At 45.3% G+C, this 144,179-nt stretch overlaps 1 protein-coding gene and 1 long non-coding RNA gene across 2 annotated transcripts; one reads left to right on the top strand and one right to left on the bottom strand.

The window, feature by feature from the left end:
• Nucleotides 1-57,595: 57,595 nt before the first annotated feature.
• On the bottom strand, nt 57,596-97,310 carry LOC147700737 (uncharacterized). Its single transcript, XM_086929738.1, has 9 exons — nt 97,154-97,310; nt 95,900-96,026; nt 95,168-95,281; nt 90,269-90,385; nt 85,035-85,121; nt 69,294-69,383; nt 66,448-66,537; nt 63,916-64,032; nt 57,596-58,906 (listed from the first exon to the last, which is right to left on the bottom strand). Exons 1-9 carry the CDS (start codon nt 97,175-97,177, stop codon nt 57,666-57,668), a joined length of 2,007 nt encoding a protein of 668 aa, XP_086785864.1. The 5' UTR covers nt 97,178-97,310; the 3' UTR covers nt 57,596-57,665.
• A 123-nt stretch (nt 97,311-97,433) lies between these two features.
• LOC147700736 (uncharacterized) lies at nt 97,434-109,891 on the top strand. Its single transcript, XR_015297143.1, has 5 exons — nt 97,434-97,843; nt 105,510-105,584; nt 106,041-106,137; nt 109,233-109,310; nt 109,810-109,891. It is a non-coding gene; the product is annotated as an uncharacterized LOC147700736 (long non-coding RNA).
• Nucleotides 109,892-144,179: the final 34,288 nt, after the last annotated feature.

The raw sequence follows: 144,179 nt of genomic DNA, 5'->3' as shown, positions 1-144,179 counted from the left end.
TTCGCGGCCGGCCCGGCAGGGTTGTAGGCGGCTTGCTGTGTTAATTTATACCGAACAATACTGATGCCAGTCAAGAATTTCTTTACAACTGTGAATGTGTGACCGGTGCCTTCGCATGCATGGGTCGGAGTTTTTTGTTGCTCTGAATAAAAACATTTAATACTAAAAGCTATAGGGGTGTCTTGCTCATGTAGGGTCACACTCACACTTAGAACCGAGCACCCTGCCTTCAGTATTGAAAAGACCTGCTGTAGGGGTGACTTATAGGTTTTAAATGCAGTGACCCTAGATATAGGGAACCTATATTTGTTGTAAGTGGTGTTAGCACCAACATACACTGCCTGCCATGGCAGGCCTGTAGTGACAGTTTGAATGGTCTCCCATAGGAGGCATAACACATGCTTCAGCCTATGGGGACCATTGGGGCTCCTATGCCCTGGGTACCTTAGTACCATATACTAGGGACTTATAAGGGTACCCCAGTATCCAATCTGGGATGTACCTAAGTACTTACCATAACAATTTAGGGGAGAAATAATAGAGACTGGGGTCCTTATTAGCAGGATCCCAGTCAGACTAGTCAGAAACAGCATAGCACCAGGCACAAAGTGGGGGTAAACATAGAAGTAGATCCTACTTTTCTAGACAAACCTACACTGTCTATTTTAATGTTGCCAACCAGGAGGACACAACATAGGAAGATGTGTACTCAGAAATAGACCAGAAAAATAAAGCTGAAGTTCACCAGAGAGGAGATATATATTTTTCTCAGTGAAGTGTCAAGTCAGAAAAACATGCTTTTTTTCTAATCAAAGATCCTACATGCAATGAAGGCTGCCTTAAGGAAAGGAATATTTGACTGTGTAAGGTCCATACTGTTGCACCAACATGCAGGACTGTGGTGTGGTGCAAGAAGAAGTGATTGCAAACATAGGAAAAAGGAGAATCTAGCAATGAATCTGGGAAATTTTATAGCTACAGAAGGTGGCCTAGATACCTGGGACAAAAGATAAGTCCTATGGATGTGCAGGTTATTTTAGTGATTAACCCTGATATGGGTGCCAGAATTGATGGCACTGCACCAACCATTTTAGAGAACATCATCACTTTTGCATGTCTCATGACATAGTTTCAAAAGGAAACCATTGCCAAACACACACTCACAAACATAAACAGTGACAGTTTGTATTTGGTATTGTGCAACCATCTGTATATTCTATGATACTCCATTTATGTTATCAGACTTATATTTTGTAATGCAAGCCACTCTTTCGTGCAGTGTTTCTTTGAACTGTTGTAGTCATGGGAACCGGCTCCAGAAATTCACTGGCAGGGTCTTGATCAAATGATCCAACTGTAATAATTAATTTGAAGTGTTGGATTGTATTTAATTGGTTCTATCAATGTGTCTAATGTAGACAATGTGTACCATGTAAATATCAAATGCTATAAGGCCTGATTACGACTACGATGTGGGAGCAGACTGCCATGCCAGCACCCGGCTCCCAAACCGGCAAAGTCATGCTTTACCTGCCCACCAGATTAGGAGTTCGGGTCTGGCAGGTGGTGCTTTGATGATCCCAGGTGGTGTGCCTTATAAAGGCATAGCAATGGGAACGCAAAAGCAAGTTATTTCACAACATGGACTGTACAGTTCCCCCTGCAGCATCCCCTGGCCCTTAGGCAACAGGGTGCCCTGTAGGGCCCCCTTAGTTGACCCCCTGCCAGTCTTTCATGGCGGGCTCACTGCCATTAAAAGGATGGAGGGAGGAAACTCATAATATGCTTGGTTGTATCATATTGCTGCCTCACACTGCTGCAACACCACGAGGGATCACAGAGCCAAACTCATAATTGGGCGGTCGGACCACCGTTGTGGCGTGCCTGCTCAGCAGTCATGGCTACTGCAGTCCATTGGACCCTCCTCAGTCATAATCAGGCCCTTAGTCATTAATAAATGAATATTCACCCATTGTCCTCTCTGTTTCTTTCACAAACTTGCCGGGATTCACTGTGGCGATACTACTCAAACAAGACCGCCTCTCAAGCATGGCCAGTTGGATGAAACAAACTTCACGTTGTTTTGTTTTGTCCTTCCAGCTCAAACTATCCTTGAGTAAAATCATGCCCTTTGAGCTTCAATAATGCCAGAGTTCTCTTATAGGAAAGGAAACTGTGCCCTAGTAGCTGCATTAACAATAAATACCCCACCCAAAAGACACTGACTTTGTGCAAGCCAGGATTATAACCAAATACATATATATTAAGGCATTATGACCATTTAAGCAAAAATATTTGCAAAAACCAGCACAAAGCGCTGAATGGTCAACAAACATCAAATTTGAGTATGAAATAAAAAAATTAATTGCCATAGCATATGGGCCATAAACTGAAGGACCAAAATATTACAACTTCCCAACTGAATCCCCCTACCATCAACAACATGTAAACAAACTAAATTTCCTAATGGATTCTTATTAAGACACTGTATGGTGGACTGCACAGTTTCAGTCACACATCAACCCAAGTATCATATACCATGGTGAAATGTTTTTGACAATATCATCATACAAGTAAAAACAATGCAGTTGATGTACGGCAAAACTTCTTCCAAGGGACAATAGCATGAATCCAAATAACACTTTACTGATTCTGACAAATATTAAAAACAAACAAAGCTACCAACAACTCAGTTTAGAACAATCTATTATCCAATGAATACCTAAAATATGAAAACAAAAGAAATGCACAGAATACTACAATGAGAATTTCAATTATTTGGTGACAATGAAGTCCTAAAACCCCTAAGGGTGTATTTAAAATCCCCTTGTACAACCGGTATATCACATTTTACCATACTCAAAGTGATTCACTGGTGGCTCACGGGACTTGTAAATAGACCCCCTAGTATACAAAAGCAAGAACACAACTCTTAAAAATCCAAACATACAAACTAACTAATAAATACAATTCTGAAGAACAAGCAAATATTAGACAAATGTATTTATAAGTATTATTAAAAAACATTTTACTAACCAACTAGATATTTTTAGCATAAACAAAATCCAGACAGTCTGAAAAGTAATAATTGCTGTGATGAATATGAGTAAAAACATTTATGAATAATAAACTACCCAATTACCAGCTGTTAAGATTCCAACATCGAATACAAATTACCAATCAATCAATCAATCAATCGGGGAATTGTGAAGCGTGCTACTCACCAGTGAGAGTCTCAAGGCGATGGGGGGGAGCAGCTCCGGTAAGTCGAAGAGCCAGGTCTTGAGGGTCTTCCTGAAGACGTGCAGAGTGGGTGCGTGTCTAATGTTGATCGGGAACTCATTTTCAGGCCTTTGCTGCGACATAAGTGAAGGCTCTTCCACCTGTTCTGGCTCTGCGAATGTGTGGGGTTTTGGCGAGGGTGAGGTCAGTGGATTGGATGTTTCTCTTGGGTATGTGGAAGGCAATTCTTTTGTTGAGATATTGGGGTCCGATGTAGTGGAGGCATTTGTATGCGTGGGTGAGTATCTTGAAAGTTGCTCTCTTCTCGACTAGGAGCCAGTGGAGGTCTTGCAGGTGTGGGGTGATGTGTTTGTGTCGGGGGGACACCAAGGACAAGTCTGGATGCAGTGTTCTGTAAGGTCTGGAGCTTGCGGAGCAGAGATTTGTTGATCCCAGTGTGGAGGGCGTTTCCGTGGTATAATCTGCTGGTTATGAGTGTGTAGGTATAGCCTTTCTTGATCCGGGGGGGGTCCATTTGAAGGTCTTGCAAAGGATGCGGAGGGTGTTGAAACAGGTTGAGGCGACGGCATTGATTTGTCGGGTCATGGAGAGGGAGAAGTCGAGTATGATGCCAAGGTTCAGGTCATGGTCCTTGGGAGTGGGAGGGCAGCCGAGGGTGGTGGGCCACCAGGTGTTGTCCCATGTTGAAGGGGAGCGTCCGAGGACAAGTACTTCTTTCTTCTCCGAGTTGAGCTTCAGGCAGCTGCTGCTCATCCAGGTTGTAACGTCCTTCTTTCCTTCCTGGAAGCTGAGTCTGGAGGTGAGGGGGTCCTCTGCGAGGAAGAGGATGAGCCTGGTGTTGTCAATGCTGAGTCCATACTGTCTGACGATGGCAGCGAGGGGGGCCATGTAGCTGTTGAAGAGAGTGGCCCTGAGCGATAATCCTTGGGGTACTCCGCAGCTGATCTCTGTAAGTTCGAGGAAAAAGGGACGAAGTCTGATTCTTTGGGTTCAGCCAGTGAGGAAAGAACAGAGCCAGTCAAGGGCGGTCCCCTGCATGCCGACGTTGTGGAGTCTAGTGGTGAGAGTGCGGTGGGAGACTGTGTCGTAGGCTGCAAAGAGGTCAAGCAGGATCAAGGCCCCGGTGTGCACTTGGTTGAGGAGCGTGCAGATGTCATTTGTGGCAGCGAGTAGGGCAGTCTCGTTGCTGTGGTTACTGCAGAATACAGAATTGGAGAGGTCTCTTCTATGAATTTTAAAGACGTTGATGATCTTTTCCATGACTTTGGCCGCGAAGAGGAGGAGGGAGATGGGTCAATAGTTCTTGAGGTCTGTCGGATCTGCTAAGGGTTTCTTGAGAAGGGTCTTGACTTCTGCATGTTTCCAGTCATTGGGGAATGTGTCAGCTTTGAAAGGGGAGTGGATGGTGAGTTGTTGCTCTGGTACGATGGCGGCAGCAGCTCTGTGGAAGATGTGCAGAGGGCAGGGGTCCGTGGGGGCTCCTGAGTGAATGCCTTTCATGGTCGATGCAGTGTCTTCAATGGTGACTGGTGTCCAGGAGGAGAGGGTAGGCAGACTTTTGTTGGAGGGGGGCAGAGTGGGTTTAGTGTCCTGTGTCTGTTTGGCAAAGTTGTAGTAGAGGAATCTTATTTTCAGGTGGAAGTAAGAGCCGAGTTTGTTGCAGAGGTTCTGGGAGGGTGTGACCTCTGTGGCTTTGCTGGGTGGCTTAGTGAAATCCTGGGTGATATTAAAGAGTTTCTTGGAGTTGCTGGTGTTGGTGTGGATTTTGTTTCGGATGAAGGTCCTCTTAGAGGATCTGATGAGTTGGTGGTATTCTGTCATAGTGTTCTTGTAAGTGGAGTGGTCTTCCAAGGTTTTGCTGTTTCTTTAGTTCTTCTTGAGACATCTGCAGGTGCGTCTGGCTTCTTGGAGGTCAGTGGTGAACAAGGAGTCCTTCCTGGGTCGCTGTCTTTTGGGGTTGCAGAGGGGGGTGAGTTTGTCTGCGCAGTTGGTGATCCAACGGTGAAGTTCTTTGGCTGCAGAGTTGCCGTTGGTCATGGTGGGGGGGCTTCACGATTGAGGGTGGGTTGAGATGCTCCTTGGTGATCTTGCTCCAGTTCCTTTGGGATGGGCTGGGTGTTGGTTTGGGAGTGGTGGGTTTTTTGATGTGGAAGTGAATGCAGTATTAAACCGTCCAGATGGGTTGCATGGTGTGGCTGATGTGGACATTGTTACCTCCTGCGAAGACAGAGTTAAGGGTGTGTCCTGCCTTGTGGGTAGGGGTGGTGATGAGTTGTTGCAGGTTGTCCAGGAGGGTGGCAGAGTTGGGGTCACTGAGATTGTCAGGGTGGAAGTTGAGGTCTCCGATGAGTATGTAGTCCATGGAGGCAATGGCGTGGGGTGCGATGAGTTCAGCAATGGTAGTGGTGAACGCGGTTTGAGGTCTGGGAGGTCTTTAGGTGAGGGTGCCTTGTAAGGTCGTTTTGGGGCTGGTCTGGATCTGGAAACGAAGGTGTTCAGTGTTGGATGGGGAGTCCCTCGTGCTGGAGGTGGTGAGTAAGAGGGTTCTCTTGTGTGCGATGTTGAGTCCTACTCCTGGGCGGTTGGGGTGTCCTTCCTCACAATCTTGTATTTGCCAGGGATGGCAGTGGCGATGTCAGGGCGGAGGTGGGGTTGGTCCATGTTTCTGTGAAGAAGGCGAGGTCTGGAGAGAGGGTGTTGAGGAAGTCCTAGATCTGTACTACATGTCTGTGCAGGGAGTACACGTTGAGGATGCATCTCCAGGCTTCAGGGCTGCTGGCGTCCGGCGTGGGGACATCGGAGATAGCGGTACGGAGGATGGTGAAGGTTTGTCAGCAGTGTCGGCAGGACAACTGCCCGTGGGTGGTGGCCGGTGTAGACAGCTGGCAGTTGTTGTTTCTTCCAGAGTTGAGTGTGAGGAGGGCAGCAGAGTTGTAGCAGTGGCTGGTCAGAGAACCTGGGTCCCTGGCACTGGTCGTGGTCTGGTTGCGAACTGGTGCAGACAGGCTAGCCTTTGGTGCACCAGCGGTGTGCCCGCTGCACGGCTGAACAGCAACCACCATTAAATAGAGAAGGGGAAGGGATTATCAGCTGGGAGGTGGTAACCAGCAGGGTGGGAGCAGCCCCGGGGGCAGTAGCAGCAGAAAGAGCATGGCGAAAACAGACAAGGAGGACACAGACAAGGACGCAAGCAACAGGCAAAATAGACACAGGTGTAGTAAATAGAGTCAGGATACCAAGTAGAAGTCTGTAGCTTTATTGGGACAGACAGCTTGAACAACCACCTTCAGCAGGAGCCCAGTAGAGAATGGCTCATCAGTGCATAGAATGTTACAGTGGAAATGTAAGATAACAATTCTAACAGAGAATGCAGAACGAGCATGACATGGATTACTACAACAGGCAAAATAAACATAGGCACAAAATTACAGGGAATAGACAGACAAAAGACAGGTATCAGGCACAAACACAAGACAGACAACAGCAGACCAGCAGGAGAGCAAGGCTCTCGCACTGGACCACCAGGGATGAGGGGCAGGCAGAAGTCTGTGGGTGGAGGAGGGCCTCAAACACCTACCTGCAGCAGCAGCAACACAACAGCAGAGCTGCCGGGGGAGAGAGCAGGTTTCAGATCAGGAGGTCAGAGATCTTGCTCAGACAACGAGCAGCGGTCACCATTAAATAGGGAAAGGGGAGGGAAGCGCAGCTAGTAGGCGGGAACTGGCAGGGGGAGGGGCCGCAGTGACAGCAGATGCAGGGAAGAGAACGGCAAAAACGGGCACGGAGGACACAGACAAGGGCCCAAAAAACAGGCAAAATAAACAGAGGCACAATATTACAGAAAAAGGACAGGAAAGCGGCACAAACACAAGACAGACACCAGCGGACCAGCAGAAGAGCAAGGCTCTCCCTTTGGTCCACCAGTGATGAGGAGCAGGCAGCAGCCTGCGGGTGTAGCAGGGCACTGAACACCTACCTGCACAGGGCCACAGCAGCGGCTGGGGGAGAGAGCAGGTCTCTGACCAAAAACAGAAAAAAAAATACATAACATATTACTGCACAATAATAGAAGGAACTTTAAAACAAATAAACATTTTCAATCCATAAAAAAACAATCTTATTTATTCATTAGGTTTTCCTGCACTAGACAATAGAAACTAAAATAGCACAGTAAGGTTTAACTGCTAAATAACCACAAAATTATAACATTTACTAACTATACTAACTTTAACACATCCTCCCAAACTACTAAATCCTCAAAAAGTAGTGTAACATCATTTTACCTGATCTGGTGAGCAGAAAGTTGGACTCATACCCATTCAGAAATGTAGTAGATACTTTAAAATATGAAGGTGTCAGTATGAAAAATGGCTGCTAAATGCAAAGAAACAAAAAAGAGAAATGTTCAATAAAAAATAAGAGAAAATAATATTATATTGCTTATATTTATTTTGTATGAAGGCAAAGGTTTTTAAGAAATGCACAAATCAAACATATTAATTTAGTGTACATATTACTTCTCGAACTGCGGGCTCCTACCCCCCGATGCTGAGCCATTTTCTGGTTATTTGGGGTAGTTTGCACTTAGAGATCCATATTTGCTTTTCAACAAAATGTATTTAAGTCAGATTTGCACCTTTTTTTAACATTGTGTGGATTTTAAAGGTGCCCAGGGTTTGTTGGATTGCCCTTGAGTGAACTGAGAATATAGGCAAACAGCAACATTTTTATTTTTGATGGAAAAATAGGAAAAAAGGGCTCTGGATAAAATGAACAGTTTTTTTCTAAAAATGGCATTAGCAAACAGTTTGCTATGCTAAAAGCACCATCATCTCAGCTTTCAGAAATGTGAGGAGTTAAATATAAAAAACTATTTTTTTACCACAGTTTTGGCATTTTTTAAAGAGGTAGTCCATTTTTCGTGCTCTCAACCTACTTCCAGTATGTGAGTCAAACCTATTGACCATGACAGGAAACACCAAAAAACAACGTGGATACATCACATTTTTTGACTCAAAAACAACCCTATTTTGCAAAGTGGGTAACTGTGGGTTTTGAGCCCCAGTTCAGCTGGCACCAAGGGAAACCTAGCAAAATTGCTCCAGGGTGGGGTGACTTGAACGACTCTCACCTTTTTTTATTTTACCCAGAATCCAGTGCAAACCTCACATTTTGACAAAAAAAACACATTTTGTCACATTTTGTCACATTTTCGTGATGGAAAGTTCTGTAATCTGTAGGAAGTCACAAACTCCCTTCAACCCAGCATTCTCTCAAGTCTCCTATTGAAAATGGTACCTCACTTGCTTGGGTAAGTATAGTGCGCTTAAAAGGAAACGGCCCAAAATGCAACATGGAAACATCACATTTTCCACATTTGTTTTTTGCACAGTAGGTAGTTGTGAGTTTTGAAACCTACCTCAACCGGCACCTATGGAAACCTTGCCAAATTGCTAATTTTTTTAAACTAGACTATTCAGTGAATTCAGGCTAGAGTGTCTTGTGTGACTCTCACCATTTTTTTTTACTCATAATCCCATACAAACTTCACACTTTGACTATCACATTTCCTCGCTTGTCTGTGATGGAAAGTTGTGGAATCTACTGAGAGTCACATATTTCCGCACCTTGAGCTCCTAGTTGTCCCTCAATAAGAATGGCACCCCAGTTGTTTGACTGGGTCTAAAGACAAAAAAAGCCCTTAAAGGCTACATTGAGGGATACGCAATTGGATTAACTGTGGTGCTGCAGCTGTGTAGTGTTGCCACCCATGCAAACCTATGAACCACAGACATTTGTAAAAGCTAGACTGCCAAGGGATTCCAGGGTGATGTGCCTTTGGGTGGATCCCACAAGGTTTTCTTACCCACAATGTCCTGCAAACCTCAAACTTTGCTTGAAATCATGCATTTTCCTTACATTTCTATGATGTTAATTTTTGGAACCCACAACATTCTTACCACCCAATTGCACTCTACTTGTGCAGATAAAAAATTCTCAGAAGTTCTGTGGAGTTGCACAAACAGACTATTGAAAAATTTAAAAAGTCACGCAAGACACTGGCAAGTAGGTTGGTTTGGGAAGAAAATGGCTCCCACAACATATTTTCTGCTGAAACTTGTCTCCAGGTACACATAACCGTGTTACATATCAGAGCCACAAAACTCATGGAAGTTTGCAAAGCTCACAGAACTGCATGACGTTCGCACAACACACAATTTGTGAATTTCACATGTATTGTAAACAACATGTTTGTCTAGACATAATTTGGCCATTTACAATGCTCTGCTAGAGGCGCCTGCACTTTATTTGTAAAGCTCACATTCACCTACCCGGCTCAAGGGTAATTATTTTGTTGACCTCAAGAGGATGAAAGGCAGAGTGGCCCAGCGAGGATCCAAACCTGCGAGGATAGATTCAAACACAGATCCCTGCAGTAGATGCTTAACCCGCTGAGCCATCAGCCCAGGTGCTGATAGCCCAATACTTGTATTTACAGGGTTGAAACACTGCACCTCTGAACAGACCTACATTAAACACTACTTTCCTACTGCTGAGACATTCACAGAGCTCCGACCTCCACCAAGAACTGATGCCTAAGTATTGATGCAAATATTGGGACAATTAAAAGGTTCTGATGAAGCACGTCAGAACTTCTCTTCACAATGCACTGTCACACTGAGTACATAAATAAGCAGGGCATAGGCCAAAGAACTAAACAGACATGTTGTGGTGTGACTGCATTATATATATTAAAGACACATAGGATAGCTCAGGATGTTGCATTTCTACCACACTGATCCCTGTGTAACTCACAGGTCAAAGGTTTCAATCTGAGTAAAAGAACTATGAGGGTTAATGCACCTGCTGCATGGAGGGAGAGACAGAAGGGTGTGTGTGTTTGAGTGTCTGTGTATCTTTGTGTGTGTGTGTGCGTGTATGAGTGTGCGTGTGTCTGTTTTTGGGTGTCTGTGTCTATGTATATGTGTGTCTGTGTCTGTCTGAGTGTGTGTGTGTATCTGGGCATGTGTCTGTGTCTGTGTGTCTATGTCTGTGTGTGTGTATTTGTGTGTGTCTGTGTTTGTGTGTTTGTGTGTGTATGTGTGTGTGTGTCTGTGTTTGTGTCTGTGCCTTTGTCTCTGTCTGTGTGTCTGTGTGCATTTGTGTGTGTGTGTGTGCGTGTCTGTGTGTGTGTCTGTGCCTTTGTCTGTATATGTGTGTCTGTCTGATTGTGTGTGTGTGTATCTATGCATGTGTCTGTGTCTGTGTGTCTGGCTGTGTCTGTGTGTGTCTGTGTTTGTGTGTCTGTGTGTGTTTGCGTATCTGTGCATGTGTCTATGTCTGTGTGTCTGGCTGTGTCTGTGTGACTGTGTTTGTGTGTGTGTGTGTGTCTGTGTGTGTGTATGTGTCTTTGTCTCTGTCTGTGTGCGTGTGTGTGTGTGTGCGTATCTGCTTGTGTGTGTGTGCCTTTGTCTGTGTCTGTGTCTGCATGTGTCTGTGTTTGCATGCGTCTGTGTATGGTTGTGTCTGTGTGTCACAGTCGTTAATGTTGCAGGGCTGGTACTTGTCCCACACTTGCTGTATGTGTTGGCGGACCCTGCTCTGCTGCTGCTTTTTCCATGTGTCCTGCAGTTTGTTTCTTCTGTCAGGGTGTCATGCTGTGGCTGTCCATGGTCAGCCTGGGTCAAGTGTGGATGAAACACGTCCAAGGCAGGCTGGACTCTGCAGCAGGTGCCGGGTATCAACCAAAGACTGCAAGTTCACTGCCGGGTTCAAAGTTTACAAGAATAGGATTTTTCCTTTTGGAGCGTTATTGCTAACAGAATATGATCTTGCTTCTTTTCGTTTTAAATTCATGTTAACCCTTGATTAAACTCGCTTTACTGCCTTACACGTTTACTAAACCCTCACTACACCTTTCCCCAATCCAGCCAATGACTAACGCCAGCCACGAAGATCACAAGGTCCCAGAGAGACCCGGATGCCACCGCAAGTGCAAGATTCCTGCAAACTGTATTTGAAAATATAACTGCATTTTGCCTCCAAATATACATGCCTAATGCTTTGCCGCACTTGGCCGATTGTTTATTTTTTTAATGGATTTAGGGACGTGGGTAATTGTTAGAAGAAACCTCGAGCTGATGGTGGAGCATAGCGTTGGCACAGTGAGCCTGCACTTTGTGGCACGCTGGAGTCAAAAAGTAAAATACATATTTATAATTTGTCCTGCAAGATATCTTCTACTGCGGATTTCATTCAGACAAAGAGAACTTCGGCAAATCAAGCAACAGCACCCTAGTATTGACAGCAACGTCCACACTATGCTATCTATCCTTCTATGCGTTAAAAAAAACCTTTATTTCTGATTTCATTTCGTAAGAATCGTGTTTTTCAATGGAAATCACTGATTTTCTGTAGCTTTTTGTAAATGCGTTAATTGATACGTGCACATAAAATTGAGATCGTTTGACCATACAAATGTCGAAGTGATTGGCTGCCTTGTGACAGACCCCAAGCCAGAAAGACAAAGTGCACAATACAGAAGACCACCACCATTCAACTTGTCGGAGCCACAAGTAGGAATCAGGTGGGAGAATTGGATCAGACGTCTGGAGAGATACATGGAAGCGACTGATGTGACAGAGGCAAAGAAACTGGGTCTATTGCTAAATTTTGCAAGCGATGACATTGAGGACCTTTTAGCGACGCTACCAACAGAGGAAACAACTACTTATAAGAAACTAAAGAAATGCTTAACAACGAAATTCGACCAGAAAAGAAATATTGATTTGGAACGATACACTTTCGCAACTGCGTCTCAACAAATAGACGAAACACCAGATGACTTTGCGACCAGACTGAGGAAACTTGTAACACATTGTGAATTTGACAAATTTGACAACGAACAAGCAATAAGATTGCGAATCATAGAAGGCTGCCGTGACACGGGGTTCCGTGCAAGAATACTAAAAGAGCAGACTTCACTAGAAAACATCCTGGCTCTAGCAAGAGCGGAGGCTAGAGCGACAGCATGCGCAAGGGAAATGGAGCGAGGAAAGTTCACAGAAGAAATAGCATATAAGGACAAAAAGATCAAAGAGGACATTCACGTGCTGCAGGGTGATGTCCCAGCGCCGTGGCTGTTGAGCAACATCACAACGCAAATGATGGGTCTCATGGCAACTAAAAGACTGGAAGAAGATGATACTGCCACAAGCACCCCACTGAGGGGCCTAACAAACAAAGGAAAACGTTTCACATGGACCGAAGAGCACCACAAAGAATTGAAAGAGATCAGATTTGCTATGACGGCCGAGGACGACCCAGCACATGCTGACCGGAGGCTGCACAGAGAGCCAAATTCAGATGGCAACGAAATGAAACTGGTAGCAAAGGTGACACAACACCAACAAGGAAAAGATCACCGAAGACAGGTGGAGGCACAAGAAAGCAGAAATGGAACGGCGATGAGGGAATCAAGCAGAATGAGACTATCACACACAAGAAGGGTAGAAAGAGTGGAACAAGAAGACACTGCTGCAAGAGATCAAACAGCAAACGCAACAACAAAGGCCCATGAAAAGAAAGGAAGTCATGCGACAAAACAAAAACGAAAGAAAGGAGGCATTGCGATGGTCAAAGAAGGACAAGCGAGGAAATGTGGCAACGAGATCCCCGGAGACAAGTTGAAGATGACAAAAGCAAAAGAACAGATGGCAAAGGCGGCAGTTTGGCCAGTGTCACGTCACAGGGCACATTTCGCATGTCAGCAAGGCAGAAGCAAGAGAAGCGGAAAGGTCAAAGCAAGAACTGTAGAAAGACACACAAAAGGAAGAAGCTCAAGCGGATATCAGAAAACAGCGATCAACGAAGGAAACACATGGAACAAAAGAGACTAATTGAGGAGGTGTAAATGAAGGGGTCTATGGGCCATCGCACATCATCAACTCTCTCTCTCTCTCTCTCTCTCTCTCTTTCTTTCTTCAAAAAAAAAAATGTTTGTTTTGGAAAAAGGGGGGAGATGTCGTGTCCAGGACAAGGGCACTAGGACCCTGGGACAGCGCAGAGGCGAGGGGACACCGGACACCACATCCGGTCAAGGGGTGGGGAGAGGGAACATTTTGCTGCTGGACCTTGAGACAGGAGGTCATGATCGGTACCCAGTACTCATGTTTCCCATAAGACATCACTGCACGCTCGTGCCTGCTTGTCTTGTGACATCACTGCACACCCGTGCCTGCTTGTCTTGTGACATCACTGCACCCTCGTGCCTGCTTGTCTTGTGACATCACTGCACACCCGTGCCTGCTTGTCTTGTGACATCACTGTGCACTGCTGATTTTTCTCTTTAATATAATTAATTATCACTTCTATTTCTAATTCATGGCATCGGTGCCCATTCGTTTTTTGTCACGGAGCCTAAGTTTAGGAACCCACTGACTTTCAATTTTTTTTAACATTGGAAACTTAGGACAAACATAAAGCGAACATGTTCTGTCAACAATCTAAGACATTTGTACGGATCTATGACATGCTGTTAAATTCAGTAAAATAAAGATGAAGGGTCCTTGTTGTAATGTTCATGTAGTATATTTATTCTTGAGATTAGATAGAAGGTACAGCATTCAAGCAGGAATGTAATATGGTAAGAAACCCCACCAGGAGCAGATAACTTCCTGCTCAGCCTCCAGGTAACTGATAAATCCCTTGAATAGCAACAGGTAGAATCATGGATGACATCACAGAGACATGACATAGACAAGCAGACACTAACACTAAGGAGGGACACAGATAGAGGAAGGGCAGGATATAACACACCTCCCTCCTTTAATTGAAAAAATGAATAAGATGAAACAGAAGATGGCAGAAGCAGAAAGGCAGAAGAAAGAAAGAACATATATGCACCAGAAATAAACACCCTCTTCACCAAGATGGAAAGAAGAGGTAATATCAAAGGGGCGAAGGTACAAAGGTTGTACAAGCACCGTAAGCTAACAAAAGAATGTAAGCTTAAATTAAATGAATACTTAACATCTCAATACAAATGAGCAAAGGTACAGTATGGCTCAGTACCGTATATAGAAAATGAAATATCAACTCCTCAAATTGGAATATTTTCGATTCCTCTAAAATAAAGCACAATAAAAATGAGCCCAACTTCTCAAAGTAAATACATGAACTCCTCTAAACATAGAGCACAGTAAAAGTGGTTCATGACAAAACGGCTCTTCACAGAAAATGCACAACTTCTCTATCAATAGAATAAAACTGAGCCTCTGCGGCTCCTGACAGTAAATACATGAACTCCTCTAAACATAGAGCACAGTAAAAGTGGTTCATGACAATAAAACGGCAATAAAAATGAGCCCAACTCCTCACAGTAAATACATGAACTCCTCTAAACATAGAGCACAGTAAAAGTGGTTCATGACAATAAAACGGCAATAAAAAGGAACCCAATTCCTCACAGTAAATACATGAACGCCTCTAAAAATAGAGCACAGTAAAAGTGGTTCATGACAATAATCCATTGTGCTTTGCACGCGTGGGTTCGGATCCCACCCTCGTCGCCAGTGTTAAATTCAGTAAAATAAAGATGAAGGGTCCTTGTTGTAATGTTCATGTAGTATATTTATTCTTGAGATTAGATAGAAGGTACAGCATTCAAGCAGGAATGTAATATGGTAAGAAACCCCACCAGGAGCAGATAACTTCCTGCTCAGCCTCCAGGTAACTGATAAATCCCTTGAATAGCAACAGGTAGAATCATGGATGACATCACAGAGACATGACATAGACAAGCAGACACTAACACTAAGGAGGGACACAGATAGAGGAAGAGCAGGATATAACACATGCCTTGGTTGTGTTCTGTAAAAACTAAAACAAACGTTTAGGGAAAGGTGAAGAGATGTGGGTGTGGAGGACTTCCACCGTTGCACGAGACACAGACCTGTTTAACACATCTAGAGCTTCTGAGGTCCTCGCGCAGAGACCGAACCTTCACCAGCTGCACCTGCTGAGTTCAGGTAGACAACATGGCATCATGGTGAGCCATGTGAGTCAATATTCAGTGGGCATCGCCCAGGGCAGTGGGCTGCAGCCTCAATCCTGGACCAAGACGTTTGGAGGTAAGAGCAAAGTGGACCCCGGGCTCCAGCCTTTCACGGGCCAGCTTCATTCTGCAGAGGCTTGCCCTGATTACCTTCAGGAATACTTAAACAGAGGGGCATCTTTACAATAAAATGAAGGAGCGTGGAGCAGCGCTCTGACATTTTCAAAACGCAGGGATGCACCGTATTCACAATAGTACGGCACACACCTGTGTATCCCCTAGCGCTTGTGGAAAATATAGCTCCCTAGCGCCAGCGCAGACACACTGCTGCCATGCTGCCATGTTGCCTGTGCTGCAGGGGTGATGGTTTATGTGCGGCGAGGGACACCTTCCTGCAAATAAACAATCGATAATGGCGATTTACACATTCAATGTGTGCTACAGAATGAAACCCACATGGAAAGAGCAAAAAACGAGGAGACATTAATAATTTATCCCTGTATCGCTTTTCTAACGCCTGGTATTCCTTGGCATTCGTTTTTGGCTCTGTCTCAACCTTGTAAATCCGCGGCGGAGTCAAAAAGTAATGGGTGTTGAGGTAGAACGCCCACAGCAACACCCATAGCACCCTCCTTTGCCACAGAGGACTGCGGCGGAAAGGGGCATATTTATAAGGTGGCGTTAAGTCACGTAAAGTGGTTTAGTGCTGCCTTGTAAATAAGGAAAATGACGCTGTGCCACCAGAGCGTCAAAAAAAGTGACGCTCCGGTGGCGGTGAGGGCGTGTAAATATGCCCCAGATTGGTTTTATTCTGTGTGATATGTGAGAGCCTATTACAGACATTTTGTAGAGAAATACTATGTTTATGTTTCATGTAACATCCATAAAAAAGTTCATATGTGATCAAAACAGGACCCCACATATGAGAAACGGGAGGGTGTAACAGAGATGATATTACAGTACTGTTAGTAAGTTGGTGCTGTGTTACAATATTGAAAACACACCTCACTAACCCTGAATATTATATGTAACAACTTTAGCATGTTGATGGTGTAGCTGTGCGCTGTCAGGGACCTGAAAGACAGCATGAAAGAGCTGGAACTGGATCATAAACTCACAGCTCTCCAAACAGGAGCCCCCAAAACACACCCGGCCCGGGCACCAAAGCCCTTCAGATGTCCCTGATCCGGGGCCCTTGGTGCATTGCTCACAACAATAATCCTTTGTGTGTCCTGTGCAGTCCCACCAGGGGTGCATCATAAGTGGGGGTGTCGGCACAGAGCAGGGCTCTGCATCAGGGTTTAGGGCGCCCATCTCTTTAGAAATCGTCCTTTTAATGTATACATTCTCTGACTCGCTGCTCGAGGTGCCGTCAGCACAGACCTCAAGCGGAGGAAGACAAGCACTGAAAGGCTCACAGCTCTGCTCAGCGCCAGCGCAACCGCCCCTGATGCAGCGACACGTGTGATCCTGACTCCAGGCAGGGAATGGGAACAGCGGAAAGGACTGTTAGTCTCGCGGTCATCAGATTCTAGTTTTCTGGTAAAACTTTAAGGGAAAACAACTTTAATAAGACAAACTTTGTTTGTTGCCCCATCAGAGGCAGGCGGTGCCACTCACCTTTAAGAAAAGAGGCAATATATCAATCTTGCAACAGAATCCCAAACTGCAGGCGAGGAGAGGCGCTTTGAGGAATGTCAGTGAAGGAATCCTGCAGCTCTAAAAGAAAAGGAGAAACAATCTCAGTCCAAAGCAGAGAGACCCGTGAAGTCGTCATGTAGATAAACCCATCAGGCGCAAAGCATGCAGGGACCGAGGACCTTCCACAGTTTCACCCTGACTGGAGCCATATAGAGGATTTATGTGCCTGAAGATTTAGTGTCCTGGGACATGATCTTCGCATCTTGGCATGGTGAAACCTGCATCCCAGCTGCAGCTGTCGAGTCATTAAAAGTTAGCAGATATTAAATGTGGTCTCTTCACTAGAACTTGTCCCTTTTGTCCTTTTTGTCAGAAACTTTTTCTGGCAGGATTCCCTGATGGGGAGCAGCTCTGTTGGCTGCAAAGTACTTCGGTTTACCAGAGATGCTCTGTTCATTGGCTTAAAATAACTTTAGACCCTAATTAAAACTTTAAAAATATGTGTTTGGGACTTGAGAAGAAAAGTTTAGGGAGATTGGGTGTTTTAGTACGTGACTGAGCTTGGTACTAAGGAAGTGTAGTAATGTAGTGTATTTCTCTCCCTTTTCATTTTAGTTCTCTGAAATTTTGAAATCTGCCCTGCCAGCATATTCTGAGGTGAACCAGAACAGGCAAATGATCCTTCTTGTTCTACTATGGGGGTTCCTGCATCCATCTTGTGGTAAATACACATTTGTATTTGGCTAGCAAAATTAATACAAAAGTGAATACAAATTCACAAAAAGATGACATGTTTCAGCTTCATAGTCAATTTCACATAGAGTTTAAAACATGAAGTTTAATATAAGATAAATGCACACATTCACTGTTAAGCACAGCCAAAAAGATGAGAGCTCAATTACACATATTTTGAGGGATGTTAGCATGCTCTACCCCAATAAGTGGCACGGCAGGGCAAGCTTTATCGCTGGAGGAGCCCGGAGAAATAATTGTTTTGGGTGCCCTCCCCAGTGACCTCCTCCACAGATTCCCTCCCTAACACTGTCCAACAGTGCCCCTAATCTCTCCATTGCCCTTTATCCACATGTATTTAATGTGTTTTATAGCACCCCTCAAACAGTATAGGGTGTAAGAGCACTTTATATAAAACACATACAGAGACAATGAGTCATGTGTGTATATCAGTGTAGAGAAAATGTTAGATAAGATAAAGTTGACCACAATCAATCAATCAATCAATCACAAAACTTGTATAGCGCACTACTCACCCGGCAGGGTCTCAAGGCGCTTGGGGGAAGGAAGGCTGCTATTGCTCGAACAGCCAGGTCTTGAGTTGTCTCCTGAAGGCGAGATGGTCCTGGGTCAGCCGAAGATGGATGGGGAGGGAGTTCCATGTCTTGGCCGCCAGGTAGAAGAAGGATCTGCTACCAGCGGTGGCTCTTCGGATGCGTGGTACGGCGGCGAGGGCGAGGCTTGCAGAACGTAGATGGCGGGTGGGTGTGTAGAAGGTCAGGCGGTCGTTGAGGTACTTGGGGCCCAGGTCGTGCAGAGATTTGTGTGCGTGGGTGAGGAGCCTGAATGTGATCCTCTTGCTGACGGGGAGCCAGTGCAGGTCCTTCAGGTGGCCGGAGATGTGGCTGCGTCGGGGGATTCCAGGATGAGTCGGGCGGAGGCGTTCTGGATGCGTTGGAGTCTTTTCTGTAGCTTGGCTGTGGTTCCGGCGTAGAGGGTGTTTCCGTAGTCCAGTCGGCTGGTGACGAGTGCCTGGGTGACAGTCTTCCTGGTATCGGTCGGGACCCATCGAAAGATCTTGCGGAGCATGTGTAGGGTGTTAACGCATGATGAGGAGACGGCGTTAATTTGTCTGGTCATCAAGAGGGAGGAGTCCAGGATGAAGCCCAGGTTGCGTGCGTGGTCTGTTGGCTTGGGAGTGGCGCCCAGGGCGGGGGGCCACCAGGAGTCATCCCAGGCGGAGGGCCATGGTCCCAGGACGAGGACTTCCGTCTTGTCTGAGTTCAGTTTCAGGCGGCTGTTCTTCATCCACTCGGCGACGTCTTTCATCCATTCGTGTAGGCTCGTTCTGGTGGTGGCGGGGTCTCTGGTGTGGGAGAGGATAAGTTGGGTGTCATCGGCGTAGGAGATGATGTTGAGGTTGTGCTGGCGTGCGATGGCTGCCAGAGGTCTCATGTAGATGTTAAAGGGGGTGGGGCTGAGTGATGATCCTTGCGGAACGCCGCAGATGACTTCGGTGGCCTCGGATCGAAACGGGGGGAGGCGGACTCTCTGTGTTCTTCCGGTGAGGAACGAGATGATCCACTCCAGTGCCTTCTCTTGAATACCGATGTTGCTGAGGCGTTGAACTAGGGTGCGTTGGCAGATGGTGTCGAACGCTGCAGAGAGGTCCAGGAGGATGAGGGCCGCTGTTTCCTTGTTGTCGAGCAGGGTTCTGATGTCGTCGGTGGCTGCGATGAGGGCGGTCTCGGTGCTGTGGTTGGCTCTAAAACCAGACTGTGAGGGGTCGAGGGATCCGTTCGTCTCGAGGAAGGCTGCAAGCTGTCTTTTGACGGTCTTCTCGATGACTTTGGCAGGAAAAGGGAGGAGCGAGATGGGGCGGAAGTTTTTGAGGTCGGTGGGGTCAGCTGTTGGTTTCTTTAGTAGGGCGTTGAGCTCAGCATGTTTCCAGCTCTCCGGGAAGGTGGCGGTGTTGAAGGAGGTGTTGATGACGTCCCGGAGTTGGGGTGCGATGATGGAGTCGGCCTTGTTGTAGACGTGGTGGGGGCAGGGTCGGTCGGAGATCCGGAGTGGATGGTGTTCATCGTGCGGGCTGTGTCTTCCGTGGTCACTGTGGTCCTGGTGCGGAGGGTGGTGGTGGAGGGCATTGGTTCGATGGTTGGGTGCATTGATGGTGCGCTGAAGCTGTTGTGGATGTCGGCGATCTTGCGGTGGAAGAACGAGGCGAGAGAGTCGCAGAGGTCTTGTGAAGGAGTGATGTTGTTGTTGCCGGTGCTGGGGTTGGAGAACTCCTTGACGATGCTGAAAAGTTCCTTGCTGTCGTGGGCGTTGTTGTCCAGTCGTTCCTTCAGTGATTTCTTCTTGGTAGTGCGGATGAGCTGGTGGTGCTTGCGGGTGGCGTGTTTGAGGGCGGTCATGTTGTCTGTGGTCTGGTCGAGGAGCCAGGCTTTCTCGAGGGTGCAGCAGTTTTTCTTGGAGTCTTTGAGTTCGTCGGTGAACCAGGAGGCTTTCTTGCTTCTGGGTCTGCTCGTCGGGTTCTTTAGTGGCGCAAGATCGTCAGCGCAGTCGGTCAGGCACTTCGTGAAGTTGCGTGCTGCTTCGGTGGGGTCCATTGAACTGGCGGGTGGGTTCTGACTGAGGGAGGTGGTGAGCTGCTCGGTGGTGATCTTGCTCCAGCTCCTGTGAGGAACCTGTGGCGGGTGGTGGTGGGTCGTGGTTCTTCTGAAGCTGAAGTGGACGCAGCTGTGGTCGGTCCAGTGAAGTCCTGTGGAGTGGCTGAAGGTGATGTGCTTGCTGGATGAGAAGACTGGATCAAGCGTGTGGCCGGCGTAGTGGGTGGGGGTGTTGACCAGTTGCTTGAGTCCGAGGTTTGCGAGGTTGTCCAGCAGGGTGGAGGTGTCGCAGTCCTTGTTGTTCTCCAGGTGGAAGTTGAGGTCCCCTAGGAGGATGTAGTCAGCGGAGCAGAGGGCATGCGGGCTGATGAAGTCCGTGATGTCTTCGCAGAATTGTGTACGTGGTCCCGGTGGTCTGTAGATGAGGGTGCCTCTGAGGGTCGTCTTTGGGTCGGTGTGTAACTGGAAGTGGAGGTGCTCGGCGGCGGCGAAGGTGTCGTTGGAGTCAGTCGTGATGCGGATGGTGTTCTTGTGTACGATGGTGATGCCTCCTCCAGTCTGGTTGACGCGGTCTCTCCGGGTGATCTTGTATCCGTCTGGGATGGCGATGGCGATGTCGGGTGCGGAGGAGGCGTTCATCCAGGTTTCTGTGAGGAAGGCGACGTCTGGTGAGGTGGTGTTGAGCAGGTTCCAAAGTCCGATGGCGTGTTTGTGTATGGAGTGGGTGTTTCCCGCTCTCCGGGAAGGTGGCGGTGTTGAAGGAAGTGTTGATGACGTCCCGGAGTTGGGAATTCCACACCACACGGTGTGGAATTCAAATATCATCTGTACTGTTAGGCATTTCTCAACCCCTCCCATGCTTGTGACGAGCTGAGCTCGTCATGGAGTACAGTGGAGCTGCACTCATGACGAGCTCAGCTCGTCATGGCCGTTGGAACGTTCGCACGCGGGGCTAATTTCCCCGCTGTGCTGAACGTTCAAAAAAACTGGTGCGGCCGTGACGAGCTGAACTCGTCATGAGGACAGCTTCGCTGTGCCTCATGATGAGCTGAGCTCGTCACCAGCATGGGGGCGCTGCGCGACCCCCCCAAACCCCCCCACAGCGGGGGCAAAATACCCCACAGCGAATGGGTTAAGAGAGCTTGGTCTGGAGAAGCATGAATTACGGATTAAAAATGTAACACAGTGCTTAGGGTTAGCTTTACTTATAATTTGTTCCTACACAAGCAATCCATTTTCATCAATAGCATTTTAATAAAAGAGTGGGGAAAAACATAATTTTCTAACCTCTATCATGCAGTTTAGGCTCACTGTGCTTTATTACAATGATATTGTATGAACTGCAAGCAACAAAAGGACCTCTAAGAAAAAAGCTTTAACCCACTGAGCTATCCATATAAAATACAGTTCTAGGCATGTTAGCTCTCTGTGCTACTTTAGATGAATCTAAACTGCCACTAGAAAACACTCTGATCCCTCTCCAGCAGGAACATCACAAGTGTTATGTTTACATTTTTGTTGTTGACTGAAAACTGCTGGATATAAAATGAACTCTGCAAAGGGAGCTTTTAAACCCATAACAATTTGCAAAACAGAGTGCCCTCCCAGCTCAGAGATTAACCAGCCCCAAAAAACAAAAATGCCCCCCAGGATCAAAACTGGCCCACACCCTTTCATGCTTCGCCAGGATTCACTTCATGCCTAGTAAAGGCCAGTTTAGCCTTGGTTGATTTACCCCCAATCTGCCTTTCCCAGCGGTGGAGAAAGCACACAAAACACCAGAGATTTAAAACAATTATGATGGGTTGAGTCCGGACTGCCCCGGCATCAGACTGTATCTCATACCCACAGACCACAAAAGGTCCTTCTGCAGGCATGAAGGGCATACTGCTGAATTTACCTGTAATATGCTTCCTGTAGAACACAATAGGCACCAAGGGTGTTTTTTTTTTTTAATGAGGTGGTGATTGCTTTACTTGAACCCACGACCAACCATGAAGCCAAACAGTCTTTCTGCTCCACTGGTGGCAATAAAGCAAACTACAATTTCAGAAATTCAAATTTTCCACAAAAAAAAAAAATGGGATGAGCGGTAGCTGGTCTTGGCATCAAGTTGCATCCCATACTTATAAACTACAAACAATCTTACAGTCGCCGTGAGATGTGGATGGGAAGCTTTGCCTCTTTTTGGCCCACCCGGGGAGAGGCAGAAGGTACAGTAGATACTTGGTCCTGATGAATGCCACGGACCCTATTGGGCCTATTGGGCCTATTGGCGGAAACATGTTGCCCACAACCACTAGGGAGAGGTGGCAATAATAATATTCCAAAGCTCACCGCCACAATATTTTAACACCTTATAGCTACCTCCTCTATTAAATATAATTTGGTAACTGTAATGGTTTTTAAAACTCCACTCACTTATCACGGGCCCCCACTTAGTTTTAGAAGTGCCTCCCTGTCTCCAGGTAAAGGCCGCCTTCTACTAAAACGAGTGTATAGAGGGCGAGGACTGCCGATGATGAAGCATGACACCTGGCGGTGTGTGAGGACGGTCCTTCACTTTTTCTGAGATGCCAGCACTCACAGTCAAGATTTAGAGTACCTTCGGTCATTTTGTTGGGAGCAGCTTCTTTTGTGTTCATGTTTCGTGTTGGAGGCTAGCTTGCTCCTAGTGCCCTGCACCTCTAGTTCCCTTCCCCTGGATCGGCCAGGGGTTAGTGTGCTTTCACCCAGAAAACCTTGCCAACCCCGGGAACTTCTCAAATCTAGAGGCTCGTGTGCAATCAGAGTTTTGTGTCTTGCTTCTATCCCAGGATGATTCCTTAGTAAGAATGAAATGTGATCCTCAAACCTGTACTCAAAAACAAGGTATTCCTACTCTTTTTTCCATAAGGAATCCATTTGGGCCGTGGAGATGTCCAGACCTCGGCAACCCTACCAAGTATGGGCTTCGCTGAAAACTTGAGGCTCAGGTTATTACATTGTGGTGTGCCTTGCATGGATCAATTCTTACCCAAAATGCTATGCAAATGCTAAAGTACGGGACATAAAATGCAATTTCGAACAAAAATCTCAGGAAGTACCAGCCAACAGTGAAAGTTGTACTATCTTGCATTCCAACATGTCTCCCAAGGAAAAGGGTGCCCCATGTATGTGGCTGGGTCTATCATATGTAATAGGAATGAACAATCATTGTAATCATTTGAAGATAACATTGACACTACAGTACGATCACATAGTCCTTCATTTGACTAATTTCTGTGAAATGAGATAGGCCCACCATAAGAGGAGGGTGGCCACCATTCTTGAGCACCCTCAACAGAGAGCCAAATAGAGAGTGAGTTTCTGCACCTGTCTGGCATCAGTTATACTGAAGAGTGATTACGGAAAAAGACAAAAATTGATAATTGGTAATTGATGAATTGCCATAGACCCGGTGGGGCTGTTAAGGCAAGAAACATGTTGACCTTTTAGAGTAGAGTGCCACTTTGTTCTGACTCATTGTGTCAGACAAAGCCGCCTCTCCTGTTGTTTTTAATCAGGTAGGAATCAGAGTCTAATAAAGTATATTTGGTTACCTAACCTGTTTTAACTTTCACTTTTCACACACACCTACACTCTCTAGGCCCTTCACTCACACTGCACCAATTGGCAAGGAACAAAAGATCTCCGCCAAATAGCCCCTCATTGGGAGCCCGTTTGGTATTGCAGCACCAACCCAACGAGGAGCAGGCCCAATGATAAAGCATTACACCTAGCTGGCTGGGTGTGTGAGGGCCCTTGTTCCGAAGAGGGAATTTCCCTAAGGATCCACATTATTGGTGTGAGGTGACAGGTATAACTGTCCTTTCGGTCTGCATTTTCATGCATACCCTTTTATCTCCTCAGTTACTATGGTAACCCTAGAGGAACAGCATACTCTTCTTTCTTGTGAACTGTATTTTGGGCTCTGTATGCTGGACCTCTCTAAAAAGCCCTTTAATCCCTCTATTTGTTAATGATATTAAGCACAGGCTACCCCGTGGCACCCCCGTCTCTAGGTTACCAGAGACGCAAACAGCCTCTTCTGGCCCATATTTTAATTAAAGGTTACCAGTGATGCAAATGGCCTCTCCTGATTTTACCCTTTTTTAACCTTTGCATTTATCATTTTTATGCATTTGATTCTATGCACATTGCTCTTTAATATGGACATATATACTCACCGTCCCTTACTCATTGTCATCATATCAGACCCCTTTACTCCTTATGATGAGCATGAGTTTTAGGAATACCGTCCATTCAAATGTGATACCCATGTAATAAGGATACAAACAATAGGATTTCCACAGACCAGTATTAACTGTGACTTGTTTTTCAGTAAGGGAATATGTTAACAGACTTGCGTCACCTTGACACACCTTTTAACATGGCACTTTGACACCTCGGTCTAGTGCACTTCCTAATCAGAGAAGTTAATATTCTAGATATTATCTCCCTAGCCACTTGTGACGCATTTGACGTTACTTCCTGTATGCCGCACTCAATGGGATGGCATATCCTGAGGAGGAAGACGCCTCCACCATAACATGGTTCTGATGGGGATGGGTAGGTTGTCAGACCTCGACACCGCCCTTTTGGGTAAGTAGGAGCTAATTATCGAGTTCCACCGGTGATTCCGTTTTCACTTGTGTTAACGCTAAGAGACCTAGTGGTGGGTTCTTCCCCCCCCTTAGGCGGTGATCAACAACCTATTATGCGATGTTTCACCCTTCAGCTGGGCAAATATATCCACACACACTCCCGTATTATTGGGTCCATTTGTTCCCTTATTACAACCGGCTTACCGACACCCACACGTTTTGACTTGCAGGTTCATTGGTGAGTTAATTTCAGCACAACCTGCTTAAGTATGTGATAAGTTATAAGGCAGGTTTTTGTTCACAAGTGTAATTGCACGCCGCTCCCTGCATCTTGTATTATAGTCATCTTGGGCAGGGGTTTTATTAAATCTACGATTATGCCTGACAGACGGTTGTTATCCACTTAACCTTGTGGGTTGGAGTGTTCTTCCAATATTTAGGTTTTGTGGTTGCTTCATCTATTCAACCTATATAAATTTTCCAGGATGCTGAACCCGCTGGTGTCTGAGTCCGCCAGATATCTTTTGAGGCGAGGCCTTGTAAATGTAATTGGTGAGTTTATATTCCCTTAAGGAGACAATGTTTTTAATCAATTTCGTGCACAAGTTGCCTAGTCTGCTATTGACGCAAGCAATTTTAACCAATAAATATAGGACCCCATTAGGATAGCGGGCGGAAAATCACCCGACCTCCATGGAGGCGGGAAACAACCGCCCAACAGGACCGCAGAAAAACCGGAGTAAAAATTAGGATCAACCGCCACAAAAGACCGACAGCAGCGGTAGCGATACTAATAAAACCGCCCGACGCGGGCGGTGATGGCAAAAAACCAACCGCGGCGGTCGGAAAAACAGCGGAAAAGCAACAACCCGCCATAAGTAAAGCTGAGACACCGCACGGAAAATTAGGATATCCCCGAGGGTCCCGCGGTCGGAGCCACTGATTCCGACCGCCGCGGTCGCACACAGGAGTGAATGGGAGAGATAGCGGAAGAGCTGCAGCATAGCCACTGCAGCGGAAGGGACATGAGAAAAATGGCGGATGATGCGAAAACACCTCAGTGATGCCAAACATTGCACAAATCAAAGTAGATATGGCCCCCAAATACATAAAAACATACAAATGAAAAAAAATGCCAAACCTAAAATAAAAACACAAGACAACTCCCACAACACACCTGACAGTCAAATTCCACTTGGACACACCCACATAGCTGAGTATAAAACCTGCCCCTTCACTGACCACAGTCCTTTGCAACGCTCTAGAAGAGAAGGCCATATACCACATCTGACAGGAGAGGCAAAAGAGCACAGCACACACACAGAACCAACAATCCCCCAGCGCACAACACACCTCACACACCAACACCACACCCGCCTCCCACACACCTGCACCCACAAACTCTTCAACCACCACACACCATGACCTCACAGAAAATGCCCAAAATCACAGAGGGTGAGTTGACAGTTATAGTCAATGAGATTGTCAGAGTAGAGCCACAACTGTTTGGTAGCCTGGTCCAACAGACACCATTAACCACAAGGACACAAATGTGGGAAAGGATAGCACAAAGGGTCAATGCAGTAGGGACCACCCCAAAATCCAAGAAGGATATCATGAAGCAGTGGCATGATCTCTAGAGGGTTGTCAAGGAGAAGAGGAGCAAGAACTGGGAGCTGGCGAACGTGACTGGTAGTGGCCCTCCCATCCCACCGAAAACATTCACACCGAGGGAGGAGAAGGTGCTTGCCATCCTGCATCCTGAAAGTCTCACAGGAGTAGCCGGGGGAACGGAGGCTGGCAAGTACAAACAAATGCCAAACATCACACTGATAAGTACTTCCTTTCACAACCCAAACACCATTGCACTGTTCACCCTCACCTAACAGGTAGCCAGCCATCTTCCCTGGGATGCCTGTTTGTGGGTGGGAGGCCTGCATCACTACTCCCAGCATGCCCCCTGGCCCACAGCCCAGCAGCATGGATGCCTCACCCACCCAGGAGCATGTGTCAGCCATTGCAATGTCCTCCCTCACCTAACAGGTAGATAGCCATCTTGTATTGGAGGCCTGTTTGGGGTGGGAGGCCTGCATCACTACTCCCAGCATGCCCCCTGGCCCACTGCCCAGCAGCATGGAACACTCCCTCCCACCCAGGAGCATGTGTCAGCCATTGCACTGTTCCCCCTCACCTAACAGGTAGGTAGCCATCTTCACTCTTCTTGATGTGTGTGTGTGAGACCTGCATCCCTACATACAGCAACAATTGCATGCAATGTATTGACACCTGACATGTATGAGTAAATGATGTTCCTCTGAACCCTGAAATCACACAGTGTGACAATGAATAACACTAGTGGTGACTTCACAATTGTGTAGTGTACAGACAGTTGATGACACGCAGATGACAAAATACTTGCACACTGCCCAACACTGACCATTACCCATCCAATCCACAGGTGATGAAGAACTCACTGCTGAGGACCAGAACAATGAGCAGCAGAGCCAGTCTCCACCCCCGGTACATGGACTCTCGGATGTTGACTCCCAGGACAGTTTGGACGAAGAGCTCCAGGCCGGCACATCTGGTGTGCCACAGACCCAAGGGTCCCAAGACCCCATCCTCCCCACCACCACGTCTGCTGCAACAACACAAGCACAGCAGACCCCTGCAGTCACGGCCTCTGCCTCCACCGCTGCCACCACCGCCACCACCAGTAATACCAGTACCACTTGCAGCACCCTCCCTGGCCCAGGGGATGACCAGGCCACACCAACAACTGTGGAGGGCAGGGAGAGTGTGTGTGGACCCAGAGTGGTGAGGCAAGAGGTCCGTGGAAGCAGGGTAGGTGGGAGGGCCAGGGTCACCACCAGACCTCAGGAGGAGTGGACACCATCCCTGGATCACTTCACCAGAGTTGGGGAGGCATACCAACAGGTCCAGGGACAAAGTGGCCTGTCTGATGATCTATTACGGGACGTCATACTGCTGATGAAGTCCATCTACAACCGCCTTGGACATATGGTAGACCTCATGGGCCAGCAAGTGGCGTTACTGGGGGACAGGCCAGCGTCCCAAACAACACCTTCGCCCCCCTCTGTTGTGCCACAGGATGACAGTGCACCATCCTCCCCTGCGGCCACAGAGAGGGGTGAGTCCTCAGACGCTGCTGGCCAAGCAGCAGTCCCCCCCAAGAGATCAAGGGGGCGTCCAAAGAAGAGCCTGGGAGTCTCTGGAGGCAAAGCACCAGTCACACGCCAGTCACAGAGCCAGTCCTGATGGCAACCCTTTTCCCCACTGCATTGACTCTTTGAACTGTCCTTCCACACACTGCCGTGTGAATGGCCACATGTCTTTTGGACTGGGTCACCACATCCACAAGGACTCTACTGTTGCATCTCATCTACTATGACTGTCAACTCACTGCTCCATCACCACCTACATGTGAAAATGCACGCTCCCCTCACATGTCAACTTTATTAATAAAACACCTTACACACTACAATTTGTGCAGTCTTGTCTTTAGTTCTATTTTGAATGTGTCCAAAATGTACATGATGTTTGCAAAAGATGTACATTATGTAGCGCAGGATGACTATGTTGCACCTAGGGAGACACAACAGAACAACAGTCACTGGTATCAGTGTACTATCACAGACATAACACAACACCAAACATCAACATAACTGTACAGGCAGACAACACAACGTATAGCAAGTGCCAACAAACTGCGTCCTGCATATGGGCACATGTGAAATGTCACTGACACATTTTCGCATACAGGTCACTGCACATGTGACTGTCTGTTACATCCGCGCATAGCCATTCACAACAACAGCATGCACACCAGACACTGTACAAGTCGTACCTCGTCACCCACCTTCAAGTGAAGTAGCGGTCGATGAGCTGTTGGCACAAGTCAACTCCTTCCTCCTCTCCACTGCCCTCATCACTGGACTCAGATCCATGAGCAGGCGGTGGCCTTGGTTCCTCACCATCGTCCATGAGCAGGGGATCCCCTTGTGGATGGCCAGGTTGTGCAGCAAACAGCATGCCACAACGATCTTGCAGACCTTCCCAGGCGAGTATGCCAGTGCACCTCCTGTCCTGTCAAGGCAGCGGAATCTTGACTTCAGCACGCCAAAAGTCTGCTCGATTACACGTAGGGCCTGCCATGGGCCTCATTGTACCGGACGTCTGTCGGGGTCCTGGGATTCCTTAGCGGGCTCAACAGCCATGGCCGACTGGGGTATGCTGAGTCACCTGTGAATGACATACACCCATTGCAATGTCGCACAGCCAGAGTGCAGCAAATAACACACAGCACGCCATATCAGTAGGCATACTCACCCACAATCCAAGCACACTCAGGATGTAGATTTTCCGTGGCACCATGCTGTTCCTCATGACATACGAATCATGTGCAGAGCCAGGAAATCTTGCACACACATGGGAAATGGTCATGTCCGCAAGGCACACCACCTGCACATTGATAGACTGATAATGTTTGCGATTTCTAAAAATGTGCTCAGTTGCCTGTGGTGGCACCAGACCTACATGGGTGCAATCGATGGCACCAACAACATGGGGGATGCGCCCAAGGGGATAGAAGTCACCCTTCACACCAGGCAATTCTGCTCCCCTAGGGAAATGAATGTAGCGATTCTTATATAGCATCATGGCAGCAAGAGCATCCCTCAGCACCTGGCTGAACATGGGCTGCGACATCCCTCATCCGACATCCCATGGTCTCTTGGAAGGAACCAGTTGCAAAAAAGTGGAGGGCTGCCATTACCTTGTATGTGGGTGTGAATGCTGTTGGATAGGGGCGGCGAGGCTGCAGGTGGGGCTCTAAAACATCACACAGGGTCTTCAGTGTTGGTCTGTTGAGGCGGAATTTCCGAATGATTGCAACATTCTCCATGTCCTCCAGCACTGTCCGGTGACATAGGAGATTTGGCCTCCTCCTAGTTGAGATGTAAATGTGCAAATGTTAGTGACAACCATCATGAGATGGCCACAGCACTCACCATCAACGATGTGGCAAAACAAAGACTGCCCTGAGAGATGCATGCCACACCAGGTCACATGGGTGGCCAGTTGAGACACACAGAGGGCACACCTCTCCACTAACAATACACAAGTACCGCAAACAACACATAAGTCAATGTGAATGCACACATACTGAACGACACATTTCAGCTGTGCATGCCTGGTGCTGTACCATCCGCCATTGTGTCTAAACTGACCATGACTGTATCATACACATCTGCTGTACCTGTCACACCTCAATGCATCATGTAAACTCTGCACACATCCACAACAGAATGATCACAGTAGATGGAAAAATTTCAGTTGTGTGCATGAGCTGATATGAAAGCAACAGTCTGATACAATACCATACAGTGAGACAAGTGTTGACAAGCTCACCACTGACCCACAACACAATGATTACTTCAACATCATTGACAGGAGCTTAAGAGTGTCAAGCATCATCAACCATCAAATGCATAAGTGACATGGCACAGATCACAGACCAAAGCGCGTCACACAGAACGTGCGTCCACCTGTGGATGAGATGGAAGAGTGGCATTCTGTGTTCAATGATGTGCCCTTCACCATGTTGCAGCTGTGTACTGATGCAGTGTTCATGATGGACATAGCCAGGAAATGTCACGAAAATGGCGGCAGCTACCACCTGGCCACAGCGGTCTGACCCCAGCACCACCCCCTTCACAAGTGCGGTAGCCATTGGCATGGAGACATGTATAGCTGGCTGTGGGCATGATCCGCCACCTAAATGGCAGCAGCTACCACCTGGCCATGGCGGTCTGACCCCAGCACCAACCCCTCCACAAGTGCGATAGCCATTGGAATGGAGACATGTGTAGCTGGCTGTGGGCATGATCCACCACCCAAATGGCGGCAGCTACCGCTTGGGCACGGCGGTCTGACCCCAGCACCAACCCTTTCACAAGTGCGGTAGTCATTGGCATGGAGACATGTGTAGCTGGCTGTGGGCATGATCCGCCACCCAAATGGTGACCTGGCCACGGCGGTGCATCACCGCCATGGAGTATTGCCTACAGCCAAAGGCAGTGATGCTAGCAGTGGCATGATGCATATTTGAAAATCGTGGAAGGTGTGCACCACCACCGCGGAGGTGGTCATTGGATGCTTTGAAAGATGCAACATCGCGGTAGCGCACCCCAGGCACCCGCTGTGCATCACCGCCATGGAGCATTGCCTACAGCCAATGGCAGCGATGCTAGCGGTGGCATGATGCATATTTGAAAATCGTGGAAGGTGTGCACCGCCACCGCGGAGGTGGTCATTGGATTAATTTGAAAGAGGCAGACCTGGACAACCAATTGTTGCATCTTTTCAGCTTACAGACCAGCCCAGGGGGCTATAAATCAGTGGGAGTGAGCCTCACTTTTCCACTGCTCACAGAGCTTGCTGCCTGGGACCCTCTCCTGCTGCTGCCTCCAGAACCTGCTGTCTGGGACCCTCTCCTGTTGCTGCTGCCTCCAGAGCCTGCTGCCTGGTACCCTCTCCTGTTGCTGCCTCCAGAGCCTGCTGCCTGGGACCCTCTCCTGCTTCTGCCTGGGATCAATCACCACTCACTTCCACCGCAGGTGTCCCATGTCCACAGGGATGGCAAGGACAGAGAAGATCCGTGCCAGTCGATTCACAAGTCAGGAGCTGGAGGTCCTTGTGGACGAGGTGCTGGCACAGTACCCAAGGCTGTTTGGTGGTCCCAATGTAGTGGTAAGTCACCATGAAGGTAGCTGTAGGGCAGGGGGGTGTCAGACGTGTAGTTGTGCTGCTGCAGTATATGCCTGGGTGTGTGGGATTGTGTCACACACTGACAGACAAGCTGTCTCCAGGGCAAAGAAGTGTGTGTGTCCCGAAGTCACTCTTTTTCATGCCTGTACTTGTATGTGTGAGTGGGGTGTGTTACATTGTCAGCCATACAGAGCCACCAGATGCTAGCCATGTAGGTGCCAGGACAGTAATTGATTGTGGGAATATTTCACTGTGCCCATGTTGTGTGACTCAGTGTAGCCCAGAGAGTAGGTCCAGTGCCTTCCCAACCAAACGAGAAAAATCACCAGACTTACATGCTCCTTGATACAGTTCCTTCACTGTTAATATTAGATATGTCCCATCTGTGTCCTGTATAATTGCACACTTACACACTTCTGTCGGTGCATATTGTGTTGATGGATCCTGCATTTGTGAGATTGTCATGGACCCTCAATGCCCCAATGTGTGCATGCAATCACATCTGTTTTGGCCATGCAGAGTGCCCTTGTGAGGGGTGCCCGAGTTTTGGAGGGAGGGAGGTTACAATTGGTCCTGAGTCTGTGTCTTGCTACTGTTCTGATGGATGTTGGTACCTGACACTGTGTAACTGGTCATTTACCCTCCTTTTCTCTCATACCTGCAGCTCAAGGTACACCAGCGTAAGGCTGTGTGGAGGGCCATTGCAACAAAGGTGCGAGCCCTGGGGGTATCGAACAGACGTCGCACCCACTGTCACAAGAGGTGGGACGACATCCGCCGGCTGGCTAAGCAAGTGGCAGAGATGACCTTGGGGATGCTACCACGCACAGGGGGTTTGGCACTGCGCAGCATGACTCCACCGATGGGCCGCATCCTGGCAGTGACTCATCCAGACCTGGATGCACGTCTGAAGGAGCTTCGCCAGCAAGGCATGGGTGGTGAGTATCTGGGGATGGTGCCTTCTGCTCAGAGTGGATGCATGTGTACAGGGCCTGTGGCAGCCGTGATACATGTGATGTGCGTGTGTTGCTGTGCTGTGCTGTGTAATGTGAGTGGCTGCTGTGATGTGTGCTTGTATGAGGCATTGGGTCACCCTGGCCTTAATGAGCTGATCCTCCCTGCTGTACTTTCGCATTGCCAGATATGTTAGGCTCCACATGGTCATTCATCATTGGGATAGTGTGGGGTATCTATTATGGTGTGAACAGGAGCGTCCACTTTCTGAGTGTGACTTAATTAAGGCCTACTTTGCATGCACCATCATCGTTGAGGCCCACACATCTGAAAACAATGTGCCCCGCAATACCACATGGTGCTTGCTATGGCATACTTGTCATTGTGGACTGTAATGTCATTATAGGTGTGTGTGTTGTTCCCTCCTGTTCCCTGAAGGTCTGTCAGTGGTAACAAGTGTTGTACCCACATCAAGTCCCTAGGTGAGGGCAGGGCAAGTTGTGTGTGTGTTGCACTCCATCTACGGGCATGGTGTAATGCTGTGTGGCATCAACATGGTTCACTCATGGCAGAAATTCTGCGTTACAGGCACTGTTGTGGTGTATCTTGTGTGTTGCTGCACAGTGATTGCAGGGTGTGGTGGTTACCATGTCGATTTTGGCCTCTCCTGTACTGCAGTGATTTGAATTTGTGTGACCAGATGATGACACTTACACAACCCTGTATCTCTCTCTCATGCAGATTCGCAAGCGACCACGGAGGAACATGAGCCAGAAACCAGTGGTGGTGACAGTATCACAACAGCTGCAGTGGAGGCCAGTGACACAGAGCCCACCAGCGCATCTGAGGGGGACCGAAGTATGCAGGAGGAATCCGTGGCTGAGACACAGAATACCACATCATCTGATGCCAGCGGGGATGCATCCATGTTGGCAGGCAAAGGGGATGGGGAGTCTGCATCATCATCTACCACCCAGCAGCCAGTGCCCAGCCTCCCATCCACTTTCTCTGGTGCTGCCCATATCCGTGTCACTAAGAGGGGACGAGTCACATTCACACATGGCACCGCTGCCCCTGCACCTGTCCCCCCCTGCTGCCCACAGTGCAGAGTGTGTAGAGCTCCTGCGCCAGCTTTGTGTGGGCCAGACCGCCCTGGTCAATGCCTTCAGTGACCATGACAATAAATTAGGCCAGGTGGTTGCATACATTGAGGGCATACACTTTGACGTGGGTGGCCTACACCGTACAGTGCAGGCGTTGTCATCCACAGTGACGTCTGCCCTTCAACAGGCACATGCTCCCATTCCAGCTCAGGTGCCTTTGTCCACCCCCCAGTCAGTGGCCACATCAGATGATAGTAACCACATTACGCCTGCGTCACCAAAATGAGCACTAGGAGCACACAACAGACACAACCCAAGCACTCCTGCCCAATGACACCATCCCCACTGAAGAGCAGGGCCACCCCAGAATGCACAGACAAGAGCCAGTCAAGGAAGAGCAAGGCCCGAAGAGCAATGAAGCAGACATCAGGCTCCCATGCCGCAGAGGCATCACCAGAAAAATACTCCCCTGTCACTGAAAAATCACACCGACCTACCCATGCAGTGTCTGTGCCCACTGATGAGGTGTGGCATATCAGGGGTACACCTAGGAAGAGCACAGGGACACATCCAATCACCACATCAAGCCCAATTCAAAGACCATTGAGGCAGGTGGGGGAGGGCACTGTTGAGACCCCCCTGAGAAAAAGAAAAAGGAGGGCACTGTAGGGGGTACACCTGGGAGAAAGACAAAGGAGAGCACTGTAGGGGGTACACCTGGGAGAAAGACAAAGGAGGACACTGTAGGGGGTACACCTGCCAAAGAGGGGAAGGTGGTCCAGAAGCGTAGCCAGCCCAAGCGTTCTGCAGGATCAAGCACATCACCAGAGGTAGTGCCAGTGTCTGCACCTGATGGGGGACAGTTGGTGTGAGTGCCTGTTGTGTCATCACCACTTCCCATCAACCCCAAGACAGGAAAGCCATTTCATATCCCCAAAAAGTGGAAGGGCACACCTCCAACCTCTCCCACCCACACTGTGTCAGAGGTCTGCATGACTCCACCTCCACGTGCCACTATGCCACTTGGTCCACACAGCCCTCCAGCTTGCAAAGCCACTGTTAGCCCCACATCACCTGGGGCTCTGTCACCCCAGTCAAGTGGGCCTGCTGTCCCCGACACACAGCCAGGTCCAAGTCCGCCTGACTGCCAGGAGTGAGTTGACAACCCCCTCATACACCTTTGCCTCATACAGGTGTGCTAGTCCTGACCATTGTTTACAGCCTTGGTGTGTTGCTGGCCCTGTTGCTCCGCTGTGCTGTACTCTCCCCTGTGCAGCCTCTCATGTACTTGCTGTCTCCCCTGTGCTATGGACAATGGCCCTGTTGCTCTGCTGTGTTGGGCTCTCCCCTGTGCAGCCTCTCATGTACTTGCTGTCTCCCCTGTGCTATGGACACTGGCCCTGTTGCTCTGCTGTGCTGTACTCTCCCCTGTGCAGCCTCTCATGTACTTGCTGTCTCACCTGTGCTATGGAGACTGGTCCTGTTGCTCTGCTGTGCTGTACTGTCCCCTGTGCAGCCTCTCATGTACTTGCTGTCTCTCCTGTGCTATGGACACTGGCCCTGTTGCTCTGCTGTGTTGGGCTTTCCCCTGTGCCATGGACACTGGCCCTGTTGCTCTGCTGTGCTGTATTCTCCCCTGTGCAGCCTCTCAGGTACTTGCTGTCTCCCCTGTGCTATGGACACTGGACCTGTTGCTCTGCTGTGCTGGGATCTCCCCTGTGCAGCCTCTCATGCACTTGCTGTCTCACCTGTGCCATGGACACTGGCCTTCCTGTTTGTATTTAACCTGTGCACCGTATCTTGCATTTGATCATCATTTTGTGCCTTGCTGTTGACTACTAATGCTGTAATGCTACATCTGTGCAATATGCGAATAAATACAGTTACTCCTGTTGTGTGTTCTGTCAGTGTCCTTGCTGATTAAAGTTCTTTTGGTGTTTGCATTTGATTGGCTGTGCCCCATGCTCTGTGTATCACTTCAACATTGCCCAGTTCTGTGCAGGCATCAGATTTTTTGACAGGGGAACAGGGACTTCTGTCCATTATGAACCTGACAATAGTGTAATCTCTGATGGCTATTTTACCTGCCATGCAGTTTTGTTCTTGGTGATTTGATATTGTTGGCAACACTGTTCACATGGAATGTTGGGGGACACTGCCAGCACATGGTGTGATGCTGTGCAAAGGTTTTGAAGCAGGCTGGGATGTGTAATGATGTATGTGTGTGGATTCATTTATGGTTGCCCAGCCGTGTATGTGTATGGTCACCTTGTGTTGGTCCTTAGTCCTGGTACAATGGGCTACATGTGATGCATGGTCTTGTGTGTAGCAGAGGTGTCAGTGTGAAAGGTGTAAGTTTGTAGTGGATGTGTGTGTGCCCCTGCATTGTGAGAGTCACACATGCATCATCTAGGAGTTGTGTGCCTGTTGTTTGTTTTGTCTTGCCCTGTGTATAAGATTGTATGCACTTGTGTGAGCTGTTTGTTGTGCACTGTGCTGTGTGTTGGTGTCTCTATGCTGTTGTGTGTGATTCCTCCTTGTTGTGTTGTCAATTTAGAAGTGTGCAAAGTGCGTGAGTTGCACATCAATGTTGTGTTTGTTTGATCCTCAATGTGTCTTGGGTGTGTTTGTGTGGACTGTGTGGCCCTGCTGCTCCACACTGTGTTTGTCATGCATTGCAGGCACATGGTGGCTTTTCTCCTCCTGCATGGTATGTGTGGTGTGAAGCCATCCCCTATGTGTGCCACTTGTGCCTAGCCATTGTGGGTCTTCCCTCCATCTATTTGTGTGTGTTACACCACTTACATGTCTGCTACTGACATGCAGGGTATTTCACTTTGATGTCAGCTGTCCCCTTGGTTTACAATGAGTATGTGCCTCCCCATCACTTAATTTGTGAGCTTGTGCTTTGTGGTGCAGTTCTTGGGCCATGACTGTTGTTCCACTCTGGACATTGCCACAATGCTGTCTGTGTGCTGTCCTTGTGGTATTAGTCATTCTGTAGTGGTCATGTGCACTTCAGCTGTGTGTGCTGCCCAGTGCTCTGGTGGAGATTCCTTGGCTCTTGTATCCCAGAGTGGTGCATGTGTAGTTGTTGTGTTGGATGTGTGTGTGTTGGCTGTGGTATTGCTTCACTTCCTGGGTGTGCTTTTGTATTTGTGCTGTGCTGGTTTGTGGTGTGTGTGATGAGGTTGTGTCAATCATGTCTGTGTGTGGCTGTTGTGCCTGTGTACTCATCCCATGCGCTAACTGTGGGCTTATACCGTCATGTGACAGGTACACCTGGTAATGAATAATGTTTACTTGTATCCGCTTACAGGTCCAATGCATGTTTTAATACCTACATCATGGTGACAATGAACTATTAATGCGCTTGTTAAAATCTATGATACCGAAATATGGCCTTTACCATTGTGCGATAGGTACGCCATTCCATGTTCATTTAACCTCCTTAGGCTATACTAGTACGGTACCTCATAAGTCTTGTGACTGCACCTAAATGGTCTCCATTCTATGTACCCATTACCCTTGCTCAGGGCCTTGAGTATAATGTCAATAATCCACACAAGGGCCTTGTTGCTGTCCAGGACTCACTGCTATTATAACTTAATATGTCCCTTGTGGCACGCATTAATCCCTACCCTGGTTAATTCATTGGCTTTCCTTTAATACAATGCCCGTTTTTGGCTACCCACGAACCCATTTTTGATTAATGCAGCCGAGATCATTAACAATTACATAATGATTTCAAAGCCGGTATTTTCAATGCATTTCAAAACAACGAACAATTGGGTTTTGAAGCTACAGTCTGTTTGCAGTTTCCACACGCGACAGTGCTGTCACGTGACTCCGTCTCCATGGTTACCAACCACACTGGAAGCCCGTTTGCCATTGTAGAGACGAGCCGAGAAGACGCCGGATTGATTCTCACTCCGCTAAGCGCCCCGACACTCTAACCAAATGCCGCCTTGATTTAATTTCCCTTGACAAGCACCACAATAAGAAACTTGGCTTTTTCATTCGTCCCCAGAGGGTGCCCGTTGAAATGTTCACAGCACCGTCAACAACGTGGGGACGATAACTTCAACTAAAATACCTCTCGGGTAAGCCACGGGTTGTTTCATGCATTATTGACACCAACGCAGTTCCACTACGCGATACTTAACGGAGCTCCCTTATTTCATAGATGTATCTCCGGATCCCCAGTGCCCAGCGTCCCCGGGCCTGATTTCGAATCCCGCCGTAACGCGGATCTTATAATCCATTATGTAAGTTTACAACATCTAATACATGATAATAGAAAGCCTACGCTCTCTTTGAGAGTGATCTTCAATTTTAACTCCTCACCGTAGCATTTCTAAATAAGTGTTACAAAAACTTTTTGGTTTCTTAGTAATTTTATAGGAATTCATGTTCCCAATAAAGAGGTTTAATTGGCCTGTCTACAATGACAATGATGATGAGCACCGAATAAATAGGTACGCTCCTCCTTTGCAATGTGTGCTAATCTAATTATGTTGACTATGCTATCATTTAAATAGGTTTAGTAACCTGAATCCAATCCTTGATATGTATTAATAGGTTGCCTGCCCCCGCCCTGTCCTGATGAAGACCCCGCAGCAAGGGCACCATTAATCCCTGCTGAGGGTCGAAACGTCGACAACTGTCCTCTTCCCATCAGCTCCACACCCAATTGTTACATTTATGTACTACGTGGGGCATGTTTTGGATTAAGTGATGTATTTGCATTCATGTTCGTCTGTATGTTCCAATTGACTTACAAGTGCGTTCAGATTACTGCCTGATTTTACTGTCACAATTCCCCATTCACACTATCCTCACCTTATCACCTTTCCCTTGTTCCCTGGGGCACTACACAACCTTTTTGAAATGGTTATTGCTGGATACTATATACTGGTTATATCTACATTGTGAATAAAAACAGTGTAGATTCATTAAGTGTATTACTAATTTTTTTTCTATAATTTGTGGTAACTGTTACTCTCCCACTGGGACCCCTTCTTTCTCAGTTGTGCTTGTTCTGCACACACTGCTTGTTGTGCATGCAGTGCTGTGTGTATGTGGCCTTGGCATTGCCTGATGTGCATAGCCTGATGTCCTGCGATGTTTGCTTGATTGGTGTTTCATGTGCATCTGCGGTTGGTTTGATGTGGCAGTGTGGGTTTGTCCTGATGCACTTCTTGTGTGGTATGTGTTATGGTGTGTGTGCTTTGTTCCCGAGTGATGATGTTCTGAACTCCTGTTGTGCCAGTGCTCCCATTGCCTTTCCCCAGTTTGGCTGACAGGGTATGTCTGTTTCTGTTGGGCTTCAGTATGTGTTCCTGTAGTGTTTGTGTGTTGTTCTTGTGCAGACATCTGTTGAGGCATCCCTGTGTGTGTGTTGTGTTTGTGGATACACCCAGGGTGTGTGTTTGTTTGTGTGTGTATGTGCTGGCAAGGATTGTGAACCTTCAGTGTGTGTGTGGCACTGGTGTTGTGTGTTCCTAGTCAGCCACTCCTACAGTGGCTGTCTCCCTGGTTGTGTGTTGTGTGGTGCAGGGTGTGCATTGTGCTTGGTTGCTGTAGTACTTGTTGCTTGTTGGTTTACATGGGGGGAACAGGATGGGCACCTGGCCTGTGACTTGATGGGGTGTGTTGATGCGTGGTTGGGGGTGGTGTGGTCTTTGTGCCCTGCCTATGCCTTGGAGTGGCCCTGCCTTCTGCATTGTGCGCATGTATTGATCGCGGCGGTGATGGGACCGGGACGTTGCTGCTGGTTGGCGGTCGATGTGTGTCCCGGATGCTGAGTGGTGCCTTGTTGTAAGGTGCGTAATATGTGGGTGCCCTTGTGGATGTGTAGTGACCCCCAGCAGGGTGTCTGTGTGGTGATTCTACCCTGTTCTGGCCTATGTGTTGTGTGTTGTATTTGTGCAGTTTCGTACCTGCGGCGGCGTCCGCGGTGGCCCATCTGACGGTAGTGTCGTAGGAGGTACATCACAGGATGCATATGGAGGGCTGGTTCCATGGTGTTCATGACCGGGTCTCGGCTTTCTTGCTCCACTGTCGAGTTTCCGCCTGCTCAGGTTGGGCGGTGTCTCCGCTGCGGTGCGTCTGCTTTTTTGGCCCATCCTAATTTGTGTAGCGTGTGGACTTCATTCCGCACGGCAGTGAGTCTCGATTGGCTCACATCGCCACGGTAGCGGGCGTACTTTGATAGCGGTGCGCGGCGCTCCGCGGCGGACGGGAATTGACCTATGTTTTGGTATCCTAATATGGCGGACGTGAGTTCCGCTGCTCGTGGGCGGAAAAAGCTGTTTTTTCGACCCGCCACCACCGCGGTGCTGCCACCGCCCGCCATCCTAATGGGCCCCATAATGTCAAGGTGAACTTTTCCCTTTGAATTATTAAGGGTTTCCTTTCTTCAAGTAACCATAATATGAGAGAGATATTAAATGCCAGTATACCCCGTCATTCATGTATATGCTGTTACCCTTTTTCTTTCAGAAACACACGTAAGGGTAACTAATCTGCAGCAATACTTGAAGTGGTAGATAGTTTTTTCACATATACCACGGTGTGTAGGTAGTTTCACAGTATATTTTTGGTCCTGATGAAATGCCATAGACCCGGTGGGGCTGTTAGGGCAAGAAACATGTTGACCTATTGGAGTAGAGAGCCACTTTGTTCTGACTCATTGTGTCAGACAAAGCCGCCTCTCCTGTTGTTTTTAATCAGGTAGGAACCAGAGTCTAATAAAGTATATTTGGTTACCTAACCTGTTTTAACTTTCACTTTTCACACACACCTACACTCACTAGGCCCCTCACTCACACCACACCAATTGGCAAGGAACAAAAGATCTCCGCCAAAGAGCCCCTCATTGGGAGCCCGTTGGGTATTGCAGTGCCAACTCAACGAGGAGCAGGCCCAATGATGAAGCATGACACCTAACTGGCTGGGTGTGTGAGGGCCCTAGTTCTGAAAAGGGAATTTCCCTAAGGAAGTGACGGGTATAACTGTCCTTTCAGGTATGCATTTTCATGCATACCCTTTTATCTCCTCAGTTACTATGGTAACCCTTGAGGAACAGCATACTCTTCTTTCTTGTGAACAATGTTCTAAAGGTTGCCTGAAACTATTCTCTCCCCGATAAGAGGAGACACTAGTGGCACTATGAACCAGCTTAGTGCAAATAGGCTAACATTTCTTGGTGGGGGTGCACAGAATCAGTCTGCCACCAATCCCACAGTTTATGTTATCCAAATGCCCAGGTCCGGCATGGGTACTATAGGAACTACACAACACTCTTGCCTCTTTCTGCCCCCCTAGTGCCTCTTTCTGCACTTCTCTTGTTCTTTCTGCACTCTTTACGCCTGTTTCAGCACCTCTGATGGATCTTTCTGCACAGCTCGTGCTCCTTTCTGCCTCTGTTGCTTCTTTCTACACCCTCTTGCCTCTTTTATCACCTCTGTTGGTTGTTTCTGCACTGCACTTACTTCTGTCTGCACCTCACTTGCCTCTTTCTGCACCCATGTTCCCTGTTTCTGCAAATTCCCTTCCTGTTTATGCACCTTTCTTGCCTCTTTCTGCACCTCTGAGTTAGAGGTAGTTTTAATACCCCTGCCCTATCATGTACTAGGGCCTCACAGGGGAGGTCATGCCAATCATAGGGATACCCCAACCCATAGTGTATCCAAGTGTATGTAGGTGTTTTCACTGTATTCTAAGTGTTTTTCAGCATAGCACTGGCTCTGGGCCTGGTTAGACAGAGTCAGTTACCACCAGAACCAGTCAGTAAAAAATTGGGGGCACAGGATGACTTTGAAACAAGTCCTCTTTCTGCACCTCTGTTGGTTCTTTCTGCATTTCCAGTACTTATTTCTGCATTTTTCTTCGTCTTTCGCCACATGTCCTACATCTGTAGGCATAGTTAGTAATTAGCATTTATAAAACCTTTGAAATTCATTGAAAAGACCATAGGTTTCAGGGACATTATAGTTAGAAATTATCATTAAAAAAAACCTTTGAAATTCACTGAAAACAACATAGGTTTCAGCGACGTTATAGTGAGAAATTAGCATTTTAAAAAATCATAGAAATTCAAAGAAAATACCATAGGTTTCAGGGACGTTATAGTTATTTGGACATTTCCTCGTACAAAACTAGAGAAATTTGGCAGTTATAGTTAGTTGAGCTAATTATAACTCACGTCCCCGCAATGCACTGCTGATGACGTCACATATTACATCATGCATGACATGGTCAGTGACATTGCTGATGACATCACTGATGACATCTCAAATGACATCATTGATTACATCATCCACATGCTAATCTAATTCACCTCCTCACACCCTAATATAAACTTTGATACACCCACTCTAAAATACAGACTACCATTTTCGAAACAAAAGACACACCAATACCAGTTACTACATACCCATTCACTGATTTCTAGGTCTACACACACGTCCACTCATTCACCCATACAGTCACTCATACATGCAGTCACTTATCAATACAACACTATCATTTGCACTCATACACAGGTGAGCTGTATGTATGTCATTGCGGCGTCACTGCGTGCTTTATACGCCTCCTTGGACTACTGCATCTCCACATAGTCCTAGTTTACTTCAATTCCCAAAATGCACATCAAATGTAGTCTCACAGTCATTGGGTACTTATCAATGCTATTCACTTTCCCTTCATCTTAGTAAAATATTGGGTGTTTTCACAGTGCAACATACAACATACTGACTTCATTCAAAGTCATTTTTCTGCTCAATAATCATGGGGCTGCTGCTATTTTCAATTACTGATAGTATCTGAAAGTCTTTAGTCCATAATGAAGAACAAGTGTGCTTCACTTCTCCCTAGCCTTGCAGAGTTAACCAACATTCCTCAGCTGGAAATCTCCCTGCCATTCCCTGTTTGGAACACTGCGGGTAGGTCCTGCTCCTTTTTCAAACAATCCAAACTCCATTAGTCCGCAGGGAGCACAAACCTCTTCCAGGGCGGTCTGGGTGCTGGGGGCGGACAACCTCCATATAACTCCAACAAAATTCCAAATCTAAAAAAAAATAGCACGGCCCACCGGACTTCAGGTATTAACTTGCACTTTAATTCACTAAGAAACAGCCTCGTTCAAAATCCTTATGCGTTTCAGTTATATCAGTAGCCTTGATCACAGGTGAGCTGTATGGATGTCATTGCGGCGTCACTGCGTGCTTTACATGCTTCCTTGGACTACTGTATCTCCACGTAGTCCTAGCTTACTTCAGTTCCCAAAATGCACTTGGAATGTACAGTCTCACAGTCATTGGGTACTTGTCACTGCTATTCACTTTCCCTTCATCTTATTAAAATATCGGGTGTTTTTTCACAGTGCGACGTACAACATACTACATATTTAAACTTTACAGAAACACAGTCACTGGATGATGTCATCAGTGATGTCATTTGAGATGTCATCAGTGGTGTCATTGACCATGTAATAAATGATATGACGTCATCAGCAGTGCATTGCGGGGCGCGAGTTATAGTTAGCTCAACTAACTATAACAGCTGATTTTCTCTGGTTTTGTATGAGTGAAATGTCCACCTAACTATAATGTCCCTGAAACCTATGTTTTTTCAGTGAATATATATATATATATTACCTACTGGCTATCGCCAGTAGGTATATATAGTTAGAATTTTTTCTCTATGGGACTTTTGAAAATTCTATGTCTAATAACGTTGGCGTTTGTGGACGGAATCGGCTGAAATTTTCAGGAAAATGGCACATTTTGATTCTGAGCAGCCCCTGAAAATTTGGGGGGGTTTCGTCAAGGGGGGGCCGAGAAAAAAGGGGGGTCCCAAAACGCGTTTTTTGCATTGAGTTTTCCATAGGGCGGTTGGACTCACTTTTAGCTCGAACGGCTGAATGGATTTGCACGAAACTTGGCAAAATTGTAGGGACTGTTAGCCCGATGTGCCTTTGCTAGGTCTCAATATATGTGCTCCAGTAGTTTTTGAGAAATTAACGTTCAAACCAAGATATATATCTGTAACAGCGCTCTGGGCAGCGATCCGGTCCGCTTACTTTTCGCTTATCGGAACTTTGCACGCAGAAAGCTGATTGGCTCTCCGGTGTCTGTCAACATTCTAAACAGTCCGGAGCGGACGCCATCTTGTCTCTCGGTAGGATCGAGAGAGAAGAAGAGGTGGAAAACGAAAGGGGAATTTAATGAAAGGGGGCAAGGTATCCCCCTCTTGACCCCCTAGGAATGTTGTTGGGGTTATTAAAGGGTCCCGTGGGGAAAATAAAAAAAAAAATGATTTTTCACGGTAGAAGCGCTTCACGGGCCGCGAACTGGGCCGCAAACTGGTAGCGAAACGGGAATTCGCCATTTTGTGCTTCGTTAATTAAATTACTAGGTATAAGGGGGTGCGGGAGACGTATCCTAATCCCCTTACTAGTTATAAGTGGGTGCGGGAGACGTATCCTAATCCCCTATGTTTCCTGAGGGTGGCTGAGGAGGCTGATATATGTTGATACATCTCTTCCAGCGGCTGTGCGTGAGCTTTTTTTTTTTTTTTGCTGCGTGACAGTCCGGAGCGGCCGCCATCTTGTCTCTCGGTAGGATCGAGAGAGAAGAAAAGGTGAAAAACTAAGGGGGAATTTAATGAAAGGGGGCAAGGTATCCCCCTCTTCACCCCCTAGGAATGTTGTTGGGGTTATTAAAGGGTCCCGTGGGGAACATAAAAAAAAAAATGATTTTTCACGGTAGAAGCGCTTCACGGGCCGCGAACTGGGCCGCAAACTGGTAGCGAAACGGGAATTCGCCATTTTGTGCTTCGTTAACTAAATTACTAGGTATAAGGGGGTGCGGGAGAGGTATCCTAATCCCCTATGTTTCCTGAGGGTGGCTGAGGAGGCTGATATATGTTGATACATCTCTTCCAGCGGCTGCGCCATCTTGCCTTTTTTTCGAATGCCACAATTTTGTCGTGCACGGCAGCCATTTTAGATGCCAGGTTGGTCCCAGGATATCACCTAACCCTGCGGATGTAGTTTATGGCCCCAGCTGTAGAGAATTCAGACATGCCAATCCTCCTGATTCAGGCGTGTGACTACTGATTTCAGTGCTAGTCTCCCGCCTCCCGATTTCTGCAAGCAAAAACCCGGGGGCATATTACGAACAACTAGCGATAATTTTTGTCTCTAACTTGTTTAGAGACAAAAATTATCGCCGCACATCGGCGATTTTTAACGCAGATAAACCTTGCTATTATCGCAGAAAAGTCAGCGATATTCATGTATTATCGACCTAATGCTCTTAGCCATGTTATCCACCTCCCATTGGATAACATGGCTAAGAACTGCTCAGGGCAGGTGTTAGATTTTGGAGATATTCGCGCTTAGCGCGAATATCTCCAAAAGTTGGTAATAGAAGGTAGCGATGTTAGGGACTGTTTCCAGTCGCTAACATCTTGGCACGCCACTTTGCATGTCATTAGTGATAAATATCACTGACATGCAAAGCGGGGCCCAAGATGGTCGCTATCTCCTTTTAGCTGTCACTAACTGGTGTTAGCGACAGCTTGGTAATAGGGAGATAATTTTATCTCCGCTTTCATGGCTTTTAAAGCCAAAAAAAGCGGAGATAAACCCCCTTGATAATATGCCCCACGATTCCTTGGGGGTTTCAGCCGACAGGGCTTGGTATTGTGTTACATGGTAATTTTTCCATGAAACGTCAGAGGGTCGATGCAGGGGTTGTAGAAGAGGTGATAAACCATTTAAGCCTCATGAACAAGCGCATGGTCTTTTAAAGATTTGTGAAGTACTCGGGGCGGCGGTGTGTGTGTGCCCTCTTTCAGGAGCGGGCGGGGGGGCACTGCCAGCAACTTGCCAGGTCAGGTAGTGTTCAACACGTGCATCACCCTTTCTCTGCCTGCTATTGCGCTCCATGCTTCGGAAAGGTAAGAAAAAGAACGTGCATTTGAGTTTGAAATGTCCGATCCTGCAGCAGCACACTTCCAAAGCCCACACATGACAATAACCCGATTCAAGGCCCCATTCACCCGTTTTTAAAAAAATAGATAACACTCCAACAAAGTAAGGTTATAAAACTTTATTAACTACTAACTTTAACAAACGGAACAAAAACTAAAAACATTTAAACATTTCTGAACACAAAAAGCAACAATGGTTAGAAGCGGTCTTTTGTGCGAATAGTCCCAAGGCAGCACAACGTGCAGAGTTCTGGACGGCACCCAGGTGATGTCGCCTGGGTGCCGCACTGGTTTAGGGATCCTACAATGCTGCTCCGAAAATTGGCGTGGGGCGTCCCGGGTGGGGCGAGGGGAGGCCTCGTCAGTAGCGGTCTGTTGTGCGAATAGTCCCAAGGCAGCACAACGTGCAGAGTTCTGGACGGCACCCAGGTGATGTCGCCTGGGTGCCGCACTGGTTTAGGGATCCTACAATGCAGCACAGAAAAACAGCGTGGGGCGTCCCGGGTGGTGCGGGGGGAGGCCTCGTCAGTAGCGGTCTGTGTCCAGTGTCACATGGCTGACACAACATGTACGACAGGCACCCAGGTGATGTCCAGTAAACTGCCGCACTGGTTTTGGTATCCTACAATGCTGCTCCGAAAATTGGCGTGCGGCGGCTCGGGGGGGGGGGCGTGGGGGAGCCGGCGTGAACGGGCCTCCCCAGGCGGCGGCCATCTAGCTGAGTTGCGCTCGCTCTTGCGGCCACAGCGTCTCGCTCACCATGTTGTTGAGTTGCTCCTACTCTTGCAGTGCAGCGATAGGCGGCTGCCACATGGCTCTTAAAATGGCGGACAGCTCCTCGGTTTTAGGCCTGGTCCACTGAAATGGCCCTGGGACACTTTGGAACTCGGACGCTTGCCTGCTAGGGCTTGGGCTCCATTCTCGAAAAGCGTCCGCTCAGCCGTGAAGATTGTATAAAAGTCTTGGGGGCCCCCGACTCCCGCAGGCTTCCGGTGGGGAGCGGCTGCCATGATTGCTCGCGGAATGACCACGACGGAGCCACGAGATGGTGGTGCTCTCATGCTGACGCCAGCTTCAGTCTGAATGATCCAGAAACAAGGTGGGGCTTTCATCGTTTGGGAAAAAAAAATGTTCTAAACCAATGAAAAGTGTTATTTTTAGGTCATATGACCAAGCCTTCCATCTTTAGGAAACCAAAAGTAAAATGAACCAATGAAAAGTTTTATAAACAAGTCACATGACCTGTTATGCGACATAGGGCTACAAAAAGCGTAGAAAATCCGTTGGCACGTGAGGCGGCGTCAGTAGCGGACCGATGTGCGAATAGGCCGAAGGCAGCACAACGGGCCGAGATCCGGATGGTACCGAGGTGGTGTCCAGCAAATTGCCGCACTGGTGTGGCCATCCTACAATGCTGCGCCGAAAGACGGCGTGTCCAGCTGAATTGTGGTCACTGTTGCGGTACAGTGACTGGAACGCGCCGAGATCCGGATGGCACCGAGGTGGTGTCCAGCAAATTGCCGCACTGGTGTGGCCATCCTACAATGCTGCGCCGAAAGACGGCGTGTCCAGCTGAATTGCGGTCACTGTTGCGGTACAGTGACTCGAACGCGCCGAGATCCGGATGGCGCCGAGGTGGTGTCCAGCAAATTGCCGTACTGGTGTGGCCATCCTACAATGCTGCGCCGAAAGACGGCGTGTTCAGCTGAGTTCCGGTCACTCTTCCGGCACAGTGACTCGAACGCGCTGAGATCCGGATGGCACCGAGGTGGTGTCCAGCAAGTGGCTGCACTGGTGTGGCCATCCTACAATGCTGCGCCGAAAGTCGGCGTGGGGTGCCCCGTTGGCTTATGAGGTGATGTCAGTAGTGGACTGATGTGTGAATAGGTCGGAACCAGCACAAGGCGCCAAGATCCGAATGGCAAGTCCTGGATGTTGAGTGCCTCAGTTGAGATTTCTGAGCAGTGCTTGTAAGATTGTCTGAAGCTTATTTGCACCTGCTGCAGCTTCACTAGGTCCGGCGGAACTTTTTTCCTTTTCCTTTCTGCTTCTTTTCCTACAATGCGTTTCATCTGAAGACACGACCAGGTCCCTGAATGTGTGCAGGGGGACGCTATTGATTGAATGAAAATGGCGGCTTGACACAAAGCTGACTCAAGCGTTACTGTTGGTGCTATACAGACAAAAATTGGTTTTCAGTTTGTACATTCTTCAGGTTTTTTTTTTCCATCCAAGTCTGATTGAGAGTTTGTAGAAAAATGGCTTCAGATTTTCCACATACTACTCTTCAACATTCTTCCTAAATGTAAGAATGTGAAACTCACTAGGAGAACGGCTGTTTCTGTTTCCTTTCAAAATGCTGCCACCAATATTTTCTGAATGGAAGACACCATCTTGTAGCATAAAGGGCCGAAAGGGGTTCTGGTCTGGCCGATGGTTGGTGGAGACATTTTGACTATATCTTGGACCTGCCCGGCCTCGCCCAAAATGGCGCCGGTATAAATGGGACTCGTAACTCTTTGCCCGCAAATGTATATCTAGAAAATGTTATTGTAAGTGGCCCTGTCGTATTTTAATTACAAAATGTACGTCCACCGATTCCGCAACTGTTAGACACCTTTGTTCTTGTCACCTAATGGCCCGCTCGTTACGTTCTTCTACAGTGTAAATGTCTCCTCATCATATACGATTTCAGTTTGCTCCGTGGCCGGCCCACGTGGTTGTAGGCCCGTATTTGTATACTGACATTTTTACAATAAAGGTTTTTGAAACAAAACACGGTAGTAGTATTTTCATTGGTGAAGTTTTTACTTTTAGTGACTGTTTTCGAATCAGTAAAAGGCAAGTGAAATAAAGCAGTCCAATTACATGACGGATAAAAGGTATAATATGTAGGAACGCAGTAAAGATAAATGGTCAAGGGCAGTTGTGTTTTCCACTCCTGCAACATAAAGTGATCGATAAGAATCTGATAATCAGGCGTATCGGCGACTAAGGCAGCAGGCCGAATCTCTTTTACTCAACGGCTCCGTCATGGAAGGAAGAAACGCCCTTTTTCTCGAAAAAGGAATATATTTTACTTGCAAGACAGTTGTAAATTTTCCGGGAAAGTACATTAGCCTGGAATATTATAACATATGTTTGAAAAAAAAATATTGTTCGAAAATAATAAAAAGCGTAATTTTTAGGTCATATGACCAAGCTTTTCATCATTAAATTAACAAAAGTAAAATGAACCAATGAAAAGTTTTATTAACAAGTCACATGACCTGTTATGCTTACGTTACGCGCTGCGCGCCGCGCCTCGGATCACTTCCGGGTGCGCTAACGCGGCGTGTCATAAAACGCATTACGCGACAACGTAGGTCAAGAATATAGTCAAAATGTCTCCACCAACCAGCGTTCAGAACACAACCCCTTTCAGCAGTCCAAAAAGTTCTGTTAAATGACAACAGAGGGGACAGGCAACAAGAACCATCAGTCAAAGAGGGGAGGGCAAGTTCTTCTCTTCCGGGTCATGTTGGGGCGCTACCGGAACTGATCGAATTGGTAGTCTACAGTGTTTCTGGATGTTTCAGACTAAAGCTGGCGTCAGCATGAGACCACTACCATCTCGTAGCTCCGTCGTGGCCATTCCACGAGCAATCATGGCAGCCGCTCCCCACCAGAAGCCTGCGGGAGTCGGAGGCCCCCAAGACTTTTGTAGAATCTTCACGGCTGAGGGGACGCTTTTCGAGAATGGGACCCAAGCCCTAGCAGACAAGCGTCCGAGTTCCAAGGTGTCCCAGGGCCATTTTAGTGGACCAGGCCCAAAACCGAAGAGCCGGCCGCCATTTTGAGAGTCCTGTGGCAGCCGCCTATCGCTGCACCGCAAGAGCGGGCGCATCTCAACTGCATGGTGAGCGAGACGCTGTAGTCGCAAGAGCGGGCGGTAAACAGCTGAATGGCGGAAGAGGCACAGTGTAGCAAAAGCGGGCGGAATGGCAACTAAAACGATAAAGGGGCGCCCCACTACAGCTTGTCTTCAGGTCAAACGGATTGTGGGACAAGGTCCAGAATTGAAGAGTCATCAAAAGGCAAAAAGTTCCGCCGGACCCCGGGAGCCGGCCGCCTATGTCGGGGGCGATCTCAGGCTACACCAGTGCTATAAGACTTGGGGAGGGTGTCGGAGCCAAGCGTCTTCTCCGAGTCCATGGCCATCACACCGCCCCTCAGGGGCCTCCGTCAAGCTGTTTAGGAAGGTAACATATCACATTGTTTTCTAATGCAGTCAGGTCCACAAACGACACTCACTTACTTTGAGAATAGTGAAGCTGCAGTAGGTGGAAATAAGCTTCAGACAGTGTTACAAGCAGTGCTCAGAACTCTTAACTATGGCACCCAACATCCAGAACTTATGCTATTTGAGAATGGTAGTGACATCGAAGCATCTCAGGGACCAAAACCATTAACGTACTTTCACGTATGAAAATCTTACTTGGGGAGGGGGCAGGAGCGAAGCGCCCCCTCCCAGTCAGCGCCACCACACCGTATGTTGAAAATCTGAAGCCATCGTTCTACAAAGTCAACCAAACTTGGATTGAAAAATCTAGAAAAATGTACAAACTGAAAACCAGTTTTGGTCTGCATAGCATCAGTAGCAACGCTTGAGTCAGCTTTGTGTCAAGCCGCCATTTTGATTCAACAAAGCACAGGCATTGAAAAAGGCTCAAATTCAGAACTCTAAACTATGGCACCCAACATCCAGGAGCTTGCCATCTGGATCTTGGAGCCTTGTGCTGTTTTCGATCTATTCACACATCGGTCCACTACTGACATCATCTTATAAAACAACGTTATGTAAATAGTTTTTTAATAAAATGTTTTACCCTGTTTCTTTGCTGGTGTGTTGTCTATATTTTTAATATTTGCATAGGGTTTGTCGTTATTTTGTGCGGTATGGGTGATGGAGCCGAGCTGTCTTGCAGTCCTCATGGTGTGGAGCTCAGTTCATCTCACTATTTTCGTATTTCTCATGAAGGGTTGTTCCTAATATTTCTATTTTAGCGAGGTCAAAAAGAGATCTAATTAGTGGCCTACTGATTTTGCTCGATTACTTTTATTATTTTACACGATTTTTCACTATCTGCAAAGACTAAACAGAGTATTGCGACTTTGTGCTTGTTTGTAAATAGAGAATGATCCAAAGAGAACCAATTCTAAAACAGTAAATGCTTGGACAACAATCAATCAAATGGAGAGACAAGGAGGCACGACGGATTACAACGGGGGTAAAGGCCTGCGTTAACTACCCTTCACTATCTGCAAAGAGAGAGTACTACTAAGACAAAAGAGGGGAGGGGGGGGGGGGTGCAGCGTTCAAAGCACATCAGCGTGCATAAATACGAAAATGTTTTTATCTATCACGTACTTGACATTTTAAAGCTTTTCATATTTGCTATTAAAAAACCAATGAAATTCACAGAAAAAACCATAGGTTATAGTGGATATATAGTTAGAAATTTGCATTTAGAAAACCTTGAAAATTCAATGAAAAAACCATTGGTTTTAGGCCATATATAGTTAGGAATTAGCATTTACAAAACCTTATTTTACTCGCATAAAACCATTGAAATTTCATATATAGTTAGAAGCGCTAACTATATATCGCGCACCCGCAATCCACTGCTGATGATGTCACATATTACATCATTCATGACATGGTCAGTGACATCACTGATGACATCACTGATGACATCTCAAATGACATCACTGATGACAACTCAAATGACATCACTGATGACATCTCAAATGACATCACTGATGACATCACTGATGACAACTCAAATGACATCACTGATGACATCTCATTTGTTATCACTGATCACATCACTTATGTGATAATACAATGAACCTCTTCAGACTCTAATATAACCTTACATACACTCAGTATAAACAGACACTCACAGACTGTCACTCATCCATGGAGTTACTCACACACCTACTCAGTCATGCAAAGAATCAATCACACCTCCATTTCCTCAACTATAAAGTTATACACATCTTACTTATTCAAACATATAATAACACATATTTATTCTCTTATATAATCCCTGATACAAGCTCACAGTGATCGATACAGCCACTCACACATTCACTGGCTCTTATGTTCAGTTATTTATATATCTCAACTCTCACATGTATTGTGTTTTACATACGTACTTACTAGCTCATGTAGCAATGAGAAATCCATTCACTCACCAACACACCCATGCATAGTCAACCGCCCATATAGCTGTTTCCACATGCACTCTTGAACTCATACTCCTAGTGAATCAACTGCTTACACATCTATGCACAGAGTCACGCACCTCCCAGCCACCCACACACACACTCAGCCTCCCATTCAAATACTTGGGCAACCAATCAATAACCCATATGGCCACTCTTATAGCTACTGATCAACACATGCAGCAGCTTACACAACAACAAACATACTGATGCACAAATTAAGACAGTTTAGTCACTAACCCATGCACTCAGTGAGACACATTTAATCACTCACTCATACAGTCAGTCATGCACCTACTAAATTCTTCATCCAGACACTTATACATCCACTCATTCTTCAATATGTGAAACATATTTTAACTTTACAGAAACATACAGTCACTGGGTGTTGTCATCAGTGATGTCATCAGTGATGTCATTTGAGATGTCATCAGTGATGTCATCAGTGATGTCACTGACCATGTCATGAATGATGTAATATGTGACATCATCAGCAGTGGATTGCGGGTGCGCGATATATAGTTAGCGCTTCTAACTATATATGAAATTTCAATGGTTTTATGCGAGTAAAATAAGGTTTTGTAAATGCTAATTCCTAACTATATATGGCCTAAAACCAATGGTTTTTTCATTGAATTTTCAAGGTTTTCTAAATGCAAATTTCTAACTATATATCCACTATAACCTATGGTTTTTTCTGTGAATATATATATATATATATATAAGATTCCTGGTACCTCAATCCTTTTGGAAAAACCAGAGTCGAAGCCCAAATAGATTTCAAAAGTGCTTAAAGATTTATTTGGCAGAAAAACAACCCCTACGCGTTTCGAGGTACACCTACCTCTTGATCACGGGTGGAGTGTAAATCAAAGCGCCAAACTTTTAAAGTGACAGGTTCAGTGTTTGCACAAATCACGTGATAGTTGACATGAAAACAGACTGTCGTAGCTACATTGTTACTGCCGCTTTGCTACAATTTGAAGCGCACATTGTTGTCAATATATTCGGCAAAATAACATTGCGTGAATTCACATATACAATGGGGTGCCATAAATTATATAAACAGTCAAAGTTCGCCTTTCGGCACAATCTGAAAATAGCTCAAATTAGTGAACATAGTCGACTGCAATAGAATGTCATATGATGTCCTCGTTAACCATACGATAAGGACATAATGTTAATACAGGGTACTGCACATATTAAACAAACAATCAGGCAATATTGTAACCATATTCCATGATTGTATAAGAGTCTGTAACGCCCAAGTGGGCATACACAAATAGAAGTATTGTACAATATGTGTTTGACAAATTCTTCATCTAGCCCCAGTGGGCAGGCATCCAATATCTGTAACAAAGAGACAACGAGTATATTTTAGCATGTATGTCTTCAACATCAATCCTTATTGTTATGTGCATGTGCCATAAAAATAATAACTCTGTCAAGCACCACAAAGGTTAACAGATTGGGATTCTGATTATGTTCGGAGAATCCCAATCTGTTAACCTTTGTGGTGCTTGACAGTGTTGAAAATAAAGAAAGAGGCGGCAACAGGTGGCTCGATTTAAGAAAACTGGAGTCCAAATACATAATTAAATACAACACAATCCAACCGGGGGGGCACAACCTCGGGGAAGAACTAGCCATCCATTTGCGTGACTGAATGTACTTATACATATATATATACTTTTTATCAACTAAACTGTTTAGGCACATAGTGCTTGCATTGAATCATACAAGATTGTGTTTTAAATTTGACACCACCTCCTTAATATTGACTGCTAACTTTTAACTGAGTTATTATTGTTTGTTTAATATGTGCAATACCCTGTATTAACATTATGTCCTTATTGTATGGTTAACGAGGACATCATATGACATTCTATTGCAGTCGACTATGTTCACTAATTTGAGCTATTATCAGATTGTGCCGAAAGGCGAACTTTGACTGTTTATATAATTTATGGCACCCCATTGTATATGTGAATTCACGCAATGTTATTTTGCCGAATATATTGACAACAATGTGCGCTTCAAATTGTAGCAAAGCGGCAGTAACAATGTAGCTACGACAGTCTGTTTTCATGTCAACTAGCACGTGATTTGTGCAAACACTGAACCTGTCACTTTAAAAGTTTGGCGCTTTGATTTACACTCCACCCGTGAGCAAGAGGTAGGCATACCTCGAAACGCGTAGGGGTTGTTTTTCTGCCAAATAAATCTTTAAGCACTTTTGAAATCTATTTGGGCTTCGACTCTGGTTTTTCCAAAAGGATTGAGGTACCAGGAATCTGACATATTGAGGGTTTGGCGACCCATTCGAATGCCCGCTGTGTAAGCGTCGGAAGGACGCCATTCTTGTGTTTATATATATATATATATATATATATTACCTACTGGCGATAGCCAGTAGGTATATATAGTTAGGATTTTTTTCCTATGGGATTTCTGAAAATTCTATGTCGAATAACTTTGGCGTTTGTGGACAGAATTGGCTGAAATTTTCGGGAAAATGGCACATTTTGTTTCTGATCCGAGCAGCCCCTGAAAATTTGGGGGCGTTTCGTCAAGCGGGGGCCGAGAAAAAAGGGGGGTCCCAAAACGTGTTTTTAACATTGAGTTTTCCATAGGGCGGTTGGACTCACTTTTAGCTCGAACGGCTGAATGGATTTCCACAAAACTTGGCAAAATTGTAGGGACTGGTAGCCCGATGTGCCTTTGCTATGTCTCAAGATATATGCTCCAGTGGTTTTTACGAAAATTAACTTTGAAAAATATATATTGGGCTACATTGGGCTATATATATGTTGGAGCCCAAATGTAGCCCAATGTAGCCCAAAGATGGCCACCAGAGACAAAAAAAACCAAATGTAGCCCAAATAACAGCCAGATGTAGCCCAACTATAGCCCAGTGTTAGAATGTCCCAGAGTGTTCTAAAGAACAACTAGAGCGCTAACAGTCTTACTTATGACAAAAGTATGGCACACCTGAAGTCATCTTGATTGGAATAAAGTGTTAACACTTAAAACATTTAATTTGCAAAGGAACAAAATGAGAGGTTTCATTTTGCCATAGAAATGTTATATATTACCTACTGGCGGTCGCCAGTAGGTATATATAGTTAGGATTTTTTTGAAAAGGGATTTCTGAAAATTCTATGTTGAATGACTTTGGTGTTGATGGATGGAATTGGCTGAAATTTTAAGGAAAATGGCACATTTTGTTTCTGAGCGTCCCCTGAAAGTTTGGGGGGGTTTCGTCAAGCAGGGGCCGAGAAAAAAGGGGGGTCCAAAAACGTGTTTTTAACATTGAGTTTTCCATAGGGCGGTTGGACTCACTTTTAGCTCGAACGGCTGAATGGATTTCCACAAAACTTGACAACATTGTAGGGACTGGTAGCCCGATGTGCCTTTGCTATGTTCAAGATATATGCTGCAGTGGTTTTTACGAAAATTAACTTTGAAAAATATATATTGGGCTACATTGGGCTATATATATGTTAGAGCCCAAATGTAGCCCAATGTAGCCCAATGTAGCTCAGAGATGGCCACCAGATACAAAAAAAACCAAATGTAGCCCAAATATCAGCCAGATGTAGCCCAACTATAGCCCAGTGACAGAATGTCCCAGAGTGTTCTAAAGAACAACTAGAGCGCTAACAGTCTTACTTATGACAAAAGTATGGCACACCTGAAGTCATCTTGATTGGAATAAAGTGTTAACACTTGAAACATTTAATTTGCAAAGGAACAAAATGAGGGGTTTCATTTTGCCATAGAAATGTAATATATATATATATATATATATATATATATATATATATATTCACTGAAAAAAACATAGGTTATAGACTATATATAGTTAGGAATTAGCATTTACAAAACCTTAATTTACTTGCACAAAACCATAGAAATTCGCATATATAGTTAGTTGCAATAACTATATATCGCGCACCCGCAATCCACTGCTGATGATGTCACATATTACATCATTCATGACATGGTCAGTGACATCACTGATGACATCACTGATGACATCTCAAATGACATCACTGATGACATCACTGATGACATCTCAAATGACATCACTGATGACATCACTGATGACATCTCAAATGATATCACTGATGACATCTCATTTGACATTACTGATCACATCACTGATGATATCATTTATGTGATAATACAATGAACATCTTCAGACTCTAATATAACCTTAGATACAATCAGTATAAACAGACACTTACAGACTGTTACTCATCCATGGAGTTACTCACACACCTAGTCAGTCATGCAAAGAATCACTCACACCTCCATTTCCTCAACTATATAGTTATATACACCTTACTTATTCAAACATATACTAACACATATTTACTCTCTTATACAATCCCTGATACAAGTTTACAATGATCCATACAGCCACTCACACATTCACTGGCTCTTATGCACAGTTATTTATATATGTCAACTCTCACATGTACTGTGTTTTACATATGTACTTACTTTCACATGTAGCACTGAGATATCTATTCACTCACCAATACACTCATGCACACAGTCAACCGCCCATACAGCTGTTTCCACATGCACTTTTGAACCCATACATCTAGTGAATCAACTGCTCACACATCTATGTACAGAGACATACACCTCCCAGCCACCCACATACATACTTAGTTTCCCATACAAATACTTGGGCAACCAATCAATAACCCATATAGTTACTCATATAGCTACTGATCAACACTTGCAGCAGTTTACAGAACAACAGACATAATGATGTACAAATTAAGACAGTTTAGTCACTAACCCATGCACTCAGTGAGACACATTTAATCACTCTCATACAGTCAGTCATGCACCTACTAAATCCTTCATCCAGACACTTATACATCCACTCATTCTTCAATATGTAAGACATATTTTAACTTTACAGAAACATACAGTCACTGGATGTTGTCATCAGTGGTGTCATCAGTGATGTCATTTGAGATGTCATCAATGATGTCATCAGTAATGTCACTGACCATGTCATGAATGATGTAATATGTGACATCATCAGCAGTGGATTGCGGGTGCGCGATATATAGTTATTGCAACTAACTATATATGCGAATTTCTATGGTTTTGTGCAAGTAAATTAAGGTTTTGTAAATGCTAATTCCTAACTATATATAGTCTATAACCTATGTTTTTTTCAGTGAATATATATATATATATATATATATATATTGAATTGTTTTGTGTACTTTTATGTATGTTTTGGACACTCAGATAAAGTTTGAACTCATGATTGATTGTCAAAATGTTATATACCATTGCTTCCTAATGTGCTGGCTAGTGACTTATACAATATGCTTTCTAGTAGAGGACTATTTCACTTTTAGTACATGATAATCAAATGCTTTTCTCTCATACAACTTTTTTTGAGCTAGAAAACAAGTTCAAGTTAATTACATTGTAATGTCTTCTTACTAAATATGTACTGTGATAGATACTAAGCTGTTCAGTGTCAGCACTGACAACACACTCATTACATTGATCCAGATTCAAAACAGATGTATCTTGAGATGAACAATATTAACACCACAGTGACTGAACCTTTATTCACATTTAGCATAATGAAAATGTTTCAAAGTGGCTCATTAGAAAGACCTAAACATTTTGAATGCCATCTTTCATGACTCCTGAGACCGCCACTCTGAGCAAAGCTTTTACTACAAAGGGAACACTGGTAGGGTCTCTCACCAGTATGAGTTCTCTGGTGAGATACTAGAATCCCCTTCCGACTGAAGCTTTGGTCACACTGAGTACATTTATATGGTCTCTCTCCTGAATGTGTTCTCTGATGGTCAATCAGGCTTCCTTTCTGAGCAAAACTTTTTTCACATTCATTACATTGATATGGCTTTACCTCCATGTGTGTCCTCTGATGATTCATAAGAACTCCTTTGAGCCTGAAGACTTTCTCACACATAGTACATGGAAAGGTTTGTATTTTTGTTCTTTTAGGGGTCTCTTTAATTCTGGAATGCCCTGTCTCATGACTACGAAGACTTCCACTCTGAGCAAACCGTTTGTTACAAAGGGAACACTGGTAAGGCCTCTCTCCGGTATGTGTTCTCTGGTGATTTACAAGTATCCCTTTCCGACTAAAGCTTTGGCCGCATTGACTGCATTTATAAGGTCTCTCCCCTGAATGAATTCTGAGGTGGTTTATAAGAACTGCTTTTTGAGCAAAGCTTTTGTTACATTCACTACATTGATAGGGCCTCACTTCCATATGTGTCCTCTGATGATTCATGAGAACGCCTTTACGAGTAAAACTCTGTTCACATTCAGTACACTGAAATGTTCTTATATTGGAATGGCTGGAAGAGCCTAGTGCTTTTTTTCTACGCTCATGTTTCAATAATCTAGAATGCCAATTCTTATGACAAATTAGATGTTCACGGTTATCAAAGCTTTTGTTGCACATGGTACATTGGAAAGGTTTCTCTACCATATGTGTTCTCTGGTGAATCCTAAGAACCCCCTTTCGACTGAAGCTTTTTCCACATTGATTGCATTTGTAAGGTTTTTCTCCTGAATGCGTCCTCAGGTGGAAAATAAGTCCTGCTTTCTGAGCAAAGCTTTTGGTACACTGAGTACACTGAAATGGTCGCACACCAGTATGGGTCCTTTGGAGGTTGCCGCAAATTTCCCTTTGATCAAGACTCTGGTCATGTTCAGTGCAATGATATTGCCTTAGTCCGTTGTCAGTGCTGTGTGGCCACTCATTATCAAATCCTGATGGTGTGTCAAATATCTCTGTTGCTTCAATAGAACATATGAAATCTTCTGCTTTTGTGTTTGGGTTTATAGTTCCATTACCTATAGGATAAAAAGACTGGTCAATACATTATTTATAAGTACGATTTTTTTTAAATGTCATGACCAACATGATGAAAGTTAAAAAGCTTAGTGTATCACAGCTTAATTATAATAGGGGTTGTACTACGGCTTTCCAATGTTAGGCTACTCTAGAAAAGTGCCTGTTTTTGCCATGGTCCCCCCACCTTTTGCCTAATAAATTATGTGATTTTGACTGAAAGTGCATTGGGTTCCTGCTAACCTGGACCCCAGTGCAAGTGCTTTTCACAAAACTGTGAAATTATTACCCAGTTGGCAAAATCTTGAGCTATCATATTAAGTCCATAGTAAATGGTACCCTGGTACTTAGGCCCTGGGGAACTGAAGGAGGGCCTCACAAGGGCTGCAGCACGATTTGTGTTGCCCTACGTTACCCCTCACCAAGCACATTCAAGGCTGCCATTGCAGGTTGCGTGTCTTGGTGCAGACAAAACTGAAAACACTAGATGCCACATATCCCTGTGTGCCATGTCTCCTACCACTGCATGTGATACTTATAAGTCACCCCTACAGCAGGACTGACAGCCCTAAGGAAGGGTGCTTCATTTGAAATGTGAGGTCATAGTTGGATAAGCAGATATGTCTCAGTGCTGGACAGTTCCATTACTCAAAAAACAAATGAGAGGAACCCCTTACAACCAAAGAAGTTGGGTTCTGTTATAAGATCAATAAACATCCGTGTTTCCTTTGGTGACCATAGGAAACATACTATTCTTCACAATCATCTAAACCCCATACATCACGTCACACATAAAAGAGCTCAAAAATACAGTCTATTGCGAATATAGTGTGCCACTATGCAGATATGCTAATACTGTTATACAAGCAATAATAAAACCTTGTTATCAGTTCATTACATGGTCATCACATTAAAAACTAAAGTCAAAAAGCAATCAGATCCAATACATCACATAAAAATACAAGGTAGTGTACCACAGATACTACATATGCAGGGAATAATCAAAGAGGAAGATAGAAATATCTAAAAAAAAGAGTATCAACAAGACGATACACTTTGTCACCAATAAAGCCTATCTGTGACGAAGTTAAGTTAAGACTGGAACTCAATATGTTGAAAATATTTTATCTGTTGTGCCAGCCAACATCACAGATTAGGAATCAAAGGCATTGATGCATTTCAATGGTACTGTTCCTAATTTAAACCATCTTTATCAAGACTATCATATTAACTGTCATAGTGCATATAGAAATTAGCCAATGTTGCATACCTGTGTCCAAAAGACACATAATTAGCACAAAATACAAAAAACTCTGAATCATAATCATAATTAAGGTCTTTTAGTATATATGTGTATGCATATTTGTATGTATGAAGTGTGGTGGTATCTTTGATTATTTGCTATATAGTGATAACCCAACATATGATGCTGGACCTTAATTATGATGGTATTATTTTAAATAGGTATCCTATGCTTAGAACATTTTTGTGTAATCCTTTTGATATATGGATTCATGGGAATACATTTAAGTAATGTTATGTATGTGTTAGCAATATTTCAAAGGTCTAAATAACAAATTTTACGTATGATAACATTGAGAGTTTTTTGTATTTTGTGGTAATTATGCTATTTTTATAAATTGGTGTGGATCTCCTTCTTGAGTCGTGTTGTCATTTATTGATCATTGTGTGAATTTTGCAAATATCTTTCACTCCTCTGTTTTAAACCTAAGGCTGCTCCACCACACTAACCCCTTATAGAGCACCTTGGGATTGTATAGAAAACCCTGCCCACTCATTAGGGAACTTTAAAATGTAGTAGAAAAGAACTTGCAGTGCTGTCCAATCCAGAACTTTAACTAGCAAAGCTTCTGTAGACAGGCAAATACATTTCCAATCTATAGAGGCAGGTCATGAAGGATGCCAACAATTACATATCAGCTAACTGACATCCATAGTGTGCACAATATTATCACCTCTTAGTTACAGAATTAAATGCCATGGTGGGTTCTCAATTGGAAGTCACATCTGGCACATAACTTTTTTCTGGATAGGAAAACAGGGAAATCGATCGCGGCTCAGTCTTTGATGTCATTTATCCTGAGTGAACCTTTCTACATGGCTCCACACATAGGCTACTGAATTACCTACCTCCAGATAAAGAGAACTAAACACAGATTTAATATGTTTTAAAGTGTGGGCTTAAACCAGATGGTAAGGGGCACTTCTCGATGGCCGAAACGTGGTATATTATCATGCACAATCAGAAACAGTGATCTAACAAGTCAAAAGGAAAGATTAAAACCACAATGTGCTCAGTGCAGTATTAAGGACATAGAGGTTGTGAGAAATATTATACCTCAGAATTAAAATTAGCAAAAGCATCGTGGGTTATTTCATGGTAGGAATGTTTTACAAAAACAAGCATTGACAAAACCAACAGGTCAGGGTTTAATGTGCCCAAGCATGCAGTTTAAGTACATTACAGCCAGACAGAGAAACAAAGAGGTAAACTGTAGTAAAGGCATCCATGCATTTGTACAATCCTATATTTCTTTCTAGTGAAAATAATGACAGTTGGCATTGCAGCCTTCATTGCCGTCATTCCTCAGTTTTACAACATTGAAAGAAATGAAGAACTACACTTCAGCTTGCCATGCCACTCAATCTTCTTTTGTCATAGAAAAAAACGAGCACTGTATTTAAGACAAGGGAGCATTCTGTATAGCCTGTCCTATGTTTTTAGGAAAAAATCCCAAATAGCCAGTCCTAGTAGCATTCATTGGAAACCATCAAAAGAGAAGAGTGTAAAAGGCAAAGAGAGAGGGGGAGAAGGAGAGAGGGTGACAGAGATGACAAGCAGGCCAAACAAAGGGGGGGGGGGAGGGAGGACAAAGAGAGAGTGGAGGGTGGATCTGCGACAGAATGTGCACAAGAGAAAGATAGCAACTGATTGGTACTGGGTGATGAAGAGTTGACAGAGGTTTTGTAAATACAATAGGATGGTAAGTGGGGAGAAATGAGAACCTCACAGGGAATGGAAGGAAGAGTGGGAGTGAAATGTGTGAGACTCACAAGAGTGAGGGAGGGAGGGAGACTGGCAGGAGCGGACAAAAAAGGTTAAAGATGTAAAGTAGCTTCAAATGCAGTTCCACGCAAGCATTTAATTGGAGGCAGAATCATACACCGAAACACACATTGCCATTAAGTGAGCAGTGAATATTGAGATCAGCAAAGAATTTGACAAGCCAATGGCTAAAGGATATATTTGACGGTGACAAGCCAATGGCTAAAAGAAGTTGGTGAAAGTAAACCAATGGTTGAAAGGGGCTGACCTAAAGTCCACTTCATGTATACTATTAACAATTCATCTGTTTGAGCCCTGTGTGGTCATAACCCATTGTTAGGACAGTGTATCAGGACTGTCAGGACATAAACACATGAAATCTGACAATATACTTTACAGATCCTAAGTGGAGCAACTTATAAACTCTGTAGGTACATCTCCAGACGAATAAGTGCAGTGTGCGCAATCACACTATCACAGTAGGAATGTCTACTCTGACATTTAAAAAATCTATTTGCTATATCAGGCAGTATCCTGATTTCTTTCTGACTTTATCTAACTTTTAGCATTTACAAGTTGGTTCATTATTTCCCTGGATGTTTTAAAATGTTCACCTTTTGTTGTGATTCTGTGAGATCATCCTTTAATATTGGAGTCAATTTCTTAATGTCATCACATAAACTTTAGCAGCAGTCCTTTGCAGAGAAAAACAATTGGCTAATACTTATCATGTGAGGTAAATCTAGATACTAAAATGTTTCTATAAAGTCTTGAAAATGGCTTCAAAATAAAATACAGGAAGTCATGCAGAAATTAGCGGAAAGCCAGCTTGCAAGTTCAGTAGATGTTATGACATCCTCTCATTAGGCAGAGGCGTGCCCAACATTAGATCCGTGCCTACCTGGTGGGGATCTTGCTGAGTTCAGAGAAACCACCAGAGTAGAAGGTGCTCAGTAGATAGAAGAGGTTGCAGAATGGCTGCCATGTTTCTTTTGCTCGTCTCTGAAAACGTTACTATTTTTACAAAATAAACCCCTAAATCAGAAGTTTGTTTTTCCAACACAGGAAGACATTGGCCATGATGCCCACAGAGCATCCAGTGAGTTGAGGAAATTGTTCATTTTGCTATCAGAAAAAAACATGCCCTGTCAAGGGGTGCCAGGCAGAGAAATTAGGTGATGTCAACACGTCCTAATAGGGTGGGGTATATACCACTGTGAATGGCTGCCTATGGAAACATTTAGTTTGCCCTACCTCAAAATAATTAGGCAGTAGAACTAGCAGTTTGGTGTGGCTCTCCCAAACTCTAAATGAGTCCCAAAATCTAAGATGTTTCATAGGGCCCTTCTCAACAATTACATCCAAAACTTTACAGGCAAAGGTAGACAGAAGTATTCAAGTATTGGGATCAGTCATAGTTGCCTGGGTGTTATGCTACAGCACCTTGAACTCACTATAACAATTACGTTTAAATCAGAGATTGACCCCAGATTTTTCAGTTGGAATAAGACATTCAATGTCAGATTTATACTTTGGTGGTAAGTAAAAGTCCTCCAACGTGGGGAAGAAATAGTACAATCATATGAGACTCCACCGGTGAAATTTCTTCCATCAGACCATCCCTATAGCAGTGGAAATACTGCCAGAGGACTTTTCTCCACTGAATTATAAACGTTCTCCACAAATCAAAGGACTTTTCTTTAACACTTAACTTTACATCAGGCCCCAAGAGCCTTAGAAGTGACCAAATGTGGAGCTACAATAGTATTGAAATTATACTGGGCAAGAGAAAAGAGGGGCAGTGAAGTGATAGGTGGAGGGCAAAGTTATCAATGATAGATGCATCAAGTCACTTGTTATCCAAAGTACAACTGCGACCCTAAACAAACCACCTGCCTTTTTCTGCAATAGAAATGTGTCATCATCTAGGAGCCATCAACGTACCTGTAGTCTGAACACTGTGGATTCCAAATTCCTCCAATTTCAGCTCCTTTTTGCAAACTGATTGTTCCTCAGCCTTGATCATTACTACTACATCAGGGATGTCAGTTGGCTGGGAAGCTATAAAAACATGTCTCAAGGTGTTACAACATGCAATGTAGGTTTATTTCCATAGAACGTGAAACAAAATCAAATAGGATCAGCCAAGAAGTTGTGAACATGCAACCCTACAGGAAGACTTAAACTCTTACTGTATTAACAAAGTTGATATGGAAGCTATCTGTGGCTAACTACTTTAAATACCCGAGAACCTTACAACTGAGTGTCGTGACACATGAATTCGGAAGACAGGGAATGTTGATCAGATTAAAGGTATACAAACATTTTTAATCTATACAGAACTTGTCACTTGGAATAACATGCCAATTTAACAACTATCACCCTCCCACCACTCCTTAGAGAGGACACTAAGGTGTGTCTACAGGCAATCAATAACAATTCTTGTTATATTCGTCCTAATTCCAATTAACTATGTTACTTCTAATGTTTAGAGTATACATACGTCACAACTCCAAGGTGGTCTTCCTTCAGAGGATAATTCAAAATATCATATAATGAGTGATATCTGGCAATACAGTATACCCACTCATAAAAAAGTATGCAGCAAACGTTTCTTCATTGATGAGTGCATATATGGGATGAGGATCTTTCTATTCATGGTTTGATTCTAATGGCGTGTGATGCAGAACAGAAGGGCCACCCTACTTTAAAGTCTTCTATGTTGATTTGCAGGGAGAAGAGTTTTACAATGATACAAATTAAAAGCCAATTTGGGTTAGAGAATGTTAGGTGCAATAAAAAATAATACTTTGTGTTTCAAACAGAATTCTAGCGATGGGCTCCCAAATTCACAACTGTACCTCATAACATTCATATTTTGTCAGCACTGTTGTATGTTGATTTTCTATCATTTCTTTATGAGTTTGCTTATTTTGAAATAACACATAAATTGGGATCAATGACAATGTTACTGTGGCCGTAGGAGTCAATTACATTTCTAAACACAGAAATTACCCATGTTACTCGCTGTACCAACATAAGATAACATGTTCCGATCCATCATACTGAAATGCTCACTGCAGTGCTGAACCCTACCTTAGCCCCAGCATAACATCCTACTTGCATTATCCATTGAAGTTAATAGGATAGATAAGAAGAGAAGGTGGTGGGGGTCATCGATGAAAAGCATGAGTTGGCTCATGGAGATATAAGAAATGTGCAAACGGGGGGAGGGTATATGTATGTACAATGCATTTATTAGGCTCTAACCTCATCAGTGAGTGTTTCCGATTGTAAGTGAGCAGCACAAAGTTCAGGGTAGAGTCTAGTCCTGTGGGTGGGGCTGATGCTCATTCTGTACATTGGTGTCCAGAAATGGTCCCCAGATATTTTCAAACACTGATATTTGTGGAGTCTAAATACATGTTTCTCATAGGTGACTAGATGAAAGAGCTCACTGGTCCATTTAGTATGAGCAGAGTGGTCTGCACCAGTGTAAACAAATACACAGATTTTAGCCACCACCAGCGCAGTCGCCATCCAGCAGCACCATTGAGAAGCAGCAACGTCTGTGTCAGAGAATTGTGCGACAATGCCAGCTTGGCTGATTACACAGTGGAGTAAAGACTGGATGTATTCAGTTTGTGACTAACTCATGTACAATTTGCCTGGGGTTGCACACAGTACCATACCATACCATATGAGCAATGTCACACCCTGCAGTGTTACACCTCCAGCATTTGTCTTCAGGAATCAGTTGTGGCCCTTTCAGCATATATGGGGACCAGTACCAGTTATGCAGAATGTTGAAATGCATTAATTTTAGCCTGGCTTCTCTAGGAGGGCAGCCATACGTCTTCATCAGACTTGGCCAGTCTTCACCGGTGTAGGTCAGTCTAAGGCAGTCTTGATAGTATTCCCTTGCAGATAGAGAGGCGGGGTTGAATATAGGATTTGATACAAGTTGGAGACTTTTCCCCTACTTCTCCCCATGTCAGGTTGCATGTTGTTTCCATGCCATTTCTGCAGAAAATGCTAGAGTTTCATTTGCAGTGGATTCATCATACAACCCCTGCCCCCGAAATGCAACTGTTTTTTTGTATGCTTCTTCTAAATACCTTGGGCTTTGTTTTGTTTCATAATCTCATGATGGTTGATTTGTAATATGTTACTTTAGCTGTTATGATAAAGAATCTAGTAAACAAAACCACAGCTTTTCTACTTTAAGACTGTATGTGTGTTTTGTTGTGGGTTCTTAAAGTGGCAATAGACAGAAGGTTTTGTTTTGTTAGACTAGGTTTTATTGGGGTGTGAGCCACAGTGCTGTGTTTCATATCACCCACGTAAATCAGAATCTTGATATGCAGCTAATCAAATGTTGTTCAGCCACGCTTATGTGGAAATTGTTTGCAATTAGGGGAAGGTAGTTTACAGGGATAATCTTGGCCGGTGCCATATCATGCGGTTCATACATACCTGAAGTAAACTGTTCAACAGTCTTCTCGCAATTGGATTCCTCCTGTAGTTTAGGAATCCATGAACATACAGACATGCTAGTTAAACCACCTGTTGCAGAGAGAAGAAAAAAACTCACTTTATTAGGTTTTTCACGTTTTTGGATCTACTACAAGCAAAGATACATTTGGTGCATGTAGTACAGTAATATGCAGTACATTTACATTTAGTATTTGATCAGGTCTTTAAGGTGTCAAACTAAGCATACCTTATGACGTATTATACAGTGAATAGTTAATCCGTTAGTGCCTACAATAGAGTAACTAGGTATATTCACAACTGCATTAAAATTTCTCCTAAACTGCTGAAACTTGGATTGGATTGGCTGAACTTTCCCCTCCCCCCCACACACCCAGCTCTACGGGCTCCACCCCTGTGTGTAGTGTTGTCATCTGGTCTGCCATAGTCACCCAATGATATCGTGTAGGGACATTCCATGAACGTACAATAGTGTTGCACATCCAAACTATTCTTAGGACTAGTTTACTTGTGCAGGGAGAAGCATTCACATATTGTAATACATTCACAGTAGACTGCTTTCATACTAAGTTGTAAATGGAATGTAAGGTGTGCTTAAAAGCTCAGATCATGCTAGAATTGTCAAACTAATAGCAATATGTTGTTGTCAACAAATCTTCAGTACTGGATGGAAAATACTAGGCCTGAGCAAAATGTGCTTTATGCCAGTGTACTCCAGTATTTTCTTGTAACTCCTATATATATAAAAATCGCAAAATTGCACTATCAAGCTGCATCACATAGTTACGCACTGTTCACAGTAAACATGTACTACGAATTCACTAGAACAACACGAACGAACAGAGCAAGAGTGGCTGATTTTCTATGGTATGTTTGCTTTTTTACACTACTTTTTAGCCCAAAATGCATCTTTGCATCTAATTGAGACATAAGGCTGCAATTCATGCTAAAAGACAGCACCAAATGCATGCTTTGAATAATTACAAGTATTTTTATGTACTTTTGCTTACATTTCAGATAATAATGCTCAAGAAAAGCTAATCAACCAGAATGTTGCACACCACAATTCCCCCAAATGGAATGAACTAAAACTGCATACATTATAAAAGTGATCACAGCGAAAAAGCCATAGAGAAATTTGCCATGGGAGCCTTTTACTTTCTGACTAACATTGTATGCACATCCGTTTTGAGGCATCTGAGATACTGGTACACAAAAACATGGCATTTCTGTGATAGAGAACATGAAGTCAGGGTTTCCATACCACTGAACATCCATTTACATTTTACTAACATTTATTTTTTAATATTGAACCGTGTGAATGCATCAAACATAGTGGTTGAAAAAGTATGTCGTCAGAAGCATTATAGCATCAAATGTGTATTATAAGATAAAGGTGAGGAACACTGGTTCATTAACCACTATTTATGGGAAATGTGTCCCTCAATATTATGTTGCCATAATTCTACCATTATTAAAGGGATAATTTCTGATACAACAACCTATCTTTAAAATGACTGCCTCTTTTTAAAGGAGCTATGGTGATAGTATCTGGTTTCTATGCATGTGTGCTTGTTGCCTGTTCACTCCTTAGAATCCATAGGACCAAGCAGGCACAAGTGTTAGTTCTCCTGAATAGCCTTCAAATTGTTGGGTACAGTCAAGTTCCTTAATTTGAGTCTTGCTGTTGGACAAACATAATACTTAAAGGTGATAGAGCCTTCCTGATGTGGGGGCATGGTATATGAAAAGTAAATGGAGACAGTAGGGAATGCATTGGTTTATTAACATTCTTCTGGTTGCTAGATTTGTTTGCCTGGACAACTGATAGTAACTTATCGTAAGGCAGTTTTTCAGAACAGTTGCAATGGCTTAGCGCAAAGGGGAGCAACTTTCCTTATGTGTCTGCACTGCCTGAGTAATTTCTCTGAGTTAAAGCATGAACTGCATAGAGCACAAATTGTAAACAATGACTGCCTGACTCTGTTTCCAAAATGTTTTGCTTGCAATTCTTGCCATTATTTTGTAAAATTTTGAGATTTATGTATGTGCTTTGACACTGTATGCAAACCAATATAAGGAACCTGAAACTTTCGAGGACTAAGGTGCAGCAAATTATTTCGCCAACTAGTTGTTGGGTCTAGAATTGTTCCTATGTTTTCTCTTTTGGACATCAACCAGATGTAAGGCAGTGCCTGACCACAATGACTCTATAAATAAGATCACAGCGCCCCAGTGCATAGTCACTGTCTTTGAATTCTTTATTTACCTGTTGAGGTGACCTGTGTTGTGGATGGAGTAGTTTTATTTACTGTGCAGCTTTACTATTTTGCTTTCTCTTTCACCCTTCACATGGAAGGTGTGATAGTCACACATGAATTCAAAATAGCTCAAAAATGCAAAACTGTTCAAAGGGATATTTCTTTAACTGTTACAGTACCAGTTTGAAGCTCCACGTGGAAGTGGTGACTGACCTCGGTGGGGATAGTCTCCTTGTCTTTTATAGGAACCTTCTAATAAGTGATGTTGTGAAAAGGTTCCTTTCGAAGGAACAGTAGTTATATTTAACTAATAGCTGAAACATGAACTTATATTGAAGCATAAGAGAGTTTTGAATCAAGTACAAGCATTAAGTATTTGATAATGATGTTGTCGTCCCTGAGGTTGTCTGAACAGCATTACTTACAAGGGAACCTGATAGTGTCCCTTCTCCACGTTCACGCTCAAGTAACAGTGTATTCTGCTTACTGCTCAAGAGCCTCCCAAAAAGGAAGAAGGTACAAAGCGAGCATTATTGGCTACAGCGAAAACACTTACTTATGACCTACCTGTAGCCACTGCCTCGATGCTTCCTTGGAACTGTGATTCACCCTTTGGAGTGATACTTAATGAACATGCAGATAGTATTGGTGGTGTGCCTGTAATAAGGAGAATATAAAACATATTCAGTTGAATAATATAGACTACTGGAGCTACAGAGTATTTTACTAGGACCTCTGCATTCTTGCTCAAAGAATTACATTAATTAATTTAAGTGTCCGAAAGACAGGAGTTCAAATTAAGAAGTTACGAAATTAAGAACACTGATATAACTGTATTAAGAATCTGATGCAGATGTTAATTAATTGCCACTGGAAACACATAAATCCTTCAAGTCTATTGAAAAAATGATTTGAGTTAGTCATCAGGCCGCAGAAAATCTATTTAACCACAAGCCGTAGAGAATAAAAAGTATAATTTTCGCTTCCCTTGCCAGAGGTAGCGTAGATCGCTCTGATGTATGCCTCTTTTAAGAATGGACATTTATTCAAACACATCCTCTGGAAAGCACACTCCATGCGACTCAGTAATGGGGAGGTGCCACAAGCTTGTGTGGCCTATGGTGACCTTTTAAAAATGTATAGAGTGATTAGTTTGAATCACACAGAGATACAAAATATGCTCACACATTCTACCAGCTGCCCTTAGCTCAGGTGCACATGCACTGGACTTTAGTAGGAGAGTTAGTACACAAACACAGAGTCAAATTAGTTAGAACACCACTCAAGTTTATCAATGACAATCAGTCAGTGTTAGTAAATTATTATGTTTGTGTACAATTTCTGCTCTCAGAGGCTCATTTGTTTTTGCCCCCTATTTAGTGCAATTCATTGTTTGAACTCTTCATTTGTCTAGTGTCTTTTGTGAGTACTTTTAGACTTGTCCTGAAGGTTCTCCATGATTACCTCACTATAGTTTTTTAGATCTTGAGCCTCTATCTTCTCATACCAGCAGCTCATAAATCAATTTTCCTTCCCAAGGCATATCTTCCTTACCTACAAATCAACATCTGTTTCTAGCACGTCTCATGGGGAAATAGCTTTACTTGAAATACCACTGCACAGGTAATAACCTTCTAATTAATGGCAGGCAGGGCTTCTTTGTATTATCCAGATCACTTAGGTACTGATAAATCGCTGTGGCATGACGGGAACAGCTGCATTACTAGTGTGGTGGACCCACAGTCAGGATGATCTAAGTTGCATTGGCACAGCTCCTACCTTTATTCCAAATCAAGGGGCTGGATCACCTGCTAGATCCCTCCTATGGGTGGAACCCAGGAAGGGGGTGGTTACACCCCTTTCCCTTTGTCCAGTTTCGCGCCAGAGCTGGGGCTGGAGTGCCCCAGCACCGGTTTGAACTGGGCTATGCATGGGACGCCTTGTGCGCCCCAGGCAGGGTTTAGTTTTATTCAACCCTCCCTGCTACAATCCACTATCTCCTGTCTGGGGTGGTGTAACACCTACGAACAAACAAGAAGAATTGGAGGGTCTGTGAGACAAGATGCTGAGCCTGTAAGATCCTTATTAAGATACCACACTATTGGATTGCACAGGACCAGCCCAAGTGGTCACGCGACACTAAATGCGTAATCAATATCCTATCCGACCACCCATTTGCCGGAGCCTCGTCATATAGGACACCTGGAACCAGGGTAGTGTGTCAAGGCCCAGATGAATTGCCCATACAACCCACAGTTCTGGTTCAAACGGTGAAAGTGTCCATGCCACTGAATGGTGCTGGTCATGTGCAGTGCAAACGAAAAAGTGAGTAAGTGATGTTTAAAATGGCGTTCCAGGCAAAAAAAAATCTTTATTGGTATTCACCTGGACGTCAGGTTAAAAACGGGTGTAGAACAGTGTGAAAAAATCACTGTTTGCTTAGCTATGTTGTGAAATCGGCCAACATGTTTCTGCCAACTGGTGTGACTACACCGGCATTCTTCAGGGCCATGTAAATAAGCTGTTGCTACTGCATAGAAACACTCTAATGTTTTCCTATAAAGTGGAGAAGACAGACCAAGAATCCTCGAGGACTGTCAAACTAATGGTGTGGTCAAATTGACCATCCTACCGTATCCCCTTGTGCAAATGTCTTGATGGAGGATACATTCCTGTAAAAGAAACAGAAAAGAACAAAAACTATTTTGTGTTCAATAAACAATGTAAATATAAAAAATGTCATAAGGACCAATAAGAGGCTCAGTGAGGCTAGTCCCTATTAGAACAGCCAATGAATTTTATTTTGGTTGCAAGAAAAGTGAACCACAGACACTGCTAAATGTAATTTATCAAAAAGTAAACAGGACTTACCCAGCAGTATGTGGGAGTTAAACCTCACCTCACCCGGCAACGGCTCGGAGAATGAGGCCCCGCTCTAAGCACAAAAAACATATATAAACATGTAAGCCTAAGCGACTCAGAGGGCTAGAATAGTGTCCTGAGTCAAAAACTATGTTTTAAAGAGTTTGTGCATGCAGAAAACTGGTTGTTAGATTGCCCACAATGATCATACGTCCCATGGAGAGTAAAGGAAGGCTGGTGGAATTAATATAAAAACTTGACTGACTGAAAAGATCCTCTATGGAAACACATTCTTCACTAGTGACAGTTGTCACATGGAAATGTACTGTGGTATATTTAATTCACAATACAGTATAAGGTTTCTAGGCTGTGAATGACAAATCTAGCCAATGTCTGCATCTAAAGCTTCATTGCAATATTAGGCACATTGCAAGTCCTTACTCAAAAAATCAATTGTAAATAGTTAATCTTATAGAAGCAGGTGAATTTATCCAAAGCTGAGTGATTAAATAAAGCCCCTGCAACAGTTAGGGCACAGCGCGGCGCTCCTCCTTACCTCTCCGTCGGTACCTTTCGGCTGAATGCGAAGCCGAAGGGGAGGCGACGAAGAGAGGCGAGGCGCGTGGTTTTATACCCGCCCTGATTGGAGCAATCATCCGTAATGGCAGACAGCTGCTATTAGATTTGCGGTGACGATCTGCAAGCGTCTAATACAACGCGCATGCGCACCTCTAAGTAATAGATCTCCATGACGCGGTTAATACCCGGGGCATGCTCACAAGGATAGAGGCGTGCCCACGGTGTTGTGAACAAACACCGCTCAATCGCGCATGGTCTGTTGTATGTTCCATCAGTTTTTAGCAGGAGAAGTGGCTCGCAAAATGAGCGTAGCCGCTCGTCGTGTTGGAGATAACTATAAACATAAATTATAAACACCCGCAGAGTATGTGATGGAGAAACGGAAACGCTCTGGATATAACAGCGTCATTTCCATAGTTTGAAGACTTAGTATGGGCACTGTGTCAGTTCTAAAGGAAAGTTGCAAGCCTCATGTTTCTGGCGGTTGTTAAAAAGTCTATTACTATTATTGAAGAGTATAGTAGAGGGCTTGATGAAATTTATGATGCGCCATGGTTTTTAAGGCTAATTAGAAACACCACAGGGCCAACTTCATAGTATAGAGACCGTGTAAGGGGATAAGCTGTGAACAACCCTATCACTAATATTGGTCGTGTGGTTAAGTGTAAGCCAAAAGGGATATAATCTAACCACTATAGACCATGAGTTAAGCTCCTTGATAGACAGGGCGAACACATCATAGGGAACCAAATGAATAGAGCCACCCATGATGTATAGGCTAACCCCCCAGATAGATTCCAATGGGATGATATTAATTAGTGCCCAACGTCTATGTCATATGGTTTTGAGGTTTTTAGAAAAACATTTTCGAATTTTTGTACTTAAACCCAGAATGTGTAGAGTTGACAAATCCTCAGGGTTATGTTTCCATGGAAAATCGAAAATGGTCATATGGACACCCAAGGGATGTTGTCGTTCAACCCCGATATATCAGTCTTCATTTTGAAGATCCAGCGCTGTTCCTTAATAAAAAGAAACTGTGAGACATCTGTTATGTGTGCTGGGATAAAAGGTTGTTCTAATACCACCCACCTCAAGTCATCTGCTTTGTGCTTCTTAGTTAAAAAGTGGTTCGTCAGGCAGGTGGACTGTTTGTTGCACCTTATCGTGCTCTTGTGCTCGCCGATACGCAGCTTAACTTTTCTGGTGGTGTGTCCGATGTAAGCCAGACCACACGGGCATGTGATCATATAGATCAATCGCTCAGAATTGCAGTTCGTGTGGTTAATCAATTTCCAAGGTTTAGATGTTCCGATGTCTATGGAAAGAGTCTTGCGGGTCTGCGGGCAAGCCGTACAGCTACCGCATGGGTAGTGCCCCTGTACCGGAGTGGTATTCCAGATGGTGTCCAGAGTAGTAGTAGTCTCTCTCCTCTGTGTCTTCGGTCTCGTGTGAACCAGACTGTCTCTGATACTGGGTCCACGTTTAAAGGCAAACAATGGCCTGGATATCGCACCAGAAGCTGTGTTGAGCATTTTCCAGTGCTTCAGTACTATTTTCTTCACTGTGTTAGATCGGGTACTGAAGGTGTGTACCATTGTAATCCTGTCAGTCGGTGTTCTGTTTTGTTGCTGTTCAATCAATGCCTCTCGGTTATTATTAAAGGCTCTTTTGTGCGCCTTGCGTATCAGATGATTGGGATAGTGCCGTTCCTTCAAGTTCCGTGATAGCTCTTTTGCGTGTTGTTCGTACAGGCGATTGGAGGAACAGTTTCGCCGAATCCTCAAAAATTGACCCACCGGCAAATTGTCACGTAGTGACTGTGGATGAAAACTCCGGTATGACAGTAAGGAGTTTCGAGCCATGGGTTTCTTGTATAATCAACTCTGTAGGCCGTCCTCTCCCGGAAAAATGAGAAGATCCAGAAATGGAAGTTGCTCCTTGCTGTATTCAACTGTAAATCGGAGATATTGACTTCTCGAATTCAACCACGTATGGAAGTCATTAACCTCCGGAATAGTGCCTCTCCATATGACAATGATATCGTCTATATATCTGCGCCACAGCAACACCTGATGAAAGTAAGGGTTGCTGTGGTTTAGGACATGATGTTGCTCAAATTGATGCATATACAGGTTTGCCAAACTGGGGGCAAAGACACTCCCCATTGAGGTCCCGGAGACTTGGAGATAGAGGTCATCTTGATATTGGAAATAATTCTCCATCATGGCCAATCTGGCGCACTCCATGATGAAAGGTATCGGGGTGATAGTCTCCGGAGGTTTGGATTCATGTAATTGCCTGATACAGTCCAGAGTTTCTTGCTGAGGGATACACGTATAGAGGGATTCGACGTCGAAACTCACCAACAGGTCGTTTCGACCAAAGTTGAAAAATTTAAAAAAGATCTTGCTCGTTTCTCAATGGAAACCACATACCCCTACATCAGTGACTCCTATGTAGCCCCCGTATATAACTCGAGAGGAAAGAGATACGGGTCTAATTACTCCTCCTCTGGTTCAGATTCAGGGTCAAGTGACCAAGGTGATTCAAACAGAGGTACACCTAATCGAGGGAGAGGGTGGGGTCCCCAGAGAAGATCTAACAGAGGGCGAGGGGTTCAATACTACCCTAATCCAGGGCCCTGGTGGCCGCCCGCACCTTGGGGTTATCCCCAGCCACCTATGGGACCCCCTATGGGCCATCAAATGCCTAACTACCCACCCAACCCAAACTTCTACTACGACCAGTCTTTTTTATGGCAGGGCCGAGGCAGAAGTCGCGGGAAAAGAAGAGGCCAACAGTCAGTGAATTGGGCCCCAGAGCCTGCGAACAACAGAGGAGCACAATCCTAGAAGAGACTAGCGATCTAGTGGTAAACCTGAGCAACCGTACATTTACATCCACCGAAATTCAAGTCCTTAACAAAGGACTAGGATTTGTTCCAACTAATGAAGGAGATCCCTTTAATTTGAGATGCGAATTGGAATCTTTTTTCAGGAAGGTCCGTTTACATTTCTTCTTCAAACCAGCCAACGAAAACATAGATTTGGAGGAGCCTTCTGATCGGAACACTGGCCTCAGACCGAAATCCATATATACGCCTCTCAACCACCAAGTGCCAGCGAGGGTCATTGCTTTCGAGCAGGCAGTCACTCATGATATCATGAATATGGACCAAACGAACAAAAGTTCTTTTTCCAACATGACCAGAATAGAAAGGCAGGCACTCACTACCTTGTCCAAAGACACCAACATTATAATTAAGCCCGCTGACAAGGGCGGTGCTATTGTCATCCAGGACACTGACACTTACCATAGGGAGTGCGCACGTCAATTGAATGATTCCAAAGCCTATCGTCGACTAACGGAGGACCCTACCACGAGAATCTCCAATGAAATAAGAAGTCTTATCGAGGAAGCATCATGCGAGGGTTGGATTACACCTCAGGAGGCAAGGTATTTGACCACGGCACATCTGGTGGTCCCCTACTTTTACTGCCTCCCCAAAATACATAAGGAGAAGAGACCACCTCCGGGTCGTCCAATCATTTCGGGGATTGGGTCTCTACTTGAGCCACTATCCACCTTCGTAGATGTTTTTCTAAAACCTCTAGTGAGAGAGACACCTACGTACCTGCAGGACACTGGTGACGTTCTACGACTTCTTGCTGAGACCGAGTTCAACGTCGAGACCGACCTGTTGGTGAGTTTCGACGTCGAATCCCTCTATACGTGTATCCCTCAGCAAGAAACTCTGGACTGTATCAGGCAATTACTTGAATCCAAACCTCCGGAGACTATCACCCCGATACCTTTCATCATGGAGTGCGCCAGATTGGCCATGATGGAGAATTATTTCCAATATCAAGATGACCTCTATCTCCAAGTCTCCGGGACCTCAATGGGGAGTGTCTTTGCCCCCAGTTTGGCAAACCTGTAAATGCATCAATTTGAGCAACATCATGTCCTAAACCACAGCAACCCTTACTTTCATCAGGTGTTGCTGTGGCGCAGATATATAGACGATATCATTGTCATATGGAGAGGCACTATTCCGGAGGTTAATGACTTCCATACGTGGTTGAATTCGAGAAATCAATATCTCTGATTTACAGTTGAATACAGCAAGGAGCAACTTCCATTTCTGGATCTTCTCATTTTTCCGGTAGAGGACGGCCTACAGAGTCGATTATACAAGAAACCCATGGCTCGAAACTCCTTACTGTCATACCGGAGTTTTCATCCACAGTCACTACGTGACAATTTGCCGGTGGGTCAATTTTTGAGGATTCGGCGAAACTGTTCCTCCAATCGCCTGTACGAACAACACGCAAAAGAGCTATCACGGGACTTGAAGGAACGGCACTATCCCAATCATCTGATACGCAAGGCGCACAAAAGAGCCTTTAATAATAACCGAGAGGCATTGATTAAACAGCAACAAAACAGAACACCGACTGACAGGATTACAATGGTACACACCTTCAGTACCCGATCTAACACAGTCAAGAAAATAGTACTGAAGCACTGGAAAATGCTCAACACAGCTTCTGGTGCGATATCCAGGCCATTGTTTGCCTTTAAACGTGGACCCAGTATCAGAGACAGTCTGGTTCACACGAGACCGAAGACACAGAGGAGAGAGACTACTACTACTCTGGACACCATCTGGAATACCACTCCGGTACAGGGGCACTACCCATGCGGTAGCTGTACGGCTTGCCCGCAGACCCGCAAGACTCTTTCCATAGACATCGGAACATCTAAACCTTGGAAATTGATTAACCACACGAACTGCAATTCGGAGCGATTGATCTATATGATCACATGCCCGTGTGGTCTGGCTTACATCGGACACACCACCAGAAAAGTTAAGCTGCGTATAGGCGAGCACAAGAGCACGATAAGGTGCAACAAACAGTCCACCTGCCTGACGAACCACTTTTTAACTAAGAAGCACAAAGCAGATGACTTGAGGAGGGTGGTATTAGAACAACCTTTTATCCCAGCACACATAACAGATGTCTCACGGTTTCTTTTTATTAAGGAACAACGCTGGATCTTCAAAATGAAGACTGATATATCGGGGTTGAACGACAACATCCCTTGGGTGTCCATATGACCATTTTCGATTTTCCATGGAAACATAACCCTGAGGATTTGTCAACTCTACACATTCTGAGTTTAAGTACAAAAATTCGAAAATGTTTTTCTAAAAACCTCAAAACCATATGACATAGACGTTGGGCACTAATTAATATCATCCCATTGGAATCTATCTGGGGGGTTAGCCTATACATCATGGGTGGCTCTATTCATTTGGTTCCCTATGATGTGTTCGCCCTGTCCATCAAGGAGCTTAACTCATGGTCTATAGTGGTTAGATTATATCCCTTTTGGCTTACACTTAACCACACGACCAATATTAGTGATAGGGTTGTTCACAGCTTATCCCCTTACACGGTCTCTATACTATGAAGTTGGCCCTGTGGTGTTTCTAATTAGCCTTACAAACCATGGCGCATCATAAATTTCATCAAGCCCTCTACTATACTCTTCAATAATATTAATAGACTTTTTAACAACCGCCAGAAACATGAGGCTTGCAACTTTCCTTTAGAACTGACACAGTGCCCATACTAAGTCTTCAAACTATGGAAATGACGCTGTTATATCTAGAGCGTTTCCGTTTCTCCATCACATACTCTGCGGGTGTTTATAATTTATGTTTATAGTTATCTCCAACAAGACGAGCGGCTACGCTCATTTTGCGAGCCACTTCTCCTGCTAAAAACTGATGGAACATACAACAGACCATGCGCGATTGAGCGGTGTTTGTTTACAACACCGTGGGCACGCCTCTATCCTTGTGCGCATGCCCCAGGTATTAACCGCGTCATGGAGATCTATTACTTAGAGGTGCGCATGCGCATTGTATTAGACGCTTGCAGATCGTCACCGCAAATCTAATAGCAGCTGTCTGCCATTACGGATGATTGCTCCAATCAGGGCGGGTATAAAACCACGCGCCTCACCTCTCTTCGTCGCCTCCCCTTCGGCTTCGCATTCAGCCGAAAAGTACCGAAGGAGAGGTAAGGAGGAGCGCCGCGCTGTGCCCTAACTGTTGCAGGGGCTTTATTTAATCACTCAGCTTTGGATAAATTCACCTGCTTCTATAAGATTAACTATTTACAATTGATTTTTTGAGTAAGGACTTGCAATGTGCCTAATATTGCAATGAAGCTTTAGATGCAGACATTGGCTAGATTTGTCATTCACAGCCTAGAAACCGTATACTGTATTGTGAATTAAATATACCACAGTACATTTCCATGTGACAACTGTCACTAGTGAAGAATGTGTTTTCATAGAGGATCTTTTCAGTCAGTCAAGTTTTTATATTAATTCCACCAGCCTTCCTTTACTCTCCATGGGACGTATGATCATTGTGGGCAATCTAACAACCAGTTTTCTGCATGCACAAACTCTTTAAAACATAGTTTTTGACTCAGGACACTATTCTAGCCCTCTGAGTCGCTTAGGCTTACATGTTTATATATGTTTTTTGTGCTTAGAGCGGGGCCTCATTCTCCGAGCCGTTGCCGGGTGAGGTGAGGTTTAACTCCCACATACTGCTGGGTAAGTCCTGTTTACTTTTTGATAAATTACATTTAGCAGTGTCTGTGGTTCACTTTTCTTGCAACCAAAATAAAATTCATTGGCTGTTCTAATAGGGACTAGCCTCGCTGAGCCTCTTATTGGTCCTTATGACATTTTTTATATTTACATTGTTTATTGAACACAAAATAGTTTTTGTTCTTTTCTGTTTCTTTTACAGGAATGTATCCTCCATCAAGACATTTGCACAAGGGGATACGGTAGGATGGTGAATTTGACCACACCATTAGTTTGACAGTCCTCGAGGATTCTTGGTCTGTCTTCTCCACTTTATAGGAAAACATTAGAGTGTTTCTATGCAGTAGCAACAGCTTATTTACATGGCCCTGAAGAATGCCGGTGTAGTCACACCAGTTGGCAGAAACATGTTGGCCGATTTCACAACATAGCTAAGCAAACAGTGATTTTTTCACACTGTTCTACACCCATTTTTAACCTGACGTCCAGGTGAATACCAATAAAGAATTTTTTTTGCCTGGAACGCCATTTTAAACATCACTTACTCACTTTTTCGTTTGCACTGCACATGACCAGCACCATTCAGTGGCATGGACACTTTCACCGTTTGAACCAGAACTGTGGGTTGTATGGCCAATTCATCTGGGCCTTGACACACTACCCTGGTTCCAGGTGTCCTATATGACGAGGCTCCGCCAAATGGGTGGTCGGATAGGATATTGATTACGCATTTAGTGTCGCGTGACCACTTGGGCTGGTCCTGTGCAATCCCATAGTGTGGTATCTTAATAAGGATCTTACAGGCTCAGCATCTTGTCTCACAGACCCTCCAATTCTTCTTGTTTGTTCGTAGTCTAAGTAGGGGTGTTTGAATATGGAGGGTCTATAAATATATATTAATTAATTAATTAATTGCAGGTTTATATAGCGCTAGGATCGACTCCCGGAGGAGTATCTCCGCGCTTCGACCGCTGCGAAACCCTTCCTGGCTTCCCTGAGAGATGGTCCCTTAATGGGTATCTCCAGGGTGAGACCAGGCATCCCCGGCGGTCTGGTGGGGCCGTTAGTGAAGATGAGGCAAGCTAATGCCCAGAGTTGCCGAGTGTGATCGCTGATCAGAGTGGGCACCGAGGCGAGAGAATTATCGTGTCCGCTGACCCTGGTCCGGAAACCTGCCGCGTTGGGAATCGAACCCTGGTCCCGGGCCGTCCTCTGCTCTCGGGTCTGCCGCCTCTAACCCGTGAGCCACACTACTTCACTATATCCCCTTGACCCTTCCTAATTTGTTGTTTCTCAGTGGTGTAACACCTCCCTGTGACAGGATATCATTTGTCCAGGCCTCCCCTGCTGGAGTTTCGGTCAGCAGCAGGAGGCCAGACTTGTGTCTGTGACAGCAGCATCCATTTTGTGATGCTGGGGCTCTGGTTAGATCTAACCGCGTTTAAGCAAAGAAACATGTCTTCTCCCTCTAGAAGGGTGGAATGCTACCCCCGTCATGTTTTGATACAGCCAAACCAAAGTTCGATAACTAGAAGCAAAAAGTCGTACACTTGGATGCTTGGTTCGGATGCAATCTCAAACTGCTCTGAATACAAATATCTAGGGATCCAAGTCGATAAAGGCGGCCGCTACCAAAACCAATTAGAGGCCATCAAGAGGAAAGGCATGCTAATAGCCGTGACAATGAAACAGCTAAAGACCAATCTGACCGGTGAGACTCTACTTCCTCTATTACGAGTAGCCAAAATTAAAATAGAGTCATCAATCACGTATGGCAGTGAGGCCCTAAGAGGAACTGATGCTAAATTTCTGGACACAACCATCTCAAAGGCCTATAGATTTCTTTTTAAACTACCATCCTATACTTCGCAGGCCCAGATTCGGTTGGAATTCGGGTTGACGTGCCAAACGCTTGCTCGAAGAGGTTCATACATCAAGTGCTGGCACAAATTAAAGAACTCCCAAGAAAACCACCTGAACCGACAGCTCTGGCAAGACATGCTTACCACATCGCGAATGCCGGCAAAAAAATACCTAAAGGAGTCCTTGTCCATAACAGGACTGAAAGACCTATGGGAGACTCCTGTATCACATGCGGAATTCAAGCGCATAGTGAACAAGAGTCTAAAGAGACAATCGCATGTGGAGGACAAAGCTTTGCTCTCCTATAGGCAACATGCCTGGATGACCTTGTGCACATATAGAACACCGGGGCTCCAATCATATTTTGGTCTGGGGTATAGCTGGAAAACAAAAGAGGCCTTTTTCAAACACAGGCTGGGAATTCTACCCGCCATTCCTCACTTACCACCATGGTTGAGGCAGAACTATGGGACCAAATGCCGGTGAAGATTTGGAACACCTATTGTGTGCACTTGTCCGAGGCTAAACGAAGAAAGAGTAGCTTTGTTGAAAACAGCTTTCAACAAACTAGGAGTCCGCTCACGTAGACAAGCTGTCCTCGCTTGTTTTGATCCTGGTCTCCCGCCACTAAACGGGAAGCTAGTGAAATTTCTGAAACTAGCGGAACGGAAACAAATAAACCAGGCACTTGTATAGTGGAAGGCCAGTATAGGACTAAGCGCATTGAACATTTTTTCCCGTGGGGTTTTATTGTTTTTTACCTTTACTATTCGGTCAACCATGAATTTCTGCTTTTAAGGTCTTTTAAATTTCTTATGAGTTTGTTTTATTGCACTTTTTTGTAACGGTTTTTATTAACCTAAACAATAAAGAAAATTACTCACTACTAAAGTAACCGCGAGGATTATAATGCACTTAAGAGTATATGGAATGGCAATATCCCAGAACAGCTAAAGGAATGGTTCCCGACAGCTGCAGACAGGCTCAGCTCATGCTAGAGCACCATCTCACATAAAACCAATCACTCTGCCTCCAGGATTGATAAGGCCTGCCATAGGAGTGACTTATAGGTATATATGTGTCCAGATATAGGTTTAGATTGAATTTGAATTTGAATTTGAAGGGATTTGTAGAGCGCTCGTACACCAGGCGGTTTCTTGGCGCTAACTGATAACAGCTACTCAGTCGGTCGGAAGGGAAGTGGAGAAAAAAATTCAGGATGGGAAAGCTTGGGTGAAGAGGAAGGTCTTGAGGTCTCGGCGGAAGATGGGGTATTGAGTGCAGGTTCTGAGGGACAGTGGGAGAGAGTTCCAGAAAGCTGGGCCCGTGGTAGCAAATCTGGAACCACCCCATTTCTTCCGTTTGAAACGGGGAACCACGAGAAGGTGGTGGGAGGAGGATCGGAGGTCTCTTGGCGGAGTATAAGTTTGTATAGCTGAATTAATGAAGGAAGGGGCGGAACCGGTCCTGGCTTTAAAGATAGTGCAGCCGAGCTTGAATAAGACGCGCTGCCGGACAGGGAGCCAGTGAAGGGAAAGAAGAAGAGGAGTAACATGGTGCGATTTAGAGAGGTTAAAAACCAGCCGGGCGGCCTGGTTTTGGACCAGCTGGAGGCGCCTCATGAGGTAGTCAGGCATGCCATGGTAAAGGACATTGCCGTAATCCAGGCGTGATGTCACCATGGCCAATAGAATTAATTTAAGCGCGTCTTGGGCGAAAAATCGAGAGACTCTGCGGATAGTCCTGAGCGAGAGAAAAGCTGATGACACCACAGCAGAGACTTGGGAGTGTAAGGAAAGTTGGTTATTGATTTTGAAACCAAGGGTTTTGACAGAGGGTACAGGAGTGGGTGGGGGACCTAGTGATGGGGGCCAGAAGGAAGGGGACCAGGGACTGGAGCAACCACCCGTCAACACCAACTCCGTTTTATCGGGGTTGAGTTTCAGGTGGTTGAAGTTCATCCAGTCCTGGATGAAGGTCATGATGGACTGAACCTTAGACATGGACTCTGGGGCAGAGGATAGGTGGAAAATGAGCTGGAGATCATCTGCATAGTTGTACACAGAGACCTCCAGCTGCTGTAAAGCAAAAATAAGGGGGGCGATGTAGAGATTAAATAAGAGGGGGGATAGTGAGGAACCCTGAGGGACACCGCACTGGATGGGTAGAGATTCCGCAGAGAACTCTCCCAGACGAACCGCCTGAGTCCGACCGCTCAAGAAGGAGGACAACCATATATAGATATAGGTATACTATATCTAAGCAAGGGGTGATTACACGACCTTGCCCCAGCTGAGTGATCAGCCAGTTGTGTCAGTTTGGATAGCCAGCCAGGAGTGGCAAAAGATATGCTGCAGCCCCTGGTAGGCCTTGGATGCACCTATGCCCTGGGTACCTATAGTACACAGTACAGGGGCTGATAAGATGACCCAATATCCAATTGGAGATGTACCTAGGGTACATGGAGTCCATTTTACAGAGAGAGCAGATAGCCTGGGGCCCTGATTAGCAGGATCCCAGGCCAACTAAGTCGAAAACCAGCTAAACACATGGCAAAAAATCTGGGGTAACCATAGTCAGGTATCCACCTTCCTACAAGGAGTCAGACCCCACAAAGTACAGACAAAAGATAGCCTAACAGCGTAAAGATTTCCATTGATGAACCACACTTACAAGATGAGGAAAAGAGATGTGTGGACAGAAAATAAAGCCCTTCCTGAGAAAATGCAAAAGAGCACTGGAAAATAAACTAAAGGGAATTTGCCTAACGATGTTCAAGAGTACAATTGTTGAGGTGCAACTCAGAGAAATAGATTAAGTAGAGCATTGTAGGTCATTACCGGTCGATAATATGGACTGTGTTACTCTAACCTTGAAGGTATCTGTCAGTAACAAAAGAGAGTTCTGTAAGAAGAATGTGGTCACCAGCTACTCAGAGTGGAGACCTACTCTATGGCATCAAGGCCTTAAAAATCAAATATTATGTTTAGCGGTAACCTGTAGAGAGAAAGAAAGAGAAAACACTTCCTCAAGCGGCTCCTCTTAGTAAGTTTCTGAAACTCATTTCCCCATGAGTAACTACTGCAGTAGCCACAAACAGGGCACCACACATTTTTCAAGGTATTGCTAACAGGATAATTTGCTTCCACAGAAATGAAGATCGGATTATTACAAAATACACAAAAAGTATATACTATGTAAGGACTAGTATTACATCAAACACTAACGTGGGAGACCTAAATACATATATAGCCCTGTAATTCCATTCCTGAAATGTTTTGGAAAAGAATACCTTAAACAGATGTAAAGCACCCAAACCCAGATAATGGAGTGGGCTGTGGGCTTGGACAACGCGAAAGACAAAGTAATCATAGTGTATCGATATATCTCATAGTGAGGATCCGTTTCCTTGCTAGTTTAGTTCAATGGACAAGCTTGGTGAACCAGAATATACTGAGATTTGGTTACCTGATCACAGCCCTTCAAGAGAGGTGGCAAGCCACACCCCTCTGCTGTGTAAGGTAGAGGCAGAGCTTGTAACATGAAAACTAATGGCACCTTTGGGAGTGAGCCTCTGGCACTCTGATTTAGTTCATTTAAGGTCCTGACATGATGAAGAAGCCTGTCGGTAACCCTGAGTTAAGTAATTAAAACAAACATCCTTTGGAAGCTTACGGCCAGATGCCGATCCCAGATGTGTGCAGCATATTTGTCACTGTGCAAAGTATCTTTCTAGGAAAAGCGGCTCCTTTGTTGAGCCCATCTTAGGGATCCAGTAACCCTGAAAGGCAGACTATGAAAAATATTATTTGAACAAGTACTAAAACAGATGTTATTAAACCCATAATCAGACAGCATATATGTTGGTGTTAATTTAAATAATCTTTTGAATTTATAAACAAATACAAGAGCATTCAATGAAAACCAAAAGCAACAAACTTTTCATAATACAGAGTTTATGGCAAGAGGGGCAAAGATAAAAGTGCTCCTAATGCTAAGGGAGAGGGAAAGACCATGGACGCATGTTAAACCACACTGAAGAAAACAGAAGAAGGCAACAAGAAGGGGCAGGAGTGCAGACAAAGGTTTTCTATTAATTTAGCTTTAGGGTGGCATTACACTTCCAATAGAAATGTCTTCAATATGGGTTGAGTCCACATAGGAGAAACCACATATGAACTAACAGCAGACAACTGGAGGCTGTATTACCACATGCCCCCACTGCTACCAGCTCCAGAGCCCACACACCTACAATTACAAGACTGTGGTTTTAGATGTAATGGATCTTCCAGCTTATTTTACATCATATCTCATATGTGGCTCCTTTACTTAATAGTCCCAATAAAGTAAGCATTACTGTCCTACCTTTAGGAGTGGCACATTCCCTTTTCTCAGTCTGCTGACAGACCATGGAATTCTTGTCTTCCTCCGAAGTCTTGCAGGATGCAACCACTAGTGCAGGAACAACAAACCTCTTATTAAAATACATGTTTAAACCCTAGAGCAATTGAACAAAAGAAGCAAAAACAAAAAGAAAAGACTGAAAGTACAACAAGCCACATTCTGCAGTCTGACTTGACTACTGTTTTCCACCAGGGTCTTTTTTAGAGTGTTCAGTTTATTGGTACATGGCTCACTGGCACAATACTCTATGGCTAAGGCGATTGCTCCTCTAAAGACAATGCAAATTCCCACACCTAACCGAAAATCTACCACTGGTTGGTTACTCAGTTTATGCTTAATGACTGATATACATGGCACATTATCTTCTCATGTCAAAGATGGCATGGGCCTAGATGCTGGTCTTTTTCATACTTGCCACGTTAGGCTATAGGTTCTTGATGTACAGTTTACTGGAAGATTTTGAACATACATTATTTACTATTCCATCTGTCATACTATGTAGACTCCACTGGCATAATGCCCTGTAGGCATTGCATTTATTCGTGTGACCCTTGGCTATCCCACTGGATCATGACCTCAGTGATGTTGTGTGATGTTGGAATGTGGACAGGCTTGATGGAGGCCACAACAAGTAAAGTTGGCAGAGCACAGTCATGATATGATCTGTGATTCATCTTATCTTATGGACCATCGGTTCAAGGTCTGACAATAGTAAACCAGCTTTACTATAAGTGTATGCATTTCTATAAGTGTGTGTATTGGCTCATCTTGTTAGCTTGCTCTTACTTGAGAGGGTAACCTTTAAAGAATTGCATGGTCTGCGGTGTTTCAAAACATAACACAACACTAACACTAAAAAATGAAGTTCCCAGGCAATTAGTAATAATAAAACTACAAGTGAATACATTTTTTTTTAAGTTGACCTTTCCCATAGGAAAACTATGGAATAAAAATGATGCACAGTCTTCAAAAAATTAGAGCAAACAGTAAGGGGTTCACTAATTGGGACGCGATATGCATTTCCATGGTGGGTGATCTCTGGAAAAAGGGAGAGATGGTCGCATTTGAGCACCTGAGGGTCCAATACGAGATATTTAGGTACATGCAAATCAGACACGCACTACAGGCAGTCTTATCATCCGGTACTAACATACCTGAGGCTACTCCTCTGGAGGATAGGTTATTGTCTGGATATATGCACAAAAGGTCCACCTTTCTCACCTATTGTAAATTAGTTAACAATCTGCCGGACCCGATGCTAACACTTTGCCAAAAATAGTCCCTAAACTTGGGAGACTTCGACGATGCAGAATGACAGGAGGCACTGTCGTCCCCACATGAAGTTGCCATACCTTCACGGTTAAGGCTAGTGCAACTCAAGGTACTTCATCACACATATTACACCAGGCTGACCCTCCACAAAATAGGGACGGCTCCACATCAGTTCCGACTTTGAAATTGTGGCGAGGAGGGCACTTTCCATCACACCATATGGCAATGCCCACAGGTTGCAGCTTACTGGGTTAAGATAATGAGAACGGTATTCCAAACAGTGGAGATATCACTGGTACCGGACCCAAAACGATGTTTGCTAAAGATGTGGGAACCAAATCCTCTTACGCACTCAGTGCAGGATTGGGTGACGTTAGGAATGATAGTTGCTAAACGCAATATTGCTAAAATGTGGGGTTCAGGGGAGTCACCTACACTCCGGGACTGGTGCAAAGACATGGATGAGGCCATGGTGGCGGAGAAGGCGCTATTTGTACACCGCGGATGTCCACGGAAATGGGAAAAAGTGTGGGGAGCATGGAACTAATTTAGGGGTTCTATCTGTGAACCACCTGCGCTGGAGGTGGACGACATATCCGAATAAGGGGTGGAGAGGATGGAGTGGAAATAACAGAATGTCAGCAGAGATGTTTATGTTGTAACAGGTATTGTTGATGTATGCAATGTCACCGACGGTTGAGACAATGATTACTGCCCTATGTGTAAGTCATATTATGCCCTGAATTTCGTGATAATAAAAAAGAGTTTAAACAAAGAAAAAAAAAAATGATGTCAATGGCCATCACAAAAGAAGATGATAAAAATGGATATAAATTAGGTAGAGAGCAAGCGATGCACTTTCAAAACGTATAGGTCTTAAATATGAATGGTCCATCAATGGCACCAAATTGCGGCCCATTGAGATCAAGTTACCAGTTGGAATATTATCAGGAGCTTGAAACAGTGGACCATTAAAACACAGACTGTCAAGGTCCTTTTAGAAATGGAGAATAACTAGTGGAACTGTATTTGGAAATCCCATGGTTTTTCTCCATTACTTCTCGAATTTCATGTGGGAATTCCTGCTGCTTTGAGTATCCATGAGAACTTGTGAGTGCCTGTGGTGTTCCAGATTTCCTTGGACTCCCAATGGGCCGTAGTAGCTCAACAGGAAGACTACAAGTCATTCATAACGGGGGCCTTGGTGTGCACAGCACTGTAAGAGATAGTTGTAGCCAATGAAGTGAAAAGCCACATACCCCTGTGTTACAACCAAAGTATGTTTAACCATGTACACTTAAGGCCAACTTATAGAGGTAATCCATTTTTGACACCTTCAAGTGAAAGCCTGGTGGCCTCTTCAAGGAATTCTGCTCGCAACACCCACCAATCCAAACACAGCAACAGCTTCCCTGACACCATCAAGAATTTCAACATTTGGATCATCTCCTGCGCGGACTCGATGGCCACCCTCAAGAACAACAATAAAACAAGATCTAAACACCAGGCCCTTTAGTACACAGAGGGACTCAGACTGATGAAACACAACTGCAAACAACTGCAGGGCAAATGGAGAATGAGCCAACACAATGCAGACAGGACCGCATTCCAATCTGGCCTGAGTTGCTAACACCCACTGATCCGTGACACCCAACACCCAACTGTGGCAGACCACATAGATGCCAGCATCAACAGAAGCAAAGAGATCTTCCTTCACCATTGTGAAAGATTTTACTTTACCATCAGCCGCCCTAACTCGATCACTCCTTAGCAGGACCTCTGCATCAATCTCTATCAATTTCTCAGCAACAAAATCACCACAGTTTACAGCAATTTCAGCCTGCAACTGGACCTGACAGACTTCACCAAATGCCTCCCCATCTTATCCAATGGAACAATGCTAGCCACATGGCCTGTCATCACCCTAGAAGAATCTGTGCCACCATGAAGTCTATCCCTTAAGGGGCCCAATCATACCCCCCCACGCCTACTCCAGAAAAGGGAAAACCATCAGCGTCATGCTCACACCCATTCTGAATGCCTCCACCTTTTTCATGACCTTTTTAGATGCTGGGAAACTCACACTATCCTTCAATTGCTGAAGAAACCTCTGTGGATCCTTTAATGCTCACCAACTACAGACTGATCTCACTGCTACCATTCCCAGACAAGGTCTTAGAGAAAATCAACAAACAGATATGTCACTGTATAGCGCAATGACCGCCAACTCCTCAGCACTAATCAGTCTGGTTTGAGACCCAACCACAACATGGAAACTGCCCTCATCACTGTCACAAAAGATATCTTTGTGACTCTGGACAGGGACACGCAATCTGATGGATCTGCTCCTTCCTGACGGAAATAACTAAGTTAGTCAGCCTTGCACCGTACACCTCAGATGCCGGCGACCTCACCTGCGAAGTTAAGCAAGATCTTCCATGAGCCTGACCCTCTTCCATGCTTACATGATCCGTCTAGCGAGCATCCTCTGCTCTCATAATATCAACATCTTCTTTTATGATAATGACACGCCACTCATTTTCTCCCTCGTGGACAAGGTGCGTAGTACCAGGATTCGTGATCTTCAGGAAGAGAACATCACAGTGGGAATCCATCTAGAGGTCAATAAAGCTAGAACTGACATCCACCACCAACGCCAGGAACCTCGGGTTCATCATCAACAGCAAACTTGACATGACTGCCCAAATCAATGCTTTCACCACCTCATTCTTGAATACCCTGAAGATGCTGAAGAAGATTTTCAAATGGCTCCCAAACAACCAAAATGGCCACCCAGAAAACCATCATGCATGCCCAGGCTACAAGCAAGCTGGACAATGGGAACACCCTCTATGCCGGGATCAACACAAAACTCAGGAGAAGTTTGCAAACCATTCAGAACTCACCAGCCAGAATCACTCTCAACCTCCCACGTGCACTCACAACACACTTGAAGGAGCTCCACTGGCTCCCCATTCACAAAGGATCACAATTCAAACTCCTCTCCCACACAAAGTACTGCAAAACACCAGCTCGGCATACCTCAAACATCTCATCTGCTTTCACATAAATTCCAGATACCTCCACTTGTCCGGGCTCCTAAGTGCATAAATCCCATGCATATGGAATACCAGAAGCTGTGGTCAAGCCTTCTTCTACATCACTCCTAAAGCGTAGAACGACCTGCTACTACATGTAAGAACCTCCTCCTCACTTCTTGAATTTCACAAGAGGCTGAGGACCTGGCTTTTCGAGCAGTCCCACTAGACCCTATGTGCTTCTACACCAACACCTCTTCAGCGCCAAGATACCTTCCTGGGTGATACTGAGCTCTATAAATGGGCATAACATGTGTCATACCAGCCACATGCTAAGAGGAGCTGCACTAGAGAAAAAGGTATTGATCTTTAAGAGTATACATAGAAACTATTTTAAAGTGAGCGTAAATTGTTTGCAACCTTTTTAGCAGACTGCAGACACATGTAAAGGTTGAACGACAAAAGGTCTGGGAGTAGGGAGGACTTCTTACACACTTCTTATTTTGTGTCATTGCCCCTCTGCTGTGCTGTTTTTCGTGGGTTTCAGGTGTCGTTAGAAGGCCTGCATCATCCACATCTATCTCCTTGGTTAGTCTCTTAAACAGAGTTCCTTGGTGTTGAGTGCTGCTTCTGTGGCTGCTGTTAAACGTATGGTGTGATGTAAGGCCTGGTACAAGCATAGGTATTGAATAGTGGTAACGAGCTGATATGGAGTTAACCCCATCTTCATAATCTGTAGACATGGGGCAGAATGCAGTGGTGGGACTAGGAGAAGAACAATTTCCAAATTATATCTGTACGTCTTCAGTGTATGTCTGCACACACATTCTCACTTTTCCCCTTTATGGAACAAAACAGGTTATATCTTAAGAACATCCAACTCACCTGTGGTGTAACTACTCTTGATTTGGGCTTCCAGTGAATTGTGAACATTTCTGCAATATGATTCTTCATCATGCTTTATCCTTAACAATATATCTGGAACAACAGCTGGGTGACGACCTACAGAAAAAATGCGTAACATGCAATCATACACAATAAAACGTCACTACTAAGATTGCGAACATGCGGATCACTGAACAATGTACAGTATTACACATAGCACCCTCAAGTTATGGAGTATGATTCTAAAGGAGAATTCAATTCTATTGAAAATGTGGTAATGATAACTAGTGGGTGGGAATGGTCTGAATGGTGAGCGAGAGGTACACCATTTATGTCATTTGTGGTTGGATTCACAACTTTTTCTCAATGATACAATTTTCAAGTATCAGGCAGCAACAATGAGCATGAATAAAGATGCCCAAAGTTGTAGATTTTTATAATTGATAGCATGGTAATAACTGTGTGTAAATGCATGTCCCAGCAATGCACTATCTCGTCCTAAAGAAAAAGGATTTAAAGTATTCATAATGAAACATTATGTATCCCTAATCCCACTAACCAGACTTAACTTTCTAGAACATAACCATGTTCATTGCAAGAAATGTGCAGTAGTTCTAATACACAACTGTACTGGCTCCACATTGACTTCCTGTTTAATTCTAAAAACCACGAAAAATAGTGGGACCACCACAAAGTCCCAGAATCTACTTGGGTCAAATAACATCGACTGTAGGTTACAGTCTTCTCAAGGAGTAACCAAACATATGGGGGAAGAGGACTCAATACATCTTTAGCGGCATGTGATATTTATACAAAAGAGTGTAAAATAGACCCATAAAAAAGGGAGAGTTTATCACTACTCCTACTAATACGGCACAAACAACATTTTGCAGGCGCGGGAAGTTGGGCCGAAAATCCTGCCTGCATTTTTTAGGTTATGGAGTGTGTTGAATACACTGGACCCATAGTCTCCAGCACTGAGGCTAAATTAGCACTTTAGATTATAGGCACGATAATAACATTGTGCTTCTGATCTGTGGTCCAGGAGGGTTAAAGAGGACTTATTTTCTCTTTATATCTTTATTTTATGTATAGTATTTTGACATATGTGTATGAAGTACTATTTATTTTACAAAGTAAAACAGTCACTCAAGGACCTTATTAACTGGTATTAAAGTGTTTTACTGTTCACCACCTGTCTGACGCAAACCAGCTCCAACAGAAAGCTTTAAACTGTTCACCCTCTGCCATAGTACTGTGTGCCCAAAAGAAGCTGTTGTAAATTGCTTCAGCTGTTACAATTGGAGCCCAGTAACTCCTAATTGCCTTGGAGCCACCTGGGGCGGTATAAGAAAAAGCTATAAAAAAAATATAATGAGATGCAGCAATACAGTTGTAAATATCATGATGCACAAATATTGGGTTAAAAAATATCGTTGACAAGAATATAGATTTCTGAGGTAAGTAATATCGATGCTGAAAATATCTATGTTAATATCATTTACAAAAATATTGTTGCCAATAATATCGTTTTAAAATATTTTTTATGTATTTTAGTACATATTTCTATTGAATATGTTATAAGTTGTTTGAATAATGATTGTTAATGTTTTTTAATATAGTTTGTAAATTTTATCAGATTTTAAATTTAATTTAATAGTTTATTCTCGTTTTTAGATAGCTGGTTGTGGGGCTTATCGGGGTACAAGGTAGGAAGTAAATTAATTATAATCAATTAAGAATTAGTTTTCAATTAATATTAATTATTTAACTGGTAATTATGTTAATTGTGTAATTTTTTTAAAGTTACGTTTTAGTTCCAGGTTGTTGGGTTTTCAGGGGTATAGTGTGGAAAGTTATTTAATCATAATTAATTAATACGTTTTTCATATAATGTAATTGCTAATTATATATATTGTGTAATTTATTTCAAGTTTCATTTGTTTTGTTGGTGTGGGTTGTGGTTTTTGTTTGGGTAAAGGGTGAAAATGAAATTAATTATAATTGTTAATTAATAAATATTTAATTGATTATTCATTATTTAAATTGTGTAATTAAGATATTTTTTAGGTTCTATATCAGGTGTGGGTGGTTTGGTTGGTAGGGCTAAGGGGTCGGAAGTTAATTAAATATCATTAATTATTATTAACTGTTTAATTGATAATTAGGTAAATTATGTAATTAAGATATTTTTTAAGTTAAGCATTATGTGCTGGTTGTTGGGTTTGTAGAGATAAAATTCGTGTTACCTAATATAGTTGTTAAAAAATATATATTTGTTTAAAGTGAACTACTCTCTCTCTCTACCATTGCCCTCATTGGAGTAGGAATATTAAATGCCACCCCTCAGTAATGCAACGCAGACTTTCAGGTGTTGCTGTACTTTAAGTTAATTTGTTTTTATATATTTTTTGCAATTCAATAGTGAAGCAATTGTAGATAAACCGGTATGATAAAGTCTCACCTTTTTTATACAGTCACCTATATACATGTTAAACATAGAATAATATAGCCATAAGTAATATGTACATTTGTTAACCCCTTCCATGCTGGTGACGAACCCCAGCCGTCATGCACTAAAGTGCTCGTGTGCTGATGACGGCTGGGGTTCGTCATGGCCCGCCCCTGTTCGTTTGTTTACCGCACAGGGGCGGAAACGTGCCAGCATGGAAGGGGTTAAACAGAACTAATGAACAGCTATATATATTTATAAACAATTATTTACATGTTTATAAAAAACAATACGCATATATCTATGTACACATATATAGTCCAAATAAATGCTTATATACACAGGGATATGCTGTATATTTATGATGATGCTTCTGTGTATTTAAAATTGTATTATTTTGAATTATAAATGTTTGAAATACGTAATATATATTTTTAGTAAAATGTGATCTTGTATATTGTTTACTTTTCTTATGTGTAAATAAATTGGCATGTGTTTTACTGATTTTTCCATTTCATTTGTTACAGTTTTAAATTTACACGCATCTATATATATTTGTTTTATTATTCATCTTTATTAAAAATAGTAAATTATAATGGACATTTAAATTATTTTAATAATAGTTTTAAATTATATATGTTTAAATAAGCATACACACATACATATATAGATGTGTGTGTTTTTAAATAAATATAATATACATTGTTTTAACTATTTCAATAATTTTTTACATTATATTACTGTTACATGCTAATATATGTAATGTTAAATATTTTTAACTATATACATGATAAAAACAATATTTTTGTTCTATGTTAGTGTACAGAGATTTTCTGGGGGTATTTTGTCATTTACATTATAAGTATCGGAAAACTATATTTTGTTGCTCGAAATTTTCGACACAATATTTATATACCACTATATTTGTGGTCACGATATTTTATTCGTGAACTCCTGGAGCAGGTCTTATAATGCTCAATGGTGAACCATGTACCATCACCACAGCAATTACAAATCCAGGACACCTGAAATCTCAAAGGCTACATCACACCATGTGGGCCAGTGAAGTGTAGTGCCTGTCTGCTGCTTCACACACATAAGGACCGAGACAACAACAAACATGAGGGTAGTAGCACTAAGGATACAAAGAGCCCAAATTGACATAATGCAGTGCATAAGCACAGCTACAGCATGGAAGGCTCAGCAGTGATAGGTTTACAAAATATTAATTGTAGGCTATTCACAATAATCCGGGATAGGGAAAAGGATGGGAGTTTACATGGCGCTTATTGTGGGAACTACCATTTATCATCATTAAGGAAAAATTTAATTATCACATTTAGTTCAGTCAGTTAGGACAGAGAATTTTATTTAAATGGCCATAGTGTTGGGGACTATAGAATTTAGTTCTACATTTCTGCACCCAAAGGGCATTTCTTATTAGTGCATACACACAAGGTTCATTGCTTTAGCCTTTAGTTATATTTCTAGTACTATCGTACTAATTAATGTTCCTTTATCAAATTCGAAGGCTGTGCTTCATACATACTAATCCAGCTGCAGAACCCTCACCTGCACCTGGCTCTCTTTAGGAATGGTGATTACACAAAGTAGTGGTCTAAGGAGCATTGTGCTGCAAGAGTATGTCCCTCTCATATGTTACCAGACTGACAAAGAAGCGGACTGAAGGAAATGAAAAGCACGATTGCAGTGGAGCATACATAGGGGCAGGAGAAGGGTTAATGGACGAGCAGTCCATGGAGTGTGCCAATGAGCAGTGCCAAAGGGACCAACCACTGCTCTTCCAATGTACCTTCTTAGTGCCTGCTTTAAACTTTCTTGGATTACAGCCTCCTGCAAACTTGAAGTGTATGCCACTGTGCACCAATAGCAGGGTAATACATCGATTTCACTATTGTGGCACTGAACCATGAAACTGCCCTGTGTGATGGGAGCTCAATCTGTAATAACTGGATGTCGCTGCATAGTAAACAGGCTCCAAGGCACTGCCAAGCAAGAGGGGTGATCGTATTCCTTTACCAATTACAGCCCAGGAATACAGCTATAGATAAACTTCTACCATGACCTGCAAGTAATCCAACCCTAAACAAAATATATGTATGGTCCCTGCATGCACAAACCCACCTTTATTGTCCGGCTAACAATACCATGATATGGTACGGGTGCTCCTCTCAGGGAAACATTAACAGCATCCCAAGGAAGTATCACATGCAATTTGTATATGTTACAGCTATCACTTATATATTAATTTTTCAGCAGCCAATTGTTCCAGGATAGCATGCAATATGGAGTTACAGGTACATGCAGCTGTGGGTGCATCCCTTTCATTCATCAGGCGCAGTGGAGATTCTTACACCCAGTCGGTGCTTGTTTATTTAGGTGTCTGCTCATCAGTCAAAAGGACTTTCATAAAAATTCCAACTTACATGAAGTGGGTTCCTTCACGTCTGCTTCTCTTTCAGGAAACGGAGGGTCGCGGAAGGACGCCTCTTTTTCTCTATTAATCCGGAGTAAAATGTCACGATTAACAATTGTATAGCCTGTTATTGTAAACATAGGTAAAGCTGTCATTAGTAACCTTGGGTTATGTACAGCTGGCTAAGACAGACTGCAATGTGGCTATTACCCTTAATTTACTAGTACAATTTATGTAGATAAGTAGAAAAGTCTAAATTCCTGATCATGAAATTCAGACATCAGGGTTCATATCCAAGTTTGAGAAGCTGAGCACAAATCTTTTCATTTGGGGCAAATCCCCATCTGCTTGCACCTGCTCAAAGTGTGAGATTCTGTAACCCTTTTGACTAGTGCTTGGTGCTGGGTTTGCACTTCATTTTATAGGTAAGATGAACTATCAAACCTAGTTACATCTGTTGCCCAAAAGGCGCCTCACAATATTTAACTGTGCCGATGAAATGATGACAAATAATGAAATTGTCTGTGCCTGCAAGGTGTTCTTTAAAGTTATTTACTGTATTTGGCATCCAATGTAGGTCCAGGTTGGCCAGACCTTTTCTACAACTAGATTGCATTTAGATTCATAGAAAATAATTGTTTTGTGTGTGGATATCCTGAAAACCTGTAATGGATCTGTACCTCCTACACTTGTTCTGGATGCCTCGGTTTGGGATTCTGGCTTTAAGTATGGTGTTTCTTACCAAGCAAGAGTAAGGCTTGGTGAACTTCCATCATCACGCTCTTGTAAAGATCCTTCTGCCACTCATGCAGATGTGTCCACTCCTCTTCATTAAATGAGGCAACAACATCACGAAAGGTAACTCGTGCCTGAAATTACATGTTAGGCATCAGACACTCATAAAATGCACCATGAAGAACATAAAAAGTATACAGTGATCCCAGAAGTTAGATCATTTTTATTTTCTGCAAATAGATTTAGTTGTTCTCCCCTTTTGTCTATGACACTTCACTCACATGAACATAAACTTATATAAAAGGCAGCAACTGTAGCTAACAAAGATCTCTTTGCAATTTATAAACATAAAATGATATTGTGTAGTGACAGCCAAGTGGCTGGCAGCATGCTATATATGAATTTCATCTGCACACCAGCATGATGCTAACTCCAGACTTACACAAACTTTACACTCAGCACATGTGGTCCATATTGAAGGATGCAACAAGTGAGCATATCAGGACTCTCTGCTTGGTTAGACATGTTCAAAGACATTCCTGTAAACTACTATCCACTGCACCCCACTCAGTGGTACATACTTTAGACACTTTTCCATATTCCATAATTTGGCATAATAAACAAATCCTTCTTAACAGGAAACCTATAGACTGGAAGGTTTGGAAAAACAAAGATCTACCCTGGAACCAAGTCCTGTGCACACGTTTTCAAATTTAAGGTTTCCGTGTAAAAACCATTCATCCAACGACTTTACGTTCAGAAATGATGAAGGTCGACATCAGGAATATATTGTGGAAGTTTCTTTTATATACAACCATGTGGGTCAATACAGAAAGAAAGCCAGCCGACACGTGTTTGGTCACTCAGGCAATAATCCTGTGACTCTGCAGGGCTGTAGGTGAGAACCACAGGGCTGCACGGTAAGCGCCTCACAGGTGACATTTCAGACCCGGTAGGTAACGGGCTATAATTAAATGAAGTGAGAACGTGGAAATGCCACGAGGGTTGTCAGGGAAGGACAGATCCGTGGCTTCTCCTCAAGTGTTCGGTAATGATTGAAAGGTGGGAGGGCCTGTCGGTCTGTCCCACGGGTGGACCGTTGCTGTCGGACCCTGGAGAGATCGCTCCATCTCGTGATCCAAATGGGACAGCCCAACACGTCCTCGCACTGATTTTTGACATCACACACACACTATTATGATAATAATATTAATTATAACAATGAATTGAAGCGCTCTAATGGACATTTTAATTGGCATACCTGCTGTGAATCCAGCTCAGACATTTCCTCCAAGGGTGTTGCTAAGCCCTCGCAGTGCACGTGTCGTAATCTGAGTACCAAGTGCGCTGGAAGTGGTAAAAGTGGCTCTTAGGAGGGTTAGTTGAGAGGAGACAAGGGACAAAGATGCAGCTGGCAGCTGACAGTCTCGGATGGACTGCGCATGTGCGCGGATCAGATACTGATCACCTACAAGAGTCTCAATCTGCGCATGTGCAGACCTGAGATACTGAACGACCACACAGCCGCGATCAGTTGCTGCCATCTGCGGCTACGCAGAACCATGGCACCTGCGCACCAGCGGAGTCACTCATATACTAGGTGTGTTCAGAATGCCCTGTGGCAGCCTCGGGTCCACTGCTCAGGTGAGCAGCTGAGCTGTCAAGCCCTGGACATGCTCAGAATGGGCCCTCCCTCCTAGAATGAGATCGGACGAGTTTTATGCACTCACTTCCGCCCGGGAGGCAGCGCAGCTGTGATTGGCGCACACAACGCGCGCGCCCATCGGCCCGTGCGGCCGCTCCATGATAGACTCACGCAAAGACAGACAATCGCTCTCCGAAGTCCTTAGTTTCGGTTTCGCCCACGCTTGGGAGCTCCGAGTTGTATTATTAACTGGCTGTTGATGATTATAACAATACGGATTTGAAAGAACAGAATAAAGAAAGTCAGGTGAGTTATTACTGCCACTTCAAAGGAAACAAAACGCAGACCGCTGCATGGAGAATTAAAATGAAACGAAAGAGTACAATGTGTGTTGAAGTCTATCTGCCAGCCCTCCCGATTCAGGCGGGAGGCTACCGATTTCAAAGCTGGTTTCCTGATTCCTGCATGCAAAAACCCGAGCGCTCGGCAGGCTTTCAGCTGACAGGGACTGGCCTTGTGTTCATCGGGCCCTGCACTGGCAGTAACCCGTCCTGCAGGTCAGAGCACACGTTTAACCAGCACTCTGTCACTGCTGGCGGCTGCTGCCCCCCAAACCATCGTGTTAGGTTACAGCCACCTCCAGGGTGGTATTGACTGAATTATAAGCTGCTCTCAGGGCAGCATATACCACTATTGATGGTTGGCTGCTGCCAGCAATGCTGGGGTGACCAACGGGCCGTACATTTCACAGACTGCCCGTAATTTAGGCCTCTTTTCTGTTGTCTCTGAAGAATACTTTCACCGACGCCTTTTGTCCGTAACTTCGGACTTTAGAGTGTACTGCCCCCTGAAAGCAGCCTTACTTATGTAATATTGCGCGGCCTCCTCTGATGTATCTGTAAAATGTACCTTTGGTCCCGAATTTTGGTCTTGAATTCTATCCTTCTGTCATGAATTTTGACCCTTTGTTCTACATTTTTACACTCGCTGTCCTGAATTTGCACCAATGCCAGGTGGTCATCCTAAGCAAGGCAGAGCAAGGCACCATGTTAAGTAACAGCTGCCAGAAGGCAGTATTGACTGAATTGCTAATGGTAACTGCCCTCAGGGCAGCATGTGCCATAATTGCTGGTGGCTGCTGCCACCTGGGCAGCGCGAACCACTATGTTAGTTTACAGCTATCCCCAGGGCAGTATTGACTGCATTGCTAGCTTCCTCAGGGAGCCTACACAGCTATTGTTGATAGATGCTGCCTCTGAACGTGCAGGGAAAACGACAATTGCTGCTTTCCCCAGGGAAGCACAAACTTCAGTGTTATATTACAGCTGCCCCCATGTTAGTATTGACTGACATTGCTATAAGGGAAGTGTCAGAAACGGAGTTACTGGTTCACTGGAGTGTGAGCTCTGGTTGAGCAGTAGCCAGATACTAGCCAGGGTAAGGCACAAGCAAACTCCAGAATACCTTGTGCTCAATCCCCTGGTAGCTTAGCACAGAGCAGTCATAATTAACTCAAAAGAAATGTGTAAAGTACTTGTGTAACATGTCAACCAGAAATGCAGTGAAAACACACCAGGTTAGAGAAAAAGAGCAACGTTTAATAAGTAAAACAAGACCAAAAAGACAAAAATCTAATCAGTAGAACTAGAGTTATGAATTGTAAAAGAATAAACTCCAAAATAGCACCGAAAAGTATAAAGTGCCAACCGGGGATATCTGGTCTTGCTGCACACAGTCAAAGTCAAAAGTTCAGCCTCACCACAATGGAGTGTGGGTTGGATAGAATCCCAGAATAGTTCTGCTGAAGGTTTACCTTCTCGAGTTTTGTGCCAGGAGTGACTTTAGAGCTGGAGGGGATTGCAGGGAGGGCATGGAGGGCGTCACTAGTGGTGGTGACGTGAAGCGTAGGTGTTGCGGATAGGTGGGCTCGAGCTTCATCCTGGCGGTCCTCCGCGGCAATCAATGCCTGCTGTGCGAAGAGTGGCATGGTTCCTGATTTCAAGAGCCACACCAAGGGTCCTGGATTTGAGAGCCATAACTTGGGTGTCAGGAGCTCGTTGACGTCGGGTCCAGAAGCTGATGGGGAGCCTTTTATCTCCCTGAAGCTCATAACAGGAGACCAGCAGAGTAGCCCTTGGAGTCGCTCTGGGATCCTGGGTTTAAGATAAAGTTGCAGGTTCGGTTCTTCCTCACCACGAAAGACGGCTACAGGCAACATGTCAGCACAACTGATCAGCATCTCCTTAAAAGTGGCACTCCAGCAGAGTGGCAGCCCTCTCAGCAGCACAGCAGTCATTCCTGGCAGAGTATCCTAGGTCCAGAGCAATATGGAAGTGGTGGTGTCAGAGGTCATTCTTTTGTAGACAGTTGGTGCCTTTGAAGTGGGGAGAAGTTTCTAGAGGCATGCCTTTGAAGTGCACAGATGCCCTGCCTTTCTAAAAGTGGCATTTTCAGAATTATAATTTAAAATCCTAGTTCACTACAACTAAGCAGTTTAAATCTGGATTCCAAAGACACAAACCAAGAACCAATAATCTTTTCCCATTTGGAAATTACACTTATAAAATGTAACAAGGTAATCCCAATGTTATTCTATGAGAAAGGTTAAGCCTTGCAGTAGTGAAAAATGAAGAGTTTTTTTATTACCAAGACATGTAAAACATAAAAGTACATGTCCAACTTTTTTAATACAATCCATTCTGCCCATGGGGTTATGGACCTAACTTAAGGAAGACCTATATTTAATAAAAAGGATTGTTTGGGCCTGGCAAAAGGTTTATTTTGTCAGGGTGAAATGGCAGTTTAAAACTGCACACACAGGCTCTGTAATGGCAGGACTGACATGTGTTTAAGGCGCTACCTAAGGGGGTTGCACAAGTGCTGCATTCCCACGGGCTTCAAAATTAATAGGGTAACCCAATATTCCCAAGGAACTGGGTATAATCAATAACGCAATAGAAAAATGTTCCTGAAGGAGTTATTCCATATTATTTCTACAATTTATCAAATATTGTCACAGCTGTGAACATGAATTCCAAAGCATTCGAGAGATGCATACAATTCATTAACAATTTTATTGCATTATGTCAAATTGTATTTCATTTCCATACGTATAAATCATATGACATTCCATATACGGCAACACAAAAGATGTACTGTTACTCAGTTCTTTGGCATGTACAGTACTTACTAACACTTTTTGTATACAATATGGGTAGTATTTACATATCTACCATATATACATATTATTCGACAACTATATACACATTTACGTCCAGGGATTCTATTTACAAAGAAGTGTTGTATCGTCGACGTTTCGGTCTCATATCATACAAATCGCCGAGACCATCATCAGGACACGTGTTGCACCATGAACCTAGCACCAAATGATATACAACTAATCAGAATTACATCTATATACATACTCTCAAGAACACAATATGAATTGTCTGCTCACACCAATCTATTAAGTGTCAAAACATTGTGCCAAGGGATTAAAAGCCTATATATACACCTATATACACCAATATCATCATGTGGTCATGCCCCAAACTGACATGCACCCACACCTCAAGTGAATAAATCCAATATGTACACCAAAATACTTACAACAGTGTTACTTCTCTATTCCTACATGACAAAAAACGACAAGGGAACCATCCATTATTAACGTTCATGTCTCACTTGCTGTTTATTCATTTAGGGATTTCCAAAACACTCACTCTTACCTTCTGCCTCTTTGTATGGTATACTCTGAATAAAATGAAGAAATATGGGGTCAGCTACTCATATATCCACAGTTTAAGCATAGGACTCGTACACCAATGAAATTGGTTACTTACAGTTCATAAGCTGTCATGGAGGTAAAATGAATCTTCCTCGTAGGGTCTGTAGTAAAACATAGCAACGGAGTCATATTAATCTCCTGTTTCTCACCCCCGAATTGGCTAAACTTTTAGATGTTTAAATCCATTTATAGTCAGGACTTACTTCTTTTTAAACGAACAAATCGCCTCGATATCCTCCGTGTTATAACAGCAACCAACACCAACCGCTGTCGGCGTTTACCCGGCGTTCATAGTGTACACTCGCGATCACGTGGGCTACAGCATGACGCGTCCGCCATATTGGGATATTAGATGTTGCCTGGCTCTCCATAGAAAACTGCCTAGAGGTCAGGCAGTCTGTATGTGAAATCTACGCTTAGAACGCGATTTAATTAAAACCGCATATATATTAACCGCATGACAGGATCTCATTCCTATTCTAACAACCATGAGTCAAGACATTCAACACCACTAAATAATGATATAATTGTACAGTTGCCCGTAAAGTCAACATGAGCAGCCGCCCATTAGTACATAGTACCATTGTAAAGATGTTGAAAAGTACGAAAAATGCGATAAGCCAAGCCTGGTTATCCGCAATAAATATATCTATTTCACCAATGCAAAGAGACTACCTTAAGTTATAATATTGCACAAAATAAAATAAGGTCATCCAGTACTCAAGATCTATCTCAGTTTACATAAAAAAGGGGTTCAGACAGATGTTCTGAGTTAGCGTAGGTTTGACAGTACTTGCCATTCCACAAAGGAATTTAATCCCTTGGCAACAGTATTAGCAGACCAAATCCACCTATTTTTTTTTTCTGTAAGCAGATGATCCACATCACGTCTTCTTTTAGATTGTTTTACTGTTTCCAAAACAAACCATTGCATATGACATGGGGAATGTTGTTTTTTAAGATAATGTTCCGCCAAGGGTGCTGTTTCAATTTTGCATCTTATTCTTGATTGGTGTTGCATAATCCTTTTCTTAACCTCTTGAGTAGTTTTTCCTATGTAGTATAGGGAGCATGGGCATTTAATACAATATATAACATTTTTGGTCAAGCAATTTGTATGCTGTCTCATCATCCAGTTTTTACCATTAATGCAACAGGACTTTGTTACACACGTGGTTTGACATGCTACACAGGATCCGCAGAGGTAACGTCCCACTACGGCCGTTAGGCCCCAAATGCTCTGAATTGTACTTGTGGGTGGTTCTTTGTACGCTTTCACAAGGTATTCTCTCAAATTACGTCCTCTTTTGAATGCGAATCTCGGTAGTGCAAGCTGAGGTTCAACTTTCTGAATTAAATGCCAATTCTTTGTCACTATCTTTTTGATCAGATTGGATTCTGATCCAAATGTAGTGACACATGTGATAGAATCATCCATGACATCTTGTATTATCTTAGGTTCCAGTAGGGCTTGTCTGTCATAGTACCACGCTCGTTTCATCGAACGCTTTACTAATCTGTAAGGGTAGCCTCTCATGGATAGTTTAGTCTGCAATACCTTTGCCTCTTCAAAATAATCTTCTCGTCTTGTGCAGTTACGTTTAATCCGCAAAAACTGCCCAAAAGGGAGATTATCCCGCAAATTCCGTGGGTGATGACTTGTGTATTTTAACAATGTATTGCGTGCCGTGGGTTTGGTAAAAAGACTCGTCAATAGTTTACCTTCATCATTCCATATTTTGAGATCTAAGAAGTGTACGCTCTCCCTGTCGTATTCTATGGTAAATTGTAGGTTTTTGTTTTGTATATTTAACCAATCATGGAAGTCCTTTAACTTTTGTAATGGCCCTTCCCAGATGAAACATACATTCCCACCGGCAGCATTTAATTTTCAGGGCCGGGGCACATTTAGTGCACTTTACTAGGGGCGTTTAAGTAAATTAAATACCACAGTTGTGGATAAGCCAATGTTACCATGTTTTATGAGGAGAGCACAACCACTTTAGCACTGGGTAGCAGTGGTAAAGTGTGCAAAGTCCTATAGCCAGCACAAACAGGATTTCTGACAGCAAAATGTTAGGGGGGAAAAACAACAAGGATGCCAGGTCTAATGCAGCATACACTACAATTGCTAGTGGATGCTGCCTCCGGGGTGGTGCAAACCAATCATGTTAGTTTACTACTTCCCTCAGGGCAGCACAAACCGCTGTGTTAGGTTACAGCTGTCCACAAGGCAGCATTGACTACTGTTGCTAGTGTCATCTGTCCCTGGTTCAGTATAAACTGCCATTTCTGGTGACTGCTACCCCCAAGCCGAGGCACACCTCTATGTTGATTTACTGTTGCCTCAAGGGCTGCACAAGTTCCTATTGTTAGTTATTGCTACCCCTGAACGAAAGTCTTGTAGAGCTGGCTATTTTTTTGGTGAATCGCTCCAAATAATGGATAGTGGCAGCACCAATGGTAAACACAGGAATTGCTGTCTCAAGTGCAGTGTAATTGTCTACAACTAGTCAGACCCTCCAGGATTTCGCGATTTGCCGCAAAATCGGCACTTTTGTAAAAATGCCGTGATTTTTACAAAAGTGCCAGCGAAATCGGCACTTTTGTAGAAATCGCGGCATTTTTACAAAAGCCGCTATATCCTGGGGGTCTGGGTAGTGAGACTGTCATTCTCAGGAGGGGCGGTGGACTCTGCTTTGGATTGTCTGCACTTACTTTCTCCCCGAGAAAGCATTGAAATAAGGTCTATACAAAACATGTGGCGAAGTAAATGCGAGCTTCCAATATTTGTGGCTAACGGTCAAAATGGCGGGCTTTAACACGTCGATTTAGGGCACCTATTCGCGTTGTCAAATGTGAGCGGCTACATCTGAATACAAAACACGGGCGGCACTGACGAAAAAAAGAGAAGCAGAGGTGTGTTGAAATAAAAGGAAGACATTTTGTGGCCTGTAACTCTGCTCTGCTGTCTGATCTGCTTTCAAATGACACTCGCAGAGCACCACCCTCTCTTTTCAGGGCAAAATATAATCAATGTTTGCAAAGTGAATTGAGAACCTGCCACATTAGTATTGCTCCCCGCATGAATATTAGGGCTTCAAGGTGCTACGCTAAATGATGCATCAGACAAAGATATTATTTAGGTATGCTGATCAAGATCGAGGACAGGGTGGTGCAATACCATACAAAACTTAGAAAACGGGGCCAAACTATGGGAGCATTTATCACTTTACAGTCACGGCTGCGCTTTAGTCAAAACAGGCATTGGCAAAGTCAATAGGTCTTGTTTCTTGGTACCTGATTGCTTGGTCACTGGCTTTTAGTGACGCTTTATAGTGTTGGGGAACGAAGGAGAATGGGAAAAAGAATGCCTTTCCCAACTCAATGATGTGCAACATTGGTTAAAGAAAGAAAGATAAGTAAACAGACAGATAGATAGATAGACAGAAAAAAGGCGCAATGATGTGACATACCCAGTTGAAGCATTCCGCTGACACACGCATGTATCACAACGCATGAATGCACCAGCAGAATGACACTATTTTCTAACTTTTTTTTATTTACCATACCAACATGGCAGATGCCACTTGGATCTGTAAATAACAACAAGCATTTACAAAGCCGGAAGAAATCAATTTGTTATTGGGAGTGTGACATGCACCGAGCTGCGACGTGTCTCCCAGCATGGGTCATGTGTCAATTGTCGATTTGCATGAAGTGACAACAGCTTTCTAAGTACCCGCTTGCCATCCAGCATCTCTCCTGTAACCTGAGAACCTGGCACTCAGCTGCAGACAAAGGAGTCATCATTACCGTCTCTAGTGGACCAACACCTCCCTCCCTCCCCCAACACCTAGGAAAAATGACCACATAATATGCCGCAAAACTGCCGCTAAATTTCCATATTTGTGCCGCTAAATTTTCATTTTTGTGCCGCTAAATTTGCTAATCCATGCCGCTATATCCTGGGGGGTCTGACTAGTTTGTTCCCTGGATGTGGTGATTCTGTTCATTGGGTGAATACAAACATTTTTGTGACTATTGGCTGAATGGCTAACGTGATTCAAAATTTTGGAAATTATGTCCATGTCGTGTTTAGTTTATTTTGTCTAGGAGTGCTATATAACTCACCATACTAATAAAAAAAAGAATAATTTACGTCTATATTTGTTTTCTTATTAGGTAACTCAAATGGCTTGCAAAAGATCTCATGCACAATCAGTGAAGCATTCCAAAAAAAACAAACACTGTGAACTGGTAATTCTACCTATCTATCTGTTCGTGTACTTGCTGACATGTTAATTGCTTCTCTCCCTTTTAACCCATATCCAGTTTTAGCTTAATTGTAATTGTTGTTTGTGCATATTCAAGTTCTTAGCACCCATTTTCGAATATTTGGTCTGTATAATGAATGTTTGTTGGCACGCCTTAAATGTGTGAGTAAAGAACCTAAATCCTGGGAATCACCTCTAATGGTGAGAAGTTGCATTTTTACCCAAAAATGACAATGTTCATAAATGTCTTCTGTATAAAATAAATTGGTTGAAACGTGGCTTATTATGAAAAAGGTTTATAATTATAGTAGTATTTCGTTTTCATTTTCTTGCTTTTTTACTTTCATTCTACTGTTATATAAATGCTGGGGTTTTTTTTGTATTTTTTTATTTTGTGCCTAACTAGTTCCTTATTATTTTACACCTTATATGTACACAGGATGAATTTATCTTTTCAGCTCTATCAAAAATTAAAAATTCAGCACAAAAGAAGGATACCAAAGAGGATGTTAGTAGAGATCCTGGATTATTGCAAGGTTATGTATTATATGTTAATCACAATCAATTCATATTGCGTTCATCTTACATTTTACAATATTTATTATAACTCCAAAGTGACATTTTCAGCTAACAGCTATATATCTGCTGGGTATTTCTGACAAAATAAATGACGGCACATACTGTTTTACATTTTTTGAATGGCTCAGTATTTGCTAATTTCCTGCCCGTCTGGCACTTTGCACTTCTGCTTACATTACTGGTTTACGTAGGAGGGTTACCATGATGGTCTTTCTCCTCTACGAGGGATGTGGGGTGGAAGGGAGAGTGATGTCAGTCAAGATTTGCTGAATATGTTTATAAGATGAGAGTTTTATCGAAGGTAGATTTGACAGCGGTGGGGTATGTTGGGTCATATGGTCCGCTAACATACTGTGTCTCTTTTGTGTCAGGGGTTATTCATCATTGTGGAATGCTCTCAAAGGGTGTTTGAGTCTTTCACCTGTCCAGTTCACCTAAGACAATGTTGTTGTGTAGGGATGATGAATCTTAAGCCCTTCTAGCGTTGTAAGTGGATAAAGTGCTGTGCTTAAGATGCTTTGGTGTCTTATCTCGGTTCTAATGGAATATAGTGGCCTGGTCCCTGTTTCTACATCTCCCTGTAATGAAAACCGGACTGTCCCTTTTTGCCCTGTTTCTATTTTGCTCACAATGACCATCTTGTTCACCTCTAGTTTTAAGTATTCTCCTCTTCTAGCTTGGCCTGTTGGTCTGTGGCATGGGTATCAGATGGCACCCCACACAAGGGTATGCACCGAATATTCTCCCAGTGACCCCCCATATAGGGCTGACTTCAATGGTCAGTATGGATGCACTCTATGGGCTTTAGATTTATTTATTTATTTATTTATTTAATTCCAAGGATTTATATAGCGCTACTGGACCCGGGGGTATCAGAGCGCTTTACATGATAGGTAAACAATTACTACAAAGTAAAACAATGTGCATTAAAACATGAGTTACATAAAATAGGGTAATTGAATGTGCTGGGGGTGTAGGTGGGATGGAGATCAAAAGGGGGGAGTGTCGAAGTGCTGAGGGAGAAGGGAGTGTAGAAAAGGGGAGAGGCAGAATGAGAGGCGGGGAAGGGGTTGAGGAGGAGGCGAGAATCAGGGAGCGAGGAGTGTAGAGAGTCAGACATCAGTGAGGTTAGGTTCCCCAATATTTGTTGTGAATGAGTATTTTCAGTCTTTTTTTGAAGAGAGGGTAGGAGGGGTTGCATCGAAGATCTTTGGAGGGAGAGTTCCAGATTGTGGGGGCGTTCCCAGAAAAAGCACAAGATTGGGTTTTTTTGTGCTTGAGTCTGGGAGGGATTAGGACAAGGGAGTTGGTGCTCCTCAGGGACCTGGAGCACCCAGCTTTTTGCAGTTTCTCAGCCAGGTAGGAGGGGGTGCTTAGGTGAAGGGCTTTGTGCGTGATACATGCAATCTTGTAGGTGGATCTACCTTCTACTACGAGCCAATTGAGGTTTTATAGGACCAGAGAGATGTGGTCGAATTTTTTACAATTGGATATAAGTCTAGCGGCAAGGTTGAGGACCGATTTGAGCGGTGCTAGGTGGGCTTTAGGGGTGCCAGCGAGTGTGGCGTTACCATAGTCAATACGGTAAAGGACATGCGATATGACAACTTTTTTAAAATCGTCTGCTGGTATGAAAGGTTTGAGTTTTTTGAGGTGGTGGAGGGTGAAGAAGGCACGCTTGGCGGCGTTTTTGATGTGTGGGATGAGATTCATGTTATGGTCAACATAACATGAATGCCTAGGGATTTGACAGTATTCGAGGGGGAGAGGGGGCAGTTGAAAGCTGTAATATCCTTGATCCAGAGGTGAATGGGGAGGGAGTTGTTTTTAGGAGTGAAAAGGATTATTTAAGTTTCTTTGGGGTTTAGTTTGAGATGATTAAGATGTAACCAGGCTTGTATTTTAATCAGGGTCTCGTTGAGGTGAAGGATGTTATTGTGAGACTTAATCCTGTAGTATAGTTGGGTGTCATCCGCATAGAGGTGGTAGCATATTTTACCTTGTTTAAGGATGAGGGTGAGAGGTTCCATGAATAGATTAAATAAGGTAGGGGAGAGGATGGAGCCTTGCGGAACACCAAGTGAGACAGGTTGGGGCTTGGAGAGGCAGTGGCTGAGCTTAATTTGTTGGGATCTATTTTGAAGGAATGAGGAGAACCATTTGAGTACGGTGTCCTTGAGACCGAAGGGAACTTCGAGGGTGTTAAGAAGGGTGGGATGATGGACAGTATCAAAGACAGCCGAGAGGTCAAGGAGGATTTGTAGAGAGGTTTCACCTTTGTCTAAGGAGCAATGGATGTCATCTGTAATATTGAGCATGGCCGTTTCAATACTGCATCCTTTTCTGAAACCAGATTGGAATATGTCTAGGAGAGTGAATCGGGTGATCTGCCCTCAATACTTAGTTAGCACTGGAGACCAAAATCTATCAATTGTGTCTTAGCTATCCAAGTGAAATGCAACATATTTAAGTCCTGATGCATCAGAAGTTATCCAAAGTGAAAACCAAAGCCTATTGTAAAATTGTCACTAATTTCCCCAGAATCCAGACTATTGATGTAATCAAACCAAACATGCAAACCTCACGCCAATGCACTTGTATATTCCTTAAGTTTATGCAGCGAGCATGGGTTCGATTCATTGCTAGGAGACTGCAAAACATGATCACAAATTCCACTTTGCCAGATTGTTTACAGTCTTTAAAAATGTTTAATTGTGCAAATGAGCTTCTACTAGATTCTGAGTTCAACAGCAAATATAGGAGAAGTGAACCTCATAAGTAATGACGCAAAATGCTCAGGTAGATTCTTAGATAAACCATCACCACCAATGGAAGAGTAATGCTTGAAGTAATGTGTAGGCTTCCTTATCGGGAATATAAAGCACTATATAAATCAATTGCAAAGCATATAAGTTGCGGCTAGCTGACAAACGTATTATGCTGATATGTTTTCATAACATGAAGATGTCACCTGCAAATAACTCAATAAACTGAGCTCCTGAGCAAATAGACACATTTATATTAAAATGACCATGCCCTTGTAACCATACAGAACAAACAGATAGGATGAACATGACCACAGAACTTCAACCTTAAAAATCCACTTCTGTTGAACAACTGACACAGAATGGTGAGTGAGCGAGCAGCTCCAGTGATCAGTCCAATATATTTAGGTTTTTGTTAGATTTTATGACAAGATGAACATTGATCGCTAATACGAATGCTAAACAGTAATTGTTTATTATTGTTTAGTTTTTAGTAAATTACACCATGTAGTATTAAAGACTCACCCTGCACTTCTTTTGGGTATTCTAATTTTCTTTTCACATTAATGATGCTAGTTTATCACAGTCCCCTCTTTAAAGCGAGTTAAGTTGTAGACATCTTTTTCTCGTATTGACCACTATGAGTAATTTCCTGTTAAATTATCTGGATTAGTTTGCACTAATAATGCTGGCTTTTTAATCATTCTTCTCCAACCCATTACATTTTATTTTGTTTCTATTTATATTTATCCACCGCTTCAATCTTTGATACATTACATGATACATGTAAAGAACACATATGCCAGACTTAATATATGCAAAAAGAAATATGAATTTAATGTGCGACACATTTTCATTTATTAGCATCTCTGAACCAACCAAAGGTGTCTCATTACTATGTAGAGTCTCTATTGACATCCTGCAACTTCCGACAGAAAAAAAGGTAAGTAATCTGTCTGACTAATGTATACATAGTTGTCAGTGTGCCACAAAAGTTGTGTGTTCTGTTAATATATAATCTGCCCTACAAAATATGCTCTTCAAAGGAGACAATTTTGCTATGGTGATTTTACTATTGGCTGCATCTTCTCTGTTCATAATTATTGTATAGCCTTCAACCTTGTTACAGTTAAAAAAAAAAACTATTTTTATAAATGTTAAACTAAACATCTTAGGGAGCCAATGAATAGTTGTTAGAAATTGGGTTCCTATTGGACTGGGGTAGGAGCCCTTTTCAAGGAGTAACCACAATCCTAATGTAACCTGTGCTCATCCGCTTGTAGCTTTGCACAGAACAGCCAGTCTTAACTTTAGAGGGAATGTGCAAAGTATTTATGCATAACTTCAAACAGTGAAACAGGGAAAACACCACACAAGGGTTAAGAAAATAGAGCCTTATTTAACAACTAACACAAGACCAAAACAGCAATAATCCAATTGAGATATTGAATTTTAAGTCACAAATAGTGCCAAAAAACACAAATCGCTATTGAGGGATATCTTGTCATGCCAGACAGGGACGAAGTAAAAAGTTCAAGCCAGCCACGATGGAGTGCAGGCTGGCTACAGTTACCCAGTTAGGCCCGCTGAAGCACACTACTTTAAATTCTGATTGCTCAGCTTTGCGCAGATCCGAGTCGAAAGTGCATTGTGTAGGAGTCAGAATGTAAGTTCTGAGATGCTACGAGACTGCAGTGTGAGTTTCTGATGTGTCGACATTGAGGATCCTGTCAACAGGGCATGTAATGCAAAGGTCATTGTCGAGGATGCGTGGTACAGATAAGATAACGCGTAGGTTCTGATGAACGGTGAAATGCCAGTTGGCACAGCAGACTCACAGATAGCAGAGTCTAGGTGCAAAAGCTGGTTGGTTGGAAGCCAGCTACCCCTTGAAGTCACTCTTGGTTCAAGTGATGCAGGTCTAATCCCCTCACTCAGGCAAGAGGGCAGCAGGTGAACACAGCAAAGGCAGGATTTTAGCAAATCAGCAATCCAGCAAAGTGGCAGTCCTTTTAACAGCACAGCAGCCCTTCTTCACGACACTACTCTTTACAGGCCCAGGCGTATACTGAAGTGGTGATCTCAGAGGGCCGGTACATATAACCAGTTTGACCTTTGAAGTGGGAGAGACTTCCAAGAAAGAAAATTGAAGTGCACAGAGGTCCTGCCCTCGCTCAATAACCATTACAGGGAGGTCCCAGATCTCTTGGAACACAATGGGATCATTTTGATGTATAAAAGCAAGCCAATCCAGATAAAAGATGCTACTTCTGAGCCAAGCCACGTTCCAACGAATCAGGGCAAAACTATTAGCCACGCTTAAATCATCTCCCTGTAGAACTACTGCTGAAGATATAGGGTTAGTACTTGGAATGAGAAAAACTTCATTGACCACTACATCCTCGGCTGGGTCAATTTCATTACTACTCACTTCAATGGCAACCATTCCGTTGCACCCGAAGGATGGCTCATAGGTATTGTCCCAGATGAACTTACGTTGGGTGCTGATATCATTACCCGTAAACTCCAGATCACGAGCAGAGCCTCCATTATTCTTATATAAAGCTGTTCTTTCTTTAGCATCAATGGGCTGTTTATTACAATTATTGCCCCCGAAATAATAATCTGAGAAAAATTTGCATTGGTCTGAATATCAGAAACAAGGTTGGCATCAACATTGCTGTTTTGCAGTGTGACTGTTCTTATTAACCCCAGGGATAGTTTACTAACGCTGGGGCAGGAAATCCCATACTGAGAATCTATATGATCAGTCCTGTTCATCCAGATTTGCCAGGGGAGTAAAACGATTAGCGCACCCAAGGATGAAATGGAGGACACCTGGGCCATTCAGAGTGTGACTCAGGAGGACACGGTATGTAGAAAAAAACAAGTGGGAGAGCACGAATGCCACTATTTACACCAAAAGGCAGCAAGCCCCGGGACAGAATTCTCTCCACAATCAATGGGTATCTAAAATTCAGAAGGATCCAGTCCCCAAGAATTCTCTTATGAGAAGGGCCTACCCATGCGACACGTTGAGTCATTATGATGTTGTGTAATCTTGCACACTAAAGTTTGAGTTTTCAGCCAACCAGTGACATACCTTATTGTGGAGCTCAGTAGGAGACTTATAAGAAAGATTTGAGACCTAAGGTATGCCTATCATGACAACAACATATGGACAACAGGCAGGAAGAAAATTATTCACCCAACAATTGATGGTTATTTGTCACAGACTGTATGCCCCCAATGATGTTATGGGATACTTTAATAGAGGCAACAGGCTCTAGTAGGCTGAGGATGGGATTCGCCATGTTCGGGGGCTAAGTAGTCTGCGTATTGGACTTCGTACGCAGTAATTATCTGTGGCTGACATTAGCCTTTGGTGGAATCTGAGAACTATTTCTTACTGGGTGAGAAAGAGGGCTCTGGGCTGGCCTATCAAATGGATTTAACACTTTTATAAATGACCTTTTGTTGCTCCAGGCTAACTGATACTAACTTCCCAACAGTTAACTTGTTACCTCCCGACTAGTTAGTCATCTCTTATAGGCGTCAAATAGTCATTTAAAATGCTAGTAAATTTACATATCATGGTTTCCCACATTGAGTCCTGCATATCTCCCAAGTGATTTACAATGTCAGAACTTTGGGGAGCGTGATAGTAATGACAAATCTGCCAGATGTCTCAATTTATGCTTGGGCTTCTCAGTCGGTGGATTTATAGGTGACGGGTTTGTCAAAGTATCCTCGTTCGTCTTAGTCTTAGATACATCAGTTCCAATACAGTAATTGCTCTGATTTAAAGTTTCTGCATTAGGCCTAATACTTTCTTGTGCATCAGTCCTTGACACTTCCCTGTCTCAATCATCTAGTTCTAAAAGGGGAGACGCTCCCCCGCCCCCCATTGACAGGCGCCTCTCCGTTACATCAATCTCTTTAGAGACTGCACTCATCGCTCTTGCTAGAAAAGAGTCAATTGTGTTCGAATAGCTTTTTGTGTTCACCTTGATGCTAGTATCTTGTTTTTTGCCCATTTTATTGTGTGTACTAGGGGGTAGTTATAAAATATTGGCCCTACCCCAGTCACTGCCAGCTTCCTTTAATGCTAGTTAAATTGCCTTAGTTTGGGAGGTTTGACACCACCTGCGTTAGTTGTCTTCTTAGTTGATTCTCTGATAATAGCTTCTCGACTGACCTTACTGTGCAGTGCGTTGATATAAAAGTATATAATTGATATAATTGCTTTGTTGTTTCTAATAATTCTCTAGTAGATTCTCTAGTGCACACCGGTGTGGAGTGACTTCCCCTACTTGGCTTAGTATGGCAACCTGCACTGCCTCACCTCCTGTAATTGTGGGCAGCGGAGGGGCACAAGCACAAAGTATTCCATTTGTGCTTATGTTGGGATAATGGCATGGGTGGTAAGCTTTTTCAGTCCGCAAGCCGCACCCACCCTAGGCAAGCGGCTTCTGCTAAGTTCCAGTTTCAGGGCTCAACCACTGTTCGAAGTACCTATTCCAAGTACACGACGTGTGTAAAGTTTGTCAGTTCTGGTTAGGTAGGCTGCTTTAGGATGAGGGTCTAGGAAGGTTGAGGTGAGGATTATAGGGCGGACCTCAGCCTTAGCCATAAGCTACACCTGAGCCTGGTCTTCAGCGGCCGGGAGCTTGTACCAATGCAGGAACTCTATCACAACTGCTCCCCTGGTGTAAAGCACCTCACTTGATACTCCCTCCCAGTCCAGTACCCTATCTTCAAGCGGAGATGATTCAGGCACTTTCTCTCCCACGGGCATAGAAGATGTGAGAGCATGCCGAAGCTGTGCGTAACGGAAATATTCCGTTTTATCCAGTTGGAACTCGGCCTGCAGTGCCTCAAAAGATTTAACATCCCCTCTAGCCATCATATCTACAACCCTAGAGATACCGATGAGGTCCCACCTGTCGAACCCTTTGGAGTGCCACAGTTTCCCAAGCAGGTCAGAATCGTATAGGGGAGTTGCCATGGTGAGCTTGCCCTGCCAACCCAGTGTCTTGGTCACCGCCCTCCACAGGTGCACTGCCGTCCTAGTGGGTCCAGTTAGCTCCCGATCCAGAGATCTAGAGTACAACGCCCTTTAATAGTTCCCATCATTCATGAGCCAGCGATCCATGGCGTATCCAGGATTGACTGCCGGTCCGTAAAGACCGTGGTTAACTGCCGCCAGCTGGGTAGTAGTAGTAACAACGTAAGTCAGGCAGGGCGATGCCTCCATCGTACCACGGTATAGTCAGCTTGGCAATAGAGATTCGCGGCCTACCATCCCACAACAGGTTACGCTGCAGGCACTCAACCTCTCCAAAGTATTTGGCCGGCACTGGGTCTTGTGTGTTCTGGAGCGCATAGAGAAACCGGGGCAGGGACATCATTTTAAACAATGCCGCCCGGCCCAGCAGGGATATCGGCAATCTCTTCCAGCCCTCCACGTCTCGCCGCAGCCGCGTCAAAGGAGGGAGCAAGTTATTAGCGTACCGAATACGGGCATCCTTTGAAATATAGATGCCCAGGTATTTGAATCCCTGTTGCGAAATCTGTATAGCACAACCGCGAGGGAGGCGCGGAGTGTCACCACACATTACATAGAGGGAGGACTTGGACCAGTTGATGACCAGGCCCGAGTAACCGCCAAAAGTGCCCAGTATATCAAATACCATAATCAAGGACCGGCAGGGAGAGGTGAGCTATAAAAGGATGTCGTCGGCATAGAGCGATACGCGATCTTCAAAGCCCGGCGACCACGTGATACCTGCAACGTCGGGATGCACCCGGATCCACGCAGCCAGCGGTTCAAGAGCTAGAGCAAACAGGAGCGGCGACAGCGGGCAGCCCTGTCTAGTACCCCTGCGCAAGGCGAACGAGGCAGACAGACGACCGTTCACAGTCACATTGGCCAGCGGGGAAGAATAGAGGAGTCGGACCCAGCCGATGTAAGCAGGCCCAAACCCGAGTTTAGCGAGCACAGCCCAGAGGTAGTTCCACTCAAGCGAGTCGAACGCCATCGTTGCGTCGAGTGAGGCAAGCACCGTCGGTACTGTGAGCAAATGCGCCCGCGCCATAACCACGTGGAGCCTACGAAGATTAAGGGCCGTGTTACGGTGCTGGATGAAACCGGACTGGTCCGGGTGAACCAAGTCCGCGATCACTCCCACAAGTCGGTTAGCCAGTAGCTAAGCCAAGATTTTCGGCTCGGCGTTCAACAGGGAAATTGGACGGTACGATCGGCACAGGTCTCGAGGTTTCCCTTCTTTGTGAATGACCACAATAGTGGCCAGACGTTGGTCAAGCGGGAGCTCGCCAGCCTCACGGGCCGCCAGGAACATATCCCTCAATGGTGCGGCGACTGTGTCCGCCTTGAGCTTGTACAGTTCCACCGGAATGCCATTGGATCCCGGTGCTTTACCGGAGCGCAGCGACCTGATCGCCAGTGCCACCTCATCCACCGTCATGTCCCGGTCCATATCCTCCCGCTCCGCATCAGACAAGCAAGGGAGCTCGATCTCTTCCAGAAAAGAGGCCGAGTCTGACTCGGACAAGGCGGAAACAGACGTGTAAACCGTCTCGAAGTAGTCTGCGAACGCCTCGGCTATTGCAGCAGGGTCAGTGACGACCAGGCCGTCGTCTCCCAGGATTTCCGGGACAACTCGAGACGCCAGTTCCTTCTTGTCCAGCCAGGCAAGAAGCTTACCCGCCTTATCACCAGCGTCGTAGATCCTGCCCTGCTGTTCCCTACTCATCGCCTTAGCAGCGTCAGTGGCAGTGGCCCTGTACTCCGACTGTTTCAGGGCAAGAGCTTGGAGCAAATCCGGAGTCGGTCCCAGGGTCAGCTGGGTATTCAGCTCAGCAATATCCGACTCCAGCCGAACCAAGTCTTCATCCCGTCTTCTGCGCGCCTCGGCTATCAAGGAGAAGGCTTCTCCTCTAAGAACAGTTTTGAAGGCCTCCCAGAGAGAGACGGCCGAGTCGACTGAGCCCGAGTTTTCAGCAAAGTACAGCTCAATGGATTTCGCTAGGAGATCGCGGGTCTTGGGATTGCGAAAATACCAGGGGTTAACAGGTGCAACCCTCGACGTCACCATTATGTTAAAGTCGAAAGACACCCAAACTGGAGAGTGGTCAGAAATACCCCTGGCCATAAGACGAGCGCTAGAAACCGACTGCGCCTGGGCTGCGGGGGTCAGGACATAGTCAATACGGGAAAGAGTACCATGAGCCCCCGAATGGAAAGTATATTGCCTCTGAGCGGGGTGCAGAAGTCGCCAGCAATCAACCATGCCCATGGTGTTAATGAAATCTGGGAGCCAGGACTGTGCACTACGTAGATCTCTGGATGGGAAACGATCAAATTCACCTGAGACCACAGAATTAAAGTCCCCCCCCCAGAATTAGTAGCCCCTCCGGGAGACCCAAAATGGTGCCCCCAAGGTCTTGAAAAGTGATAGCCTGCAGCCCCGGAGGGACGTAAATCGAAACCAAAACCAAAGTGCGCCCCTCCCATCTGCACACCACTGCCACGTATCGGCCCCTATCATCGACCAGAGTAGACTCCACCTCTAGGGGAAGGGACATGAGCATCATGATGCCCACCCCTCGGGACCCTGTCGAGAACCCCGAATGGGCCACCATTTTAAATCCTCTCCTGTTCAAAGCTTTACAGGTGTTACCAACAAGATGAGTTTCCTGTAATAGAACGACATCAGGGGCACAGCGTTTAAGCAATTGCAGAACAACACCACGTTTAATGCGATCCCCCAACCCATTGACGTTCCAACTCAATAAGTTCAATGTTTTACCCCCCATCATCGAAGACGTCCCACCCCATCAACCCCCCCCGGAATGCAGCCCAAGAGTCAAGAGTACCAGAACAGTAAAACCCCAGCCATGAAGAGTTTAGAAAGAATAGAACAAATAGTAAACACACGTCCCAACTACCCCCCACTATGCACCCCTGCATTAGACTAAAAGCCACCCCAACTAGCAGTGTGCCTGTCGCCCCTTAAACTACCCTACAAGAAGCCCCTAGAGGAGAATAGAGTCATCCTATCCCCCCCGTCACCCTCCATATCAAAAGTGCAGAAGTGATAAGAAAAGGAAGCAATAGTCAGAGTCGATGCCAGCCGCAGCGACCCCCCCCGGAGAAAAGTCACAGACTGTTCATTCCCTGGAACCTGAACCTCCTGCTGCATCTTCCGTCTGATCATCTGGTTCGGTCCGTTGTTGAGGCAAAGTGTCCAGCCAGTCCCCTGCCGCATCTGGATGGTCGAAAAACATTGTCCGGGCACCATGCTCGATGCGAAGTTTTGCAGGATAGAGCAAGGAGTAGCGCATCCCCAACTCTCGAAGCCGTCGCTTCACACCATTAAAACTTTGCCGGCGTTTCTGGACGGCCTGCGTAAAGTCAGGGAAAAAGTTAATGTCTGCGTTCTGGAACCGTAGCGGGCCAGCGCTCCTCGATGCCTGCAAGATGGCGTCACGGTCCCGATAGTTAAAAAGTCTCGCAATGATGGGACGGGGGGATGCGCCCGATTTCGGTGGGCCACCCGGGATCCTGTGTGCCCTCTCGACTGAGAAAAATTTGCTCAATCCTCCCGGTGCCAAATTCTTGACCACCAAGTCCTCCACTAACAGTTCCACCGACTCTTCCTCGGCCCTCTCCGGAACTCCCGTGATGCGGACATTCTGGCGTCGAGCCCGTCCTTCCAATTCGTCGAGCCGGCGTGCGAGCTGCCCATTAGCCATCTTCAAGTCTCGGACCTCAGTCTGTACTTCCGACATGTCATTAGTTAAACTCGACGTTTTGAGGTCCAGCGACTTCACCTTGTCATTTGTCTTGCCGAGATCAGCTCTAATGAGATTGAGTTCGATCTTTAGGGTATCCACTTTACTGGACAGTGCCTCATGGAGACTATGCATCTCAGCCTTCACGCCAGCAATGGCGCCCATCACGTCCCGAAGTGTAAAATCAGGTTCCTCAGGGGAAACGTCCCGCAACGAGTCTTTAGTTCCACCCGTCATGACCGGCGACCCCTTTGAGTGAGAGAATCGTTCTGGGATGGTAGATTGGGATTGAGTCGGCTTCCTGCTGAACCTCGGAGGCTTTCCTTTGTCCGAGTCCCCTCTGCCCGCCATATTGAGATGCAATGGCAGGATAGTCCGGGGGAGGGGCAGGTACCAAGCGCACCCCCAGTCGGCACGAGAGATACAACAACGAGAGCTCCAAAGTCAACCGGAGGGAGGGTATAACGAAAATTGCCCGGGCCAGCTAGTCCAGTGTGCACAGCAGGCCCGCACAGGGTGTCCCGTGGCAGGCCACCTCTCGGTCACAACGGTGTCAGCCAATGGCGTAGATAGGATCCGCCAACTTCACGACGGCATATCTCGGTCCGGGAAGATCGGATTTTCAATCCGGGAACGGGCGCCGCTTCAGCACCGGCTTAGCTGATGGTTCCCACCGCCGTGGGACAGGATAGGTGGCAGGATCATTGCGGAGGATCGGGAGGTCTTCGGAGCTCTGAGCTCACGCGGCCATCTTGGGCGCCCGCGAAGCTCCTCCTCCCATTGTGGGTTCTTAAAGCTTATGGATATGCAGTCACCCTCAAATGTTTTCTTCAGGGGGCCTATCCATCCTACTCTCTGTACATTATTTATTTCTCCTGTGCATTCTATCGGGAAATTACAGTTTGCTATCAGCCAATGTAAGATCTTGTTTTTCAAAGAGGAAAGAGTTTCCTCCTGATCGTGTCTGAGTTTAGGAACATTAACCAAGACAAGTACATAAGCACCACATTCAGGTGGCAGATTGATTCGTGAAGGAATCTGTCTTGAATTGTATGGTGGATCATGTATTTGCTGAGGTTTTTGAGAAGTTGCAAAAATAGAATTCGATTGATTATGTATCTTTGTCGTGTCATAAGATGGTACTATCTTCTTTCCTGCGTTTACAGTTGTAGCCTGGGTGTTAGTAGTTGTATTCGGGGTAGAACCACTTCCTATAACAGAATTATTTAAGGGACTTTCTCTGCTTGCAGAAAGGACTGGTTTTGGTTGTAATTTTGTCGCTGTATCTGCAGACGGAATAGCTTTTGCTTTCTGTTTGGAAGTGGTAGATTTACTGATAGTTGTTTTTGGGGCTGTATTAGTAATTACAATGTCGCTAGGAGCTTTTTTTTTGTTGACAGCAATAAATTGCTCTAGTTGTTTTTCAATACAGGCCAGTCTGGATTCAATTGGTGACATAAAGATGGCTAAAAGGTCACCAACTCTTTCTATCAGTTGATCGTTTTTTGTATTTTTTGTAGGTGCGTCAAGATTATCCACACGCACCTGAGTGTTCCCCTGTGTAGGACTTGGCCCTTTCCTCAGAAATTGTTCGCTTTTTATCCCCTTTTAATTTAGAATGCCCCTATTGAAACAACAGTGTGTAGGCCTTGTGTAGTGGAGAAGGGCCTGTGTAGTGTAAAACTAGTGTTAAAGTACAGGTACTTCCAACCCCTAACATGGCCGCCACTGACCTCTGCTGCTGCAGCGTGTTCTACGTTGGCGCATTCTAGTAGCCAGGGGCTGGCTGGAACCCTCAGACAATGTATCCATCTTAGCCTGCCAGCCTGCCCATAGGTAGAGTGGTGGAACCACCTTGAACCTCCTGGAACCTTCTGGAACAGGTGAGGTGACACCAACTGCCATTACCAACTGTCAACTGGCACTATAAAAGGAAAGGGAGGGAAACTTTCCTGTCAGACTGAGGGAGCGCAGACCTGGGGGAGAACCTACGCAGGAGCTTTAGGCGGTGGGGCCTAGACAGGGGCCTATGACACTGGTAGAGACAGGGCCTAGGTGCTGCATATCAAGTGTTAAGGTGTCCTGAATTTGCCCCTCTGACCTGGCCCGGCGGAAGGGGAACCCCCGGTCTGCTTGAAGGGAAGTGGCTGAGGAGATCTAACACCAGCCACCAACTTAACCCCCTTCAAGGAAACAAGAAACCAACTGAAACTTACAAGGGCGCAAGAAACATAAAGCGCTAAGAAGAAGCAAGGGCGCAAGAAACAGCTGCGCCAAGAAGAAACAAGATCACCACAGAACTATTAAGAAATTAACCAGGAACTGGCGCCGTGTTGCTCCCCACGACCCCTGACGCCACCTGGAATCCCTTATTCTGGTTTGCCACTGTGGTGTGACCTGTCCTGTGGAACCTGCTGAGAAGCGCTGACCTTTTTCCACAGAGCGCTACAAATAGAGACTGTGGCTGTGAAGCGCTGTATCCAGCTCATTGCCCTAAGCGCTATTGCTGAAACTGCCCAGCGCTGTAAACTGCTAGAATGGCTGTGCCCTGAGGAGCGCTACATCCCTCAGGTACCAAGAATTGCTGTGGCCTTCCTAGCGCCGAAGCCTCTGCGCATTGTGCCCCCGTGAGAAGCGCTTATGTCCTGCAGACTGTTGGGCCCTGAAGCACTATCCTCTTACAGCGCCACGAAGCTCCTGGGCGCTATTCCTGCCTGAAGCGCTTTTGCCCTGATGAGCGCTGACTCTGCCTGAGACGGCTGTTGTGCCTTCAAGAGCTAGAATCCCGAAGCGCTATTGCCTAGACTGCTTTTGCGCCCTACGTGGCGCTAGCCAAGGTGTTGTTTCCTACCAGAGCACTTTTGCTTAGAACCCCCCACAGCGCTGGAGCACACAAGACTGTTGGAGCCCTGAGGAGAGCTGATTGGGAGTGGGGACTTACTGCTGTAGCCCGGGCACCTGTGGGCGCTGTCCCGATTCCCGCTGCTGTGTGCTGGGACCGAGAAGACGCCGTTGCTCGGCGCACCTCGGAGCCGCTTTCACCACCCCAGCCCGGCCGATGAGTGAAGAGTCTCCTCGGCGGCCCCCGGTATGAGGAGAGGGCCGCCGCAACCCCCATGTAGGCCTCGTTAGGCCCGAAGCCTGCATCTTCCCTGTCACGTGGTGTGGGGGTCATCGACTGCGTCACAGCTTTGGTTGACGGCGATTGGGGAAGGACCGGGACGCCCTGCAAGCCGAGCCCCTTCCTTGGAGCTTGCGGATTGGTCCCCGAGCCCTTCCACCACCGAGGAAGACCCGGGACCGGGAGAGACACCTGAGAGGGGGCTCGGAAAGAGCTCCAGCGCCCCCACCTACGAGCGCAGGCCCTCAGAGAACCTGAAATCTATGAGGAGGGCCGCAGAGAAGCGCGAGCCCCCCTCCTCATCCGGATCGGCTGCACATCTTCGCAAGGGCTCCCGCGGGAGCCGAAGACGACAGGTAAAGCCTGAGGGAGGGCGGAGGACTCGGTGAGGTCCTGTGCTCGCCCCTCCCCCCGGGAGAACTAAGACTGGGCCCCGTGAGCCCGAATAGGGCCCCTTAAAACACTATGAGGGCCACACTGAAAAGGCTAACCCCTGTCTGGGATGAAGTTTAATGCTTATCAGAGCCCTGTACATGGTTAGGGGCTGGCCAGAGTTTTGGTTTATCTGTAATGGCACGGATTACTCCTGCCCAGGCATGGTGTTCATAAGCGAACCCCTGACTGATGAAATGGCTATCTCTGAAGAACTATTGATCTCAAATGCAGTGCTTATCCCTACAGAAATGGTGATGCCTAATTAATGGAATGTTTAGACCTGAATAATGAGGGGTACACTGCTAATAGATGAAATGTACTTGCCCAATATCATGGTTATCCTTGCTTAAGGGAATGTTTAGTGCTGAGGAGGGGAACACCGATTCCTTTAATGAAATGCTCACTGAGTCTAGGCTAGAACCCCGGGAGGCCCCTGTGGGATTTAAGTGAGTCGAGTTAACTCCACGTTAGGGGACTGGTTGCTCCCATCTGCCTTAGGCAGGTTCTAAAAGAGTACTGTTGCGGGGCCAAAGTGTTTTATGCCTAAGAAAAGGTGGTAATTTAATCCCAGGTAATGTTCATTTATGCTTGAAGCCTGACTTATTTTGGGATGATTGAAATGTTGGGCACTGAATAAGGAATTGTTACCCTTACCCGCTGAAATGTCATTCCTGGTTAAGGAAGGGGTTGCTTCTGCCAATTGAATGGTTTACCCTCATTCGAGGCACTGTTTATTCCTGCGTTTCTGGAAATGTTATTGCTGAGAAATGCAGTGTTCGTGCTCTTAATGAAATGCATAAGGAGTTAAGACTGTAGTAATTTTGGAAGTGCCCTAAGAGAATGCACATATTACAATAGGCCTATTTATTACTGCCTTATTTATGGGAATGCTCTGCATAGGCCCAATGAAATGTGCAGGTCTGAGTCATGAAATGGTTGATCTATTATTAAATGTTTACTTCTGCTAAGAGAAAGGCTACCCTGATTGAAGGAAATTCTTACTTGATAAGATAGGTAATACTGGCCTAATGAAATGTTTTACGTTGACTTCACAGGAAGTTCTTCATAGGCGTAAGAAGAATGATAACTCTGACCTACAGTTATTTATGATACGTCATTTATGCCTTCCTAAGTTTTACTCCTAATAGAGGAGGAGAGTTATGGCCGCTTAATGCTGAGGCTAATAGGATGTTACACCTTTAGTGAAATGTTTTCTCATTACTTAATGCACTGCTTATTCCTACAACGGAGAGATGTTACTGTTATGGAGATGCTCTTCGCTTACCTGAGGAAATGAAGATTGGTACTTAACGCAGTGTTGTATTCATGACCTTATAATGTATTTCTTACAGGTGATGATGAGAAACCAGGCCAAGGTCAGGCCTGTGGTTATTTAATATGTAATAATTATTATTTATTCATCTAGTATTTATTGCCAAGTGTTCTCACACATGTATTTTAAAGGAAAGCTAATAAGCTAATTTTATGATGAATTCCTAATACCCTGATCCTGCTCTATCTTAATACAGTTGACTTGAGTTTTTACACAAACTCACTGGAGTGGTGTCACTAATTGCGTGCCCATGTTTCTGACTCAGTGGTTGAGTGTGCTGTATGGTCGCTTAACACATATGCCTTCGGATGCCTACCCGCTCGTGCCATGCTACCCTCGGGGAGCTGGTGACCCCAGTTCCAACACCCTGGATATCTTCAGTTGGTGCCCCTGTATGTATTGTTATTCCACTAGCAGTGGGATGTTTAGTTGTACCTTTTCTGGTTGGTACTTTTGTTATATTACGTTGTTTTTCAACAGGAGGAATAGATATCGTTGGTTGTTGAATCCGTTTAAGAATGGCACCCTCTTGACTGAGTCTTGTTGGCGAGACACTATTCTCTTCTACAATTTCCGGAGTATGATTTATATTTAGATCTGGTGTCTTTTCTAATTCATTACTCGTGTCAGAGTCACAATCAATTAATGGATCTGTAGCTGATAGATTAATCTCATTAGGAATGGTGTGGAGGTCAGGTCGTATTTCTCGAGGGCAACCCACTTGTAAGTCATTATGTTTTGCTGGGGTTTTTACCAGCAAAATGTTACCAAGAGAGGACCGTTTCGTTTTAAATAGTTCTTGTGAAACCCTACGCTTGGCAACTTCTAGGTCTTGTGAGACTCTACGTTCAAGGAGTGAGATACTGAGATCAATAGCATTGGTTGTTCTTGTAATGAAACTATTGATAGGGCCAATGATGGATTTACTGGCCGCAGCTGTCTTACTTCTACTTCCCCTAGTAGACATCACAGTATGCGCATAGATACTCAGGAGTGAGAAAATTCAATTGACTCTAATAATCTTAGAGCAAGGCAGTCCAATATCAGAATAATATTTGGCCTGTAGAGATTATTGTAAAGCTGATCACAATATTCAACGGCGGAATGGAAAGTTAGATTTACCTACTTGATAGCGAAGTAGTAATATTAGGGGGGTGTACCCAACCCGACCTCTTTGTCCTCTGAGGGCCTCAGAGGGCCCACCCTTTGCCCGGGCTTCGCCCGGCGTCCTGCGAGACGGGGGTGATGCAGGATTTATGCGCCTCCTGGCGCGCAAAGCTCGCGGTGTGTGCCGCAAAGACTGCTGGGGGTTGTGGTCCTGTGCCGCACCCACACTCCGCTCGGCGGCCAGACCCGGAGATGACTGAAGGAGTCAGGCGGCGGGAGGCGGGCGGGCAATACCCCAGGCAGTGTCCTGTTCCCAGGACGTTGAGTGGCGGCGGCAATCAAAAGCGGTAAGGGTCACTATGTTTGCAAAGGTTCACCCCCTTGACCGGGGTGATGCAGGATTTATGTGCCTCCTGGCGCGCAAAGCTCGCGGTGTGTGCTGCAAAGACTGCTGGGGGTTGTGGTCCTGTGCCGCACCCACACTCCGCTCGGCGGCCAGACCCGGAGATGACTGAAGGAGTCAGGCGGCGGGAGGCGGGCGGGCAATAACCCAGGCAGTGTCCTGTTCCCAGGACGTTGAGTGGCGGCGGCAATCAAAAGCGGTAAGGGTCACTATGTTTGCAAATGTTCACCCCCTCGACCGGGGTGATGCAGGATTTATGCGCCTCCTGGCGCGCAAAGTTCGCGGTGTGTGCCGCAAAGACTGCTGGGTGTTGTGGTCCTGTGCCGCACCCACACTCCGCTCGGCGGCCAGACCCGGAGATGACTGAAGGAGTCAGGCGGCGGGAGGCGGGCGGGCAATACCCCAGGCAGTGTCCTGTTCCCAGGACGTTGAGTGGCGGCGGCAATCAAAAGCGGTAAGGGTCACTATGTTTGCAAAGGTTCACCCCCTCGACCGGGGTGATGCAGGATTTATGCGCCTCCTGGTGCGCAAAGCTCGCGGTGTGTGCCGCAAAGACTGTTGGGGGTTGTGGTCCTGTGCCGCACCCACACTCCGCTCGGCGGCCAGACCCCGAGATGACTGAAGGAGTCAGGCGGCGGGAGGCGGGCGGGCAATACCCCAGGCAGTGTCCTGTTCCCAGGACGTTGAGTGGCGGCAGCAATCAAAAGCGGTAAGGGTCACTATGTTTGCAAAGGTTCACCCCCTCGACCGGGGTGATGCAGGATTCATGCGCCTCCTGACGCGCAAAGCTCGCGGTGTGTGCCGCAAAGACTGCTGGGGGTTGTGGTCCTGTGCCGCACCCACACTCCGCTCGGCGGCCAGACCCCGAGATGACTGAAGGAGTCAGGCGGCGGGAGGCGGGCGGGCAATACCCCAGGCAGTGTCCTGTTCCCAGGACGTTGAGTGGCGGCGGCAATCAAAAGCGGTAAGGGTCACTATGTTTGCAAAGGTTCACCCCCTCGACCGGGGTGATGCAGGATTTATGTGCCTCCTGGCGCGCAAAGCTCGCGGTGTGTGCCGCAAAGACTGCTGGGGGTTGTGGTCCTGTGCCGCACCCACACTCCGCTCGGCGGCTAGACCCCGAGATGACTGAAGGAGTCAGGCGGCGGGAGGCGGGCGGGCAATACCCCAGGCAGTGTCCTGTTCCCAGGACGTTGAATGGCGGCGGCAATCAAAAGCGGTAAGGGTCACTATGTTTGCAAAGGTTCACCTTTGCAAACCCTATTCAAAATTGTAAAGCTGTGTGTAAGCATAAAATGTTATATAAATAGATCTCATAGTACAGTATGCCATATCCAAGTAGACTATGATATGAAAGCATCATTGGTAAAAGCTGTATAACACCATACCGAAGTTGTTATTATAGCAAAAATTTTCAATCCATTACATCTCCCAACACTAAGGCCCTGATTACGATGCTGATCGGACACGTGTCCTACCCGCATTGTTGCGGGAAAATGACTGGCCAACAGGTAGTCGACAGTCCCCACCACCTAATTAGGATCTGTTTACCTGCTTTTGGCATTGAGGCTTTTGCTGCAGCCCTTTTCCGGGCCGCAGCACAAACCCCAATGCCAAAAGGCATGTTTTTAAACATCGCTGCATGCTGTGGAAAGCACCTCATGGTGCCTGCCACATGGGGGCTTGCATGTTTGTGGGGGCATCTGTGATGCCCATGTGGCCTGATAGTGGAGCCCACTGATGGACAAGGGGCCCTTCTAGGGGCCCCAAAAGTCAGTTTCTGACAGCCTTTCAATGGCAGTTGGACTGCCATTGTAAGGCTGTTGGAAAGGGCAATTGCAATCCCTACAGCAGTGCCTGAGCAGGCACAGCCCTCATTGTAGGGATTACATTCAGACTGCAGGGACTATGGGCTACTTCAGCCCGTTGGAACCACAGCGGGCTGTCCCTATCACATGCTGTGGGACCGATCACATTGTAATGCAGCGGTCTGACTGCTGCTTCAGGTGTCGGTGGGACCAACACAACGTCTGTGTCGGTCCCACCAACATCATAATGAACCCCTAAGTTCTTAATACAAGTATACATTTATTATTGTTAAATCCTTATCTGATTCACTATACTTACTTTGTAATGTAGTGGTTGCAATATTTTTGTCATATTTCTCAAGATATAGTGGTGGAGTCCCTTGAAATGTTATAATGCTAATCCTGTAATTTTATGCAGCTAGATATGTAAAATAGAAAAAATAAATAATAATAGAGCTAGTAACATATGCCGGTATCAAAAGGAGTGGGAAAGCAAAAGACAAATATTTAGACAAAATCCAAAAGCAAATATTTTCATTTTGAATGGCTACTGCAATCCACATTGTGTTGGTGAAGAAGGAAAAATGTAAATAAAATCCCTCCGATATCCTTCAGGAGGGACTGATGATATCTATCATCTTTGAGGGACTGTGTGGGAATGTGAAGAGCTTGAGCATTCTTTTCATATTATGATCACATAACACAACAAAAGGTCTGCCTCTTCCCTGTCCCCATTAACACGCATAAAGATCAGCAGTTGCATGACTTCTGCTGAGTTTTTTTTTAACCTCCTGTGTGCAAAGTCTGTGCTCACATGGTCGGTGATATAATCTGACAAGAGATGTTGCACACATATGTGTTTTCCTCAGTTTGCATCTGAACGCCATTGGTGAAGGGCCAAATATTCTTTTTGTGTTTCAAGGGTTTTGCATTTCTTCCAGTATAGAGCGCCTCTCAGGTTTCAAAGGAGGACACTCCACACGAGTTTGTAGACTTCCACAGAATTACACAAAATAAAATGATTGTATAGAAGCTCTAAAGCAGTTTGACACCTGAATGGTCAATGCACATGAGGTGAAACTGAACTTGACTTGAAATGAGTCCTTGTGCAGTTGCCACAGCTATGAATGTTTATGGTATATGAAGTAACTTGATAAATTCACTCAACGACTGAAGATGAAGTAAAATGCACTCACGAAAATATGAGGTATATACATCGTTGGTTTTGTCAGTGAGAAAGCACATCTGTGAGCTGCAGCTGACTTCAAGAGCTTTGAAGAATCCAGGAGAAATCTAAGGAAGAATGTATTCACCCAGAAACCAACCAAGATGAAAGTGCCACGATGGACGCTCATCCAGTTGGGTTTAGCGAAGGAGTCTTCTTCAGCGATGAAGTGAATCCACAGAACATTTTCTCTTCTGTAAAACTGCATCATCAATAAGCCTCCATTGTGAAAATGATATTGGAAAAAACACTATGCACTCGCACCAATTAAGAGATAAATAAAGGGTGGGATGAAATGAAGCATATTAGACCTCAGATGAATCTGTTGTAGGCTTTGACAAGAAAGAGGAAGTAGGGAAAGGAAATAGGTCCCATCACTGCCCTAGAAACAGTTACCAGATTAGAAGGAATGGATTAGGATCAAAAACATGCATCCTCTGAGGTCAAGACATCATTCTTGACTCACCGGTTAGAGGAGGCAGACCCTGAAGCAGAGGTCAGACCCCGGACCAGGGTTCAATTCCCGACACGGCAGGGTCTTGAGCTCAAATGTCCACGGACTTGATAATTCTCACCTCGGTGCCTACTCATGCAACTCTGGGCAATAGCTTGCTTAATCTCCACTACGGCCCCCGCAGCGGGATGCCTGGCTTTCTCCTTGGGGATGCCCAGTAGGGGCTATCTCACAGGGAAAAACCAGGACGGGTTCCCAAAGCAAAAGCGCCTTGAGACCTTCAGGGGTGATAAGTGCGCTATATAAGAACCAACACATTACTTTACATTACACATTCTCATGTTAAGGTCCCTGAAGAGGCAAGTCTCAGTCTGCCCCCTAGGAACCAAATATTTAACCTTTGCAGCAGCAAAAGGACCTTTTGTACTGTGACCTCATCACGACTAATTGGCTAGGGACAATATGGGTGATACACAAACTCATACCTAGACCAAGCAAACGTACAGAGGAAACAGATGTCAAGTCAAGTCAAGTCATAAAATTTGTATAGCGCACTACATACCCAGAGGGTTTCAAGGCGCTTAGGAAGAGGAGGAGGATTATTTGTCAAATATCCACGTTTTAAGCTGCTTTCTGAACGCTAGGTGGTTCTGGGTGAGGCGGAGGTAAGCGGGGAGTGAGTTCCATGTTTTAGCAGCCAGGTATGAAAAGGATCTGCCTCCCATGGTGGTCTTGTTGATGCGAGGTACAGTGGCGAGGGCTTGGTCGGAAGAACGTAGTTGGCGGGAGGGGGTGTAGAAGGACAGTCGAGAGTTGAGGCAATCTGGTCCGATGTCGTAAAGTGATTTGTGTGCGTGGGTGAGCAGTCGGAAAGTGATCCTCTTATTGACGGGTAGCCAGTGGAGGTCTTTAAGGTGACCAGAGATGTGTTCGTTGCGTGGGATGTCTAATATGAGCCTGGCTGAGGCGTTTTGGATTCGTTGGAGTTTCTTCTGGAGTTTAGCGGTGGTACCTGCGTAGAGGGTGTTTCCGTAGTCCAGTCGGCTCGTGACCAGAGCGTGGGTGACTGTTTTTCTTGTTTCGGAGGGGATCCAGCGAAATGTTTTTCTGAGCATGCGAAGAATGTTGAAGCAGGAAGAGGATACGGCGCTGACTTGTTTGTTCATTGAGAGTGAAGAATCCAGGATGACGCCAAGGTTCCGTGCGTGGTCTGTCGGGATGGGTGCTTTTCCGAGGGCTTCCGGCCACCAGGAGTCGTCCCAAGCAGAGGGGGATGTGCCTAGGATGAGGACTTCTGTTTTGTCTGAGTTCAGTTTCAGGCGGCTTTGTTTCATCCATTCGGCGACTTCTTTCATTCCTTCGTGCAGGTTAGTTTTGGCGGTGCCGGGGTCATTGGTGAGAGAAAGGATCAGTTGAGTGTCGTCCGCGTAAGAGATGATGTTGAGGTTGTGTTGGCGTGCGATGGCCGCGAGGGGGCTCATGTATACGTTGAAGAGGGTGGGACTGAGTGAGGATCCTTGTGGTACGCCGCAGATGACTTCAGAGGCCTCGGACTTGAATGGAGGAAGGCGGACTCTCTGGGTTCTTCCGGTGAGGAATGAGGTGATCCATTCCAGTGCTTTTCCTTGGATTCCGATGTTATTGAGGCGTTGTAGAAGGGTGCTGTGGCAGACTGTATCGAATGCTGCAGAGAGGTCGAGGAGGATGAGGGCGACTGTGTCTCCATTGTCCAGTAGAGTTCGAATGTCATCTGTTGCTGCGATGAGGGCGGTCTCAGTACTATGTTTTGCTCGGAAGCCAGATTGTGAGGGGTCGAGGGATTTGTTGGCTTCGAGGAAGGCGGCGAGCTGGTAGTTGACGGCTTTCTCGATGACTTTGGCCGGGAATGGAAGAAGCGAGATGGGGCGGTAATTTTTGAGTTCGGTGGGGTCCGCTGTTGGTTTTTTCAGAAGGGCGGTGAGTTCAGCGTGTTTCCAGTCTTCAGGGAAGGTAGCGGAGTTGAAGGAGCAGTTGATGACGTCTCGGAGGTGCGGTGCTATGACGGAGTCTGCTTTGTTGAAGATGTGGTGAGGACATGGGTCTGTGGGGGATCCTGAGTGGATGGAGTTCATCAGGCGGATGATGTCCTCAGTGGAGATTGGCTTCCAGTCGTTAAGGGTGTTCACGGGGGGAGGATGGACAGCAGACGGCAGGGTGGGTTGGTTTCCGGGTTGGTTGTCAAAGCTGTTGTGGATGTCTGCAATCTTGTTGTGGAAAAAAGAGGCTAGGGAGTCGCAGAGGGTTTGAGAGGGGGTGATGTCGTTGGAGTTGGCCGAGGGATTGGAAAATTCCTTGACGATGTTGAAAAGTTCCTTGCTGTTGTGAGCGTTGTTGTCGAGTCGATCCTTGAATGCTGCTTTCTTGGCTTTTCGGTTTAGTTGGTGGTGAGTGCGGGTGGCGTTTTTGAAGGCGTCCTTGGTGCTGGTGGTTGGGTCTTTTTTCCAGGCCTTTTCAAGGGAGCGGCAGAGTTTCTTGGACTTCTTGAGATCATCGTTGACCATGAGGCCTTCTTGCTGCCAGGTTTGTTTTGACGTTTTTTCAGAGGTGCTAAGGTGTCAGCGGTGTTGGATAACCATAGGGTGAGGTTAGCGGCGGCTTCGTTAGCGTTGGAGGAGGGGGCTGGGGTGTGTTGAAGGAGCGATGTGGAGATTTGGTCCGTGGTGATTTTGTTCCAGTTCCTTTTCAAGGTAGGTTGGAGGTGGATGCTGGGTTTTGGTTTGTTGTAGGTGAAGTGAACGCATCTGTGGTCAGTCCAGATGAGGTCCGTAGTGTGGCTGAAGGAGACATGGTTGCTGGAGGTGAAGATGGGGTCGAGTGTGTGGCCTGCGATGTGGGTGGGGGAAGTGACCAGTTGTTTAAGTCCGAGGTTGGTGAGGTTGTCCACGAGGGTGGCGGTGTTGCGGTCGTTGATCTTATCGAGGTGAAAGTTGAGGTCTCCCAGAAGGATGTAGTCTTTGGAGGGGAGCGCGTGAGGAGTGATGAAGTCCGTGATGTCTTCACTGTGCAAACGGTGGGGCGCAGCGGCCAGGGTGCCTGACTCCGGACCACGGGGTTCACGGTTCGATCCCCGGCGCCAGGTTAGCCCAGCACCATGTAACTCTTGGCAATAACTCGCCTAATCTTCCCAACGGCCCCCAGTGCCTGGACAGCTCTCCGAAGGTAGCTGTGTGCTTTACAAATGCTGGTATTTCATTTCATCCCTAGCCTTCGTGCTTCTGAAGAGCTGTGCTAGTGTCAATTGGACCTAGCCACATTTTGATTGGTGTCTCGGTTTTTAAACCACTGTTTCCCATACATCACAAGTGTTCCACCAGAATCTGTACCAAACCGGCAATGGGCAACTGAAAGAGAATTGAGATCCAAGCAGGCTCCAGCACAGAAGGGTGTAGAGTCTGGCACATCTAACATAGTGCAGTTTAAATACGTGATGTGTGTTCTGACAGCAGGGTGTGATGTGGGCAGTAAGCATGACGTCTAGGTTGAGCCTTCAGTGACTGATATGAGCAGCGTGTGAGTGATGTCAATGGGGTGCGGGATGTGATGGATGCCATTGATGTCAGGGGTGTGACTAATATATAGGTAGGGCGGGCAATGTGAGAACCGTGAGTGATGTGAAAAAATAAGTGAGCGTTGTAAACTATGGGGCTTATTTACAAGCCTCTTGCGCCACTTTTGCGTAATTTTTAACATGGGAAAAGTGACGTTGGGGTGGCGCAAGGGGCTTGTAATTCTGCCCCTTTGTGTGTAATATGAGTGATATAACTTTTGAGAATAATGATAATGGAGTGATTAGTGCTATTGTGACTGATGAGAGCTGTGTGGGAGCTGGGGTGTTGTTGTGTCCTAGCTGACACAGTTAAGGGTTAACAATGTATGCCTACACTTAACACCCACCCACCACTGATGTCACAACATCACGTGACACAGTTAATAAAAGGAGCCGAGCGCACGTGCTCTGTGCTCATTAACCAACTATACATCCGGTGTACGTGTCGCAGTTATTGCCACCATGTGGGCCTAGGGCCCCACGACATAACATTTTACGACGAGGAGTGCCAGAAGCTCCGGCGTGCCACTGCTAAAGAAAAAGGGGGTTGAATGCAGCCTGCCTATGGGGACCCCCTACGAGGAAACAGCGCCGGCCGCCAAGAGGCCCACGGGGCGTGTGCCGTGCCCCGGGCATAGGCTTTGAGGAAGAGGTGATCGGGAGCCCAACCCCGCACCTCTCTGGCCCCGCAGTGTACTGACGTGGTGAGGGAGGCGTACAAGGAAAGCGGACCAGACAGAGCCTACCTGCATCGGCCGCCACTGACCCCCGACACGATGACGCCATGCGGTGCCCACCCGTCACGGCCGCAACTAATAATAAGGCCCGTAGGCCGGAGGTGAGCCTGGGGGCTGTGAATGGCCCCGGGGGTCGCGGATGCCAGGAGCGACCCCTCCCTCTTATGACTGCATATCCGCGGAGCCCACCTGCATGGTCAAGTCCCAGTCGGGCGAGAGGTGGCCGAACACTAACTCACAATGTAGCAGGGCCAGCGGAGCCCACCCGTGGCCTGCTTGCAACGTCCCCGGTCCCCCGCCGCGCAGCGTGTGAGGAGAGAGGCTGCGGCGGCGGGGTAAAGAAAAACGCCCGCAGCGTGTGAAGTGCTGCTGGCCGCCGTAAGTTGACAGTGGAGCCTACCCGCATGGCCATGGTGCCCTGCCGCGAGAAATGCGGCCGAAAGTAAACTTTAATTAAAGCAGCGCCAGCGGAGCCCACCCGTGGCCTGCCTGAAGAGTCCCGTGTCCCCCGCCCCGTGATGCTGGCGGGGAGAAGAAAGTGAAGAGCAATGCAGCGGAATGAGGCCGCTTGTAGCACCACAGTGCTAACAACCCTGGAAATCAGCCCCGCATTCCTCCCCTGCCCGCGCGAGGACTAAGAGAAGCCGCCACGGGCAGGGAGGACATAACAAAAAGGAAAACAGTGCCGAGCAGTGTGGGCCCTGACCCCCCAACAGAGAGTGTGCAGAGGATGGATGCGGGCGGTCAGGAGGCAGAAGTGACGGCCAGTAGCTCCCAGCTCCACGTGGAAAGGAGAGGAGCTGCATCACCGCCGAGCAGCGTGAGCCCTGACCCCCCCCCCCTCGCACCACAAGTTCAGTAATGCTGGTGCCCCACTGCCCACATGCTAAAAAAAAGAAATAGAAAGAAAAGAGATGGGACTTACCTGGCTCAGCAGTGGCTCCAGCCCCCTCCTGCATACTTTATCAACAGCAGGTCCTGCAAGCCCGGGACTCCAAGAAGAAAACAAACAAGGTGGGAAGAAAGTCACCAAGAGGAGGAAGCTGCTGCTGAAGGGAATCCAGCCTACACTGCCATCTAGTGGTCACTAGGTGGTATTGCATCAAAAGAAGCACAAAGAATCAAACAAGCACAAGACAGCACAAGGGAAAGCCTACAGGGAGTACAAGCCTGCAGCGACGCGGACGAAGACCGAGACCCATCATTACTGCTGAGGTGATGCCTAGTGGCCACAGGTGCTCATCGCAAACGCAGGAGAGACAACAACCTCACGCTGGACGTTGAGGGAGAGTCAAGACGTCTACCGCAAGCAGCAAGATCCAAAGGCAACCGATGGAAGAGCGCAAGTGTACCCCGGACGCGGACAGTACAGGACAGCGCCTAACAGAAAGGAAGCCACACCCAAAGCACCAGAAGACGTGCGAGGCAAGTACCCAAGTGTGAAGAAGAAAAGTGCGATATGCACGTGGAAGAGCGACGAGACCAAAGAATCTAATGAACCGCAAGGAACAAAGCTACACTGAAGATGTATCACAACGGTACCAAGTGAAGCCAGAACTTGCCTCTGCAAAGCACACTGACGTGCAACGGAAGAGTAACGCAAAGTTACCCCGCAGCCAAAAGGAGGCGAAGCAACCAAGCACGGTCAACGCCCCAAGAAGCTAAAGAGCCTCACCGGAAGCGCGCACGAGAAGTGCATCCTCCGGTGAAGGACCATGGAGAAGTTAACCCTCCGGAAAAAGCAGAGCACACGCAGAGCGCAGGCAAAACTGCGCCAACGCAAAAAGCACTACAGCAGAAGCACATGGCGATCCAATGATCGCGGATAGCGAGAAGACTCACGAAGAGGATGTTGTCCACCCCATCTGGTAGCAAAGAAGATCGCCCAAGAAAAAAGGATGATCCGACAAGCCAGAGGGGCGCCCAAACAAAAGCCGATCACCCAAAATGGTCGCCACAGAAGAAAGAAAAAATTCTGCCAAGTCAGGATGAACATGTCCTGCCAGAAGACGTCTGTGAACTGAGAGATCAGAAGACCCAGAGAAACGAACGCAACACCAACAATAACTAGAAGTAATAGGAGGCAAGAGAGAAGATCGTAATGACCGGTCCAGTCACCGAAGCAAGGAGAGAAGACAGTGTCCTAAAGACAGGACAAGACCAGAAGGAAACAGGCGGTAGTGCACGCTGCTTGAAGAAGCCTGGTCAGCAAGACAAAGAAAGAAAGGTGACCGCACCGTGTCGCGAAAAGGAAAGGGAGAAGAGTGGCACGATGCCATGAAGAAGAAGAAAAGAACTGAAGTAAGAAGTCATGTGGCACGACGCCATCAGGAACATCTGGAAAAGGTTCAAGTTCAAGTTCGGGTATTTGTAAAGCGCACTACTCACCCAGAGGGTCTCAAGGCGCTAGGGGAAGGGGTTCATTATTTGTCGAATAGCCAGGTTTTGAGTTCTTTTCTGAAGGCGATGTGGTTCTGAGTAAGGCGGAGGTGGGTGGGGAGTGAGTTCCAGGTCTTGGCAGCCAGGAAGGAGAAGGATCTGCCACCCATGGTGGATTTTCGGATGCGCGGGACTGCGGCGGGCGCTTGATTGGACGATCTTAGTTGGCGGGTGGGTTTGTAGAAGAACAGTCGAGTGTTGAGGCATTCGGGTCCTAGATTGTAGAGGGCCTTGTGTGCGTGGGTGAGAAGGCGGAAAGTAATTCTTTTGTTGACGGGAAGCCAGTGGAGGTCTTTTAGATGTCCGGTGATGTGATCTTGGCGAGGGATGTCTAATATGAGTTTTGCTGACGCATTTTGGATGCGCTGGAGTTTTTTCTGTAATTTTGCTGCGATTCCGGCGTATAGTGTGTTACCATAATCCAGTCGGCTCGTGACCAGTGCGTGGGTGACAGTCTTTCTTGTCTCGAGGGAGATCCAGTGAAAGATCTTTTTGAGAATGCGAAGTACGTTGAAGTAGGAGGACAAGACTGCGTTGACTTGTCTGGACATCGAGAGAGAGGAGTCTAGGATGAAGCCGAGGTTACGTGCATTGTCTGTGGGTGTGGGTGCTGTGCCCAGAGCAGAAGGCCACCAAGAGTCGTCCCAAGCTGAGGGGGAAGATCCCAGGATGAGTACCTCAGTCTTGTCTGAGTTGAGTTTTAGACGGCTATGTTTCATCCATTCGGCTACTTCTTTCATGCCTTCGTGGAGATTGGTCTTGGCGGTGTTGGGGTCTTTGGTGAGGGAAAGGATTAATTGGGTGTCGTCGGCGTAAGAGATGATGTTGAGGTTGTGTTGACACGCGATGGAGGCGAGAGGACTCATGTAGAGGTTGAAGAGGGTGGGACTGAGTGAGGATCCTTGAGGTACGCCGCAGATGACTTCGGTGGCCTCTGAGTAGAATGGGGGAAGTCGGACTCTTTGAGTTCTCCCAGCGAGGATTGAGATGATCCAGTCCAAGGCTTTTCCTTGTATGCTGATATTGCTGAGGCGATGTATAAGGGTGTTGTGGCAGACTGTGTCGAAAGCGGCGGATAGGTCGAGTAGGATGAGGGCCACTGTTTCTCCGTTGTCCAGGAGTGTTCGGATGTCGTCGGTCGCTGCAATGAGGGCGGTTTCGGTTCTGTGTTTGGCTCGGAACCCGGATTGAGATGGATCAAGGGAGTTGTTGGATTCAAGGAAAGCAGCGAGCTGGCTGTTGACGGCTTTCTCGATGACTTTGGCCGGGAATGGGAGGAGGGATATGGGTCGGTAGTTTTTAAGTTCAGAGGGGTCTGCTGTGGGTTTCTTCAGAAGGGCGCTGAGTTCGGCGTGTTTCCAGCTTTCTGGAAAGGTGGCAGAGTTGAACGAGCAGTTGATGACATCACGGAGATGGGGTGCGATGATGGAGTCAGTTTAGTTGAAGATGTGGTGGGGGCAGGGGTCGGTGGGCGAGCCAGAGTGGATTTAGTTCATGAGGCGAATGGTGTCTTCAGTGGTGATTGGGTTCCAGGCGCTGAGGTTGTTAGTTTACCTAAGAACAACCAAGGGTTGGCTCTAATCAGTAAGGCTGAGCCGTAATCATAAATAACAAAAAGGGGATGCCAGTACTGATATCAATGAATCATATACAAGAAATTCAAACGCAGTGCATGAAACAACATTCAAGACTGGGAGCTAGTTAATAGCTTTTTATTATTTTCTCACTTTGTTAGCAGAAAGACATGTTTTTATCAAAAATATATATTCAGGAATAAACATATAATTCATGCTAAATAGAAACTCAAGTTCGGGAATCATTCATCATATCAGTCATATCACAAGCAAACAACATACAGCCATTCATGGGGGGAAGGAGATGCAATGATTACAAAAACTGTGCAACAAAAAACTGTACAAGAGGGTGCTATATTTACAATATAATGACATGAACAAGACCAGGGGAAAGAAAAGCCAACGTCTGCGGTGCAATTGTAAGGTAATATCACTTCAAAAGTATTCCAACACGGGGTACATTCCTATATAATATCTGAAAATCCAAGATACTTTGTTAATAGTTAGGTGAAGGTAATGTACACAACAAAATGATAAGCAACAAGAATCCTTTTCATTTAAAGCTTATCACTCTTGCAGACAGCGGTATGGCTGGGGCCTACGCGTTTCGAATCCCGCTGATTTCTGGGGATTCTCTTCAGGGCCTTTGTTGAACTCTAGATAACAAATATAGAAGAAAGGAGGAAAAAAGTAAGAGAAACTCAGAACACCAACATTTTATTTAAAAATAATTGAGGATCCGCACCAGGCACACAACTCAGCAATCCCACACCTCTCCACAGACTCACCGAAAAGCAGAGATGCAGATTAACGAGGGTCTGAAAGTTGTGACGGGGCGGACTGAGCCTAAATCTGAAAAATTAGTTCAAGTGGAGTCAGTGGATTGAAAAGATTTTTGAATTAACAGGAAATCGAAAATAGGGGGCTAGTTTTGACTTACCTTGTCTATCAGAAGAAGAATTTTTCACGAAGGAAAGCTTGGTGACAGATTTTAGCAAGCGGGAACCTGTGTGGAGGTAAACGTGGGAAATATCAGAGAGGGGCTCTAATAACGCCTGATGATTTCTACTCTACAGGTTCATTCTACCTCTCACCTAGTTAATGTGGTCCGGGAATTGTAAAAGGTGCAGCCTTTGGAGAATGGGTTTTGCCGCAAAAAGGTCTAAAGAATGGAGGAAAACATCTGAGTCCATAACCAGAACAACTACGCATTTATCTAAGTCAGACTAACGAATAAGTGTGGAAGTCTTAGAAGAAATCTTACCAAGGGAACACCAGGTCGAGTGAGGTGTTTTAAATAAAGTTTTGCGATATCTTTAGGTTGGCGCTTTTTTTCTGTCTTGGGCGATATCTTAAAGAGGGCGTTTTCTTAATCTAAAGGCAAGCCAACAATGAACACAGTTAGCAGCAACCAAACATGGAATTTTTAGTTTGATATTATTCACGGAGGCGGCTTACCACAATAGTTGATAACACGCGTAGAACCACGCAGGGCGGGTCGCGGGAACAGAGAAAATCAAGGCGCCTGAAACAACCGTAGAGACAAATAATTAAACGTTTGTAATTGTTCTCGGTTGTGGCGGCTCAGGTTTTAAGGGGCTTACCAACATCTTTGCAATACGGAGCCGACAGGAATGAATTGTTAACTGAAACCAAGGAAAAAATGCGAGCGTAAGTCTAACTGAAAAGGGAAGGAGCGGCTAGCGATAAAGGAAGAGTTCTGGAGTAGTGTACTTACAATCGATTAATCCGACGGGACCTCTAGCTCAACGGCGTCTGCACCAGCACTGAACTGTGGCTCATGCGCAGTAGCTGGCCGGAGCAGAACTGGTGGTTAAATACCTGAAACAGGTGTAAAGCCACGCCCTCTCAGTGGCTGAGGTTGTAAGAAAAAAGCGGACCGGAGCACCTGGATTGGAATCTTTTAACCAGGGGGGCGAGTTGCTTGGGATTAACGTTTTGAAAATTTCGCTCAATTCATTGAGCCCAGATACTGCTGTATCGAACTTAACGATGAGAAAAGCTTCTCTTTTAGACAAAGCCAAGTTCTGATCACCTCCTCAAGGGTTTTTTCTATTTTAGAAATCACTGTCCATTTCAAATCACTGACTGAATGTTGCAATCGCATCCAGTGTTGCACCAAAGGGGCATTTTCAACTTTCCTGTTTATCCTAGATTTATGTTGCGAAATCCGTTGACGGATTTCTTGGTTCGTTTTGCCTATGTATAATAGTTGGCAAGGGCATAAGATTCCATAAACAACAAACTTGCTCTTACAGTTGCTTATGGCATCATGCTTCCAGGAGATTCCATTATGTTGGAATAAGGAACCCTCCATAGTGGATTCACAGCATAGACAGGTGCCACATTTGTGGTGTCCGAGGATGGGAGGCATCCCCATCATTTGACGTAACGTCGGGGGTTTGGACACAGGCATGGCAGCTCGGACTATATGGTTGGCAATATTGTTTTCTTTTTTGAAGGCAAATAAAGGCAAATTTCCCAAACTTTCGTCAAGGTCCTTTACTAGATGCCAATTCTGTTTTATGATTTTTTTTTCAAATGGTTGGCATTAGGGCAATAAGTAGTGACACATACCTGCCGTTTTAACTCAGGCTTACTTTTGCGTTCCAAAAGTGTCTCACGTGGGGTCCATACGGCAGGTATGTGTCACTACTTATTGCCCTAATGCCAACCATTTTTGGGAAATTTGCCTTTATTTGCCTTCAAAAAAGAAAACAATATTGCCAACCATATAGTCTGAGCTGCCATGCCTGTGTCCAAACCCCCGACGTTACGTCCTTCAGACACTCCATCCTTTGCAATGTGAAGCCAAGCTGCTGACAGTGAAGAAACCGACGGACCAGCGGAAGACAACATCATCCCGGTCTAACATCTGGTAATCCTGTTGACGTTATCCTCTAATACAACATCTCAGTGGACTGACCAACACACTTCCACGGCGCAAGCCCACAAGCGCAAGCCCACCTAGAATCAAGACGTCAAGCCAAGAAGAACTGAAGTTTCAGCAGCAATTTCCACCGTCAGCATCAAGCTAGCATCAAGCTAGCAGCTGAAGAGACTCAATGTAAATCTGTAATTATTGTATATTTGTATAGTTTCTCCCACAAGTTCGGACTTTTGTCTTTCCTTAATTTTTATTAAATTTTGGGAGGAATGTTGTGTCCTAGCTGACACAGTTAAGGGTTAACACTGTATGCCTACACTTAACACCCACCCACCACTGATGTCACGACATCACGTGACACAGTTAATAAAAGGAGCCGAGCGCACGTGCTCTGTGCTCATTAACCAACTATAAATCCGGTGTACGTGTCGCAGTTATTGCCACCATGTGGGCCTAGGGCCCCACGACATAACAGGTGTGAGATATTCCTGTGGTATGCGTGGCACGACTGATGCGTGTGGTGTGAGTAACGGATATGAGAAGGGGGAAAGGCGAATGCTATATTATGTTGGTATAAAAAACGAGGAGACCCTAATAACCCCTTAAGTGCTTGGGCAGCAGCACCCACTGAGCTTAATGCCTCCCTCCCCCTCCCTGCAGCAACGAGATTGCGAATTCCATAACTCAACCAGTCACGCGCACGCTTCCCAGGTCCAGCTCGGAGCTGCCTGGAGCAGTTTCCAGCCTCCGAGGCTCACACAGGCCTGGCCACAAGATCGCACAGAGGCTTCGATGACTGAGTCCGTCTGCGGACTCCTCAGTCCTGGTGGCTGAATTCTCCCTGTTGTAAGTGGTCGCCCCAGACCTGCGCCTCTAGCTTGGACTACAGAGAGTTTGCAATGGGCGGGTCAATGAATGACCTCTCACCATAGGTAGACTGGCCCCTGCTCAGGCCCGGCCACCTAGGAACATGTTTGGTATTTGCATTCTGCGGCTGTATGCACCATTTAAAAATGGAAATGTTGGTAAAATGCCTCTGTGATGAAGTGCAACACATCGAATTGTGAAGGCTCATGGTTTGCAAGTGGTTACGTGCATTCATGGCTTCATTTCCTTGAATGCTCGCCACTCCCGGATGGCAGGTGCTCAGCAGATATATCCCTCTGCAAACAGCCCGGGTCGCTTTTACACTCTCAGGAATCATGCCCACCTGGAACCACATTGCTCTGTCTACACTCTCAGGGCATGCAAATCTCTCCAGTGCCGGGAAGCGCTCAGAGTCAATGTGTCTCCAGAAACAGCCACAAAACTCCGTAGCTCATCAGCCAGGTGGTTAGGGTGTCCTCTTTTTAAATACCAACATATTATAGCATTCACATATCTCACTTCTCATATCCATCACTCACACCACGCGCACCCTGATCAAAGTCAAATAACCATGGCAACAAGGATGGATTTAGACCAGCAGCAGGAGCTGAAAAGACAGAGACTAAGGGAAACAAGGGGAAACTTTCATGACCCACTGCAAAGGCAGCAGAGTGTGCAACCCCTCACCTGCCCCTCATTGTGATGTGCTGTCTTTCCTCTACCGCATGGAATCACTATCCTGACTGCATGCCTGCGGTCTGCGTGTATAGCAAGCAACCAGGGAATGAATTTACTCAACTAGGACACAAACACTGTACACGCAAGAAGAGCAAGTGTAAACATGAGGGTATAGTAACTGATAGCATTGTACTAGGACCAAAAATTGGCTTGAATCCTCAAAAAAAGTCACCCACATTTGCAGGTTCCAACCTTTCATGAAACGTTGCTTGCTTAGTATCTGGAGCTTGATTTGGAGAGACGTTTGTGATAAATGAATCTTTTTTAACACCATTATTCCATTGCAGCTCCTCCACAGGTCTTCCGACGCATTCCATCGGCCAAAACATTTTCTTACCATCAGGTCCCTGAATCTATTGCTCACCTTTAGATCCCAAAGCCATTGCTCATCCTCAGGTCTCTAAATCCCTTGTCAGGTCCTAAAACTCCTGGTCATTATTAGGGACTCTCACTTGCCACTAACCAGCATGACCTCACAGGCTCACACTGATACGCAAGACTGTACGCTTTGGGGGAGACGTCTGGCTGCTGAATGACATGGCTGCTCTGTGTAAAGGTCCTCTGACCTGTGAGGAGTTTAGGCTGTCCTAGCAGCTCTTCCCACATTCTCGGCTGTCTGCGCTTGGGGCTGCCACCAGTGGAAAGGTGGGAGCAGGAGTTGGGAACCACTGTTGCAGTGGGCACCAGCTCTACAAACCATCTGGATGCCACACCTTGCCAAGACCTACAAGGTGGATTACAGCCAGCTGCTTGAATGAACGTGGCGGCCCAGGGAGCCTAGAGTAGTTGGCCACACATTCTTTTTATGGCCTAGATAGCTCCCAGACCTTCTGCTATTTACCCGGCATTACCATTCAGTGGACAGCGATACCCCTGAGGTGAGAGAGGGCTGCCAAGGACACAGCACTGGGGCTGTCTGCACCCACCCGAATTGTCCTGATCGGGCGTGCAGCATCTCAGTTACACTGAAGAGGATGCCCAGCCACTCATCACACTGGAGCCCCTCCCTTCCTCTGGAAACCTGGAATCTGCTTCTAGAACTGCACACAGGGCCTGCAGCATTGCCCGGTGCGGCAATAATTTTCATGACGTGGAGGACCACGTACCATCTTCACCACTGCATCTTTGTCCTTGGCTGCCCCTACTTCGTGTAGACCACCCCCCATTGTCCCACCTGGCTCAGATCCTGCCTCCAGTGACACCCTACAGGACCTGGCCTACCCCCACTTTCAGCTTTCCCACTGATGCCTTGTTACCTGGACTGGTGCCCAGTTTCTTCTTATCTGCCAATTCCTCTGAACAACCAACATCAAGATTGGGGATGCCTCTGCGGGGCCGACTGGTGGACATGGCTAGCAGTAAGGCCACCCATCCGCAGCTGTTTATGGAGGCAGTGGTGGGCTCAAAGCAGTGTTCAAGAAACACTTGGCCCCACCCCCCTGGAAGCCTCCATGTAACTTATCCTCAAGGAAATATTAGCAGTGAGTGCACAACTGGAGTGAATGGATCTCGGATCTCACTGCAGATATGATGTGATTACGGACGGACATAGTCTGCTTCTGCTCTAAGGTGGGCAACTTAGAAAAAACGAAACTCATCGAGGAGTGGCTGGACAATGCAGACTCCTGGGACCAACACATCTGGCACCTCAAACATAAGGTGATTGACTTAGAGGACAGAGCAAAGCAAAATAATGTCCCGATCTATGGTATCCCTGAAAAGATGGAGGCAAAATAGATGTTGGGGCTGTCCTAGTGGAACTGGTACCAGCTTTCCTTGGCCTGACTTTTACTTTCACTCTGGAGCTGTAGAGACCCATAGAATCAGCTCTCGGGTGCCACCTTATGAGAACCTGGCAAGACCAAGCCTGATTATTGCCTGCTTCCCCTGCCATGAACAAGCCCACCTGATTCTGTCTTCTGCCAGATCTCATGGCCCGTATGACTTGGATGGGCATAAACTGTAGATAGCTGCAGAATATTTCATTGAAACCAACCCCAAATGGAAACCTTTCTTACAACCCATGACTTCAGAAATAAGACATTAAGGGCCAGATGTAGGTCGCCAATTGGTGATTGAGATGTAGGGGCCATTATTTTACAGAATCGTTAAATTTACCGATTCTGTAAAATACCGAATCGGTAATTTTACCGAATTCGGTAAATCAAGATGTAGGTGGCACTCCACAGAGTGCCACAGGCCCTTAAGAGTCCGTATTTTACCACCCAATCCTATTGGGTGGTAAAATACCGAATTCAGGTGTGCATTCACACCTGTGCCATGTGACACACAGACATGCCCTTAGGGCATGTCTGTGTGTCACATGGCACACAAGCCTGCACTTGGGGTGCTAGAGGGTGTCAAAGTGACACCCCCTGCACCCTTGCTGGATTCGGTATTTACCGATTCGGTAAATACCGAATCGATATTTCCCATTGATTCCTATGGGCTCCAAAGCCCATAGAAATCAATGTGGAATACAGATTCGGTATTTACCGACTCGATAAATACCGAATCGTAATTCAAAATAAAAAATTACCTACATCTCCCTCCTTCTAATTTACCGATTCATAAATATCGATTCAGTATGAATCGGTATTTATGAGTCGGTAAATTAGATTTACCTACATCTGGCCCTAAATATGTTTTCCTTAAACCTGCCACAATGTGGATAGTGATGAACAGCAACCGCTAGACTTGGCTCACGTCTTTGACTGCTTGGCAGATAAGTGTTTGGACATCCCTCCGCCTCCAATAACACCTGAGCTCCAACTACTTCACAGCAGACAACCTTCCCATCGGACAGGGTGATCCTTTGTCAGGCCTATTAAGATATTCTCAGAGGGCGGTATGATGTGTGGAGGGACCTAGGAACGATGCTGCTAGGGATAAATGAAGATCACCTTCGAAACTATCGGTTACTGCTGTCCTTTGGACCTGCGACTGGCCCCACTGAACAAACAGACAGACCACTTCAAACAGATGAGTATCACGTGAAGGACTATGTATTTTTTCTATGAATTTAAACTTGCACTTATGTTGTGTTGTCCAGTTTTCTTGCAAGCAACTTGGCCACCCAATTCAAACTGTTGTTGCTGTGGCTATTGTGGACCTCTCATGCTTCCACCTGCCCCTTTTACCTGCCCTCCTTCATGGTGGGTAAACCCCATTCTATTCCCCTTCCCTCTCCCCAGCCAGCAACGTGCTCATTCTTAGTCACCTACTTACAGGCGCCACCACCTCCCCTTGGAGTCCAGCCAAGGCCCAATGCTTAGATCCGCTGGCAAAAGGATTCTCCTTAGCACACCCTGACTGCGGACAACTCCCCTAGCTGAGGCCTGTCTATTGCTAGCGATACTACTTCACCAGTCCATCCCTTTTGGATAGTGATATTTCCCCCCTATCCCACCTACAGTAATTTAGGCACGAATTGCCTATGCCCCTGCCAAACCTTCACGCCCACTTACTTCCACCCATTCCCCTTACTTCTCCTGCGCACTCTAAGGGTGACTGCTGGCGCATTGCAAGTGATTTCCTTCAATTTAAGTGGCATAAAAAGCTTTGCTAAGCAGCGAAAAATTATCTTCTATATTGCCTTCAAACTGGCAAACATAGCTCTCATTCATTAGACTCACTTGTAACACATGGAAGCTGCTGAACTCAAACAGGACTGGGTGGAATA

Source organism: Lissotriton vulgaris, chromosome 7, assembly GCF_964263255.1.
Source record: "Lissotriton vulgaris chromosome 7, aLisVul1.2, whole genome shotgun sequence".
NCBI lineage: Eukaryota > Metazoa > Chordata > Amphibia > Caudata > Salamandridae > Lissotriton > Lissotriton vulgaris.
Note: the sequence above shows the minus strand (reverse complement) of the source record. Positions and strands in the feature narration are given on the sequence as shown.

Coding starts and splice junctions, on each gene's coding strand:
- LOC147700737 (XM_086929738.1), bottom strand. CDS start 97,177: ATGTCTGAGCTGGATTCACAGCAG. Junction 96,027..97,153: donor CTGAGCTGGATTCACAGCAG/GTATGCCAATTA, acceptor ATGTAATTTCAG/GCACGAGTTACCTTTCGTGA. Junction 58,907..63,915: donor CCACAGTGTTCAGACTACAG/GTACGTTGATGG, acceptor TTTATCCTATAG/GTAATGGAACTATAAACCCA.